The sequence below is a fragment of the Lupinus angustifolius genome, chromosome LG08 (assembly GCF_001865875.1).
Source record: "Lupinus angustifolius cultivar Tanjil chromosome LG08, LupAngTanjil_v1.0, whole genome shotgun sequence".
NCBI lineage: Eukaryota > Viridiplantae > Streptophyta > Magnoliopsida > Fabales > Fabaceae > Lupinus > Lupinus angustifolius.
The window spans coordinates 24,688,215-24,819,931 of record NC_032016.1 but is presented as its reverse complement, the minus strand read 5'-3'; the positions used below and the strand labels follow the sequence as shown (position 1 = coordinate 24,819,931).

Genomic DNA, 131,717 nt, shown 5'->3' with positions numbered 1-131,717 from the left:
TGTGGTTATTAGTTCCCTAATTATATTGATTAAGATTTGGAATTACTCTGTCCTATAAAGAGACAGAATTACTCTTCTGTGTGATTTTATAATTACTCTTCTGTGTGATTTTATAATTACTCTTCTGTGTGATTTTATAATTACTCTTCCAGCAAAAACCAAACTCTCACTGTTCCAAAGTGATCCATGGTATGATGATTATTTGATATAATTTAATTTTCTCATAAAACTTGCTTTCTTAGGTATCCTTATGATTAGTCACATGACATATATGATAGAAGAATTAGTTATTAATTAAAGACCATGGTCTACAAATAATATGTGATTGGTCTAATGCTATTAATCAGAAAGAAATTATCTGACAAGATTTACATAAAACAAAGCCAAAAATCATGTGCCTCCTGTAGAAGCTTTCCTCCATCATCAGAATATTTGATCCACAACCACAATGTAGAAGTGATTATTATCTATTGTCACTCTGTCAAAGAACCAAAAACACTGGAATTAGCATATTTTATAAGTGGGTATAGAGAAATGATGATTTTTCTCATGGAGAAAGCTTCAACATTAATATTGCAGAGTAGATAACTAAGGAGTTGAAAATATAGACCCTGTTGATCATAACTTAAGATGGAGTTAGGAAGCAAAATGAAGAGGGATTTTAGAATTACTTGAGCTGAACAAAAATGGGATAGCAAACAGCACAACACCATCTCAAGGATTTAACAAATTTGAACCCCCAATGTTGAGTGCAATTAGTAGAGATATGCTAGTAATCACAGCAAACCAAAACAATGCAGAACCTGCAGTTACAAGTTTTATTTGTTAAGGTGAACACAAGACACTCTTTAATGATTATAAACCTTGAGATAATACACTTCAGAGTAGAAAAATAAGATGTTATAAAAAAGTAAAAAGGGTCCAATGCATAGAATCCCACGTAGTGGATTTATGTAGCCTCACCCTGTAGGTGGAGTCACGGAGAAGCTGCTTCTAGGATTTGGATTAAACCTCTAGGTCACAAGACAAGCAACCTTATCATTGTGACAAGACTCGCCCTCAAAATAAAAGATTATAACATTAAAGAAAAGGGGAGAGGAGCAATTATAAAAGAAAACACAGTACCTACAAAACCTTCAGAGTTATCAGAAGTAGAAGGAATTGATTCAGCATTGGCAACTTTAGATTTTGATATTTTAGAGCCTGCATTTGAGCTATTATCCAAAATTTTGGTAGACCCAGTTTCAGATGCTACTATTCCTTGGAATTCTTCACTGACAATTAATGCTGCCAATACATCCATAAATGGCTCATTATCAGTTCGGTACATAGGATCTTCTTCATTGTTCTCATCAATGACATTCGCTTCTTCTGAATCCGACAAATCATCATCTGAAGCTTCTACATCAGTGGCATCCACCACAGTCTTGTCATCTTCTTCATCCTCGACATATGCTTTATATGTTAGCCGTAGTAATATCTCCCCAGAAGAACCCTTTCCTAAAATTCCCCAACCGCTTTGTAAAACAACAATCCTGTCTGTTGGTACAGTGTCTTTAAGAGATCCCAAATCAACCTGAAAATTTTATCAATTCAAACACTCCACATGAATTCAATCAGGCAATCGAAGATCCTATACAATCATGAATAACAAAGGAAGTTGCTATTTTTGAAATAGCTTTAGGTTACATTGTGCTGCTGCAAGTGGTTGGAAAGATATAACTTTTATGGGCACTTCACTTTGACCCTCATGGTGTAGTAGCAGTGAAAATGATAGCTATACTGCCTACTAAAGTGTACTTCGACGACATAGAGATGTCGATTTCACTCCTTCAGTTCCATTTTTTTCTCTATGCCCAAGCACTGGGCTTTCAAATATGCATTTCAGTTGTTTGTGGCAAGGTATTACATGAAACACTCCAAAACACTCTGAACCTACTATTGGAGAAGTCGAAAGAAGTGGCATAAAATATGGTGCGTCCTTTCAATAAGAGTGAAGATTCTAAGCATTTATCCTTAAAAAATAGTTCAATTCACAAACCATCCACAATCACCACTTCCTATGAGGTTTATTTAGCTTAACATAGTTCAATTCACAAACATCAACCAATTCCACTCCAACTCAACAAAATATTTAGATCGCCATCAACACAAGAAAAACACTACCGAATAAGAGCTGCTGGTATCCAATAGAATGTACAATAAGAAGAAGAATAAAAGAAATGCAACTCAAATCACACAAGGGAAATCGGGAGAATCTTCTAAGCACTTCCTAGTTTAGACAAGTATTCATGTAACAGTATGAGACCGTAGAGTAGACTAGAAGCTAAGTACCAAGATCTCAAAGAAAATTCAACAGCCAACAGAATCTGTGTAGGCTATGAAAGAAGTATAAAACTATTGAGTGGAGCAAATGCGAACCAACAGATCACAAAAACAAATTATGGTATCGCACATAATACACACCTCCCCTGTACCAATCGTCAAATATGCAAATCCGAGATAGTCCTTAACTTGGACAAGTAATTTCTGCTTTCTAGGGTTGGCGACAAGCATATGAAAATCCTGTAGAGTAAGTACACACAAATAAAGTCAAGTATGGAAAGAAATAGAAATCATACGAGCTTAAAACAACAACGATTAATCGGGAAATCCAAAAACAATACTTGATTCCAAATTGGCATTCCAGGAGACCCAATGACAGTAGTTTGAGTGTTCTTTTTGCTGCGTATGCTTTGATTTCCAAGACTAAGAATAACATAAGGATCTGTCTTGCCTGGCGAAACAAAACAAAAAATGGTTATGTTATGGTAGATAATAACAGAGAGAGTATATATCAACACTATATTTCAAAACTTTTTTTTTTGTTGAAACAAGAATTGGTCAGAAAAGAAATAACATTTACAGCAAAATGAAACACAAACAGCTGAAATCTACTTAGATAGTAATATAGACACATTCGGATGTGTGTGCATATAGTAATATATATTTTACTAAATACTCACAAATCAGAACAGTTCAATACATAGGCTGAGTCTATCCCCTTATATCAGACAGGTTAACTTAACATGAAATAATACTTATCAAACTCCAATTGAGAGTAAATACAATCAATTTTCATTAACATCTGAGGGTTATATTGAGTACTCAGAGACTGAAGCATGCTTATTAACATTGATACATCAAACAAAAAGGCTCCAAAAGTAACAAAGAAATATAAGAGGATAATTACTAGACAGATAAGAATCAAAATCCATTTAAGGGAAAAGAAAGCACCAACCAAGGCTGAACATTCCACACAAAAAAATGCAACAATGTACTTAGAAGCAAATACAACAAAATAGAGTTTTAGTTTTACCATAGAAAAAATAAGAAAGCTTCCGAGCATCCACAAGGGTAACAGACAGTTCACCAACAGAATCTTTGTTTCCATCTTGCATCTCTCCAGATTTAACATCATTAGCAACAGGACCAACTGATTTTCCCTTTTGGAAATCCAAAACAATTTTCTTCGGGCGTACAAATAGTCTGGGTAAATCTTCCGTGAGAAGTTTAGTCAAAAACCTAAAAGAAAGAAGACAAGATATTGCGTTAAAATTAGTAAGAAGAAAATAAACAGAAAGTTTTCACTGTCAATCTTCGAGATAGTAAAAGCATATAGATGAAGGAAGCTTGGAAAGGATTAAATTTAGAAGACACTAAATATCTTCCGGAATTAATGACAGGGACATAACTTTTTTTGAATGAAAAAATACAAGGAAAACGAAGTATAGCTTCACATGCATAAAAAACAATGAACTTATAACATAAAAGTAACTTACATTGAGAGTACTGGGATTGCTGGTCATGCCAAACAATGCAAAAAAAGAAGATATTGTCAGCAACAATGTCAGTTAAAAACAAAAATATTATGGGAAGTTAATCATTTAGCTTCCTTTCAATTATCTTTCTTTCACTCTAAAATAGTCTTCGAAAATGGGATTGCTCCAACCATCAATAAAATCTAAACTTATCACTGATAAGCTATAATAACTGGGAAAAAACATCATGTTATTATGCATTATCCAGCAATAGGAAAAATGCCGTAATAAGCCTTGAGGGTTTCTTTCTTACTTTTTCCTTTCACTATCCACTCTACGTTTTGCTTCTCTAATCAAGTACCGAAGAGTAGTTTTTTAGTTTAACTTTTTGTGGAGGCATTGAGATCGACGTAAAGATAATATAACTGCTTATGCCGACAAAAGTATGACGTACCCATTAAATTGAACAGGCGGAATGGAGACAATTCAAACTTGATCTTTGGAAGAGAAACAAAAGCCCATGAAGCAGCTCCAACCCAAGGTTTTGTTGGTATTAATCGCAATTTTACCCAAAGTTCACCATCAATGTCAAAATCTCGAACGCCAACAGGCACCACGATTGGAATAATGCCAAATTTTAGAGATAGCATTAATAGCATGCGAGCACCACCAGTATACCTAAGGCCTATCTGGTACCTAGACAAAAGTCACAAAACAGAGGAACATTAAACAGGTTATAAGCAATATCAAGTTGTTGCAAGATACAAGATGGTAAAAAAGACAAGATAACAGAATATATAATAACAAAAACCTGAAAATGCATTTATAGCCTTGGATGTCAGGAAGATAATTACGTAAGTATAATTAACGAAAAAACGCTCCAAACTCATTCATACTACATAAGATTTAGCTCGAGGCCTTTCCAAGCACTTACATTAAACATCAGATAACAACTGATATTCTAGCATAATAAGCATATAACGCAATATAATAAGATAATGAATATAATAGAAGAAACAAGGTGAATAGTGATGATTATTCACATGACTAAGGCCCCTAGAGAAATTCTATTACATACTTAACATGTCACTTATAAACATTCCTATAACCAAATGTCATGCTTTAAGATTAAAAAGTTAGCTTTGATGTAAGATAACTTCTATGTAACTTGTACAGACCTCTATCAACATATCCTCCAACTATGTCATGATTTCATTTCATTACAAAACCTTTCATCACATTAATTGGATGTCTGAAACTAGATTGAATGTCTATTTCACGAGTAAAAAAGGACGGCCTGATACACGAGGGTCCTACCTAGTAGGGTCTGGAGAGGGTAGATGTACAAAGTCCTACCCCGTAAACGGAGATCTGTTTCCAGGATTTGAATCCATAACCTCATGGTCACTAGGCAGCAATCTGGCCGAGACCGAGTGCAAATTATTCTAATATACATCAAAATCCAAAGTTAGTAAACTAAATTTGTTGCTATCAAGAGTTACTGATATGCAATATAATAAATCAAATGAGAAGCGAGACTAACTGCAAATCATTCACACGGCGAGAAGTCCTTCTTTCGACATTCCTAACAGACAATGGTTCATCCCCCAGTGAGAATTGCTTAATCTCAACCCTCTGCACATAATCCGGTTTCTTCAAGTCATCAATAACAGGCTGAAGCAGCCCAATAATCCAATTCTCAATTCCACCTCTATAACCCTTCCATAACTTCCCAAGCACCATGTTCACCCATTCAACTGACTCTTTTCTCTGCAAATCCTTTTCCAAAAACAAAGAAAAGCTCGTTGGTACCTGCGGCCACACGCCACGCAAACTATCTTCACTGCTAACTTTGTTCCTTCTCCTTGAAGTCCACAACTTATCAAACACAACACCGACAAAGAAAAAAAACACAAACAAACCAACCACGTTTTTGTTAATAGGAGGCGAAGGAATTGGGTGAATCACCCCTAACTGTGTTCTTAACTTATCTACAATAGGGTCCTCTTCAAATTTGGTAAAGTTTGAAGATGAACCTAAGTGAACCTGTTGCGACTCTTGAGAATGAGACACGCCATGATCATTCTCTTCTTCTATTTCATTAGAAATATGTTCAAAAACGAAACTTTTGGCACCCCTTGTAGTTGAATTTGCGAATTCCGTGTTCCAATTTCGGTTGGAACAATTATCAAGTGGAATAGCACATAAACGAAGACTAATTTTTCTTCGGAATTTTCGATACCCGGAATGAGCAATGAAGCGTTTTCTTCTTCTTCTGGAGAAAGGGAATGCAACAAAGTTGCTAACTTGATTGTTGCAAGGACAGAGGGAATGGAAAAAGTGCGAGAATGTGAAAGTCGCAGAAGCTGGTTGGAGAATCATGTGGAACTAGCAGAGAAATTGAGAAATACCGAGTATGAAAAGGGACACTAGAAATAGCATGGTTAATATAAAAGATCAGTTGAATGGGATTTGAATTAAAGGGTTGGGAATTGAAATCTTATTGTTGGGTAACTTTGAAAGGTTTGGGTGCTGGGAAATGGAAATGGAAGTGAAAAGTGGGGTCAAAAGAGAATGAATGAATGAAAAAAAGTGAACGGAGAAAAGAAGAGAAAATGGACATGAGTAAGAGGAATGAAGCAGAGGTTATTATATGAATGAGAATTTGAGGCTAGATTTATGGGATGGGGATATTCATGTCTTACTTGGTGTACCAAGCTGATAAAAGAACTTCATTTATTTAAAAACAAAAATTATAAAAATAGAAATTAATATTTTAATATTATTTTGTGAAATTTGATTAATTCGGGACATAGACAAAAATTATGGGACAGGTGATTTGCGGCTAGATTTATGGCCTCATAAGGAGGACTACGTGGATAATTCGTTGCTAGGAAAAACTTTTTTTCTGTGCCGACTCACGTCAATACACAAATTAGCCAAGGTAATGTTTGAAAATTTATTTAGGTACATATTTTATTCAATTGAAATAAGATATATTATCAGTATAAAAATTTATCATAGTCAATATATTCTCTCTTTAAATTATGAGAGATAAGGTGTGGCTATTAACATATTATTTTGTCTATTATTTTTTGTGTATTAACTAACTGCATTATCTTGATTTATGGTAAATAACTAATGTGTTACTTAACACGTCAATAATATATAATACAATGACACTATCTAAAGGTAATGTTTTCCATGGATAATATATATTAGGCTTTGCTATAACTTGGCAAGTCTTTTATGAGTTTATCCAATATCCTAAGCCAGTTATATGAGTAACCAACTATTTATGCCAAAGACAACCTCTGTATTTAGGCTCTAGGGGAGTAGCTAAAGGAGATTTCAATGAAATTAAAGGGGTTCATTTGAATATAAAGCTTTTGTGGTGCAATCCAACAAAACATCTTCGAAAACTAAAAATGGATATAATTAAAACAAGCATACAAACACAAAAACAATCCTAAAAGCAGCAAAAATATAAGATTTTTCTAGTTCAGCCTCTGAGCTGCTTCTTTGGCAATAAGCCTTTCTTTAGCCTTGGTCTTTGCTTGGGATTTGGAGCCCATGATACCACCACCCCACTTCTTCCTGTACTCGTCATACTTGTCATTGAAGTTGGCCTGAAAAGAATATAGGAAACCAAAAAAAGGGTTTAGACTAGTACATTAAAATAGGTGGTACAGTGTACAAAGGGTTATAGATATACCCTCACAAGCGAGAATGATGTTTCAAGAATTTGAACATGTGACCTCCAAATCACAAGTCAAGCAACCATATTGATATGAGGCTCGGCCTCTTTAGACTAGAACATTAAACCGCAAAAAATCTAACAGAATAAATTAAATTCAAATCCCACCTTAATAGCCTCAAGGACTCTGCTGAACTCCAATTTGTCTTCATTCTTAACAGTGGTCAAGCATAGAACAGAAGCAGTTTTCTTATGGACAACCTGTTAAAACACACATAGAAAAGATAAGTCATAAACTTAGTTGTAAAGGGGAGTTAATAGAATAATATACAATCTCGAAATTAAAATAACAAAATTACCGTTCCTAAGCGAGCCTTGCCCTTAACAATGCAGTAAGGAATTTCCATCTTCCTACACAATGCTGGAAGCCAGACAACCAATTCAATTGGATCCACATCATGAGCAATCACAACAAGTTGTGCTTTGTTCTAAAAGGAAAAACTCAACAAGTCAATGACAAATACATATAACAATTAGGAAAAAATAATACAGCAATGAAAGAAAATACTACCTGCTCAATAAGGTAAGTAACATGATTGAGACCATACTTGACAACAATAGGCTTCTTAGCTTCAAGGGGTTTGCCATCAGCTTCTGCTTGGGCCCTTTTCAAAAGCCTTTCCTTCTTTTCTGCCTTCTCCTCAGGCCTGTATTTCAGAAGTATCTTGAACAGGCTTGTTGCTACAGGTCAGATTAGAAAAAGCAATCAATACAGTGAAACAATGAATATAAACTAAAGCACCAACAATAATCATAAAATTAAGTACACAACACCAAATAACATAAATTCAGATTACTATAACACACAAGTAATGGACATTAGAATCAACATTTAAAAAATGCAATACACAGATCAATTAGCAATGTCAAAAGCATGTTTGGCAACAAGAATCAAATAGCAAACACATATCATGAACTTCAAAACTTCACAGATGATGCCAGAGCAAGTGAACAATTTGCCACGAAGCCAGCCAATTTTTTGCACAGACCAACTGTTAGGGCTACAAAATAATGAATTGCTTCAATTCAAACATATGATTTCCAACTTTCTTCACATCTATACCGATATTATTTTCAATACATAAATGTCAAATAAATTTGGTCATAGTATAGAAAAACAAAATACGCGAAACAGAATAACTTAAACAGATCGAAACATGTGGTTAGTTGAGAGTTGGTTACCTAGATTCTTGTCAAGGGTCTTAGTGAACTGATTCAAAGCAGGTGGAACCTTCAACCTCTGCTTGAGGATCCTCTTCTTTCTCTGAATTTGAACAGTCTTTGGCCACTTCACGAATCGGGTTAAATCCCTCTTCGGAGGCAATGCTCCTCCGATACCGAACTGTTTCGGACGCTTCTCAAACAGAGGATTCGTTTTCTCCTGAAATTCATCTCATTTCATTTAAATAATAATCACATAATTCAATTTCATTAAAAAATTAAAAAACTGAACCGTGAAAGTGATCGAAATAGAAGCAGTTACATACAGCCACAGATTTCTTCTTAGCAGCTGCAACTGGAGCCTTTACACCTCTTTTAGGAGCCTATTACATCAAACGAAAATAATGAAAATGAAATTTATTCACAATGAAGTAAAATTGAAACGAAAAATTAGACGGTTATGAATAATGTCGTGAAATGGTTAAAGTGGATATTAGCTACTGACCATAGCTGCTGCAGAATGGCGATGCAAAACCTTGTTTCAGAGAAGAACCCTAATTTCTGTCGTCTCAATATATATAAGTGAGGATGGACATTCGAATAACTGGGCCGGCCCAATTAGTGAACCTTGGACATGCTTTTACTAAGCCAAAACTTGAAATAACTTCCTCTTATGGTGTAATTTTCATTTCTTATATTGCCTTAACATTATTTAATTTTTACAAAAAAAACTATATAATCCTAAGACTACCAATACATTAATTAATCACATATCTCACCTTAAATTAAACATTATCATAAACAAAAAATATATAATATATACAAATTGAATATGTAGTATCATACAATATTCGCTGGCAGACACGAAGTGTCTGTACACACTAGTAATAATAACATTAAAATAAAAACTATTTATGACAAGATTTAAATATTATTACCAATTTAAACTCACTGGTACCGTACAAGTTTAAACTTTATGTTCAATTCTAGTATGTTTCCTTAAATAGACTATTGAAATATGTTTTGTGAAATTGAAATAATGAAGTTTGAAAGTGGTAGCAAATCATTTGCACTTGAACATCCTATACAAATTTTATTAAGTTGGTAGGCAATTGCAATCGTAAAGGCAAGTAAGATGGTACCTTTGTATTTTCAACATAGTGACAAACAATAATCGATTTTTTAGCTTAAGAACCAATGTCATAATTTCATACTTGAAAAGACGATTTACATATTTTGATAGCTTGGTGTAAATTTTAAGAAGTCTTATAACAACAGTTATGAATTATAATTTGATGTAATACATACATATCATGCAGAGCAAGCTTATGTAGTGACTAGTGAGTTTTATATATCAGCACATAGAGAAGTTAATCCTTCTATTATGTTGCTAACAATGATAGATCCAGTGGTTTTATTTTCATCTGAGTCTCGTTAACAAGTAGATATCATACCAAGTTGGATCAAAATTTGCATGATTGATTCACAAGTAAATGAAATTTTCCAAAAAGCTTTGCTAATTGCTTGAGACAGTCAAGGACTCAAGGTTCTTTATTTCATGATGAGTCGTACTACCAAAGCTGAAAACTTCAATGCATATTCCTTATCTCATGCTTTTTTCGGTTGTAGTATATGTTCACAAGAGTTTTAGTCTTTTTTACCTTAGAAGAAGAGAATAGTAGATATAGTAGCATACACATTTTAGTGGGTAAGAAAAAATTGGAAAATCTCAAACCTTCAATCCTTACCCTTCCATTGTTTGTAACAAAATTGAAAGTTACATAGGATTAAGTTTACTAAGGATTCATTTGTGTGCTACGTTTTGGAGGAGCTCGAGCCTCCCCTTTCCATTTATCATCTTTTCTTTTCAAAACTCAAATTGCAAACTAAACTAATGGTTAGAAAGAAAAATAGTTCAGGTATCTATATGCAAAAGGCAGATAGTTTAGAAGTGTCCCATGACTAATAATAATATATAAGCATGAGTTTGACCAAAGGGTGAAACATAAAGGGAAGAGCATGAAACAAGTGTAGGATAGTAGCTAGGAATTTTCCAAAAAATATTGAAAATTGAGAAGGGGGCAAATCAGGTGGTCTCCAAGAAACATGTCCAAATTGGGGTAGACGCTGGGAAAAAGAAATCAAAACCGGAAAACTAGGGGGGGGGGAGATCACGGGTGCTTATCTACTGGCCCATACTCAGTGTCACTCCCGAAGGTCACGCACTCACGCTGGTGCCTTGCTGTAATTGACAGGTAGCATCGATATGCTTCAACTTCATGCCACAAAGAAAGTAAGACACTACAAGGTTTGGGAGGAAGAAGTAGAAAAAAAGCAAGAATGTATAGGTAGAAAAAAGTTTAGTGAAGTGCAGAATAGAGATTTACTGCATTTAAGTTACAGTATATAAAATATTTGAAAAGATAAAGGAAGGGCAAAATAGAGGTTCAATCAATTAAAGGTAAAACAAAACTGATATAAGTTAAATAAGGGTAAAACAGCAAGAAAAATGTAATAATGGAAATGAAAGTCATTTCTTTTATAACTAAAATAAACCCGGAACCTTTCTGTCATTCAAAAGATAGCAGCAAATATTTGCAGGCGGTTGACAAGAGAGCAGCATATATAAAACTAAACATGCTGAACAAAACAATTGCCAAAATCAGTTGTTCATACTGGCAACCTGCTGCACTGATATCACCACTATACTCATGAGGGATTAATATAGATACATAATCCCTAGAGTCATAACCGGCCTCAATAGTCACCAACAAAAAAATGAGCAAGTGTTCATGACATAAAGCTTATAAAAACCTGTGCAACAAATTAAATCTACCAAGCATCTTCATGGGTACGATAAATTAAAGAAGAGAAACAGATAAAAACGAAACAGGGGTCTGCGATGGGGAACATATGAACATATTAGAATAACACAGCCATCCAGTAATCTCCAGACTAGGATGAAGTTTCTTCTATTCCCGACAAGCTTGTATGAAAACCCTGTTGTATGGCAAATGAGCAACCATTCAAGCATCAGAGGATAATTTACCAAAAACACAACATTTTTTTAAACTTCTAATTAAGCAAGATTGGGAAGGTAGTGCAGCTATTGCCTGACCAAGAGAGAGCACACATTTGAAAATATAATGAAATAGCATAAAGAATCCAAATCAAGTTTGAAGATTAAAATGGGAGGGAAAACAGATATATCTTATAAAGGAAAGCCCTTATTTTGCTTTAGCTCAGCACCTAGAAGTATCTTACAGCCCTCTATCATATTTGTCCCAAAAAGTTTCAAAAGCTCTTCTATCCAAACACTTGTCAAACAAACTAAAAAATGATGAATGTTTCAAATTTTTATATCCCATTTTCTTCCGTCATTTCCTATACCTATTGATATCTCCAGCGCCTTTTTCTTTTTACTGTATCTAATATCTCATTTTCTCACTACACCTAAAGTTCAAGTACAAAGTATTTAAGTCATACTATATTTAAATCAACAAAGGGAAATCCACCAACATAAATAGCTGTTGGCTTTTTCTAGGACTACTACTCATTGCATATAAAACGGGGGCGGTCCAGTGCACAAAGCTCCAACCAAGTGAGGTCTGGGAGGGTAGATGGACACAGTTTTACCCTCGCAAGCGAAAAAGTTTTTTCTCGGATTTGAACCCAAGACCTCTAGGTCACAAGGCAAACAACTTTAATGTTGCACCGAGGCTCACCCTTCACTACTTATTGCATATGTGACAACAAAAAAACACTTTGACCACACCGTAAGTGATTTAGTTTGTACCTTCAGCTAGTTGATGGGAGAAACACCCTTATAAGGGATCTCGCAGTAATCTTCTTTCTGCATGTAGGGCATTTGCTCTGAGCACTTATTGCAGCCTTGATGCAAGCCTTGCAAAAAATGTGACCACACTTTGTTGATACTTCTTCTACCAAAGGGCCAATGCATATTGGACAATTGAAAACAGGCTCTTTTGGAGGTTCAGGTGGTGGCATAATTTCCCTCTGCAAAAGAAATAGCCAAGTCAAGTCAGAAACTTAAACTCTAGTAAACCTTCACAGTTCACATCTATAAGTTCTTTGTTTTGTTTAAGGCTGTGGTTAAATATGAAGAAAAATTACAGTTTAAGATATTGTGGCTTAGAAGATAATAAGAGAAAACTCCAAGGATGGAGCAAAAAATATTTCTTGGAAAATTTATGAATTTCATGGAATGCAGCGCAAAATTGGAAGAATTAAAACAGACAAAAAAACTTTTACCCAATCCCCCATATCCAAAAAAACATGGGCACCAATTTATATTTGAAATGATGGACTGCACTATCAACAAAGCATGTATGGAAGAATGTAGAAATGTCAAATTGCAGAGTTTACACCAGTTCCACTACATGCAATCAAAAAAATCAACTATGAACAAAATTCAAATGTGATATGTCTGAAATTTTTAAATTGACATGTCATATCAGGAATACCACCTACTACTACATACCTGACAACTAATTTATTCAGCAAAACAAAGGCCAGAGAAGAACAGAACATAAAACAATATGACATGTAGAATGGGATCCTTTACCTCAAGACTGCTACTGCCTTCCAGGTTTATATAAAGATCACAGTTAATAATTGGTTGGCCTAGGGAGACTCTGTTGCGTTTGTTGGAATTATTGTCGGTTACCCTAGCCTGATCGTCTGCAATAACCATGAATGAGAGAAAAGTTAACCACCACCATAATCAGTAATGATAAAGACCATATCAGGAATATACAACTATAGTTGACAACTTTAAATATAAGAAGTGCAAAAGGTCACTACCCAACAACTGCAGGAGCTGGTAAAACTCATAACTAACAATGAACCAAAAAATGATTTGTTTTAAAGAAAAGAAAGCTAGAAATTAAAAAAAATCAACCTCCATTACGAAAAATTCAAAAACAAACTTAAGGACCACCCAGAAATGGGATAGACCTACTGCAAACCAGTCACCTTCATACATTAAGTTAATGAAAAGCAATGCATGCAGTGAAAATTTAAATAGCTATATGGAAAAAATAATAGTAGATGCAACAAGTGTGCTGACAGAAGAAAGCACACAGAGCTATTCTAGCATCTGGAAAAAGAAAACAAGGATGAATTTTGTGCTGCAGTAAGTAATGATGTTAAAAATATACACACATGAGTGAATACAAGAAAAAAGAAGGGACAAAGTACAGTATACATAATTGGATAGGCCCTTGATTCACGAGCTTTTAACGTTTTGGTTGTTGCCAGCACAATTATATTATCCAACACCCACAAGACTTCCCACAGACATAAAGATAAGAGAATACTAAAAAAGCAAGCAATTTTATTACATAGTGAAAAACGTGCAATGAGATATAAACAGTGATTGGATGTAAACAAACTTCCAGCATACCAGCCACCTGAGTTCTAATATTGTTGTCTTGATCACCTTGGTGACACAAGTCTACTGGTTATAAAACTACCTTGTCTGACAATTGTTGTCTACTTACAAAGAGACGATGCTTGTCAGAGCACAGTGAAAGTGGAGGGGAAATAACATGTTACCTAAATCCACATCAACAATAGTCCTCCTGCGGTTTCTCCTCGAATTGTTTTTATTTTTAGCCTAAGATGAAATGAAAAAAATGAGATTAATTTCCAACAAGGATACCCAATAAAGACTGAAAGAGTAATATAAACAAGGTATAGAGATATATAAAAGAGAACATAAACCTCAGCAAAAGCCCTTGGGGAAGACTCAATAACATCATCATCAAAGGCCTCCACATCAATCGTTGGAGGTTGTACAGCTGGTGGTTGCTGGACAGCGTGAACTTGTCCAGTCCCCAAATGAGTTGGGGGTCCTTGTACAGCCTGAGGTTGCTGGATAGCTTGAACTTGTTGAGGCACCAACACAGTTGAAGGTCCCTCCTGTTCCCGACTGTCACCAGATGGCACATGGTTAAGGTCAATGTTCAAAACTGTCTTCCTCCGCCGATAACTTCTGACAGGCCCCCTGCCTGCCCGAGAGCTCATCTTGGTATAATACTGACTTATCCAAGTTGAAAACCTGAAAAGTGCAGTTGTATCATAACACATGAGAATATCATTCCTTGAAAAGATGGCACCTAGGGGCACGTCTGGGCATCTAAAAGCGATAACCTTTTGTAGTTAAACGATAAGCATGAAAAGGAAAGAGAAAAATCAAAATCTCAAACAATCTAAAAAACAAAACACAATGCCAGCATTTTATTGTGTATACAAGCACAAAGTGACAGTGATATACAGTACCAGATAAAATCGTAATTCCACTCTAATTGGTATTTCTCTATATGACTAGCTTTCTACATCCCTCACTTCAAAAAACGCATATTTTGTGAAGCAATTTGGAAAATTTCAATCCCATAACTTATACTGCTACACACATAATCAAGATTGAAGGTTTCAAAATCTGAACATTATCAGGGAGAGTGAAAATTAGCTGATAGAAATTTAGATAATCATCCAAAAATAATCCAAACTGATCAATGAGCATGATCACACTTGAAGCTTGCAAATACAACGGGTTTGGTTCACTGGCTGTTATTATGTTATGAAGCAATTTGAAAAATGTCAACACCATAAGTTGACTCTTGTGATCATCATATTCAGACCCCAAATAAAAAAACACAATTATATTACTACACATAATCAAGAGTAAAGGTTACAAAAAAAAATCTGAACTTTATTAGTGAAATTGAAAACAAGCTAATAGAATTTAAATAATCAATCATCTTAATAAAAAAAACAAATTCAAACTGAGCATGATCAAATTTGAAACACGTGTATGCAGAGAGTGATAAATTTAAAAAATGGAATGATCATGGACAGAAAATGAAGAACAAAAGAATCCATAGATTGGAAACCCTAATGAGAAGAGAGAGAAAGAGAGAGAGAGAATAGAACATACCAGAACGAAATCGAAGGGTAGGGTTGTGAGGGTTAGGTTTATATTTAAGAATAAGAATGAATAATGAATGAATGAATGAAAAAGAGAAAGAAAGAAAAAAAGGGGAGAAAAGAAGAAGAACAAAACTGAGAGGGACCCTGACACGCGCTTTCCTCTTACGTTACTCCACGCGCCAATCTCTTTACGTATTCTGTGACATCACTACCTCTCTTCGCACGTGCTACTTCCATCGTTTTCAATATCTCATCATTCAAAATATCATAATACAATATAGTATTCAAATATCATTAAATAATTGTTATAGAAATAAAATTAGACTTCAAAATGTAAAAAAATGACTAATTTAATTCATATTTAATATTTTTTGGGTATAATTTTAATTTATATGATTTTTTGAAAATCACGAAAAATTGAGAAGAGTAAAAATTATTTTTCTAAATTTCATTGTGTCTCTATTTATTAAAATAATTAAAAAAGAAAATTTAATATTAAAAAAATAATTCTTAATTGACCAATAAATATTAATTAAGTTAATTTTTTTATCTTTATGTTGACTAAATTATGTATAAATAAACAATTTTCCTAATGTCTTATATTTTTTTAATAAATTAAGACTTTTCATTTTTATCGTTGATTTATATCTTTTAATCTAGTATAACACTATCATGTCATTAATATTTTATTCTAATAATGATATTTAGAGGACTACAAATAATATATATTATTTTAAATGCAATAAAAATATTAGTACACATTGCAATTAACAATAATTGAATCCCGTTTTATTATTTTGATATTTAATATATTGTTAGTCTTTCACAAAATTTACCACTACTATTTGATATTAAAAATAATTAATTCTTACCTACCATTTGGAAATCTCAAATTATTTTATAATTGCACTAAACTAGGCAAAAAACATAATGTTTGATATTTTTAGTTATAAATTAGGACATTTCAATTTATTGCTAATTTTTGGATGTTTCAAAAACGGAATAATGCTACAAGATCATTAATATTTTAGTTTATTAATTGTATGTAAAGGAGGCTTAATAATATATTGCATTTTATACTGTACAGAATATTATTTTATCATACCTTGTTATTAAATAATTAGCTTGACCAAATAAAATTAAGAGAAAAATATGCATGCACTAAAAATATATAAGTTTCATGTATTGTTGGTGTATCATCCACTATTTATATTTTTTAATTGATGAAGAGTCTGTTTACATTCAAATTAAGTTACACACATTACACTTAATTTTAGCTATCCATTTTTTTTAAATTCAACAAATCAAATGGATTAAACTTAAAAGTTATTTAAGATTTATTTTTACCTCTCTTGTCATTTATTTCACTCACCTTTATGATCCATTGGATTTAAGAAAATGGATAGCTAAGATTGAGTGTAACTTGTATAAGTTAACTTGGTTCTAAACGGATCCCTTCTCTTTCTAATTATTGACTTTCAAAAAAATATATAGATAAATGGTGTATAATTTACTAATTATCTATAATTTTTTATATTAATAATACATAAATATTATTCCCTAAAATTAATAGCTTGCAATTTTTTCGTATATATTTTTGCCACCATAACAACTACTTTGCCCCCAACTACCATTATCCCAACCACCACATAGCTTTCTACCTTAACAACTATTACTATCACCACCACACTTTGACCATCTTCATCCCTTGATAATTGATACCATCAACTTCACCACTATGAATATTGCACCTTTACCCTTGTTCATGTCCATTACTATCACAACTTGATCATCAATTTCACAATGACATCACTCTCATAATCACAACCATCACTATACTTAAGAAAGAACCCATAAGGTAAATATACATATTGTATTAATTAATTAGTAAAAAATATGAAAAGTGGTTAAGATTATCATTCAACAGTAGAAAATAATAAAAATGTGCATAACTTTTTTTGTATTACCACATGGTATTCTTTCTATTAAGGAACTATTTTCTTTTGGAATGTGTGATACTCCCAATAAATGTAGTTTACTACAATCGAATCATAAACGTTTTAGTCGTCTTAGGATCAGATAAGACTTTACACTATTACACCAACGTATTATTGGTAAAGGTGCATGACTCTAATTACAAGATGAAAATTTATTTAACCATTAATTCCAGGAAATCTTATAGTTTGAATTACTCAATCAATTACAATTTGAAACTAAAAACCAAAAAAATAAAATGCATGAAAGACTTGTGAGTGGCTTACACAAGGACATATCTGCTGTCCCATTTTGTGTATTATTCTATGTACTATCAATTCTAATTGGTTGAAAAAAATATTTAAATTAAAATTATAACTATTAAATATTTTTTTTTGAACAATCACATCTTGTGACACGTGTAACGGCGTAAAGCTGTGAGATAACATATGTAATCTGGGCTTATGCAGCACAGTGGTGGTGGTTTCTAAACAAAGCAGTAGTGTGAAAGTATGAGTCCTCAAAGTAAAAGAAGCAACTAAGCACCAAAGTCTCATAAACCATAACATGATGAATCTCTTTCCACTTATCCCAATTCCTCACACCATTTCCACATAACGTAACCCTAATTCATTCTTTCTCATAATGATTCATGGTAGCGATCATGCACCACCAACATCAACAACCCTCAACCACTTCCCTTAGGTCTCCACCTTCTCTTTCTCTCACTCCTCACCGCCACCACCACCACCACCTCCCTCTATGCCACTTGGAAAGAGTTCGTTTATCGGATATTGCGCCCTACGATGGGGCACCGGTGGGGCCTTATGTAAGGGCAGTGGAAGCACTTTACGGGTCTCTGATGAGACATAATGCTGTATTGATTGAATTAGGTAGCGATGATGCTTCTCTTATCAGATGCGGGTTGGAGGGTGCTAGGTTGTTTTTCAGAAGTAGGGTTCATCTTGGTGTTGCTCAAGGGAACCGTGGGGTTTATATGTACAGAGCTGGAAGGTATAAACATCGCTATTGTTTTAGGTTACTAGCTTTTTTTGCCAAACAATGATAATTTTGTAGAATAACTCTCCCAACCTCATTTTATAATGTTCACCCAAATGCTATAGTTTAAAAAAGCTTACTTATATGTTTGTTCAATAAGCTTAATGAAGTGCTTATTCAACAAGCTTTTCCGAAATAAAAAACTTGTTTTTCATATGTTTGTCCAATAAGCTTATTGAAAACCAACGGGTGTTGGTTCAAGTGGTACATGCTTGATTCTCCTTAAGCAAGGTCTCGGGTTCGAGTTTTGCGGATGAAAAAATATCCGCTGGGAGAGTTAGCTTCATATACGGGATGTTCCCGGCTCGGACACTATTGCCTCCTGTGCGAGGTGGGAAACCAAAAAATAAGCTTATTGAAGAAGCTAAAAAAGCTTAAAGGAAGGTCATGAGCTTATTTTCATAACCTATTGACATAAGTCCAAATAAGCTATCTGTAAATTCTTACAAACATCCGTTAAGTTACTAATATTTATCTAGTTAGTAGTTATTATGAGTACTTGGACCACATTAACCTTACTGCAACTGTTACCTATGGCTCACTTGTTTCAGGGCTTTGGAGGATTGGGATTCGTCTCCCCCTTGCATGGCTGATATTTTTAGATGCATGGGAAAGGCGTCTCGTTATGCCTTGTCTGCTATTGCAAGGCATCTGCGTCTTCGAAGCGAGTAAGGATGTTGACGGGGGACCTTTGTTTTTAGTTTATATATGTCTTATGGATATATATGTACGTTTTGTGATTGTTGTTTCTTACCATGTATGCTCACAAGTAAAGTTACTCGGTGCAGTGTTTTTAACCATTTGCTTGATGATGCCCCATTGCCTGCTAATGAGGTGTCTTCATCAGTTCTTGTTGCAACTTACTCACATGCTTCTTTGCAAAATGGAAAAGGTGCTATTGGAGGCAGTAAGCCTAACTTGAATGGTGAAGTTGAGAAGGGATTGTTGACACTGATTTCTACAGACACCCCTGGTCTTCAGGTGTCTTTTAGATTCTTCTATGTAAATTGTAGAAGTAGACAGGTTCCTGCATGTTCTAGTTTACCAAAGAAAAGAAAACTATAGGTCCCATCAAATTCATATTTTTGTGTGCTATAATATCGTATCGAACATATTTTATAATTTACAGCCTGATTAGCCTCCTGGGATTTGTTTGTTGGCTGTTAAGACTTTATGATTCAATTAACATGCTAGTTATATAAATACTCTGTTCTCTTTTCTAGGTATGTGACCCCAACGGCCGCTGGCATTTAGCAGACAGTGGGTCTGGACCTGGAGAACTTTTACTGATAACAGGCAAAGCGCTTAGCCATGCTACTGCAGGTCTTTGTCCTGCTGCATCATATAGAGCTTCTCCCGAATATTTTTTAGGTCCCAATAGTGGCGGAAGGTACCAGATACTTATTTTTAAAAAATAAAAAAGTATACCATATTTGTGATATTTCCAAGGAACTTACTTAGGCTACCTTATTGAGCTTTGTGATTGCAGGACTTCTCTTGCATATAGACTCATGCCACAGGGCAATGCTATATTAGACTGCTCTCCGATTGCAGCAGCTGGCCATGTTATTCCTCAAAGCTATGTTCCAATATCTGTAAGCCAGTTTATGGATGACCTTGCTGCTGAAGAACTGATAGATAGCAGATGTGATAGTGCCGATGTAAGTCATCTATCTAATATTCTTCTTGCATATGTGTTATGGGAGATTGGAAGTCCCTTCGAACCAACCATGAAACCAAATTCGTAATATCTGGTTATGACTCTCTTGTTTCACTTTTTTATAAATAAAACTTTACAAAAGTAATATTTTTGGCCCGTGAGCTTGTTGGCATTGGAGAATCTGGTTAGCCATTGGGACCAGCTATTCAGAGGAAAATCATAATGGTCCTTTTCTTGCCATTTTCTAACAGCCCCCTTTTATTGAATGCAGTGGCTCTTTTGAAAAATTTGGTGCAATTTCCCTTAGTAAAATATTTTTCTTCAATGTACGAGGAAATTTATGCATTTTTCATTCACAGGTCGCTCAGAACAATGTGAACAGGGATCCATCATTAAGAAGCGTTCTATCAGATCCTATGTCGTAAGTTTAATTTAACCTCTCTAACTGATTTAGCAGTTTATCAGAGACATTTCTTGTTAATGCTTATGTGGTTTGCCATTACCAGTCACACTAATCTTATCTAAGTTTGCTCATGACAAACCAAAGTTGTCATAAACAGTTGATTAAAAAGTAAAAACCACTCTTTAGGAAATGCATAAAACATTATTCTAATGCTTGCAGTAGCTTGTTCATATATTACTGACATACATGTCAATGACACTGTGCTATCAGAGCCTAATCTGCTTATAACTTTGGAATCTACTATACTTTATGTCAACATATCGGGTTGACCTGGTTCTGTCCAGAACATTATCCGGCCATAATCGGTTTGGTTCAAGTACAAGATTTGACCATATCATACTATCAGGCTGGGTTCTGGCCAAGATAAACCTGACCTGACCCTTCACTTGAACACCTCTTACCTTTTGCTGTTCCCTTTTTCTTTTATCAAGATAAAAAAGAATAAGTACACAATTTGGTTTGTACTAATATTCTACTTAATTTTGATATCTCCTCCTCTTTCCTCTTTCAATTTATTTAACAGGGGCGCATTCCTTGAAGATGCCATGTTTGTCTCATGTGGTCATTCATTTGGTGGTCTGATGCTGAGGAGAGTCATTGAAACAGTAAGTCCTTTCCTATTTCAGCATCTCAAGCATATATTGTTTACATTTCTGCATTAAGAAATGGTAGCCCACTGCTTATGAATGTGACGTTTTGTGTTCGACCTATTGCTAGTTCAAGTATGACTTGCCAGTACCAATTACCAGAGTTCAAGGGTTAAACTCTGTTGCTGTCTCGGTGCTGCAACTTTGGTGGCTGCATTAAAATAAGAAGTTTGATAGTTAGGTCAAGGATTATATTGGAGATTAAGGGTTAGTTTGGTAGTTGGATTTTGGAGGGGAAGGAAGGGAAAGGGAAGGCTTGAGAGCCATGAAATACACCTGTGAGATGACTCCCAAGCCTTCCCTTTCCCTTCCTTCCCCTCCAAAATCCAACTACCAAACTAACCCTTAATCTCCAATATAATCCTTGACCTAACTATCAAACTTCTTATTTTAATGCAGCCACCAAAGTTGCAGCACCGAGACAGCAACAGAGTTTAACCCTTGAACTCTGGTAATTGGTACTGGCAAGTCATACTTGAACTAGCAATAGGTCGAACACAAAACGTCACATTCATAAGCAGTGGGCTACCATTTCTTAATGCAGAAATGTAAACAATATATGCTTGAGATGCTGAAATAGGAAAGGACTTACTGTTTCAATGACTCTCCTCAGCATCAGACCACCAAATGCAAACCCTAAGGAGTAAGAAATCTACAAACATTAAAGGTTTCTTTATGTATGTTATAGTGCGCTTTAATTTGTCTTGGAGATTAAGGAGTAGGATTCTTTATGTATGTCATAGTGCTTTAATTTGTGGGATGGAAGACTGTCCTAAAGTTAGATTTGATGGGCTGCATACATTATTGTGAACATTAGTTATGAATTTGATGTATTGGAATAATGAATATTTAGATTTGAAAATGCATGAAATTTTATGGAGTTGTGGAAGATATGAAGCTGAAGCCTGATATATTGTAGAAAGCTTAGCATGATTAGTTGGTGTAGTCAGTCGCATAGTAAATATGGAGGTTGCCAGAATGTTCCAAACCTAAACAGCTAAAACTTACGTGGGCATTGAAAATGGCCACATTGAATTTCTCTGTTATAAATAATTTTATTCTATTTAATGCCTTCAGTTGCTCAATTAACTATTGCATCAAAATTTACCATCTTTTTATGTTTACTGTGTATTTAAGCTTTGTTTTCCCGTCTTTGCCCTCCATGTTTGCTATGCGACTTTCATTGTGGAATTATAATTGTTACATGAGGAGGGACAAGAATCATAATTACAATTATTGTTTCTGTCACAGTCAAGATGTACACTCTGCAACACAGATATTGAGACCAGTTCTTTGATCCCTAATATTGGTATTTTCCATTTCCTTACCCTGTTTCAGACATCCACACACTAACACAGATCATGTTACCTTATTTATGGTCATGCTATATCTTTACGATGCATTTGGTTCCATTTTGTTGTTGTTGACATAAACTGATTTCCTTTACAGCTTTAAGAGCTGCAGCTGCTGCTGTCAAGCATGAGGATGAACGAAGATTATTTCGTAATGCTGCTCTCCGAAAGCGGCGAAAAGAAATGGGTTACCAAATGGATTCAATGAGAAGAGTGAACAGGGTATTTTACATTAGTGCCTGTGATTTTTTGAACTTTCAATTGGAATCTTGGCATATTGTTCAATGAAAAAATAATTTTTTTTGAAAAAAACAAACATTTTTTCCTCTCTGGGGTTAAAAGTAAAGATGTAAAACTATATACCGAGTGTGCAATAATAGACAATATATGGTGGGTATTTTATTGAATGAAAAATATACAGGGATATACGCAGAATGATTGGCATGCTTTGTTGCAAGAACCTTTTGCTTAGCTTCTAGTTTTTTGTTCTTGTGATGATTTCTTATCCTCTTGTAATATTCTTCCTTCTAAAAGGGTGGCCTTGTGCAAGAGACTCCCACCTAGCAGGATTTGGGAGGGTAGATGTATATAACCTTACCCTCGCAAGTGAAAAGACTATTTCCACGATTTGAACCCATGACAGGTCATAAGGCAAGCAACCTTACCATTGCGCTGAGGCTCACCCTCTATTCTACATTTTTTTCTTAAATAAAAATAGTTGAATGATGATAAGGAGATAACATCACTTCTAAGTTCGACCGTGAATGATACGATCTCCCTAGATTGTTCCAGAAATGCTCTTTATTATGTCATGTTGAGGAAAATGTCACCCACCATTTGTTAGTCCAACTTAATTAAAGAGAAACCCGTGGTGTTGTTTTTTTAGAAAATTTTGATTCAATATCCAAATGTTAGTACATTTTTCTTTATTAACGGTTCTCTTACATTTTTTTGTAACTTCATTTAAACACCTGGACCTGCAATTTAAGTTGTGCTACAAATAAGTTAGTTTACCTTATTGCTCTATATTTTAAAATTAATTTTATAAATTGACTTCTTCAAACTTATGAAACAACTTGGTCTCCCTCCATGGTGGTTGTGGATTTTGAGGAGATCGACCAGTTGGCATGAACAGCAAACAAGTATTATTGATGGACTAATCAGAATATGTTTATTGACTAGACAAATAGTTCCAGACTAAGGATTTTGTTATCAAGAGATAAGTTTAAGTATTTTGCACTTAACATTTCAGGAAAATGGAGATTTTACTGCTACTGATGGACTCCAACGGGGAGTACAATATCCATTTTCGATAAATGAGAAAGTTATTATCAAGGTAAAATGTGCAGTTTTTCATTTTTCAACTTTTGGTCATTACTATATAGAATGTTTGTAGTCTAGGGACTTCATGGACAACCAATTTCTACAGGGTAACCGGAGAACACCAGAAAAATTTGTTGGAAAAGAAGCTGTCATTACATCTCAGTGTCTCAATGGCTGGTGAGTGAGTCAGCAAGAACTTGTTTAGTTTGCATTTAGGCTAGATATGTTATGAATTGTGAGTAAGTTACTTTGATGTAAAAACATCAACAATTTTAGGAGTCAGCTTCCATGCACATAACTACGCATTCTTATGCCTTCAGTAATTTTCTCATTTAGCTTGTAAACTATAAAGGGATAGGGAAGCTTTCTGTATATTTGTTAGCTCTGTATCACATGCTGTAGTGATCGCCAGCCAAACTACTATGGTAAGATATGTGGATAATGTACACATGTTCCTCTTTGATTGGATTAATTTACGTATGATTCATATGAAATCAAATGCCATTGTACCCAACTTCATACATTTTCAACTTGTCTTGATGTTTTTAATCCTGGATCGACTACCCGGTTTAAATGACTGAACTGGAGGACTTGGCAGTTCACTGTCCAGTTTGGTTTGAACAACTTGATGTGAATGTGAGACAGTTGGGATGTTCTACTTTTATTCTTGGCTGTAGGCGGGGTTCTGTAGTTTATAATGTTTTTATGCGTACACATCTTACATGCTTAATACATAAAAATGTACCTACTTTTTTTTTGCAGTCTTTGGAATACAACTCTCTCTCTATAATTATCAGACTCCTAATAACTGAGAATTGTACAGGTATTTGCTCGAAATTATTGGAACTGGAGAGAGTGTTCGTCTGCAGTACCGTTCTCTTAAGAAACTCTTAAATTCACCAGCCACAGAGGACCAGTGTCCCTCACAGCCAATTCAAAATAGCAACTCTTAAATAGATTTATTCAAGGTTTTCTTTCATTCACGACAACACGAAAAGGAAACTATTGTATTCTTCATCCTTCACAGTCAAGAATCAACTTTCACAGTCTTGATATTTGGTTCTAAAGAATTAAGTTGTCCAGGCTCCTTAAAGCATGTGATAGAGCATTATGTAACTTATTAATACCTCTCTGAGGTTCTTTTGTAGATTCTAAAAGCTGGGTCGTCTTATATTTTTGTTAACAAAGCAAGCAGAGTTGGCTTAGATAGCATGTATATAGTAGTTTACCTTACCAAATGGATAATATAATTTATTTTTGCCATAATGCAGTTCTTTTTTTTTGTGTTAATGTGTTGCTTCTGGTCTTTATAATTATTTGTCCCGAAGCTGTAAATAACTAAATATTGACTTGTACCTCTTATGGTGTAAGGTTGTGAATTTGAGTGATTTGATTTGCATGGCATGTCTCATACAATACTGTAATTTCTGGAGTTTAGATACAAGAACAGAAGAACTTATCTTATGTGTTCAGTTGTCATTACAGGCCAAGCCACATTCAAATGATTATTGTAGATTAGTTTTTTTTAGGGTAGAGTTTTTGACTGGATGGGGAATTGTGCAGTCTGTGTTTGAACTTAGGTGTTCATATTTTATGTTTCATAGCCCTATCAATTGAGCTACCTCGTAAGGGCATTGTAATACATGATGTCTTTTCACTATTTTCTTCCTTAACAAAGGCAGGGCCTTTTTAGGCACTTAGGTAAGAGAGGGATGTGAGTTAAGTGAAAGACCAAATCTACAAAATCTGTTTGCGAGATAGTTTTGGAGGTAACAGAAAGAAAACGAAAGACTTCAGAGTTATCTCACGGTGTATTTTACATCGCAAACAGACCCTAAAGACACAAGCTGATATGGAGTTCATATATATTTTTCCTAGTTGAACCAATGTTTTACTTTATGCATTATTATAAGATAAGCCCTATTTCATTCATCTCATATTTTTTTATTTTGTATACAAAAATGAAGTCTAATGACTTCATCAAGATTGCTACTCTTGGTACACAACAAGAGTGCGTTTAGATTTATATTGTCAGCACATCATTCATCATTGATTTGTTAACTATCATTGATTCTCAAATAAAAATAAAATACTGTGCACAGATTTTAAACTCTTTTAATGAAGTATAAAAATTGATAGATATAGTTATGTATGATATGATTTTGAGTGAGGGAATGAAAGTAATGAAGAATAGTGTGAGAGATGAAGTGTTAACTTGGATCGACGGTGATGAAACCGCGGCGGATATGCTATCACGTGTCTCCACTATTCGCCCATTCTCCCTTCCTCCGCCACTTCACACGGTTCCTCTCCGCGTCGGTAATGTTCTTGAGATTGTGGGTCCCTCTCCCTCTGCTAAAACACACATCCTCATTCAGGCACCACCACCACCTCTTTCCTCTCTCTATTTCCATTTTCTAATTATTCATCCATCAATATAATATTAATATTAATATTTGAAATTGAATTGTTGAATTTGGTTTAAGGTTGCAATCAATTGCATTCTTCCTAAACACTACGGTGGTTTAGATCAGTTGGCAATGTTTATTGACCTTGACTCTCGCTTTGATATTATGCGTTTTTCACAAATCCTCATTCATCGCATTCGCATTACACTGGAACCACATAATGGAGGACCAGATTATGATCACACTTTGTACAATTTGTGCATGTCTCGTTTTTTATATCTTCGTTGTTCCAACTCTATCGAATTTCTCCAAACTCTCAAGGTATAACAATTCTTATCTTTCTATTGATGTATATGATTGTGCTACAATTCTTATTCCATGTACATGTTAAATCACATTGATTATTGAGACACCTTTGGTTTAATAGTGCATATGGTGGAGTGTCATTGTCTATTCTTTACTCCTGTTTATGTATATTAGTCCATTTGCTCTGCAACAGACGTTAAATCGACGCTTAGAAAAGGAGAAAGAAGTTCATGGGCTTAGTGTTCACCTGCTCATGATTGACAGGTTGGCTTCTTCTTGAAAAAGAATTTTACTTGCATCTTGATAATGTGGAAGAGTGGTGGGGTAAAATTTGCAGTCTTGGTAATGGCCAGCTTTATAATTTTATAGAATTTTGTGGAATAAATCTGGCATTTGGTGTTTTTGTCTACATTTATATTTTGTTAATGTTTAGGTGTGATCTTTATGTTATTAATTGGGTGAAGTATGAACAAAAGTCTTTTTTTTTTTTCAATTCATGATTACTACTAATATTTTGCAATGCCATGTAAATAACTATTGGTTTGAAAAGTTAGGGATATCGTGTATAATTATGCTGAATGATGCAGCTATTTCATCTTCCAGAAAATCATGTAGATAAATAATACAAGTAAACAATAGGCTTAGGTGCAAATGTTGAGTGATTTGATTTCAATTTTCTATGTGTGTGTATATATATATACTTTAGATGACAAAAGGGGTTACTACTGGTTGTCTACCTTTCACAATTGTGCTGTTATTCAGTTGTATTCTGTTACATTTCCACTCTTTAGGAATTTACACTCTTTTTTGGATGATCATAGGAATAGGGTTAGCGATCAAGTATCAACAGTCGCCCTCAAAATGATGGATATCTCCCATCCCCATCTTGTATAATTTCAGTGGAAAAATATACTACAAAGACTGTTGGCAGAGATGTTTATGAGAAAACTGTTGTTCATATGAAGTTACTTCCATAAAGTTTGATACTCAAGGAACAATATTTTAAAACAAATATAACACATAACAACTGATATTTCTGCACTTTTAAAGTTCTATAAGGAGACAATACAAAATGATACACACATGGGGTGGATGTTGAGACTGAGCGAAAGGTTCTCCTCTTTTATCTTTGAGCCTGCTTTTCTCAATCCTTTCACAATACAAAATGGTGGTCTTTTATGAGTTATTTTCATTTGTGTATGTAATGCGACTTCACTGTTGTCTTATTTATTATTATTATTATTGATACATAACTTCTTGTTTATACCCTATGAGTAATTTTAAAAAACTCAGAATCTTCGATTCACACCAGAATCGTGATGAATTAAAAAAACATTGCAAAGTATAATATTTTATAACTTCACTATTCTTTCAAGCCTGTACACTGTCTTGATCCATCTGTTACATGGAATGATGCTTCATAGTTGATTATGATGACTTTGTGGATTTTACCTGTCATGGTAACTAAAGTGTTACTGGTAAACTGTAGCATTGGAGCTTTCCACTGGGTAGATCGGGCATCAATGTTCTCGTCTCTAAGAGACAACAACAGGTAAGTAATACATATGTAGATGGCATGCGTCTTTTTTGCCTTATGATTTTGAATTCGATTTTATATTTAGAATGCTTAAATATGTTTTCAGTCCAATAAAGTAGGGTGATTTCCATAAAAAAAACTTGGTTTAAAGAATAAAGATGGAAACTTGTTTTCAGTCCAATATGTGATGCAGGAAACTTTTCCTTCAGAGTGTATCTGAAGCTGTGGTTAAGGATATTAAAAAGCTTCTTCAGGTGCATCCCATGCTTGTTATTGCTACAAAGTCGGTGATTTATGGAGATAGATATTTTACGGCTTCAAATGAGGTCAAAGGGTGAGTTGTACTGGTTTACTTCATATATCTTTCTCCCTCTAATGTGTATGTGCCCTTATTTTCTCTCTATTATTTTTCAATTCAATATAAAGTTAAGACAATAAAATGAAACTTAATTAGCCGCAGAAGGGCTTAATATTTGATCTGTCAGGTCCTTCCATTTGTAAGGGCTTAGTCTTTCTTGCTATGTTGTTTTGCAAATCATTGAATCCACTAATAAAATGTACTGCAGTATTTTCTGTTCTAATGTCAATGTAGTGTATTGTTGATGATATGTATGAAAATCTCCTGTCACAGGAACTTCATTAAAGATAATTGTGAAGAAAAATGTTCAAGAAATGTACCAAGAAGCCACCAACATTTTCAGTATCGTGAGTACATGCCTTCTGTCTGGCAGGTAAGGGTTGTCGCTAGTACATCACAACTTGAGATCTTCTCGAGAGACCAATAGTGGAGTATAAGAGAGAAAATGTTAATTTTTAAATTTATTTTATGGAAAAATAATTTTAAATTAGGACCATTAGATGTTGTCTTTTTGCCACATGTCATCATCCCATCTAATATTGGACCCTCTAGTACTGGAGATGATTTAGACATGTACATTACATATATACTTACACGTATATATGTGCACGACTAACTCCCTTAAAAGCTTAAGTTGTTAAGTGGAGACCCAAAAATGGTAATGTGTTCTAAAATATAAATTATAATCAAGCTTCTGTTCTGCCATTAATGCTGTCTTCTTTTAAAGAGAAAAGGGACAAAATGCTCATTCACAAAGCTGTTTTTACTCTGCTTCTTTATATTCATGTTTTTTAATTCATTAATCATATGTCATTACTAAGATATCTAATTTATGTTGTCCCTTCAACTGTCACAGTCCTTTGTTACACACAGAATACTTGTACATTCTTCAGGTTAGGACTCCATTCCTACCAATAACACTTGACAATTTCTTTAGCTACCGGCCATGACTTCAGCACATTCTTGCTTTTCAGATAATCACCATGTTACAAGCAATTCTCAAAACTCTTCATTTTACTTGTTGGAGTGGCTATTGCCAAGATTGAGTTTTCCAGAAAAGATTATAGTGAATGATGTAAGAACATTATGTGCGGCTTATGAAGTATAGCCAGTTAGGGTCACTAAAACTGGGGGTTCGATTGGTCTTACGTTTGGCTTTTTGTTGAACTTGTAGGCTGGTGTCTTTGTTGACTCATGAAGAATGTTTGGGGAGGGATGCCAACATGTGATCCATTGCTGCTTCTTTCAATTGTGAGTAACAAAATTTTGTTTCTTCCCAAGTTCTAAATTTATGCTCATCATTATTTTCACTAAAAAATTCTTCGTTGTTAGTTGATGTAATATAAAAGACCGTGTTCAGTGCATTGATAAAATTAAATAGAAGTCCAGGGAACACAATATTGCTGTTCTTTATTGTGCTCACTTTGTATGAAGCTAATTCATAGTGAGTGAAATCATTTCTCTTTCTTTCTTCTCCCAGTTTATGTGCTTGTGATTTCAATCAACATTCAAGTTTTATGTTGATAGCTTATTTAGGTGTTTCTTAATTACTAGTGCCACATTGTGTACAAGTAAAGTATCACATAGTAACATACAAAAAGTCACATGTAATAATATTTTTACTCATTTGTTTATCATGAAATCACATTTTTGCCATAAAAAAATGAGTAAAAACAACCATTTGCCTCTTGCGGATCCTTTTTCATTGCGTCCCATCATAATTTAATATACAAGGCATGCACCCTACTGAGTAGTTTTCCAAAACAATCTTGTAGGGTATCAATTAGAATAATATTTGATATACATACACAATCATCAAAAACAGCAATATACTGTTAAGCATAATCATTACTCAAATTTGAAATCAGTGGCAAACTAGCATCTTAATCTATAATAGTTCCTATGGCATGGGAAAAATAACAGTACCCTGAAATCAATAAAGGTCCTTTCAGCTCTAACCATTGTTACATTAATTGCTTTTTTTTGGCAAGGAAACTGTTTTTATTTATACAACAGAAGTTCAGAGTTTTCCTTAAAAAAGAAAATGCCAGAGAGGTGTAAGATCAAAGATGGATTAGAAACTCTTATTAGGTAAAATAGTTGCAAGATCCTCGTCAATGGTAACAGGTAGTGGTGGCATTTGGCTCATAATACCAGGCATCTCTCTCATGCTGCATAAATATAATTATCAAACTTCACAAAGTTTATAGACATCAAATCTAAATATAAATGGAAATGTATTTGCAGGGTATCAAAAGTAATTTTCTCCAGAAGATTCACATACTCATTAAGAATGGTACAAATATTATGCCTTGTGTGGCAGAAGAGATCAATGTTATCCTGCAACTGTTTATCAAATAACATCACCATTATTATAAAAGCTTAAAGATACAGATGTAGAATCTAGTTAACAACTGATATTGAGAAATCAATGCAAGACTTGAACACAATAATCAAAGAGGCAAATTTGGAGATTCATAAAGTAGAAGGCATGACAGTATTTCCATTTTTTATATAGAAAGAACAATATGTGGATGCCATAGCTTTCTTATATTTCTAACAACTTTGTTTCTTCCCCAAATAAGTGATCAATTAATCATCAATAAAAAACTTGGAAGGTGAAATGCTGTAAACAAAGTATTAACTGATACTAAAACTGTTGTGAAAAATGGTTAAGATTTTCTATATTTGCCTTAAATAACCAGCTGCAATGGTATCTATAAAACAGTACCAAAAGTATGAAGGTTGAACTATTCACCTTGTAAGTAGATAAGTTGGCAGAGATTTGACTAAAAGCTTGAGCATTCTGCTCTATGACTTGCTTCATAGGACCACAAACTCCTGATCAAATACAAGGGATAAGAGTCTTTGGTGAAATCAGGACAAAGATTCTAGTGAAACTTTGGGTAGTTATGATATTACATTCAAAGGACTTGGAGTTAAATGACTAAGTAAAAATATAAAAGAATTAGTAGTCATGATAAACAAAAGAAAATTTTGCCATTCCAATTACCTAACACAAACTAAAAGCTCCAAGCACTTCATCTAAATATAACAAAAAATTAACTACACAAGTGATATTTACTTTTTCTTTTGCCATTTGGTTTCTTAAACTGCCAATCAAGACCTCTAATTTTAGTTATAACTGAGAAGAAAATTGAAAAAGAAATAATAGATTTACACAAAAGAGAACAAATATGGGAACTTAAATTATAATTTATATGATATAACAATTTTTGAAAATGATATACTAACCATCATACGATATCGGTTGACTTTGACCCATATGGTGTGAATTGAGAGAATATGTTGCCATGCTTGGAGGGAAAGCTGAATGGAAATTTGTGTTTGATGCTGCCTCCACTGGCTTATCCTGAAGAAGCATGACTTTAGAATTGGTTCCTCAATCAACATTAGATGCTGAAGACATTAGTTACTTCAATATATCAAAACAGCAATCTCATTCATGGGATGAAATATTAGCATATTTTGTTATTAACATAACTTTTGAGTTATATTCCACATGCTTGACAAGATAGCTAAGCCAGTTAAGTGAATTCAAAGGAATTTATTTTATACTAAAGCACATGTTTGGTCAATAAGAATAAAAATAAGAGAGTAAGAATAAGGAAAGGAATAAGAATAAGGAGGAGGAATTAGCTAACAAATGCTTTGACCGCACTGTTTAAATTCACGGAATCACGGGCAACTCTAACACAGTGACTAGGGGTAAGTATATGAATTTTAAAAACCTACTTAAAACATCAAGTACAGAATCAATGGAAATTTAGATTAAGATTAACTTGACAACTCTTCAACATGCTCTACATTATAAGGAACACAGTGTAGACACACCAGCTTCACAAATTTTAACATACCTTTCTGTTACTGACCTTCTTTCCTAGATTGTGTTCGTCTGGTTTCCTTCGCTTTCTCTGCAGAAGTGTTTAAACAGTATTTTAAGCCTCCGTAAAGAGACAAAAATGTGTAATCTTCAAAAGTATCCAAGTCAAAAGCTTCTACCATTATGTTCATACAGTCGTCAACTTTCTTATTGGGGATTCTTATAAACCACCAAAATGACTTTCCACTTTGAAATGGTTAAAAAGGAACATAAGAGTTAATTTGGCTTTTTTGATTACCAGTCTCTTTCGAACATGAGGTGAAGCATAACCTTTAAATAGAGTTCTAAATTGCGATCAATGATGACAATTGCAACTACAATATTGAAAGGTAGACACGACAAGTTCGACAACCACATTTTGGCCCAATTACAAGTTCCATCAGCTATATTTACCTTTATTTTTCTGCAATTTCTGGAACTGCTACCATGACTAAAACAAAATATAATATCCTGCCTTTAAACCATTGATATCACCATCAATTCACTTACACAACACTTTTACTACACAGCCATACAAAACTTGAGCCGTGTTGCAACAAAAACAAAACTGAGGCATGGGAGGAAGTCGGGTTGCAGGAAATGAGACAATTTCGTTTTGAATACCTCGTAAAGATATTTAGCTTTAATTAATTGCAACATACTTATGTGACTTGAATTCAAATTAATATTTTCTTATCTACCCATGTACAGCATAGGTGTTATTTTATAGACAACATTAAAATATGAAGACTGGAGAAAATGTTGAAAGAAAAAAGTGCTTACTGCCATCCACCGACACCTCAGAGCAACGTCACGAACAGTTTTATCAGGCAATGTCGCTGCAATTTTGATATACCTCATGATGCTTGGCTCACCAGCATATCTAATCATGACAGGGAAGAATCAAGAAAACAAGGATTGTCAAACATTAAGTACAGAAAGAAATAGAAAATATCAACACTAGCACATATAAATATATTGTACAACAACAAAGAGAAAAGCATATGACCAAACAAATGTTAGCACTTAGCAGAGAAAAACAATGCCTTGCAGGATATTAAGTACAAATTGAAGTTTCAAAGGAACAACACATTTGGAAATTGAGGTCATAAAAAGAAAACAAAAATAAAGCACGTAATTTACGCATACATTCATACATACATCAAGGTTGGCCTTACACTTCATGATTAGCATTACAGACATATAGCATAAGCAGGCCATGAATATAAATGGTGAAGACAATTGTTTCACCCCTAACAAAATAATGTTAAAAATTCCAATAATCTAAGACCCAAACTGCAAAGTTATTTCATGAGAAAGTAAATTGAAAACAAGTACACATGCACCAAGGTGACACATAGATGCCAAAATGAAAAATAAGGCTAAAGATAAAGTACTTACTGGACAAGACCCTCCTCCAATTTGTATTGTTCATCAACAGACCACTCAACAGCCAACCCTGTGTCATGCTTGAGTCCTGGGACCGAATCGAGTAGAAGCGAAGAAGAACCAGATGGATTAAAAGCTTGACTTGTCATAGGATTGTTGTTAATGATAGTTGAGTTTCCAGAATATATCATTCCAGAATTACTATTCAACCCAAAATAGTTTCCCATAGGAACCATTTCTGATAAGTTGCTCATAGTCATAGCACCAGACTGAAATGATATTGCATGTCGATTCAAAGCTGAATCTATATCTTCACAGTGAAAACCTCTGTTTGACTCTGAGGCCATGTTTATCCCTTTTCCTAGTTGCATCTAAAGATTTCTCCAAATCACCACAAACCACAAGTAGTGCCAACAACCATTTTTACACAAACAAATAACACAAATTCAGGGTATCCATCCAATCCAAAACCAAAATCATTTAGATTCCTCACAACAGAAAAAGAAAACCCACCAGGTATTTGCTCAGTTCAATCATGTAAAAAAAAATACACCCCAGATTCTGCAACCGAAAATCCCACGACCAAAACCCCGAAAAATCCAAACTTTGGCTCAGAAAGGAGGACCAATAAAAAATAGAGAGCAACCCAGAAGAAGAACGAAGCCTGAAGTTAAAGCCCACAGAAACCTAAACCAGTGTCTAGAAAAAAGAAGAAAACTTGAGCATCAAAAGGGGTAATGAAAAGAACAAAAAGTGTTAAAAGCAACAAATTGAACGTGTCGTAATAGAAGAAGGAGAGTGGTTAGAGAGAGAAAGAGAAAGAAAGTGTAACCTTTTGGTAGCAGCAACTTTCTGAGTAAGAGGCTAGTTGGGTATTGGAGATTGGTGCTGTCTTTTTTATTTGTTTCTTCTTTTTCAATACAATGCTATATTGCTATTACTACTACTTTACTACACTATACCAAATCCCAATTTCGCATTTGCTACTTTTCTGGGTCACTCTCTCTCTCTCTCTATTCTATTCTACTTTGTGATACACAGTACTCACTCTCTCTCAGAAAGAGATGGCTTAATTCTCCGCCAATGGGGAAGCAGAGAAAGGGAAAAAGGAGCATCAAAGTTTAAATTTTTATGAAAATAATAATAAGAAAAGGGAGAGATAATGGATGGTTGTGGATCTAGGAATTCAGCAACAGTGCGAATCCCAATAAGCATTTGATGCTAATCATTGTGGACTCCACCTCCCATTTTATTTTATTTTACTTTCTCCACTTGGGTTATATGGATATCCGATTTCGCGATACGGGTAGTGGCGATGGTGATGACGATGGATAATTAAAATGTGGCTATAGTGATAATGACAATAATAATAGGATGGTGATGATGATTAAGATAATGTCGATAACACTAATGGTGGTGATATCTACAATAATGGCGAGTTGTGGTTTTGTATAATGATGGTGTAATGGTAGTAGCAAGTTATAGTGGTGATGGTGATAGCGGTTGTGCGAACTACTACGAAAATGTTTGTGGTGTATGACAATGACAATTGTGTTATGTTGTCTTTGAATGTGTGACAATTGAGAATGAGGTATACTAAGAATAATAAATACTCATTTTATTACTTCATTTTTTTCGCCTTTACCAAATTAGTCTATAATAATTTTAAAACATTTTAGTATCTGTTGTTTGCAATGTCGAACTACATTAGTTATTTTGTCTCCAATCGTATGTTTTTGCCTATGTGGGACGTTAAGTGGGTAGTGACCACACATGGCGATTCTACAGTGGAAAAATTGTCCAACTCAGCAAAACAATGTCGTTTCAATTTTTTAAAACAAAAAATAAGACACAAAACGACTCATCTTCTTCTCTTATCAATTCCAAGAAAAAACATTCATTTTAGTTACTCAAGGTTTCTATAAGTATAATATTAATCCCTACTAGTAAAATTTTGAACTCTAAATCAATCATAAAATAGTGAAATAATCTTAAAACTATCACTTTAGGACCAATAGTTTCAATATGTCTATTACTTTTTAAAATGAATAGAAATAATAATTGTTGGAGGCCTACCATATTGGGCCGCCCATGCCTCCACTGTGTTTTGTTAAACATTAAGTTCTTTAACTGGTATATATATATATATACATATGGAGATTATGTGAAGTATGTCTTTCAGTTAGGTACATGTTAGTATTGTATATCAAAAGATTTGAACCAAAAAACCTTCTATACCTAACTGAAAAAACACTTTTCTCATGTTAGCAAACTCCATATATGTAGAAAAAGGATGCACCAAATGAGTATATAAGATAACTAGTGTATGTAGCATTAGCCACAATAAAATAGAAAACATCAATCATAGAAAAGCATAAAAGGAGTATGATCAGAATATTCGGCAATGCAGAATTGTTTATGACCCTATAAATGAATCCATTAACGAGATATACTCACAAAATAAGAGGTCAAGAATGTTGTCCTTATAGCAGAAGTTTTGTATCACCTAGCTATGCATGCATGCATGGAAAATCAGAATGCTTAGTTATAATAACTATTGACCAGTCAAACATTATTGGCATTACATTAGGGACAAAATATCAATTCATTTCTTTCATATATTTACATATTAATATAACCTGCATCTTTCAATCTCTTCACAACTACTATATACCCTGATTCCATCACTGCCTTATATGTACTTCCCATTATACCCCTCCCCAATGATTCTGCTGAAGCCTTCAACAAATCCTCCAAACTATATCTCATCTCACCATTTTCCTCTCTTCCTAGGAACACCAATTTCCCTATACCCTCGTTTTCCCATCCACCAAATACCCCTTCTTTATCCTCGTTATTACCATCTATGCCACCGCCACCCTTCACTCCTCCATAGTTTGAGTCTCTCTATCATTTCTATACTCTTAAACTGCACCTTTGTACATGTCAAACAAAAACATGTTTATATTTTTATAATTTTCATTATATCATGTTCTACAATAGAATAGAATAAAGTCAATAAACAACGAACCGTGCATGTAATTTTGTACTTACTTTCGTCCTTAACATTTTATCCAACACAGGAAAATAACAGGAATAGAAAGATGATATTGAAAATGCAATGGTCTTTCAGTTTACATTATAAACCACACAAGCCTCTAATATGCAGAGGCAATAACTACATAGAAAACTACAATCTCATTCATCATTAGGAATCACTTGCAAGTGTGCTTCTCTCAGAACCTGCTCAAACTACTCTACCTGCACAATTCATACATATTTGAAATCTGCAATGAATTAATATAATGCATGCATAAATGCCTAATGTCACACACATACTTTAGCAAAACTATCTTCTTTTTTTGAATAATACAAAATATCTCCTTTACAACTACTATAGAGCTCAGTATAAGCAATTTGATCAAGTATTATTATCCAAGCTGCACTTAACTTTTCTGCAATTTCAAGCTTGTAAATTTGAAATAAGAATCTTCATGTTAAATAGCCTGTGGAGGCAAGTAAATCAATGGAAGCTCTCATCTTTTGATTTCCAACTTTTCTTTTTTTAAAAGTGTCACTAATTATGTAATTTTATTTCTTATAGTGATGTTAAAAACATAGAAAATATTAAATGAAAGTGGTATTGGAATGAATGAAGATGTGACTCAAGTTAAATACTTCAACTTTTCAATTTATTTCAAAAGCAATAACTACTGTTTTAAATTGTTTCTTGTAGTTGCCCATCTACCATAAAATTTCACATAAATCATAACTATAACTGGTCTAGATCTTCTCCAATATTGAACAGGAGAGAAAAGAGTATACGTAAAATAAAAGAAAACAAATAACATGATATATGACATTTTTATTCTATAAATGTTTTTTACATCTGAAAGCTAACTAATTAAACTTATATAGAAAGTTGTATGAGTTGGGTTGTTGTTTTCTTGGATTGATTTATTGGAAGCACTTGCATGGGGTGAGTGAAGTTATTATTCTTCTTAGTAGGGTGAGTGATTGTGACATCATAGTGACCATGAAAAAGTGTGGCCTCAAGTATCCCATTTTGGTTAGTGATCCCTGATACTTGTGTGGAACTCCACTCATGAAGCAATTTGTCCACAACATCTCCACCACGCAAGTTCTTGAAATTTGTATCAACCAAACAAATTCTATAGCATTCACCCTTTGGTGACCACCCTGTCCACATTACAATACCCTCAACCTTTGGGTGAGAGTGTGCTTCTCTCAGAACCTCTTCAAAATACTCTGCCTGCACAATTCATAAAGATTGGTATTAATGCATGCATAAATGGATAAACCAACATTCTCATGCAGAACTATACCTTTCTTTTAGTATCTTATACAAATCATATTTACATGTTCCTAATATCGATTCTGGTACGTGGTGTCTGGTTCTATGCAATTACATTATTATTACAAGACTTTTTTCACAGGAAACTCGTTACGTAATCTAGTACGTAATAGTAAGTAGGCCCATTAATTTTAGACTTGATTTAGTTCGACCCACATAAATTCCATCCATTTCAAGTAAAGGTGTATTAAAAAAAATCTTGCCAACATTGTTCTTTTATCAAAGTAGGATTAACCACATGGTCAATGGTCGATTTTTGTGAGTGATACTTATTGAAATGAACAACCACACATTTCGAAAGAAATTAGTTCCTTACTCATAGGGTTTGAGATACCCTTGGTAGTACAAAAAAAAGTGCAATTAACCAAGAGGTACAAGTTTTTCCAGCACCCTCAAATTGTAGCAATTAAAATAAGAATCACCATGCATCAGAAAATTAAAACTTTCAATGGTGTTACTGAAATTTACCTGTTTGGGTTGGTTTGCAACATCTATTTCAGTAATCCAAACAGGGGAACCAGTTGCAGCAAGGGTATCAATGGTTGATCTCATGTAAGGAATGTTAGGAACATTAGTGAAATGAGACTCAAGACCAATCCCTATTGTTAATCCATTATTCCCAGGATAGCTTTTGATCTCTTTGACTTTTTGGACATACTTTGAAGGTGTTACTAAACTGTCTCTAATTTCTTCAATAGTATTATAATCATTCAAGAATAAAGTTACTTTTGGATCAATCTTGTTAACCTCATTGAAAACCCACCCTGAAAAGTCTTTTCCAAGTTTACTCTCATAGAATGAAAAGTGCATGTTTTCATTGTTAACATCCCAGTGAATAAGCTGGCCCTTGTATCTTGTTACAACAGATTGAATCCTCTTTTGAACTGCTGATTTAAGCTTCTCAGGGGATAGTGCAGAAACCCAACTAGGTTGGTAATTAGGATCATCCCAAAATACATTGTGTCCTCTAACACTAATGTTGTTTTGCTTAGCAAACTGTAACATGGAATCAGCATCAGCATAGTTCTCTTTGCCTTGCACAGACTCAGTGCTATACCACTTCATTTCATTTGCAAATGTTGCAACACTGAACCTAGAAGTGAACCATTGTTGGTATGCTTTATTTTTTAGTATGTGATTAGTTATTGCACTTCCAATTGGAAATCCTGATTTCTTCTGTACAATAGATATACTAGCACTTCTTATAGGTTTCCCTTCTTTATCAACTGCTTTCACTAATATCTTTCTCTTGCGTGCCTGCCAAGTCACAGTTAAATTTTGCATTGAACCCTTTTTTTGTATGGGGCATGTGTCATATTAAAAGGGACAATTCCATCAGATAAGTTTTTCTCATGGTAAGACTATATATAACAAATGTTTACCTTATCAATGCTCTGAACTTGATGAGAGTTCCATTCCTTTTCTGTGAATGGCTGTAAGGACACGCTGTCGATCCAAATATCCGCGGATGTATTATTGCTCTACATAGTTCAGAATGCTCAAGAATAAGCAAAATTTGGAATATCACTAATGCACAACTTACATTGCATAATAAAAATACAGGACAATTATCAAGAACACATTACAAGTACCTCAAAATAGAGTTCAGCTGGTCCTGATGTATCTGCTGTGAGACCACCCTTAAGCATGGACCAACAATTTGACTCAGCAAAAATAGCACCAGCAAGGTTGTACCCTTTACTTGTTTTGACTGTAGCTATTACTGGAACATTCTTTCCAGTTACTTGTATCCAAGCTGCATAATTCAACCACAAACCATATATGAATAACAATGCAAATTAGCTTAGTGTTACTTCAATTTATCTATATGTAACTATATAATATAGTAACAATCTGAGATTGAACCATGCCAAATTTATGATATTGGAGTATAAAACTTACCAGATAAAGTATAATGTGTCCCCATTTGAAGGTTAATTTTTTGGGAGACACTATCATAAGCTTGTTTCCTTTTATGGGCTACCACATATTTGTTACCAGATGATTCTCTCTGCTCTATTTGTGCACCAGCAAATGCAGTCCAACCTTGTAATCCATTATTCATTTCTGGGTTTTTTATGATTCCTCCATTATATTGAGGCTTCTGAGGTTGTGCCAAACACTAAAGTTGAAAACATAGGACCCATGATTAGAGTGAAATTTTCAGTAGACAATTGAAAAATATGAAATTTTAAGGGAAGTCTCACTTCAACGTTGGCAGAATAATCATAAGACAAAGCTTGGGCCTCATAATAACCTGTGGTGGCACGTTAGATATTAATTCTAGTATGAATATATATTAACCGATCATGGTTATAAAAAAGGGTAAATTGATACACTGATATAGGTATATTATGTAATGAAATTAAGATGTTTAGTCGTTGAAATGGTGCAAGTTGAAAATATTTGGTGATTACCATATCCATGCATGGTTAAACTTTCAACAATAGAGAGTGGCATGGACATGAAAACAAACCTGCGAAAAAGATAACAGAAAGCAGAAGAACATGACTCATATTTGTGTTTTCAACCTTCATTGCAATGTAGGCTAAGATAAGTGCTTATTTCAATTGAGATTCTGAATTTGTGATTATGAGAGAAGAAAAAAGAACCAAAAATATTACTGGGTTGGGAATTGGATTAAACTTGAAAGAGAAAGAGAAAAGTAACATCATAAGTTGAACCAAACCATGTTTTTATAACCATATGTGTGTGTAGAATAAGACACATTTCATAATATATAGTACTATTCAATTATAACAATTGACAAATTTGCACCATGTAATTTTGGTAAACATAAGAGTTTATTTTGATTGGAAAAAAAAAAGTGAAATTGGTAAAATATTTGTTACTTTCTACAAACTAGCTAAACCATTCACCAGTGACAAAGTTCTGATGGTTTATATTCTGTTGATTTTATTACCACTGAATTAGTTTCTTCAGTTTTTAACTTTTTTTGTGTGGTGATTTAATTTTCTATTATGCTTGGTGTTTGTGAAAGTGCTGAGTTGTTTCAGAGAAGACCAATGAGTTTTAAAAAAAATTCTCATATTCTAATTAATGTAGTCATAAATGCGCTCCACTCTTCTTTTTTTAATGTCAGTTAACTTTTCTTTAAAGTAGTTTAATATCATATAGTTGGAGAATTTATTAAATAAAAATTAACTAAAATAACTCAATTTAATAAGTATTAAAAATATAATTAAAAAGAAATAGATCAAAAAATAATAATAAATAAAAATATAATTAAAAAGTAAAGTATAAATATGCGTTAAATTTGTAAAGTAAGATTTAAAATAAAATGAAAAGGTTAAAATAATGCTAATTTAGTGGAGGATTTACTTATTATCGTCCTAGTCATGAAATCCAATTGTTTGAATTAATTAGTAAATCTAAATAATTGTATATTCATAGAATTAATGATTAAAATAGAAAATAAATTTACTCTTCAAATAAATGGATCCACACTCGCCCATCTAATAATGATAACTATTGATGTGAGAATGACATTTTTGTATAGGATGTTTATGGTTAGTTTGGATTAGTTTTTAATTATCTGATCCGAAAATATAAATAACACTATATGATTCACTTTGATCGATTTATATTGAGAAATTAAATTCAATCTCATTTATAAGGAGTTTCAGCTCAATTTAATCATTTTTTTAATAAAAATGTAACAAGAATAGCACACTATGAAGGTGTAGTTCAAATAAAAATCATATTCTAATAATAAGTTTAGTATATTTTCTAATTGTCAAATTCATATAAAAGGTAAAAAAAAAATCTACCTCCAAACTCCTAGTATCAACTTTGATAAACAAAAACATTTAATTGAACATTAATAAAATCCATTTAAACTAAAAATAGAAAACAACATGAGAAATAAAAACATGAAAAAATACACACAACAACAACACTAATAACATAGAAGCATAATTTTAGAAAGTATTAAGTAATAAGTAATAATATTTTTAACAATTAAATAATATGAAATAGAGAAAAATAATAACATTTTAGATTATAAATTAGAATGTTAAATAGATATGGAAATAGAGAAAAAATGTATGCACTAATCATTTATATTTAATTATCATCAACTCTAAAGTAAAATAAATAAATGTTAGATAATATGGTGAATGTGCATAAATTATTCTAATGATCTTACATAAATATTACATTATTAGAAATCAAATAATCTTCATTTTCGTGCATTAGTAATTAATATTTATTTGGTCTAGTTTACAACATTGGAACATAAAATCTATCAATCAATTTCTAAAAATTAGTGAAATAGGTACCAAGTATGGGTGAGTAACACCAACCCTACCCCTCATTCAGTATGACTCGATTATAATTGGACCCGAATAGAATCAATCTCATCGGGTCTAAGTTTGGGTTCAAAAATTAGACTCGGTTAATATTTAGGGTCAGGTAGAGATTAAATATGACTCGGTCCGACCCGGTCCATGATCATTCATTCATCATGTTCGTATGTGTCTATATTCAAATGCATAAAAAGTAATGATAAATTTTTGGTCGAAAGTATTATTAATTCTCTAATTTTTCATCGTATATACATAATTAATAATATATATACCTATATCGGTTTATATGTGAAATTACATATTCATAACAATAAATAATATTGAGAATACATAATGAGTATTCATTATATTTAATCAGATGCAGGTCGAGTTCGGGTTTAAAGACTAACTCACTTGATATTTAAGATCGAATTAACTTTAAGTCTAGGAGTAAGTCCGTATTAAAAAAATGGCATGACCAACATTTAAAGTAGATACGAAACAAGCCTTAACTCGTCTCAACCCAACTCATGATCAACCTAGTCCCAACTACCAAACAATTTAAGTTTGGGGTGGTGTGAGTTATTTTAGTGGTTGGTTTCTTTTTTTAATGAGGATATGTTGTTTTTGTAGATAGAATGATATAATAATGATAATGATTGAATGCTTTTTTGGAACCACTTTATCTCTCCCACGAACCTTAACTCAGGATCCCTCACTGGTCAGTGTTGATTCCTCACTCTTTTTTATTTGTTTTCTTATTGATCTCTGCATTTTTTCCTTCAAATTGATTCAAAGCAGTGACAGAAAACATGCAGAGAATGTTTGGTTTTGGTAACTCCCATGTTACATAAGCATATTTGTGTATATTTGTTACATCAATTCTTTCTATGTAGTTATAGGCAATGAATTGGAGATGTAGCTGTGTTATGGTTATCATATTTGTTCTACTGCTTCTCCCATTTTTGGCTTCTCCAGCTTCTATTATCAAAAACCTTCCTGGCTACAATGGTGTTCTTCCATTCAAGCTTGAAACTGGGTGAGTTCATTGCTTCATATGATTTTTCATTAAATGTTTTCATTCCAAATGCATAATTTGGTTTTGTAACTTTTTTTAGGACATCGTGGTTGCTATGTATGATTGCTCATAAGAGCCACCAAAATGGCCTGGTTTAAGTCCTCCAGATAAGGGCTTGAGTTATCAGAAGTAATAGATCGAAAACTATTTTGGTACAGTCCAATCGGGCAAGAACATAGGGCAAAGGTGTCTCTTTTTTTGGTGTAACCAAGAGTAACTAATCCCTTTCAGGGTGCTTGGTTGACCCTCCCAATAAATGTCGCTCACATGAATCGAACTTTTGGTCTATCCGAGGATCCGGTGGGCCTTACAATACTAGACGAACGCCTTGTCTCTTTGAAATTATATAAAGTTTGTTTTTAACATTGAATTACTGTTTTTTGTTCTTTTTATAAGACTTTTTTCTGAGTGTTTGTTATGATGCTATTTATAGGATATTTTTCAAGTTTTGAACATTCTATGTACAATAGATTATTTTTTTACCAAAATACTTTTATTTACTTCACTCAAGAAAAAAGAAAGAGGGAGAGAATGATTTGATTATGTTAATGAAGGACACTTTTGATTAAGTATATCTTATGAAAAACTAGCTGAGGGAGCATTTGATAGTAACAACATTAATACAAACTTTCTGATTTCAGTAGTAGCCAGTTGTTTACAAAATTCTTTAACAAGTTTAGTTCTTCAACAAGGTGCTAGATCTATGTCAGTGCTTTAAGTTTTCTTGGTTTTAACTGCGCAGATACATAGGAGTTGGCGAAGGAGAAGAGGTCCAAATATTTCACTTATTTGTGGAGTCTCAAAGAAACCCCAACATTGATCCAGTTTTACTTTGGTTTGTTGGAGGTCCAGGTTGCTCTGGTTTTTCTGCATTCTTTTTCGAAAATGGTAAATCACATTTTGTATAAATAAATAATAAGGAAGCTAATTTTCTCACATTTGATTTACACATCTTAACCATAACCCTTAGTGTAAATTTGCTAAAGCGTGAAAAAAACAATTGCAGGACCTTTAAGAATGGACAGTAATTACAGCGGGGACATTCCGAAGCTGGAATTAAACCCATATGGGTGGACACAGAGGTTGAATATGATATACATTGATATGCCAGTGGGCACTGGATTTTCTTACTCAGAAACACAACAAGGTTACTATAGCAATGATACACAATGGGTGGAACATACATATAGTTTTTTACAAAAGGTGAACTGTTCTACTTTTTTTATGCTTCATGATATTCATGGCCCTATAATTGACATGATTGTAAAAGCATCCACGGCAATCAGAGTCATTGTTTCTCTTCAACTTGAGATAAGAATTACCAAGAAAGATAAGACCCTTAGCCAGTAAGAACTCCTATTGCATGGCAGTGTTTCATCATAGGATGCCAAGTACTGTCTCAACTGTTGAACTGATAAGGATATGTTAGGCCTGGTAGTTGTTAAATACAATGATCTACCTATTAGTCTTTTATAGGAAGGCACACACATCAAAGGGTTTTCTACTATCCTTGTGCAACAAAAGAAAAGGCTCCATTTGAGTGCTAAAGAGTAATTCCCCTTTGCGAAATTCTCTACTTTGCCCAAGTTCCTTGATCTCAAATCGATAGTCCAGCATATGCTTCATAGCATTTATCATTGCATGGTTATTGCGGGACATAATTAAGTCATGCACATGTACAAGGATGGCAGTAAGATTTTAGCAGTATGTTTGCGGAATAGGGAATAATCTGATCTTGATTAAATGTAGCACGAGGATGGTAGAGACACAGATAGTTTAGAGTATGTATGTATGTATGTCTGCTAGCTTGCTGCAAAACTTATACGGGTTTTTTGAAGTTTACCTTTTTAGGTTCCGTGGGTGTTAGGCTGCTTGGTAGAGTCATTTGCGCTTCCTTATTGTTGACTCCAACATGCTGTAAATGCCAATTCGAAGCATCTGCTATAGCCAATAAGATCCTTACTAATGACATTTTGGCCAAAAGACTAAAATTCTCTACATAGTCAATGTTTTGGGTCTGTCTGTCGCCTTTGGCTACTAAATTGGCCCTGTGCCTCTCCAGAACCATATGTTCTATTCTTAATCTTGAAAACCAACTTTGAATTGTATGCTCCCTTACCAGGAGGCAACTCAGTCAAGTTTTTGAAGAGAGGAAGTTATACATGTGACTTTTCTTACCTTGTAATACTTTCACTGCAGTGGTTTATTGATCATCCAAAGTTTGGCTCAAATCCACTTTACATTGGTGGTGGCTCATATTCAGGATTAGTTACTGGCCCTCTTGTTCAAAAAGTATATGAAGGTAAGTACTGAATTGTAAATATTGTTAATTTAATAAACTAAATTTGGCCTTAGCCCGAACGTTTGTTGTTTTCAATTTCTTCAATGCTTCCTTAAATGGCAGGTTACATAGCAAGACACAAGCCACTCCTGAACATCAAAGTATAAAAGACACTTCTCTCACCAGATAAGTATTTTCCAAACTACTATACTAATTATCTCATTTTTAACTTAGGGTTATGTGCTCGCAAGCCCAGCTGTTGACACGTATCACGACAACAACATGAAAGTTTTATATGCATACCAGATGAGTCTTATACCTGAATATCTCTATGAGGTTATTTTGTCAACAGCTATATATATTATGGTTTTCTTTCTTTAGAAAAAACTAGTTATAAACATGGCTATGGTTTAATATTAATTTGTCAACCATTATTAATATATACATGTATGTAGCTGAAACTGAACTCAATCGTTCTTGCAGTCGATGAAAGAAAACTGTAATGGTGATTTTGTAAACATTGATCCAGAAAACACAAAGTGTGTCTCGGATTACGAAGCTTACTCTGAGGTTAGTATTGAACTTGTGCATTTATTTGGGGTATTCATATTTAGTTATGCACATTACCAGAAAAATTATGGACTAACCCATTCATTTGCAGATAATTCGTTATATAAACCCACAACAAATTTTGGAACCCTTTTGTGTTACTACACCTGCTCTGAAACAAGGAATTATACAGTTATTTCAAGATGGTCCAGAATTCTGTAGAGTTAAGTGATAAATAATCTCTCTCTTGCTCTCAAATAGTGTGTGCCTGGCTCATGCAGATGATGCATACAAAGGCTCATCTAGAATGAGCAAGTAATTGTGTATCCCTTAGATGAACTAGTAAGCCAAAATCTCTGCACTTTATTAAATCAATGATGGATACAGGAGCACATTTGTTGTCCCATAAATTGTGTCACTGTATGTACCATCGGCCTATGATTGGTTGAAAAAATATTTTGAAGTTAAAAAATTAATAATTAACCATTTTCTGACCAATACATCTAATGGTACATGCATTGACATAATGTATGGGACATGAGATGTGTACCCGATAGATACACCCTTACCTACTCATTTCATAAGCAAATCACTTTAGAAGAGCCTTATTCACCTAAATGAACTCTTTCTTAAGACTAGGCATAGTAGAGCTAACTTGAAGTTATCCATTGTGTTTTAGAGTTATTATCACATACTGGTTAACACTTGGGCAAATGATGAGAATGTGAGGAAGGCCCTTCATATAAGAGAGGTAATGCTGCATTGGGTCATTTCTTTTATAAGAATTCCTTGATGAATGTTATTGAAGTTGTTCATGTAGCTAAGCAATTAATTCAACACTTATGCCATCTCAATAGGGAACTAAGGAAGAGTTCATGAGATGCAACAAGACTTTGGCATACACAACAGATAGATTGAACGTTGTAGAATATTATCGCAATCTCACTTATGCCAACCTCGAAGCGCTCGTTTACACGTAACTTCCAACACTAATGTTTTTTAGCCCGGACGGAAATTTCATGAATGTTCTAGTGTACATGATTGTTTCAACCTATTGAAATATCATTCCCTCATCAATAACAATTGAAATGTTACATCTTTTATCTGATCACAACTGTTTTTTGAGCTGATAACATTGCAGTTCTGATCTGGACATGGCAATACCGCATCTCAGTACTCAGCACTGGATAAAGTCATTGAACATGAGCTTGCATGATAAATGGCGTGCATGGTTTGTTGATGGTCAAGTTGCAGGGTAATATTTTTTTACCATAAGAGTTCATTGTTATCAATGAAAGGGAAACAAAGTGATTGAATAATTCATGCAGATTCACACAAATATACAAAATGAAAGAAGATCACTACCTAACATACGTGAGCATGAAGGCAAGTAGAATCAGTAAATTGAGAATGCACTTTTAAGTTATTTATTTAGCAAATTGTGTTTAGTTAACAATCTTTGAATAAAGTAGTTTATCAATGCAGGGTGCTGGACATGTTGCTCAGACATTTAAGCCCAAGGAAGTTTATCAAATGATCGATAGATGGTTTTCATTTTCTCTTATATGAGATTATGCATCCATGAAATGGAATTTCTTACTATATTCATCCATAGACCATGTAGTTTTAGAATCTAATAAGTAGTTATTGTAGTGGGTGAAACGTTAATAAAGAAACACAAATAATTTTCTAGTGGATAAAATGTCAATAAGGTTTGTTTAAAAAGTAAGAATAAACCACAATCGCAAGCATAAGCGATTTTTATCGGATCAGAATAAATTTGGTATTCTAATTAAATTAAACTGAAACATATGTAATTTTTTATCGGATCAGAATAAATATAATATTCTGATAAAATTGAACTAAAACATAAGTAATTTAATATTGGATTTGGATGGTTTTTTTACCTCTAGCTGACTCATAAACACTAATATCTATATCATACTCTAGCTAGGTTATAAAGTGATCCATCTCAGAAGAGTCGCTAGAGAGAAATAAGTTTAATGTATTCTCTACACTTATGAATCATAAACACTAAAAGTATTACAAATTAGGGGTACTCACTCCAAACGGATCCAAAAGGAAAATTTCAAATCGATAAAAATATTGAAATTTTGTTAAACACTAGAGCTGGATCTTTTGCTTTGCTTGATTATATTTGTCTCGTTTGATTTAATTTGCAGTTTCACTGAAAAAATAGTATTCAAACCAAGTTAGATTCATTTATTCAAATTTGCGGTTTTTTTCTTTATTTTTCTGGCCCAATATGTTGAGCGTTAGGAGAGAATTATTATTTAACTTAATTTAATTTTTTTACCTGATCAAACACTGATCAAACAAGGATAATCAAATGTGAACTTGACCTATCCGAGTAAGTACTTGGAGGTCCGAGAGATAGGTCAACTATAATGGACAAAGATCATATGTCCTATAATTTTCTTATCCCCATGTACTGAACCACCCAAGCTTCACGAAATAATATTAAAATATTAATTTCTATTTTTATAATTTTTCTTTTTAAATGCATAAAACTTTCTCATTAGCTTGGGACACCAAATGAGACATAAATTGGGACATGTGATCCTCATCCCAACTACAACCTAATTAGATGTGAGGTCCCCATAGTCTTACATAAAAAAATTTAAAAAAATGGACGAGTTTGTTACATTGAGGCCACTGTTAGTTGGCTTGATTCTTGGTTGTGAATCCATTAAAAGGTTCTACTAGTTGTGGATTAGGACTTAGATCAAGACTTGAGTAGAATAAAACAATTTTCTACATGTGTATTGTTTCTAGCATTGAGGGGATTTGATAAGGCTACATGGGAATGACCACTCAACTTATTTCAAGGCCAATGACACTTATTTTAAACATCCTTCACTGATCACACGACCAAACATCACAAATTCACTTATGCACAAGTCGTATGATAATGCAGTATATGTTTAATTTGGATGGGAAGATGGACACATCAAAGCTACATGGCAAAACCAACAAGAGAATAATAATGAGAGGAAGATCAACAGCTATCAGAAAGTGGGGTAAGTACAAGAGACAATATTCTAAACCAGAACAGAGAATTTATGAGACAGTAAATATACACACAGAAGATATTAGTTAAAAAGATGCAAGTATTACCTGGAGTTCAGTTGCGCAATGTAACAAAAATACCACTGAGTACCTAACCGGGGAAACTACCACAAGATCAAATAAGACAAACTTTTGGGTAAAGAAAACATAAAATGCAGTTTACTATCAGTCTATCACTCTCATTTCACAGCTACTGGCAAGAGAATCCATATTTGAAGTAACTCAATATTGTCGCGCAAGTACTGCAGCTTACATAACATAAGCCCGTCATGGTCGTCATTGTCCAAACTGCGCTTGTTGATGATATAGAACTAACTTCTTTATTAAAGGGATGAGACCAATCAAAGCAATTTGAAGCTGTTCCGAACTATTTAGTCGAATGCTGATTTGCCCTGCCCCTCGATTGTTCAAATTGGCACGTGCAACAAGATTTGAATGTCGTCCAACTGGGATCTGTGATTGTACATTGCATCCGATGGCAAGATCTCCATGCCAATCCATAACCGAGAGCCCAAGTGTTGATAGCGACCGTCCGAGAGGATAATCCTTATCTCTCAATTGGGCCTCTAAACTGCCACCATAAGCAACATCTCCACGCCCTGTCATTGCACCGCCACTAAAAACGAGCTTGAATCGGTTACTAGCAACCAATTTGTCTTCAATCTTCAATCCAGCTGATAAGGCATCACCAAGGAGAGTGAATGAGAGACCAGCAGCTGTCTTATTTCTTCTAAAATTACTGAATCTTGTCTCACTGCGTAATGTATAAGCTAAGTCCTTTCCAACAGTCTGCATATCAAAACCTAATGAAGTGGCTTTCCCTTCCCCATGTTTAATTGAACTGGCTATTTCCATTTGAACATTAGCATCTTTTTTATCCTTTGTAACCTGTCCAGAAAAGGACAGGGGTATCTTGTCTTTGACTACAAACAATCTTTCTACATTTAACCCTTCGTAACCCACATCATGATCCCATCCATGAGTTTCTAGGACAGGCCTCACAAGCCACTGATTTGATGAATCAAGATAACGATACCTGTGAGTGGGATTATCTGAATCAAAAGAAGCAGGCAAGGACAAATCTGGCATTGGAACAGGAACAGAAGCCGCACCGCCACTTTCTTCGTCCACATTTTCACTATAGTCACTTGGCAGAGCTTTTGCTGATTCTGCTATTTTCTTCATTATCCTCCGTCGCTTTCTTTCTTCCTTCAATTGTTTCTTCATCAAAAGTTTTTCTCTGTACTCTAGCTCATCAAAATATGCGTTCTTCTGAGCTTTGGACAACTTTTGCACCTGGGCCTTTGTTAGAGGTTTAAATGGTGGCAAATCATCAAGTTCAGTCTCATCATCAGAATCTGATGATTCGTCAAGGTCATCATCAGGACTGTCCTCATCACCAAACTGTTCATCTGGTAACTTTAATTGCGGCCTAGACTGGAGAAGGGATGACAACAAAAAAGGCAGTGGAGGTGGTCTTGATCGAGCTGTATAAGGCTTTCCAGGTGGACCATCTTGTAACTTAAGAAGAGCATTCGCTTCGGACAGAATTTTTGACGCAAATGATAAAAGTAACAAATGAGGTTTCCAAACCTGGCCATTTGGCAACACCCTCTGGCCAGCCCTATTTGTTCTGCATGCAGAATGGTTTTCCACCAGCGATACGGGATTCATAAGACGCATGTCTCCAGCTGCTTGACGAATGGCTTGTTGGACAACATGGGAGCGTTGAGTGACAAACATGTCATAACTGGAAGCAGTACCATTAGGGCCATCAGGTGGAGCAGATGCTGCATGGGTCAGAACCACAATAGCATTGAACCAAATAGATGGTCCAAATATATCAGTAATTGTGTCTAAAAGTGGCATATCACTAAAATCCCTGCTCTGCATATCCAACCTATCAAGATACAACACAATGTCAGGTGGTGTTTTCTTAATAAAGCGCTTGACAGAGTGCAAGATCTTCTCATTACTTCTCTGGTCTGACCAGGAGGGTAGAAGTCCTGGTGTATCAATGACTCGTACCTTAATCCCCTGTACAGTTCCCACGACATCCTGAACCTTGTTGGTTTCCATATGAAAGGCACTAGTATTAAACTTAACTTCATCAAAAATAGAATTGATGGTAGAACTTTTACCAACTCCCGTCTTTCCAAGAACCATTATCGTACAAGAGAAATCAAGTGGGTCCTGACCTGCTGCTTCTAGCTGTTCGGCCATTGCACTTGCACGGTCAAAGCTAAAAGCACCAACACGACCCCCATTCCTTCCTCTAAGCTGCTCAGCCAGCCCTAGCCTATACAAAACTTGAGCTACAACAACATTGTGTGGAGTCTGCCCAAGCCTATGAGCTAGCCGTAAAAACTTCACCCTAATCATCTGAAGTTTCTCACGAGTCTCATCATACTCCTCGGCCTCCCCATTTGAAGAGTCATCCACTTGTTGGGACTGTGTGTTAGCCACAGCACCATTCGCACGAGACTGCTGCACTCCCCGAGAAGCAGGTTCCAGTAGTGGAGCTGCATGGCCAAGGCCAGCTGGACGAACAGGAGGGGGAACAGCACTAGCAGAATTTTCAGATGCAGAAGGAAGCTTGTTTGCAGGCTGAATCTTCAGTTCTTTAGTCACTTGAGTGGTTTCCTTCACTTCCAAATTCTTCTCCTGTATCTTTTCAGGCTCCTCTGCCACAGAAGAGTTATCACGATCTCTGTGAATTTCTTCAGAAACATGAGACTGAGCATCCTTATTACTTCCTTCTTTCGGATCAGCTGCGCTTGCCTGAACAGATGGTATCTCATCAGCAGAATTTTCGGGGGGCAATGAGTTAACAGCAGGTAGCATTTCTTCCCTTTCCTCCACAGTTTCATGCAGGTCAGGAGAAGTTCTTATTTCACCAATTGCTTCCGGCTTCTCTGAGTCTGATCCAGCTTTAGCATCTTCATATTCAATATCTATAGGTTCAGTGATCTTTGTGTCAGTGATGGAGATGTCTCTATCATTTCTATCCTCGTTGCTGAAATCAGTGCCAGGGGTCCCATCCTTCATATCACTAATCACTTCACCTTGACGTTTTAAATCGTTGTTACTGTCAGCTGAAATGTCATGTACTTCCTCTATCTTGTGGTCTCTAAATTCCGGTACTGGGTCACCATCCTTCAAATCCTCAGCAATAGTACCTTGGTTTACCACCACCTCATTAGATTCAGATTCTAAATTAGATTCAGTAACAACATAGTCCACCTTGTCTGTGCTACCATTTTCCAAGACAGCAGCACCATTTTCTCTTGGAGTCAGGAATTTTGAATCATCAATTTCAGAATTTTCACTCAGCAAACCAGAGTTTCCCTCCTCTGTGGCTCCTTTCTCTGTAGCTACCAGCCCTCCGTCACTACTTAAACCAGATTCTTCCTTTCCACCACTCAAATCACTGCTATTGAAATTATCGTCTTGCATACCGCAGGAATCACCAGAAAGCTGTCCATCTCCAGTCCCTCCAGAATCAACTCCATCCAGATGGACATTATCAAGCCGCTGCCCATCCCTTTCAAGCTCCTGGTCAGCAATTAATTCAGTCTGTTTCTCAGATTCACCAGCAATTATTTCAGCCTCTCCCTCTATGTGTTTCTCAGATTCAGCAGCGATTACCTCAGGCTCCCCCTCTGTTTGTTTCTCAGATTCGCCAGCAACAACATCAATTGCCTCCTCAAAATTATCCGTTTCCAGCGTGACATGTAAAGTTTCATCAACTAAGGCTGAAGCCAATGGACTCACTGTGTCAGTTTCGTCACATTTATCAACATCAACATCCGGCAAATCGAGTGTGGATCCTTGATCATGGAAATGATCTTGTGGCTCCATTGCCTCCTCAAAAACCTCCTCTCCACCCAAATCCTTCAAATTTTCAGAATCCCCGTCACCTACTCTCTTGCTCTCATCATCTAAAGCATCAACCCGATAATCCATGACAAATCTTCAAAGTCCTAGATTCACCATAAAAACCATAAATCAAAAACCTATACAATCAATAAATCCACCAAGAAACATGAAAACATCAAGAAAAACTGATTCACAAATCTAAAAAAAAATCAATCAAAATCGGTGTTCAAACTGGAATGAACATTACGAACAGAGGATGACGCAATAAGCAACAATAAAAACAGATTAATCTGTATAGCGGATATTATAGTAATAACAAAGTAGCAGATCACTAGTGTTAGGGTTTTACACAATGAAGTAAAATTCAATTAAAATAATAATAAGAGAAATGCTAACCCGAAATTGAGTGAATGATAGAGACAGAGAGATAAAGGTGTGTGTAAAAGGGAAGAAGAAGAAGAAGAAGATGAAGAAGAAGAAGAAATGTATTTTTAGGTTAGAGGAGTAGGAGTAAGTGGAAAGTGCGATGAATTAAGGATAAGAGTTTGGTGAAGGGGTGAAGATGAGTTAGATCGGACGGTGGAGAAGGGGGGAGTGAATAGCATAGCCGAGAAAGACTTATACCGATACGAAACCATGCAGAGGTAATCAATAAGATGCCGACAATACATTAATATTTTAATTCTAATTAAATTTAATTTTAAATGATAGTATCAAAAATCATAAAACGTTGTTGTTTTCAAATATGACATGTTATCATCGTGAATTACACCAATCATAGGGTGCTGACGTGGACCAATACCGGAATAAAGGGTTTCCTTATATTGAATCAAGTGGTGTGGAGAGGCTTGCGTTTCACGTGGGTGTTGTTGGCGCTTTTTCTCTCGCTCACGTGACTATCACCCCACAAAATCTGCTACTCTGTCTATAAAACGTTGCCCAATGAGAGCTCATATATCCAAATATTACAGCTCCACAAATAATGGTTTCTTACTTCCATTTTTCAACATTTCTAAGAAACCATCAAAGAATCATAATGAGTATGGATAGGGATAATTACAATTGGTTTGCAAATTTAATTATATGTTTTAGAATAATTAATATATAATGTATATATAATTATTAATTAATAGTGATATATCTGTATGATAAATTTATCATTGATTTTAATCATTATAATTTATTGTGTAATCTATACTAATATATAAAGTCAAATATGATTAAGGGCAAATATTTAATTGAATATGAGTAATTTCTATACTCCAACTTTGCTCTTTAATATATCCAATGTTTTTATGCTTGTCCTTGTAACATATAAGTTGCTGATAATTTTATAACATACTTGTTGCATAAAACGTAAAAAGAAATGGAATCTAACTAGCCAAGTCCTAAAAGAAATGGTGGATGAGATGAAAACTATCTAATCCAAGACAGAATCAATTCAAGTTCATATTCAGAGAACTTATTCTATTATTTTCCAATCTCATTGTACTTGTGCATACATCATATTTTCAAACGTAATTCACAGTGGATAAAAATATTGAGGATCCTTACAAATTATTCAAAAAATAAAGGGAAATACAACTTTCAATAACATATTTATTCTTTTAATTACAGTGAGTAGCTTCTAGATATTGCAGTATCTTAAAAGCTGAGTATTCAAAATTAATTCCTACAGCTTATGGACTTGTAGATTAAATTAAGTAAATCAAAATGGTCAAAAAAAAAAATTCTCCTACGAATGGATATAGGAACTGAATTTCAATCAGTACGTAATGTTAAACATATAATAAATACTATATTATTAAACACATATTGAAAATGATGCTAAAAATAAATGATTAAGGTGGAGGATAAGTAAATAAAGTGTTACATGCAGAAACACGAAAAAGGGACAAAGCGAATAGAAATGATATTTTCTCCTCCATCCAATTTTCACCTTACTAAATATAACCCAAATACACCTCTTTTTTACGCAAATATTCTCGTTACACCCCACAATTTTCTCCATCAATCACCCACACCACCACCGTCGTGGCCACCAACACCACCACTTTCATGTAGAATCTCACACACAACAAGCACATCATTGTTGCTATCACCATATCATGCACATGCATTTCTAAGGTCCGTTAACAACAACAAAGAACCTTGGAATTGTAAATACAAAGAATAAAACACATAATCACGTTGCAAACTAATGTAATTCGAAAGTTGGAACCATTATCTCCATCTTCATTCATCTATCTTTTCTTCTTCGCTTTGGAGGGATAGATATAGATATAGATATACGGTCCGCTAATCAACCATGTCGTCGAGCATCGTCAAGGAGATCCTGGCGAGCCCGATACAGATGGCGGACCAGGTATCCAAAATGGCTGACGAGGTTCAAAATTTCAGGCAAGAATGTTTGGAACTCAAGGCCAAAACAGAGAAACTTGCTGCACTTCTTAGACAAGCTGCTAGGAACAGCAACGACCTATATGAACGCCCCACAAGGCGCATCATAGAAGACACAGAACAAGTCCTTGACAAAGCACTCACACTTGTTTCCAAATGTCGTGCCAATGGCCTTGTCAAGCGTCTCTTCACCATTATCCCCGCCACCGCCTTTCGTAAAACCTCAATGCAGCTTGAGAATTCCCTTGGTGATGTGCAATGGCTTTTAAGGGTTTCAGCTTCTGCGGATGAACGTGATGATGAGTATCTTGGCCTTCCTCCTATAGCGGCTAATGAGCCTATTTTGTGTCTAATTTGGGAACAAGTTGCTATTTTGCTTTCGGGTGCTTCATTAGAGGAACGTTCTGATGCTGCTGCTTCTTTGGTTTCTTTGGCACGTGACAATGATAGGTATGGGAAACTGATTCTTGAGGAAGGTGGTGTTCCACCTTTGCTGAAATTGTTGAAGGAAGGGAAAATGGATGGTCAGGAAAATGCAGCAAGGGCAATTGGGTTGCTTGGGAAGGATCCTGAAAGTGTGGAGCATATTGTGAATGCAGGTGTTTGTTCTGTGTTTGCGAAAATACTCAAAGAAGGTCATATGAAGGTTCAGTTGGTGGTGGCATGGGCTATTTCGGAGATGGCTGCACATCATCCTAAGTGTCAAGATCATTTCTCTCAAAATAATGCTATAAGGTTGTTGGTTAGTCATCTTGCCTTTGAGACCATTGAGGAGCACAGTAAGTATGCTATTGTAAGCAAACAAAATATGTCTTCTATTCATTCTGTTTTGATGGCAAGTAATGATCCTAATAAGAAGAATCTACAAGAAAATGATGATAAAAAAATGGCTCACCCAACTGCGAACCAAACAACTAGCCAAATGCATAGTGTGATTACTAACACATTGGCCATCGGTGGCCAAGGTGACCAAAGATCTCAACAACTAAATCCCATGAATCAACGAGGAAACAATAATGTCAAAGCCAACAATGCAGTTGTAAAGCATAATAACAACCAGCAAGGGAATTCACATGTCTCAATAGCAGGGACTAGTATAAAGGGCAGAGAGTATGAAGATCCAGAAACAAAGGGTCAAATGAAAGCCATGGCAGCTAGAGCACTTTGGCAATTGTGTAGGGGTAATGTCACTATTTGTCGCCATATTACAGAATCAAGAGCCCTTCTTTGCTTCGCAGTACTATTGGAAAAAGGATATGAAGATGTGAGGTCTTATTCAGCAATGGCTTTAATGGAGATTACATATGTGGCTGAACAACACGCAGAATTGAGACGTTCTTCTTTCAAGCCTAATTCCCCTGCTGCCAAGGCTGTTGTAGAACAATTTCTTAAGATTATTGACAAAGGTGACTCTGATTTGCTCATACCTTGTATCAAATCTGTTGGTAACTTGGCAAGAACTTTTAGAGCAACTGAAACAAGGTTCATTGCCCCTTTGGTGAAGCTTCTTGATGAAAGAGAAGCAGAAGTTACAACAGAAGCAGCAATTGCCCTTAACAAATTTGCTTGTACTGATAATTATCTCCATGAGACTCATTGCAATGCAATCATAGAGGCAGGTGGTGCAAAACATTTGATTCAATTAGTTTACTTTGGGGAGCAAATGGTTCAAATACCATCTCTAATACTTTTGTGTTACATAGCACTACATGTGCCTAAAAGTGAGACTCTTGCACAAGAGGATGTGTTAATAGTTCTTGAATGGTGCACAAAGCAAGCTCATCTGATTGGAGACTCATCCATTGAAACACTATTACCAGAAGCTAAAAGTAGGTTGGAACTATATCAATCAAGAGGTGCCCGAGGATTTCACTGATTTACCATTTTATATACAGAACACTTAAATTTATATCCGATTTTTGTTTAAATTTTTTGAGAGAAGGGGTTTGATTATTTTATTTTTGACAGTCTTGCATCAGTGTATATAGATTATTAAATTATCAAATGTTCGAGGATTATTATTTTTTGGTAATTAATGTAGGAAAAGTTAATCCCCACCTCAAATTTGCTATTTATCTTTATTATCATGTCGCGTTCCAATTTTTGCTCCAAAGAATTTATTTTATTAATTTGGGATTGCAATGATTGCAATCTTATAATGATTTGATTATTAAACCACATGCACATATAGCTTACTTATCACTAGGGTTACAATCACAATTATTTTGTAATTTTTTAGAAGCATAATTACTCTCTAAATATAATCACAAAAATAATTAATAGATATATAATTATGCAGTTAATATACATAACAACGTAACTGTTTTTTACACCGTCAATACACTATCCACCATTCATATGTTAATTATCATTAATTCTCAACTAAAAATAATACAAATCAATAATAGATGATATATTATAAACACAAAAAACTTCACACTAACAATACATAGATATTAAGTTCTATAATTATTCTCTAAACCATGATCTCTCTAGATTAGTGAAGATACATGAGATAAACTTTAGATTATATACGAATATGATAATATATTAAATAACATCAAATATGGTATAAAATAAGATATTTTAAACCAATATCCTTAATTAAGGAAAATCTAACAAATCAAATAATTTTAGTCGTTTTGGAGAGTGTATAGTTGTATACTATCTAATCTCGTTTCAAATTTCTCACTCATTTTTTCATATAAATATAAAAAGATTTTAAGTGGGTTAATGAATATTTATTCGCTCAATTAGTGGAGGAAATCATTCAAAGACAATTTCTCTCGTCCACTTTCGATTTATATTTAAACTAATAAATAAAAAAGGTTTTGAGTGAATTAATGGACACTTATTTATACAATAATGGATGGATTCCATTTCAAAAACAAACAAACATGTGTTATTTCCCCCCATTTTTTAATAAAATATAAAAAATAGTCTACTTATTATTTTTTGCAACCTTATAACAATCAAATAATTGTTGTTTGCTCATTTGTGAGTAATGTTATATTTTGTGGGATCTTATAGAGTCATTAATGAATTATATGCAAAATGAGCGTTCGAACTACTTCTAATTTTTATAATCTAATGATATTTTACTTATTTAATAGCATTAAAATATTTGATATCATAAAAATATAAATAGTTGAAACACTCGTTTTGTGCAGAAATTCATTATCAATTTTATAAAGTCCAAAAAATTATCGAGTTGCCCACAAATGGGAAAAGAGTAATTATTTGATTTTTTTTATAAAGTCGCAAAAAAATGACTAAACCAATTTTAAATTAAAAAAATTAGAGGGGTCAATATATGTATGTTTTTTAAATAAAATATCTTCATTATTAAGCTAATATGTGTTCATTAATTCATTTGAAACATTCTTTTATTTTTTACTTTAAATAGAGAATGAAAATATAAAAGATAAATTGATTTTTGAAATAAAAACATCTCATTATTGAGTTGATAAGTGCTCATTATGCAACTTATACCCTATTTATTTTTAAATAAAAAAATAAATGGGAAATTTTACAGGAAAACATAAATTATCTCCTCGGAAATGACTAAAGTTATTTGATTTACTTGTTTTCAAATTATGATCATTAATTTTTTTTATGAAATCAAATTTGCAATGATCAAAAAATTTAAATCAAATTAATCACATATTTTATTAATTTTTAGATTTCTTATTTTAATTTTTCATATTTTTATTATTATATACGTGAACATGGATGAGGAAAAAATTGGTGCCCACACTATTACAAATTGTTGATACATAAGTGTTTTTTGGAGCAAATAATATAGAAATATTTTTAAGGACATAGGAACTTGAGTTGTACTCTTTGAGAGGTACTATTTAGACTTTTTGGAATAAAATAAAAGTTAATGGGATTTTTTTATTTATTGTAAAGGGAGTCTAGAATTATGACATCATTTTACTCTCTCTTTTAACATTATTTTCCGTTTCAAGGTGGTATATGACATACATCTCAAATTGGTGATATTTGTAATAAAAAATATTTCACTAATTAATTTGTAAATTTTAATTCCTTCTAGGCGAATAATTTTTCTTAGCTCTAAACACCACATCATCATCATATTATAATCATTGCGCATTAGACTCCAAAATTAATAAAAACAAATTATTATGGAGCAAAAATTAAACGAAAGAGGGTGAGTGAATAAAAAGAGATAAGGGGGAAATTTGAGGTGAGTTTAATTTTTCCTATATTAATTACCATAAAGAAATAACCCTCAAGCACTCTCTATTTTAGTAATTTATATACACTTATGCAAGACTGTCCAAAATAAAATAACCAAACTCATTCTCTCATTTTGTTAAACAAAACTACTTACAAATTTAAGTGTTCTGTATATAAAATGGTAAATCAGTGAAATCCTCGGGCACCTCTTGATTGATATAGTTCCAACCTACTTTTAGCTTCTGGTAATAGTGTTTCAATGGATGAGTCTCCAATCAGATGAGCTTGCTTTGTGCACCATTCAAGAACTATTAACACATCCTCTTGTGCAAGAGTCTCACTTTTAGGCACATGTAGTGCTATGTAACACAAAAGTATTAGAGATGGTATTTGAACCATTTGCTCCCCAAAGTAAACTAATTGAATCAAATGTTTTGCACCACCTGCCTCTATGATTGCATTGCAATGAGTCTCATGGAGATAATTATCAGTACAAGCAAATTTGTTAAGGGCAATTGCTGCTTCTGTTGTAACTTCTGCTTCTCTTTCATCAAGAAGCTTCACCAAAGGGGCAATGAACCTTGTTTCAGTTGCTCTAAAAGTTCTTGCCAAGTTACCAACAGATTTGATACAAGGTATGAGCAAATCAGAGTCACCTTTGTCAATAATCTTAAGAAATTGTTCTACAACAGCCTTGGCAGCAGGGGAATTAGGCTTGAAAGAAGAACGTCTCAATTCTGCGTGTTGTTCAGCCACATATGTAATCTCCATTAAAGCCATTGCTGAATAAGACCTCACATCTTCATATCCTTTTTCCAATAGTACTGCGAAGCAAAGAAGGGCTCTTGATTCTGTAATATGGCGACAAATAGTGACATTACCCCTACACAATTGCCAAAGTGCTCTAGCTGCCATGGCTTTCATTTGACCCTTTGTTTCTGGATCTTCATACTCTCTGCCCTTTATACTAGTCCCTGCTATTGAGACATGTGAATTCCCTTGCTGGTTGTTATTATGCTTTACAACTGCATTGTTGGCTTTGACATTATTGTTTCCTCGTTGATTCATGGGATTTAGTTGTTGAGATCTTTGGTCACCTTGGCCACCGATGGCCAATGTGTTAGTAATCACACTATGCATTTGGCTAGTTGTTTGGTTCGCAGTTGGGTGAGCCATTTTTTTATCATCATTTTCTTGTAGATTCTTCTTATTAGGATCATTACTTGCCATCAAAACAGAATGAATAGAAGACATATTTTGTTTGCTTACAATAGCATACTTACTGTGCTCCTCAATGGTCTCAAAGGCAAGATGACTAACCAACAACCTTATAGCATTATTTTGAGAGAAATGATCTTGACACTTAGGATGATGTGCAGCCATCTCCGAAATAGCCCATGCCACCACCAACTGAACCTTCATATGACCTTCTTTGAGTATTTTCGCAAACACAGAACAAACACCTGCATTCACAATATGCTCCACACTTTCAGGATCCTTCCCAAGCAACCCAATTGCCCTTGCTGCATTTTCCTGACCATCCATTTTCCCTTCCTTCAACAATTTCAGCAAAGGTGGAACACCACCTTCCTCAAGAATCAGTTTCCCATACCTATCATTGTCACGTGCCAAAGAAACCAAAGAAGCAGCAGCATCAGAACGTTCCTCTAATGAAGCACCCGAAAGCAAAATAGCAACTTGTTCCCAAATTAGACACAAAATAGGCTCATTAGCCGCTATAGGAGGAAGGCCAAGATACTCATCATCACGTTCATCCGCAGAAGCTGAAACCCTTAAAAGCCATTGCACATCACCAAGGGAATTCTCAAGCTGCATTGAGGTTTTACGAAAGGCGGTGGCGGGGATAATGGTGAAGAGACGCTTGACAAGGCCATTGGCACGACATTTGGAAACAAGTGTGAGTGCTTTGTCAAGGACTTGTTCTGTGTCTTCTATGATGCGCCTTGTGGGGCGTTCATATAGGTCGTTGCTGTTCCTAGCAGCTTGTCTAAGAAGTGCAGCAAGTTTCTCTGTTTTGGCCTTGAGTTCCAAACATTCTTGCCTGAAATTTTGAACCTCGTCAGCCATTTTGGATACCTGGTCCGCCATCTGTATCGGGCTCGCCAGGATCTCCTTGACGATGCTCGACGACATGGTTGATTAGCGGACCGTATATCAATATCTATCCCTCCAAAGCCAATAAGAAAAAATGGATGAAGATGATCGTTTCAACTTTCAAAGTTACATTAGTTTGCAACGTGATTATGTGCTGTACTCTTTGTATTTACAATTCCAAGGTTCATTGTTGTTGTTAATGGACCTTAGAAATACATGTGCATGATATGGTGATAGCAATAACAATGTAGTTGTTGTTGTTGTATGTGAGATTCTACATGAGAGTGGTGGTGTTGGTGGCAACGACGGTGGTGGTGTGGGTGAGCAAATGGGGAAATTGTGGGGTGTAACGAGAATATTTGCGTAGAAAAAAGTTGTTTTATGTTATAATTAGTATGATGAAAACTGGATGGAGGAAATGACAACGGTTCTATTCTTTGTGCCCTTTCCATATTTCATTGCTTACCAAAATAATTCTTCGAGTAACGTCTTTATTTACTTAATTATTTATTTTTAGCATCACTTTCAATATGTCTTTAATACTATATTATTGATTATGTATTTAACAATATGTATAGGCCAAATGGTTATATTTAAGAATGCACTTGAGTTTCGTTTTGCACAAATTAGTAAAAACTCTCCCACTTATAATAGTCTTAACTTAAATAAGATTGTTTTTTTATAAATGGAGGATACTTATACTTTAATTCAAAAAATATAGAAGTGTAGTTTTTATGATTGATTTCGACTTTATAAGTATAACTCTTTTTATTTAACTAATATTATACCCATTTTATTTTGTATTGGGTATCCCTCCAAACAATTTGTTATTTAAGATTTTCAATAAGTACACATTAAAAACCACATGCACATATAGCTTACTTATCACTAGGGTTACAATCACAATTATTTTGTAATTTTTTAGAAGCATAATTACTCTCTAAATATAATCACAAAAATAATTAATAGATATATAATTATGGAGTTAATATACATAACAACGTAACTGTTTTTTATACCGTCAATACATTATCCACTATTCATATGTTAATTATCACTAATTTCAACTAAAAATGATACAAATCAATAACAGATGATATATTATAAACGTAAAAAACTTCACACTAACAATACATTAAGCTCTATAATTATTCTCAAAACCATGATTTCTCTCGATTAGTGAAGATACATGAGATAAACTTTAGATTATATATGAATATGATAATATATTAAATAACATCAAATATGGTATAAAGTAAGATTTTTTTTAACCAATATCCTTTATTAAGGAAACATGTAATGGAGGTGATGATAACAATAATAATGGATGGTGCAATGAGATGAGTTTATGGTTTTTCTTGAAGTGTTAGAAAGGTAAATGAAACATTATTCTTCATCTTTTGGAAAACACATGTAGTATGATAAGACAATATCTTGTGGTCCAATATTATGTACAATTTCATTATATAAATAAGGTTTTACTAAATTGCAAGTTGATAATATGAACAAGATCATTCTAACTGAGAGAGCTGAAGTACAAAAGTTCTCATTAGATAATTCAATTATTTTATGAGTTTTTTTTTAGGTTTTAGTCTTAATTATTTCAATACATTTAACAAATATCAACTAATTTTATTACTAAATAGTTTCATGTTAATTCAGAAAAAAATTAATTGAGTGAAAAGAGAAAACAAACATTTTATCATTGAAAAGTAATTTTGAAAAACTATATCTAATTGTTAATAAATTTGTTGATATTATTAGTATTAACCACATTCTTAATGGACTTGAAATAGTTCAGATAACATTATAAAAATGATGGTATAAATAATTAAAATGGTGAGAGTGAGTTTAAAAAGGAAAGAAAGTGAAAAGTTTGTTATTCAATATTAAAAAAATATTAAAGAAAATTGAATACCCTAGGATTGTTTTACCTTATATTGAACATCATAATATTGATACTTGGAAGATGTTAAATAGTTTATTTAAGTTTTCAAATTCTTCACCAATATTTTATTTATTAACCATCTATTAGACTATTAATACTTGGAAGATATTAAATAGTTTATTTAAGAAAAAAGTACAAAACTATTAATGTTGTGCTTTTGTTGGTTCCTTAATTTTAAAAACATGATTTTCATAAACAAAATTTGAAGCTACTTTTTTATTCTAAAATTTTCTATATTTAACAGCAATACATTACTTTCTAATTTTTGTTGAATCCAAAATCAAATAGAAAAACCGCTAAAGAGAAGAAAGTAGGATCGAGGATCCAACGGTCCATATGCAATACACATGGAGGAAGGATCCCTGACCATTAGATGAACATCTAATTGGATCAAGATAAACCCTCCAAAAGAGGCCCACAAGGTAAAAATGTGAAATTGTAACTTTCAAATGTCGAGAAATTCACTCACACCCCATCATATCATTAATTTTAGAGAAATCTAATAGTTTGAATTAGTGATTAAATCTAATCATTAAATTTTTTTAAGAATTGATGGATAAGACGAAAACTAAGTTTAAAAAGCTCCGTTTTAGAGTAAGTAGACCCCACTCTTTGTAAATCGATTTACGGTATAAAAAGAAAAATGTGTGAAACCCTAAGGTCCAAAATCAAACGGCGCTGTGAGAATGGGTTCTGAGAGAGTAACTGGGAAGGTGAAATGGTTCAATGACACCAAGGGTTTCGGTTTCATAACCCCTGATGATGGTGGTGATGAACTCTTCGTTCACCAATCTCACATAAAATCTGATGGATTTCGATCCCTCGCTGAAGGTGAATCTGTTGAGTTTTTGATTGATGCTGATTCTGATGGTCGATCTAAGGCCGTTGATGTAACTGGTCCTGATGGTGTTAATGTCCAGGGTAGTCGACGTGGTGGCGGTGGCGGTGACGGTGGAGGCTATGGCGGTGGAAGAGGTGGTGGAGGCTATGGCGGTGGTGGACGAGGTGGCGGACGTGGGGGAAGAGGAGGTGGAGGATATGGTGATGGAGGTTATGGAGGCGGTGGTGGTGGATACGGTGGAGGAGGTGGTTACGGAGGTGGCGGTGGAGGATGTTACAGCTGTGGTGAGTCAGGTCACATTGCTAGGGAGTGCCCGCAGGGAGGTGGTGGTGGCGGTGGAGGAAGGTATGGAGGTGGTAGCGGTGGCGGTGGTGGCGGCGGAGGTGGCTGCTACAGCTGCGGTGAGTCTGGCCACTTCGCTAGGGATTGTCCTTCCGGAGGTCGTTGATCTAATAAGATAGAATCGTGAACTTCACATTTTGTGGGGTCACTTGGTATGGGATTGCTTTATGTTTCTATGGATCGTTCTTAATTTTGATTTCATGAACTCGTTTTGATTTAAGTGTTAGGGTTCTTAATGCTGGATCTATCTTGTTTGGTATTTTTTTGTTTTATAAGAAATTAGATGCTAGGGGTATGGTTTAATTATCATGGCATGGAGAAATGTAGAATCTTTATGAGATTCTGTTATTATCGCATGTATGCTCTCTGTGATGATATCTCAATAGACCCGTTGAACAAAAAATTCCCTTTTCTTGTGTTGCTATCTTAGATTTATTCATCTTTTATCTTTTTTTTTGTGGTGGATCATTAATTTTAGGTTAAAGCTCCTCTAATGTTTAGTTTGTTGCTTGATCATAGATTATGATATATTTCTTGATTCATGGAAATGCTTGATTATTTTTGTTCTTAGTTTTGTTTCATTATGCCAAGCCTTTATGGTGTATATGGCTTGAGATTCTGCTCTTAACTCAACCTGTTATTATGTTACAAATTGCATGTTAATAACAGAGTTGTGATTTTCTTCGGTATTGGAGAGTTCAGAGAGTTCAGTATCGTACCACAAGGTAAAAAAAATGGTATGCGACATGCCAATGCATCCATCTAGTACTAGAGGAACTCTTTTCTTTAATAACATGGTATGTCTTGGGACTAGAAACAGTTCAGTCAAATGGGGTAGGGTCCCATACTAACTACTAAAAGCAGCTTACATTGTTGGTGCAGGCTAAAATGCGAACTATTATTTAGTTTGCTTCAAAGCAAACTAAATATATAGACCATTCAATTAAGAAGTTTGAATACCGGTAACTGCATGGGCAAATTAAGAAGTTGGGTTGCAATTGTAGGACTTTTGTACTTGAATTTTGTTCAGCACAATAGTTGTGGAATAGGGATAAGATTTCACAATGTTGATTTTCTTACCCATGGGATCACAACTTCATAAGGTGGATTTTTTTATGCCTAGAAAGTGTGGAATGGGAACACAACTTTGTTATGTCTAGAAGTTGTGGAATGAAGAATCAACTTTATAATTTTGATGCCCACAAGTTATTATTGGGCTTCATGACTTCGGCCCTATTTTTATAAGAATCACTAGAAGTCGATAATGGGTAAACCGACTTCTATACATGTTCTATTTTCATACAAAAGTCTCAATCTCCATTCACAACTTCTATACAACCTATATTCAAAATCTATAACTGGTCACAAAATAAATGAACAAGATTAATCTGTATTTAATTTGATGAATAAGAAAGAAGTGCAGAGGAGGGAAAAAGAATGCACAAGAACCGAAAACCAGATAGCTTAACAAGAAAAGTGATTTTCTTTGGTGTTCTTTGCATCAATCCTTGTTCAAAGATTTGTTCTTTGGTTATCATTACATGGCTCGCTTCCTTCTCTTTCACATTGTTCTCAGCTTCGTTGCATTCTTCTCTTTCCTCTCAGGTAAACTTCACAAATTATAAAGGAAAATTCAACACAAATCATCACTTTTAAGTCTATGATTTGTGCTTTTTCTACAAAAATTTGAACTTCACTGTAATCAATTTAACTGGTTCTGATTAGCAATGTAAGCTCTTCTTGGGTTCTCCCACCTTGACTACACTTGGTTGTGCTGATTCTGTTCTCAAGCAGGACTTGAAGGATATCATATAGGAAACACTGTAAATATTTGTCTTTTTAGACAACAAAGAGAGATTTACCAATTTGAAAAGTATTCGGGAGTCAGATTTTGCAAGTTATAAGAGGCTCAATAATGGCATTGTATATATACTGATTTAACTGCAACGATGTGTACAAGAGATTGCTTTAAGAAGTGATAGTTGGTGCATTATTCGTGCATTCTATATACTCAAAATGTATGTGTTGTTGTTGTATAATTCCTGCATTCAATATAATCAAAATGTATGTTGTTGTATAATTCCTGCATTATGAATGAACTACTTGTTAGTATACTCATAACAATATATGTGTCTTGGTCACTGGCCTCACTTTCTATGATCCATTGTGTCCGGGTCCAATTGAAAGTTGTCACTTTTGCAATCTCACCACAGTCATGTATGTGTTTTGGAAAGTTAGAAATGCAAAGTAGGTGGGTCCTTTGTTATCGCCAATCAGTTAGGGAAATATAATTGATACCAATTCCATTAGAGTAACAACGAAATGGAGGGATATCAAATATTTACATTTAGTCATCAATTGAAGTATGAATAAGGCTTCCGTTGTAGTCTAGTTGGTCAGGATACTCGGCTCTCACCCGAGAGACCCGGGTTCAAGTCCCGGCAACGGAATTTTTATATATCTTTATACATAACATGTTTTTTGTATGTGGGATAAGGTTGATCTCATGCAAATTACCCTTCATCATATTGACCTTTAATAAAAATAAGTATAACTAAAGAAAACATAGTTTATAAAACTTTTAACAAATGGCTCAAGAGATGCTCATGATATATACATCTGGCTATTATGAAGTTTAATTGATATGTCATGTTTTTATTGGCGCGCGATATAGCGTATGAAACAGGATCTGAGACAATAGATCCTTGTTGTTACATTATACACCACTTCTTTTAGCACTAGATCATTTTCTGAAACAAGCTAATCAATCAATTTGACTCAGCAATAAAATCCAAATTTGACTTAAAAACACAGCAAATGCTTAAATTTCTAGATTGATGTTCATCCAAATCTTAATGATTTTATGTGTCTGATCCTGTTATGCATTAGATCTAGAGAAAATAGATAATTGAGGATGTATGCAATGTTGTCTCTCCCTTTAGTTTACCTAGCAGAATAATAATGCCTACCATTGACAAACACGTATTTAATCAAAAACACCGAAAAATTATACTGATGTAAGATCATGTTAGATCCTTAGAATGACCTAAAAAGTCAAGAGTTCGATTCCTGTAATGAGCGATACTTGTTAGGAGGGGCAGCCACGAACCCTAAAAGGAATTAGTTCCTTACCCAAAAGGTGAAGGAATACACTTGATAGTACCAAAAAATGATAAAGTTGGCCTAAATTATATGTTTTTATGTCAAATCCCAAGGATAAATGTACACCACAAAAGTGAGTACTTCCAAGCAGAGGACCTATTATAGGTAGACACATCATGCAGGACCATGCTCTTCACAACTGGTTGGCCTAATAAGGAATTTACAAAATCAAGGATAGGGTCATCCAATTGATGGAAATGTTCCTCATTCAACTACATAACCTCTCATGTTGGCTATTTCTACTGGATTTTAGTGTTTGTAATCTCCATTTCACATCTCTTACTGTGAGCTAAACAATACATTGGTTCCTCAAAATATAACAATGACACAAACATGCATGTGATTCAGAATTAAATATATAAATTAGTCCTTGGGGAATGAAATCTTCAAGTTGTAACAACCAAGGGAATGTAGTAAAAATTACTAACACTTGATGACCAGGTTCGCAAGGGAACCAATGAATGTTGGTTCAAGTGGTACATATTTGATTCTCCTTTAAGCAAAGTTTTAAGTTTGAGTATAGAAAAATAATATAGAAGATCTCAATTTCAATCTAGGATGGGACTATGCACGGATACCATAAAAGTTCAAATTATGATTAGTTATTAACTTATTATGATTCATGAATAAAAAATTTACAATTCTATTTGTAACATTTTGACAAAAATCATAATCTATTTTTTTCTTCTGATTTATACAGGATGTTGATTTTCATGTATATTAAATAGTTGACTTTCTATTATTATTACTTACACATAAGTGTAACCTTTCAATTGTTTGATAAATAGTTGAATTTATTGACTATGATGTTTGAGTTTCGATTGTGCTTGTGAGTATCCAAAAGATATTGTTGGGGAGTTGATATTCATTTTGATGATTTTTACTATTCGCAAAAAAAAAAATTTATTTATTGGCCAATGATTCAATTTTTTTTAAAATGAAACACAATTTTAAAGGAGAAAGTTAAAAAATAATTAAAGCAAAATTACATTGGCCATTGATATTTTGACTATAGTGTTTATTAATATTTTCTACACTTGTCCTTTTCACTTGTGATTATTCTTTCCATGTAGAATGTGGCTACCCACTCATGCAATATAGATTAATACATTACTTGTATTTACACAAAACATCACACCACGATACACTTTGGTCAAATTCTTTTGTAATTTTCTTTTATTTCGTTGTACTTGTCACTTCTTATTTAACCTCCCTTGTCATTATCACCACTCACCACATTTCCCAAATTATAACTTAGTATTACTCTATCATAGAAATAAGAGAAAAAATGTATTAATTATTACTCAGACCAAATATTAATATTATTAAGGAATTGTAAATTGTGCAATAGTTTTTGTGGAACATTAGAAAACAGTCCATCAATTTTTGTTGACTTTTTCAAAAGCAAATCTATGTTTGTTTGACAGTAAGTAACATTTAATGAAACTATACACTATATATCGCAACAACAAAGAAGGAGAATAAATTGAAGTTGGTCTCTAAATCTAGCTAATAATTAATTTTGATTGAAAAAAAGAGAGAATAAATGCCATGGTGTAGAAAGGGGACACAATCACACTAATTAGAGCTCATAATTCAAGGTAATGTTAGGGATAACAAAAAAAACTTGACCTCTGAGCATTTTTGTGGAAAATTCGTAAAGAATACCTACAATAATAGCTTATGGGTGAAAACGGATTTTATAATATCCGCCCCATGATACCCTCATATTTATAAATATATTTTTTAATTAAATTTTATCTATGTTATACTTTTATTATTATTATTTTAATATTATTATATATTATATACTTTATTATTATTTCATAATAATATTTGACTATAAACATAAATTTATCAAATAAATATCATATTGTTTATGTAATAATTATTTTTACATATTAATTATTACAAAGTATATAAATATATAATTAAAATTAAAATTTTGTTAGGTACCCACAAATTTTTGCCACTGATATAGATACCACTAAATATTATGGGTTTAGGAAAAGGAAAACACTACTAACGCTCATTCAGCCTCATTATCATCCCTAAGTAATGTGCTAGCCCAAAATCGAAGGTAATGTGCGAGCCAAAATACTAGAGGGTAAAATGTTGTTTAAGTAATGCATGTTCTAATATCTATATACTAATAGTGTAGAAATTTATACATAATTAATACATCATACATAGTTAATATATAAAAAATTTACTTTGTCAATATATATATTTTTCCTAAATAAATAATTGAATATGACAATGATGATATAAAACTTTATAATAACATCATATAACAATAGAAATCATTATATTAATGTTGTTGATTAAAGTTAAATCAGCTGGGATAATTTAATCACGAGGTCTCATATTTAATTTTTGTTATTTATGTGTAGAAAAAATATTTCTGCGGGTCCCTTTCCTAAGACACCTAACTGTACCATGGAAACTAATCTTTCGGCAATTAAGCAAAAAAATATTAAAGAGAAAAGGTCGGGTCAATAGATCTTTGTAAGGTCACGTATCCCTATTCCATAGTGTTATTTATACAAATTTAAGGTCACCTATCCCTATTTTATAAGTTAATACATCTACTTATGTATCAATATTCATACAAATTTAGTCACATATCACTTCATAAGTTCATATCACGAAAACTTATTTATATAATTTAATTATAAATTATATTACTTTGTATTTTACACACTTATGTTTTAACACTAGCACAAAGATAAATGACCGAGATTTAATCTAATGTGTTTGAAGAATTTTATATTTTCATTAACAGATCGGTAGATCCATTTGACTTTGAATTCCAAGTAAGATGAAATGCATTGCAATTCTGTATTAATTTATTTCTTTTTACCTAAGATTATTATTTATTAGAAAATGATATATCATCTTACAAATCATTATACCTACAAGAAGATGATATATGTTTGATATTTATTCATTAATAATTATTTATAAGTAACATATATCACTTTTTTATGATTAAAATTATTAGTATGATGATTATCATTAATTTTATCTATTATATGCACTATTAAAAAATAGTAATGATATATTTTCTTACTAAAGAACAAATATTTATTATCTCAAATCGTGTCTTAAATCATGTTTAACATCAATGATAATAAAACAAAATAACCATAATAATAAATATTTATTTTTTAATTAATATACATATATTCGATTGTATAAGACATAATTTAAGATAACATATCTATTTACTAAAAACCATCTTATGAATCTTATTCTCCTACCCAATAACATATCTAACTTGTAAAGGGATGATTAATAAAGTAAAATATAATTATGTGATATATGTTTTTTTTTTATTGTCGTGTACAAGGATATATCATTTTCAGTTAAAAAACTATATCCCACCATCATTGGTCTTAAATGTAAATACAAATAAATACCAATGGCATTCTCAAGTAACCCCTATTTATATAAAGATCAAATCCTCCACCCTTTCACTACTCACAAAAAAAAGTTAAGATCACTTTGATTTTCCACTTCTCCTCCTCAACTAACAACAATGGCGATGGCTTTCAAAATGGTACTGTTGCACTTCTTTAATATAACTTTCTTTCATTCTATCTATCAGATTCTGACACATGTGAATGATTAAGTGTTATTATATTATATATAGTATATAGTATATGGTATGGTAGTGATTAATAAAATGAAGTGATATCTGATATAGGGTACTATTGGGATGTGGGTTACGGATGAGTGCAAGAACTGTTTCATGGAGATGAAATGGAAGAAGGTGCACAAATATGTTGTGTACAAGATCGATGAAAAATCTAGACTTGTCACTGTTGATAAGGTGGGTGGTCCTGGTGAAGGTTATGATGAACTTGCTGCTTCTTTGCCCAAAGATGATTGTAGATATGCTGTTTTCGACTTTGATTTTGTCACTGTTGATAATTGCCGCAAGAGCAAGATCTTCTTCATTTATTGGTATCGATATAATAATCATCATCAATCTTTATCATTCATGTCATGCTATCATAATTACTTAGGACTATGGACTCTAATATTGAAGAAAATGGTAAGGGATAATGACTCATTATCCATTACCCAGATGAGCTATTAAACATTCAATGGCTAGGATAAGAAATTAATCATTTTTTGGGTTGTGTTTGTCTTTCCCAATAAGTGTCGCTCATAGGAATTGAACATTTTCTTTTTGGTTATCTGGAGATCTGGCACGACTTTACGCTACTAGACCAACGTTTTGTTAGTAGGCTTAATTGTTATTTGATGATGAATATTGTATGATTAGATTTTTAATTTTTTTATTTTAGGTCTCCAACAGCATCAAGGATAAGAGCAAAGTTTCTATATGCAACATCAAAGGATGGGTTGAGAAGAGCTCTGGATGGAATACACTATGAAGTCCAGGCCACAGATCCAACTGAGATGGGGTTCGATATAATTCAAGAAAGAGCCAAATAAAACTCCCTCTTTTTCACTCCTTAATTATTACGAGTTCCGACCCTAATCATAATCTTACTATCTCTAATTAATTAATCAAGTAACTTCAATCCAATGAATGAATGACATGTGTTTTTCCCCTTTCTTTATGGGTAGTTTAATTATGTTGCTTTTGGCACCATTGCTATGTAAGTGGGGAATCTAATCTTCTGTCTTTAGTTCTTAAGCTAATTTTATTTTATATATGACTGTTGGGAGTATATGATAAGTTAAGGGCAACAACCCTTCGGTTGTATAGTTTCTTTTTTTCAATGATGGAAACTGTTGAAAGGAATGGATCAGCTCAACTTTTCAAGAGGAAATTTGATGTGTCACCAACTCACCATCTATCTATTAATATAATTGATGCTTTAGCATTTTTCATCCTTATCCTTCACAATTCTAATATAGTACAGTGCTATTGTAACTTGGGCTGTTTAGTATTTAGTCTAGTATTTTGAAAGTTGAATTTTGAAGGGAAATTGACAAAAATATAATGTTTTGGAGGGGAATGAAATAAAGGCTTGAGAGTCATCTCATAAATGTATTCTATGACTCTCAACTCTTCCATTTTTTTTACTTTCCCTCCAAAATCTAACTCCCAAACTGACCCTACACCAAAGCTCTTATACTCTATTGAGGGTACAGCTACAAGTGACATTAATACTTTCTTCCATCTGTGACCAATTTTTGGACTTCAGTGATTTAGTTAGCAAAATTATTGTTTTTGCAATTGGGCGATTAAAAGGTTCTTTTTTTACCACAAAAGGTGCCGGTGACTGCAAAACAATTTGTGATAGTTTGAGTTTAGATTTTTGATTTGGCTAGTTCCATCTTTGGATTAAACTTGTAAACTTTTTCAGATCTTAACACACGTTCGCATAACTTTAAATGGGAATGTTAACATGTGCATCTTAATGTATAAAAATAAGTAATTTTATGTTGTGAAATGATGGCGTTTATTTTGCCCCAGTAATTGTGTTGATAAAAGCATTGACAATGAAGACTTACTCAGTCCATAGCTTACCCATCAATCACAGATAAAGGATATCAACCACTACTTCTAAAAAATATATGTATTAACAATGTAAGAGTTTTATATATTGTTATCGATTTTATATATTGTTATCGCATCATTTATAGTTAATGATTGATGAGTATAGCCTTTATAAGAATAGTTCCTCAACTTACATATTTTTTTGTACAAAACAAATCGTTATTGTTAGTGTTGAAAGTATTGAATAAGAATGAAGACTTCTTACAAAGTCACTAAGAAGAGATTCTATAATCGAAAACAATTATAGAGTGAGACAAGTTTTAAGTTTTAAATATGCAACAACTTCACGAAAGGCATAAGTATAAGAGTGTTTCAGTGATGACACTACACAAGAACGAGACCATTCGTGATGAATGTTATTATATTTTGTGGTTGGGCTTGAAGTAGCTAATATAGCCTCAATAGACACTAATCTGGATGCTCTCCGGTACTGGAGAGTCCAATACTGGCAGAGATTATGACATGTGATATTTAAAATTATTCAATGGTATAGATTTTAAATAATTTTGAATTAACTTTTTTTAAGTTACTACATTATTCTGGTCTCACATTCTAATACTGGAGAGGATCTCAACCCCAATAGACACTGCTCAAAACAATACACACCCTTTAAATATTTTTGGCACATGTCATAATCTGAAGTATCTACTGGCCTTTCCTATAATGGAGAGGAGCCAGACTCGAATGTTTTGTAGTAACAAGGAGGAGGTTGCACTTGATTTTGTCACTGTTCATTCACGTTGCTCTATTAACGAAGTGTGTTGGTTGGTCTGAACTCTGTAGAGAAGTTAATGTTTTCCCAAACTCATCCAATCCAATCCTTAATGTCACATCCACATTTACCCACTCATTGTAATCATATTCTGACACCTATATCATATATTAATGATAGTAGTATTGTAATAATATCAGTAAAACCATTTTTATGATTAACGATCATATTATTGAATTCATCATCATATTTGATAGTGTTATAAAATGCATTAGAACATTCATATCATTACATTATTAGAATTTTGTCACATCACTTAACTTAAGACTCTTAAAACTTTAGTTCACATTGTCAATAATCTTATATAATTAATATGATATAATATAAATATTTTAAATGAAATATATGAATTATATTTCATTTAAAATACAATGCAATTGTGATAGATTCAAAGTCTTTGCATAATAATCTTAAAAATGAATCACTCAAATTTAAAACTACTTCATTTAAGATTGATACTCACATTAGATGTAAGAGGCATAACTTAAAGATAAGATTCTAGAGTTAAGAATGTCATTTGTTTTTTGGGTTTCGTGATTATTATTTTTAACAATCGAATCATCGATCTTGGGAGTCCAATAAGACTTTATACTATGAGACTAACGTAAGAATAAGACTTATTGGTAATAATAATAATAATGATAATAGAAAAACAAAAGAAAATTATAGAGTAGGTTGAAAATGGGGAAGACATGCAGAAAATAAAGAGGTTGTGTTATGTGGAGTTGATTTGAGAGGTAACTTGTAAGCGTAAGAGAGTAGAGCAATGGAGGGACCCAGAGGTGATTGACGGTGGTTGAAAGAGGACCCAGAGGTGATTGACGGTGGTTGAAAGAGGACCCACCGCCGCAGCACCGCACATGTGCCTACGTCCGACGTCTACCAACTACCGCCCCAAAATATTATTATACACGAGTTGGTCTATATACATGCTTCAGGAAACGGTCACATATTTCATGCCTTTTTTTAGTAAGATGAGTAAAAAATGTAGGTATTGAGAATATAAAAAATTTATATGTTCTCATTGAATCATTCATGATCTATCATTAGTACTTAACTCTTTATTAAGACTTAAACACATAATGAGAACTAATCCAAAAGACAGGTCTATTATGTAGGAGAAGCTCAAGACTTAAATAACACATTGATTTTACTATTCTACTTAATGTAAGACTCCTAACATTACCACCATCTTTAAGAACCGATCATGATGACTTTCATTCTATCGACACTAACCTAATAATAGTCTTTTCTTTTTTGACGACTTCACTCACCTATCATTATTCGGTAATATACCTTAATATAACATATATTAACATTTTCCATGAAACAACTCTCAATAAAAACAATTATTATTAGGACTTAAGCACATAAAGAAAAAACTAATTTAATAAATAAGAGACACTCATAACATAAGTAATACAGTAAATTCACTATTTTATTCGATGTGAGACTTCTAAATACTTATAAACTGTCGGGGAAGCTTCTAATATCTCTACCAAACACGTTTGAAGGAGAAAAAGGGGAGGTTGAAATTTGAAAAGTGGCCCATATAGTTTTTGGGATCTGCTTGAAAAATAGTTACCACCATTCTGTCCTTTCTGCTCATCTTCATCTAGTACCTACGTCTTGCACTACTTTTTAGAAAAGCAATTCATTTACTTTAACATTTTATTATGTTTTAATTTTTTATTTTCTACTATACCCCGCATTTAAATATTTCTAGCATGTGTTGGTGTTATTAAAAAAAGATTTTGTTACCATAATGAGACTTCTATATAAAAACAGATTATTATAAAACAATAATACAATATACACCACAATCTTTAATAATAGTATGGAGTCTTTTAAAGTATATCCAACTACAAACAAGTATTCTCTCTAATGAAAAAGTAACTATATAATTTATATGTGTTTTTAATGACAAAAATGTTATTATATTGTATATAAAATAATAAAAATGTCTTACTATATTTTTACTTCCTTTATTTTTTGTGGTACTTGTCTCTCCATTAATGAAGATGATCATTACTTTAAGAGAACACATCTTAACAATATTTAAAATACTAAATATTTATTAAAAAACTAAAAATATCACATTTTAAAAGTGCGAAGCAAACTATTTTCTAATAACTCATGAATGTTTGTTTAAATGATACATGTTTGATTATCCTTAAGTAAGGTCTCGTATTCGAGTCTTGTGGATGAAAAAATACCCGATATGAGAGTTAGCCCTATATACATATGGATGTTCCTGATTCGGACATAATTATCTCCAGTGCGAGGATATAAACCAAAAAAACTATTTTCTACTAAATTTGTTTTTCACATAAACAACCTTGAGTTAAGTAATAGAGACCCTCTTCAATACTATGCTATTAGTATTTTTAATAAACAAATTTAAAAATCCAAAAAACTCATAATTTAACTCGGATGGTTGGTAGGATCTATTTACTATCCATTTTATTTTACTTGCTACTACCTTTAATTTGATTTATGCCATCTACCTATTACTATAAAGTTCCTTGTACTATATTTTCAACACACAACAAGCTAGCTTGTAGTGACAAAGAGTATAAAAGAAAAGCATGATTTGAACCAAAATTATAAAGAAAAGACATTTTTGCAGCTACCATTATATTACTAATAACTTTTTTGGAGCATTGAAACTAAGTTTTTTAACATCCACATAGTAAATACTCAAACATAAGGATGTTTGGTAGGAATAAGTACGATGATGCATGTGGTAATGTTCTCAAACGGACGATGCCAGTTATTTCCAGCGTTTTGGTTAATATATTATATTAGTCTTGAACTTCTATAAGTTATTGATATTAGACTAATTTAACGTGTATTTAAATTTTTAAGACCATTTTATATTTTTCAACTTTAGGAGATTAAACGGTTGAGATCGAAAAATTTGTATTTGCTCTTAATATTATTAATATGCATATGACAAAGTAAGTGTTTTTATACATATGAGAATCTAAAAAATAACATAAATTAATTATGAATAATAGGTTAACAACATAAAAACCTTATAATTATGGTGGATAATATTAAAGTTTATTTTTATTGAATACAAAACTAGGGAACATAGAATTAAATTTGGTAGCCACCGCCATTCCATCTCAATAATTTCTCATCCTCTCACTGTCACTGCTTATCCATTCACTCTTTCTTCTATATGCATGAATATATCTATCCACTTTCTTTTCCTTTTTATTTTTTTCTACATAAAAGACAACCTCCAAATGAATCTTAAATAGATTTCAATATCATCACTCAGTCTCAATGACAGATATATAATAAGATAATATTACCACCGTACTTCTCTCGTTGGAATCGGGGTGTGTGGTTGTTTCTCCTAACAAATGTCACCGTTAGAAATCGAACTCTTAACTATTTGGTATGTTAATGATTTAACGAGACCTTACACCACTAAATTAACACCTTATTAATATTGTATGTGATACCTTAAAATACTTTAAAATTGATCCTCAAAGATTTTAACTTGCACAAGGTTAATCTTTTTCAGAATCATTTGTCTTGAAAATATTTATTTAACCCCAACTTCAAATAAAAAATTTCAATTGTTCATAAACAATTTGATACAAGTGGAAAGTATGGAACATCCGTGTACTCATCATTGAACTCTAGACAGTAAAAGAAGTTTAATCTCATATCGAACCCTATAGATAAAAGAAGTTCTATAACTAAAAACATGAAGTACAAGTACAACTTCTAAATCATGATATCTTTTATTTCCAATATCAGATTCGCGAATAAAGAAAATTTACATGAAAAAATGAATCAAGAAGTAGATTAAAGTAACAATAAATTAGAATGGAGACAAAATTTGACAAATAATGTTCAATTTTCCAGGTTCTATAACATATGCATCAGTAACTAATTGTGTATACAAATTAGAGAAGAAAATGAATTAAAAGAGAGATTTCAAAACCCAATGAATTTCATGATCTCATTTCTCTCCAACACTAACACTATTTTTCCATATTTCATTTCATTTCCAATCTTCTGTAATCCCAAACACCAGTTTTCAAGCCCAAGAAATCATAACTAGTAGCAGTACTATTATTCCTGTTCCCACAGTTGCAATGATTACTATTCTGCAAACCCAAACTACAACCAAAGCAAAGGCTTCTCTCAATGTTCTTGAATGATTCATCAGGCTCATTCAAACGAGGAGGACTAATAGTTAGCTCAAGATTCAAGTCAGGGCAACGTTCTAACAAAATTCCTTTGCCAACTTCACTATTATTCTCTCCAACAACACCAAACATGCTTGACTTACTAGTAATACTAGTATCTTGTTCTTGTTTAACAATTGCAGCAGAAGCAGATGAAGCAAAAGATATAGTGTTGGTTGCTGCAACAGATGCTTGAACTTCTTGATCCTGAACATGATTATCAGCATCATTTAGAGGCCTATGAGTTGCAGGGTCAATTCCTCTATTCAAAAGCTTCCTTCTTATATGAGTGTTCCAATAATTCTTTATCTCATTGTCTGTTCTTCCTGCTAATCTTCCAGCTATCAAAGACCACCTAAAAGATCATTTTTTTAACCACAAATCAGTGAAAACTCAAAACCCATTTCAATAATATTTATCCTAACCCAAAAAATAACATCTTTTGACACTTAATCGATCATAAATAAAATAAAAGTAAAGATGAAAGTTTTGTTATTATTGGTTTATGACTTTATGTTGAACTTACTTGTTACCAAGAAGACTATGGAGTTTGATGATTAGTTCATCTTCATCTTGAGTGAAATTGCCACGTTTGAGATCAGGTCGGAGGTAATTGATCCACCGGAGACGGCAACTCTTGCCGCATCGGAGAAGACCAGCGGCTTTAGGAAGAGAACGCCAACTTCCTTCACCATGAGCATGAATATAAGATATGAGTCTATCATCTTCTTCTTTTGTCCATGCACCTTTGTTTGTGTGAGCTTTTTCACAACAAGGAGATCTTCCCATAACAAAGAAACTCAAAACTTTCACTACTTTAGAGTTTAATAGTTTATGATATTTGGTATATGCTTGGATTGGAATTTGGAATTTGGAACATAAGCTGTCCTAAGATGGAGTTTGGGGTTTGATTTTTATAGGCTTTTGACCCAAAGGGACACAGAAATTGAGAGAGAGAAGCAACACATTAATTGCTTCTACATGTTAGTTGGTAAAATAGGTTGAAAGGAGTAGGTATTAGATAAGGATTATATGTCTCATATTTTTTTTGTCGTCCTGTTTTATATCAATCAATCAAACTTCATAAAATAATATTAAAATATTAATTTCTGTTTTTATAATTTTTTTAATAAATAGAGATTTCTCATTGATTTGGTACACTAAGACACATAAATGGGGGCATGTGATTCTCATACTTGCCTCTTGCTCTTTCTCCCTCCCCATACTCTGATATATTCTTTTTTTCCCTCCTAATCTATATTGGAGGTAGTTTATGCATGTATATCACTTAGATTCAATAAAATTTGGCATTAATATGTATATAATGAGATGGTATGTTTTTTATACTTTAAGCAAATCATTCCCTCATTTTTATCAAGTATCATTGATATATTATACTACTGAATTTGGGATACATATCCTTGGAATTCCAAATTTTGTTTTAATCTAATTAATTTTAAGCAAGTAATATAGAAATGTCATATTTTGTTTTGAAAAATTTCTTTTTGTATATGTGTTACTTTTTAATTGGTGAGGATATGGAATTGGTAGAGGCTATGATACAAGTGATCCTGTTCTGAATTTGCATCAAAGATACAATGAGTTTAGAAAAAAGACATTAAATGAATGATGCTGATAATCATTAATAAAATAGAGCACTCTGATTGACTTGAAACATACAATGAAATACTGTTTAAGACATATTCTCTCCTTTGAATAACTTTCAGGTTGGTGTAATGTAGAATATATTAAAGTATGGGCAATGCAAGATGTGATCTTTTTCCCTCATTTGGAAAAAGAGAAACATGAATTATTTTTTTCAATAATATTACAAATTTGAAACCTGCCCATTTAATCTTATGCTGAATAAAATATTATGTCCTGAATTCTTTTTTCAATAATTGTTGCATAGAATGTCAAGCTGTAGTTATGTAAGGGATAAGGCACCTTTGTATTCATTTTACACTAACATGTGATCAGTGGAATCAAATTAAAGTTGAAAACTTTATTATTCTGAAAGTTTACTTTATTTTAATCTTAGAATGTCACAACTTCATTCATCTCACTCTGGAATTGTTACATATAGTCCTTCTTATTTTAATCAAATTAAACAGTTCTACCAAACTCTTGAATTGCTAGTTAGTTCATTGCCCAAAATTTATTCATTTATTTGATCATCAATTATTCTGATTATTTTCTGAAATCACAAGCATGATTCTAAAATACTCTGACAACAGTTGGACAAATATCTGGATTTCCAGAACTTCACATGTTTCCCCTACATTTTTGTATATGTTTTCTCGTTCCATTAAAATCACTACCTGATGAAGCAATGTAATAAAATATGTTGAAATATATTGTATCATGTAAATAATAGTGTATATGAATATGAGAGATTATATTGTTGAGTTACTTTTAGTCTGTTATTAGTTTCTAAGAATAAAAGGGTAGTTAGTTTTGGTGTTATTCAACGTAACTTTGTAAATCATTAATTCAATAACTATTCAATGAATGATTTTTTTTTTCATTCTTTCTTTCCTGCTTTATCAAGATTCATGTATGACTCTACCATTTTAACACATGCATAATTACTTATGGATAACCTACCAATACAATGCATTATACAAAGAGTTTCACGTGGGTTAGTTTTTTCCATAAAAAACATTTAGCTATTTCGGTAAGTTAATTGTAATGGACAATTCCCTGAAAGAAATTTATGAGTAGTTAGGCTATTCATGCAAGAAAGCATAGATATGGAAATGGTAGTTGTGGTTCTTTATTCTATGGGTTCATTATCATGCATGTGAAAGAGAGAGGAAAGTTTCTACTAGAGTTGGAGGTTGGGTTCAAGGAATGATTAAGAAGAAAAGGTTCTGGTTGTATATGGGCCTTGGTTCACCTTCCACTTTTTGTTTTTCTTTATAGTGGTTACATGAAGGAAGAAATCGTATACATCAAAAGCAGTGTATGTGTTTTATATATTATCATTATATCATTTACCATTCATATTTAATCAATCATTAGATGATATACTCGAATACAAATATATGATATATATCCATTATCAATGTCAAGTGGATGGTCAGAGTTAATGTCATGGGTACAAGTTGCTTTCAAAGAGGAACATCATGATATGGGGAAAAGATTTGGTCCACTTTCACCTACCTTGTTCACTCTTTTCTAACTCTAATTGCAATTCTACTCCAAATCCTCCCTCAGTTATATGTTCAACGTTTGAACTATGATGAATCACATATGTGAAAATAAGTCTCACATAGAAAAGAGAAAAATGATGAATGATGTATACATAAACATGATAGTTCAAGGTTTTATATTAAATGTGGAGTATGATCTACTCATGTGAGTTTTAACTTAGTTCATTGGTGAAGTTCTCCTTATCATATGCTCCTAGTAACTAATAAACTTTAAAAAATCCAACCAACCAGTTTCTCAATTTAACCCAAGACATTGAAACTTAAATTTTGTTGTAATTTCTCCTATCTACTTGTTTTTAAAGAGAATGAACAACTCAACTAAGATCATAAGCATGCAACTAACATGTATTAAATCATCTTTTATTGGGTGAGGCAACAACACTACCTAACTCTAGCCATTTTTTGCAGTACCAAGAGTATTCCTTACTAAAAGAACTAATTTATTTCGTGGTTTGTGGCTGCCTATCTGAATAAGTGTCACTCTCACTAATCGAACCATTAACCTTTTGGTCATCTAAGACCTTACACCACTATACCAACACTACGTAACTCTAGCCATAGGGTGTCCAGAAAGAAGCAATGTGTGTATAATACTAAAGTTACCAAATAATAAATGATGGATGAAATGCATAACTGCACACATCAATGTATTGAACATCAACCAAGGTCGCAATCAGTTGGGTGCAATTATTAGAAGAGATCATATCCTATAATGGCTTTCTTAGCTAACCCAAAAAAGGAGGAGCTACCTAAGGCTTCTCTCCCTAATTAGTCTTGCATACCAAATGCAGAGTCACATGGGAAATTCTCAGAACTTGGGAAAAAATAATATGAAAATTAAAAGGGAAAAAAGGAGTAACTCATGGATAGCATGAACCAAGAATTATAAATGACACCAAATAATATTTACTGGCTGAATCATGACCAAGTCCCTCTCTTTAAGATGTTTCGTAGCACTGCTCAAAATATGTAAGCAGATCTGTTATCGAATTCTTACTGGAATGTAAAAACCGATCTCTGTTATCAAGTTCCAACAGTAGGTGACAGCCAGCACAGCAACACAAGTATGTCATGTGCTTAGGTACTTGTGGGTGGTTTACCTACCTCTTAGGTTGTCCTCCACATGCTGCTCATCCTGAACTTCAACCTTTTCTTACAATGTGGATAAGATTTAAAAGCCATTATTCATTGCTCATAAATGATTTCTTTTTCCTTACTAGTTTTTTAACACTAACGATAGACACCAATTGCTGTTACAGGTCATCTATGTCGAACTCTGTCTCATGTTGTTATTAACGTCTTGCTTTTCTTTTATCTCTTTTCATTTGTTTCCTTTTTTAAATAGGACAGCATGTTCTCCAAACTGAGAATTATAATATATGAGGTACTAGAGTCAGAGGGAAGTCATCTGAATCTTTGTAAAAGAACATTCAAAGGACATGATGAGTCATCTAATTCCATTACTAATTGCCATAGCACGCACCTTCTCTGGTGTTAGTCCAGCTAAATCTATATTGGTGTTAGTCAAATCGTTGTATTTGACTAACAAGATGTTGGTCTAATGGTGTAAGGCTTCACTAGATATTCAAGGTCGAAGTTTGATTACTGGGAGCAACATTGTTGAGAGGGCAGCCACAAACCTTAAAAATGATTAATTCCTCACATTTTAGTAGTACCAAAAAATTGTTGTATTTGTGTTAAACTTGCAGTGCTATCGCACCACCTTCCATGATACCTCACCTACATTATATATATTCAGCACATGCATGGCTCTCATATTAGTGATGTTAAAAATATTGGTTAACCACTTCACCCACCTCTCTCTCTATATATATATATAACTGTCGCTATATCACATTACACCTGCATAATCTATACTGTAGTACTCCCATTTTGTATTTTGAACACCGACACTCTCTTCTAATACCTAACATAAGGGTGATATGAAGTGGTCAAAACTTGTATTATTCGTGGCACAAATGGTGTGCAATTACAGAAGATCGAATATTTAATATTTCAGTGATCAAAACTTGCACAAGAATGCTCTCGTCTAGTAGAGTAATTTTGGTTTAGAGCATGTCACAGAGCTGAGGTAAAGGCATACAGGGGTCAGTGAACCTCGGCTGTAATAGTTACTTTTCCAGTTTGTGTTCCCAGGTTTTCATAATTCTGATTTACTCGTACTGTTGGAAAGTAAGTCTCACATCACCTACTTCATTGTCTCGGGAATGGTTTAAATACCTGTTGGGTTACTCCTCTCATTGCCAATTGGTTTTGGGATGGAACTTTAACACATACGTGACATGCAATTCGTCTCTTAGCATGTCTACCCTCTATGTCAAATTCTCCAGAGAACAGGAACATGTAACTGGGCACATAGAAATTTGTATTTACATATTACAATGTTGAAATTAAATGGAGTAATCAGTTGTGTCTTTAGTCTATTCATATAATCAGAATGGCTGTAGCATTATTATTATTGATAATAAGAAAACAGATACTGAAACTGCAAAAATGATCCCGATATTTCTCATTTTGGGTCACACATACGGAACAAACCGAGTCTACTTCCCTCTTTTGCGAACTTCATACAAGTAACTGAGGATCACCACAGCAGCGGTAACTACAATTCCAACAGCACTTTGCGCCAGTACAGTCGCATCCTTAGGAGATGCTGCCTTTGAGGGCACAAAGCCTAGCTCTGAAAGCTTCTTGTGTGATTCAGCATAATCTCGAAAAAATGCATCCTCGTCCTGCCATAGGGATACAAATATGAATAGCAGACAGATTCAAGTAACGGAACAAGCCATTAATATACTACTTCAATACAAATATTCTTGGATTTTGGAGCAAAAAGTGGTCTTCCCATGGATGTCTAAGGTAAGCAAGCCTACATAAAAATAAGTGCTAATAGGCACAGGATATTTGATTTAATGTATAGATGTTAGCTTCATCAGTTATAAATTTGACAACAAGCAAGCAGGGTTCATGGATAGAAAGAAGAGTAATGAAATGCTATTGAAACGCATTAAATTAGCAGGACACATGACCAAATAAATCAAATAGGGACTCATAATGGTCATTTGAATTAAGCAATTCTGATTACCTTTGCATACAGCTCAACATAACGGCGAAATTCAGGATCGTCCAATAAAGCCTTGTCTGTTGGAAGTTTAAGCAGTCCCACAGACTCTTCTTTTAAAAGTTCCCTGATACCAACAACGATATTTACTTTGTACTTAAAAATGAGCACTATCCATACTGGGGTACAAAACTGGAACCCTAAAGGATGTCCTTGTAGGAAGGCTAAAATGAGGAGGAGTATTGCACAGAGCTTAAGTCTTACCCGAAATACGAGTTATCAAACTTCAAGGGATCCTCTGTCCAAGGGCCATCAAAACCTGATCTCTCTGGATGTGCTCTTCCCTTTTAACACCATGGAAAACAAAGTAAGAATATCTGGCCATAACCAACACAAGTAATACAAAGATACACACACCGAAGGAAAATTACCAGCGTGTGTCCTCCAGACAGAGCAACAATGTCCTTGTCGGACAGGCCCATTCGATAAAAGATATCACGCAGATGTGGCACACCTAACAATGGGATTCAAATTTTATGTTTTTATATAAAATTATTAACCTCTTTGATTTTGAATTTGTAAGATTAAAAATGAAAACAGAACACCTTTCACAATTCAAGTAAGATATTTCCCATGGCCTAATGAAGGAAAAGTTTTACACAGACAAAAATTTGGAAACTAACCTTTTTTGGCATCAGGAAGCCGCCCTTCTTTAGGAGATATTTTAGAATCCTACAATAGAGAAAATAATATGAACTAACAAGATATGGTGATTTTCACAACAAACAATAATCTAATATGGCACAACATACCCTTCTTCCAGGAACAAAGTTAATTGTGGGACCCCCAGTAACTTCAACTGCAACAACACCTGCAAGCTGGAAACAGAGACGAAAAAGTAACTTCAATTCAGATTCACATCACTTTTATGACAGGTGGTCCAATTCTCTATATATGAATGCATATCTTGTTTTACACTAGGCAATTATGCATGCCTTACACATGGGGATAATCCTCCCTTCCCATCCTCTCAGGGTCAACAGAATCTGGACTCGATGTGCACTGGATTTCATCAGTTTGTGATATACAAGAAAATCCAGTAACATGCCTTGATTCTGGTAGAAATTAATACAGTAGTTTTTAAGGAAAATTTTGCTTTTCAGTGACTTTAAATCCACTAAATTTCTCAATTTTAGTGACTTTTAAGTTGTAAATTAGTTTTATAGTATGCAAGAAAACCTCATGGTGTTCAACCTTGTTGTAGAAATCTTAGGGACTAACCGACTAAGCTTATATAGACACCAAACACTAGTTACAAGAGATAAATATTGATCTAACCGGACAAAGTCCAGACAGAATTGAGATCTCATTGATTCAACTGTATGATTTCCACCAAAAAATTCAATGCAATATTCCCCTTATAAATTTATATAATGACAAATGAATAAAAATGATCACCTGGTAAAGATCTGCATATGTGATCTTAGGATGTTTAACCTTTACTTCTTCTGTGACATCAGAAATTAAGACAAGTCTCAAAAAGATGAAGAGGGTGACATATATGCAATCAATCATTTCACTTTTGGCAATAGAATTTTAAAAGGCAAAGAAATGGAAATTGGAACACATTCTAGTCTAACACAACACTACAACAGGGCATGACCACGACAAAGTATAAATGAAGCGTATTAGTCTTGTTGTAAATGTAATTCTTAAATAACATACAGTGTATATAGATACAAGCGTGGAGGAGTAGTACAGGATACAATAAGTCAATAACTGTGGGAGTGCTACCTACTTGTGAAAATGAAAGTGGTTGTTAATAGTGCTAATAAATCAAAGTATTATGAATCAATCAACACAGTTAATCATGTAATCAGTTAGTTAGTTATTCTGATAGAACATTTCGTCAGGCTTTCAAGTTAGATATTCTTCATTGAACATTGCTTATAAAAGCTAAAATTTAGTTATTTTGTTTACATAACTAAAATTTAAAATTCATTCATCTCAATTCTTATAATAGCTTCTCTTGTTTCAAAATATTTGTTAAGAATTTTGTTAAATCCAATGGAAAGACAAGTAAAAAATCCAACCCTTAGAGAAGCTAAGTACTAAAAACCTTTCTCTAATTAAGCACAAAAAATAATTTCTTCTTAAATAAAAGCTGCTATCAATGATATTCTTTTTGAATTTTTATTTGATTCTCATTACTTTTATATATAATTTATGATTATACACTATAATATTAATTAATGTTACATAATCTATAATTCTACACATATTTCATTAATTTTCCTTGCATGGCAAGAGGAGATACACTAGTGTAAGGAAAAAAGGAAGCGTGGAATAAGAAAAAGGCATAGAATCATAGATAGATAGATAGATAGATATATACCACAGAAATCAATAGCTTTCTTCAAGCCATTGTTGGAGCCATGAGAAAACTCTTCCTCATTCCTAATTGAACCATTAGGTCCACCGGTATTGGTGTTAACATCGTAAGTTCCGGCATCGTGCCACCTGCAAAAATTAAACGACTCAAAATAAAAGAGAGAATCGTTGAATTGATTGAAGAATGAGAGATATAATAAGAAGATACATACGCTAAACGAAGCATGAGAGGAGCGCAGTTCCTGTTAGCGATGAGTGCACGGAGATCACGGCGAGCTTTGTCGATCTCCGTCGTGTACTCTGAGTCAACCACCACCGCCGCCGACAACGCCATTCTGAGACAGTAATCACTCACTACTGTAACTAACTGTTTTTCGAATGCCACAAAAAAGAAAAGAAGAAATGAAGCTTTAACTGTAGTGGATAATTGATTGGGTGGTGCTACTTTCCACTCCTCACTCGCAACGTGTCATTTTTTTATTCACTCACGTGGCTCCCTCCCTGGGATGTGTGCCTCACTTCACTCATTACTCATTACCCGTTCACAAGGATAGTTTTTTTGTAAGAGAAAAATATATGTATCGACATTTTTATTATTATTTTTATTTGAATTCTACAACCTATACACTTTATTTATCTCTTCCCATTTTATGTTTGGATCCATATTTTCCATTAAGAATAAACATAAAATTTTGTTTTCTAAAGAGTGTTGTTATTTTTATTAAGAACGATATAAAAATGAGTTGATGAAAATACTTTAAAATATTTGTGTATTCACATGAGGTCAATTAGTTTTGACACATATTTAAAATGTGTTTTTTTATTTTATTGAGTCTCTCTAACAATAAAGTATGTTTATTATGTTTTTAGTTTTAGGTACTAAAGTTTGGATATAAATTGAAAACTGAATATAAACTAATACATTTTCTTTATATTAGATAGAAATAATTGTTTTTATAGAGTAAAATGCAGGAAAAAGATATGAATCTTATTCGAAACATTAGAGAATAAATTCAAGTACAAAAAACTTACTCCAGAATAGATAGCAAGAAATATAAGAAACGTGTTTTTATAGCTAATTATTTATGAATTATGACACACCCATTACATTGACGTGACTATCAATTTTCATATCAATATAATTTAATGATCTTATGAGATTTTAAACCCAACTTATCAATATGGAACAACTTGCTTCTAGCTTATGCCTTCGTCCTTTCCACACATGCAACTTAAAAAAGGCAGATAAAAAATGCAAATCCTCCTATTATTCCATCCACATATGCAACTAAAAAATATATTTAATTTAAAATTTTAATTAAGAAGTATTTTTCTCGGCGATCATAGCTCATGACACATGGAGTGGCATACTATAGTGGGAGATGTGTGTGGCTACCACTCCTTAGGAATTGGCATTGCCTCTCTAGCTCCCAAGAGGATTCATGTTATTGGATATTTGGATTTATAGTACTTGAAACTTGCACACTCAAAAATATCCAAAATGTAAGCAATAAGAAAATAAAGATACATGAAAAAAGTTAAGTCACAAGATCAATAGACCAAACCAAATATACTTGAAACTGGTCCAATCAGAAAATGTGGAGAATCAAGTCAATAAAGTACAAGTCTCTCTCAAATGGTCTTTAATCATTCATATAGTTTATATAAAACCAAATCATATCAATGCTTTTGCAATTTTGAACTTTTTTTATCACAAGAATCTACATGAATGACCATTAAAATCATTCTACCTCAAGCAAAACATTCTACAAATGCCCTTCTCAGCTTTAGAAGAATCAACTTTAAAAATAATAAGAGAAAGAGAGAAACATAAGTACAGAAGTATTGAGAATTTATGATGGTGCCACTGCTTATGAAGTTCTCCACTGCAACTCTATCTGGATGCGACCATTCTTGGAGTCTATAAGATGGTACTTCTCATTGATTCTCTTGTTAGAAACAACATCGGCTAAACTTATATCGACATATCCCAATGATTCCTAATGCCAAAAGGAGCAGCAGAGAATAATAGTACTCAATCATATCATGTAGCATGAGAGGAATCAATGTATATTCAGTACATCAACAGTCTTTGCAACATAAAGGAATGCGTAAATATATCTCATTGTCGTTTTTTGGAGGACTAGGTAATGGAACCCTTCCTAGAAGGTGCCCCGATCCTAATCCTTGTTTCCGAATGAATATGTATTTTGATTGTCAGTCGATAATGAACTTACAGTTTTACCAAAAAATAAAGTATTGCATTACATAATTCAGAAGGGTGAAGTTGATATACCTTTTGATGGATCAGTTTTCTCGATGAAGTGCTGATAACCTCCACATGCAATCTTTGGTTAGTGGGAGGCTCCTCCAACGTAAATCCGAATTCTTCTTCCCATCTTGGATCTCTGTTCCTTTTAATGCGCTGCAATAGTAACCACGATGTCAATAACAGTCCATACAAAATCCATTTCACGACACACGTGTACGGTGTACCACTTCAATCTTTATATGCCTCTGACATCTCATCTACATCCTATGATCTTTTTTGTTTTTGATTCCAGCATGTGAAGTGATTTCTGACTAATTCCGAAAGGTTGGGAAGGCTGCTATTTCATTATTTCGAGAAGTGGTTTCTATCTAATTTTGAGTGTTCATTGTGATCATATACCTTAGTCTTCTTCTGCTGCCCGGTCAAAGTAACCCGAACATATGGATTAGTGTGGTACTTCCCTTCAACTTCTTCAGCTTCATGGACTATAACTACAAGCAAACCTCCACCAGCAGGAGTACCTTCGGGAGCTTTTTGTACTGTGTGTTTCTCTTCAAAACCCTTTGCCAACTCATCTTCCTTGAAGGGTTTATATGTCAATTCTACAACAATCTGCCCATGTGATTTCACATTATGGACATCATTAGGATCCATATTTTTTAGGAGGCCAAGAGTAAATTCTTTAGGCTCTTCAGGGGGAATCGCTTTTAACGGGATCACATTCATACCCATCTTGTCATGCTTCCCAACCTAAGCAAAGATATAAATCGATGTTTGGTTTAGATGGAACAACATGAAACTAGAAGATAAAATGTCCAATTTAATAGGTATACCTGCTCCCAGTCATAAACATTAATCTCTAAAACTTGGGATTCGATATCTTTAACAGACAAATTAAATTCTTCATTCCATTCAGGATTTAAGCTCTTGTACTTGACAGTAGTCTTTTCCGATGGCATCTTATCATCAGTCATCTTTAACTTCACATAAGGGTCAGATGCACCAAGAAGATCTTTCTTCTTTAACTTCATTGCTCTCAGAACCTTCACGTGTAAAATTCCAACAGGCCTCTTCATGGCTCTGAGGTTCCCAATAACATTTACATGAAAAACCACAGGTGTTAAAAGTAATGTACCATTATGAAAAATATTTTAGAAAAATGCAGAACATACTTTGTTGGATCTATTATTTGAACTTCCAAGGTTTTGGGCCATAAATACATGTTTGCAACCTGATCTTTGATAAGCTCCTGCAAACATCACTCTTAAAATAAGTTTAAAAGCCACAAATCACTCGACGAAATAATAATTAAGGACAACAGCAATAATATGGATACATTATAAAGGATGTTTTTTTTGTTTCTTCATTATGAGCCATAAACCACAAATGTCACCAGACCAGAGAATATTTGATATACATATAACATTACTTTTTCTGTTATCTGATTTAACTTTATTATCTATGATAAAACTCTCAAAAGAAGGTAGTATAAATGAGTGAATGGGAAGCATTTAATATGACCATCAAAATCTTTCAATAAAACAGATGTGTCCAATCGAATGTTACTTCTGTAACCGATGCAGCAACTGTGTCTGTGTGACCATGAGATTTCAACTCTACCAGAGAAGAAACTTCCCAGCACAAACTAAAGGCGGGCTACTAGCAAAAAGGTTAACAACACCCAAGTGACACCACGAGATCACGTTAATCATCTAGAAGACCCTACAATTTTACCCCCAATGAATAGTAACAAGCCCACAAACCATACAACTCATACCTCTATTTTTTTTCATATTACATTATTACACTCAATACTATATGTGCCATTCAATTACTAACATGTCGGCTTTTAATGAAAGAGAGAGGGAGATAGAAACACACTTATTTCTTAAGCTGCCAAATTTCTATCTGTTACATGCACATAGCAAGTCCAACTCGATTCACGAAGTAGTTACATGATAGTTCTCTCATCCAAGCAGGCAAGATGTTTTATACATAAAGAAATGCATGCACAAATCAATGGGATGATCTGAGAAAATCACATATTTCGAGATAAGATCCGACTGAGCAAACATTGGTTCATTTTTACCATAGGGGACACTGTCTATTATGCATGGCAGTGACCACTCACGCTTAACAGTAAAAGTAAATGATGAACATGGGCAACTTTAGAACTCAAACATTAAGATAGGACTCAGAGGAGAAAAGGGGGGAAACAAACAATTCAACAAGATATTGTCTTATACCTGAACAAAACTGTAGACACCAGGAATAGACATAAGATCGGCCCCTACAACCTTTAGCCCAAAATCAACATGTGGCTGCAAGATGCATATACCGAAAATAAAAACAAAATATATATATATACACACACATATATATAGAGAGAGAGAAGATAAGTACCATATACATTACACAAAAGTAGAAATGATCCATGTAATTCTCAAAGTGTTCTAATAACAAGAAACCAATCTAGCCATACAAGGATAATACAAGTTGGCAGAAGGAGGGAATACAGGCTTGGGCATACATAAACAGAGCTACTACTTTCATCAAACTTTCAATCCAACAGATCAAGGAGCAAATAAATTATGTATAAGGAGGGAGTAAACAGGTTAGAATTTTAACATCATCAAAGTTTATCAGGAAATGGCAACACAAAAATTCAGGTATCATTATCACATATGCCGACTAAAATATGCCTACAGCCACAAATCATTTACTTCATTATACATGAAAGAAACTCACCCAAGAAAAAGCATAACCATAGACCATAGATACTTTCTGATTGGTTATACTATGAACAAAAGAGGAAAACATAATTTATTAAAACATTATACCTAGGTTGACAAAAGTTCAAAGCTTGACCAATGATCATTGTTACAACAGTCTTAGAGTCTCAAATGCTTATGACGTCACTTTTCAGTTTTGAATGTGTTTAAACATCAATGATTCTAGTGAGTTATCTTTAATCCAAAACATGGAAATTGCAAGGGTAATCTATGCAACTCAAGTTATGTCAAATAAGAAGGGTGATGCGGTTCCCAGATGTTAATGGTCCTTAAATACAAGTTTGGTATTCCAAAAAATAATTTATGGTCCAGTAAACTACATTCTTAAAACATTGAAGCCATTATGGGAGCAAAATAGCAATTCTAATATACACACAGCAAAAGAAGACAGTAACTAACTAACTACTGCTTCGGTGTTAGAATTAAATTCACTCTTAAACAGAGCTACAGTTGACTGGTCATGAAAATGCTATCAAGTCATATATTCCTTGTGTGATTTATATCATATTCAAGTGGTCAATCACCAACCTTTTCCATGAGGGAGACATAGATGTTGGCAAAGCAAGGAAAGCTTGGAACCAAAGGCTTCAAAGTAATGCGAGGAACAAGAAAAACTTGCAAATCCAGAACCTGGAAAGATATAGAACTCTTAGCATGAAGAAAACATATTCTGTCACTAACACAGAATAATGCACACATTCACAAAGTTACCTGAACGGTTGCTTTCAGCCCAAATGCCTTAACAGATAAAGTGACATTTGGATTTCCAGCCCATTTTACAGAAGGCTCCATAATTAACTCCTTCTCATCAGTGACATAAACTTTCATTCCTATCCATATGTTTTTAAAAACAGATATTAAGAATATTCATATGACAAAAATCAATCACACATAAAATGACAAAGAAATCGCCTTTTCTGGGCAGAGATGAAGTCAGAAGAGAGTAATCTTTTAAGAATTCAACAACTACCACATGTATCAGAATTTAAGTCCAAAGGGGCAATCATATGGGGAATGCATCATATAAGAAACCAAGTTTTGTTCAAATTATTAATAGAACCCAATTTCCAACTAGTCTGTTCAAATCTATATATTTAGTAGAGGAGCAGCAGCATCTATCTATGAATAACAGATTGTGATATTTATCCACATAGGAGGATACAAAAGTCAAAAACTGCAATGCTGTTGTCGAATAATGCATCATTTCTAGATCTACTGTATTACCTTGAAAAGTTGGGGGCAGGGAGCCCAGTGTGAATGTTTCAAACTCAACGCCGTCAATTTTATACTTCGGAATCTGCTCAGCAATTATGGGCTTAGCAATGTTCTTGGCAGTCTTGCAAATTGCCTAAAACAAGAAAACAAAGCATCATGTACTCAAATTCTCAATTTCAAACAAAAGTTTTAAGTCCATTGAAAAGGGTCAAATCAAATCAAAGCAAATAAAAAAGATAACATACCTTATCAAGGTAAGGCCACATATATTCTATAAACTTGTTAAGCCAGTCAACCTTCATAAAAATAGACCACTAGTCAAACTCAAAACCCAAAAACTACAAATAAAAAAGAGAAATAAACAAAGTAGATGGGTAGTTTCTAACCCTATCAAAGTCAGGATTTTTAATCCAAATAGGGATCTCATGAAGCATTTTTTGCAAGGTTACTGGGTCATGCTCCACCAAGGGCTTGATTTCAGGATCCTGTCCAAGCAATTCAATAGTTATAGTCTCAAATAACAGAACAATGCTTTAAGAATCATGTTCTAAACAACAACTACATAGTATATAGTATATAGTATATACCTTAACATGCGTGGGTTGAAAGTAAATGAAGAAAAAATAACCAACTATAAGACCAATTGAAATCCCAAATCCGAATCCAAAAAAACCCAATATAGTGGTGAAGAAACCCATCACAATATATCGTTATTTCTGAACTTCACTTCCCCTTAGCAGAAACAAATTTAGTAACATTAACGGGGACAACAAAAAAAACCACAACAATGTTGGTGTCATTACTGGGTTAGCTGAATGAGAGAGTTGAAACGCGTGGAGAGAGAATTTAAGGAAACGGTCGAATGCTAAGCGGGGAAGAAATTGATTAAATAATCTATGTCTATATTTCGTGAATGATAGTGGAAAAAAACATATTAACTATAGTTGTAGCCTTAGAAGTTTCCATCGGATCTCAAAGTCGAGAGTTAGATTATTTTGAACAACATTTGTTAGAAAAAACAATATATCCGAAAATTAGAGTAAGAGGATAGTTTTGGTAATACCAAAATAAGATACACTTGTCGTGCGAGGGAAACTGTCAGAATCGGGTAAAAGCGTTATAATAACATGATGTTGACTTTGTGGAGTCAAAATGATATACTAGGGACAAATTGGGAAGTTACTAATTTGGAATTTATATAGAACCAAGAGATATAATAATCTCATCTTATCAACAATAATAATGTAGCTATAGAAATTTTACAACTGTCAGTTAGCACAAACCGTTTTACCGGTTGACTTATAAAATCCTAGAAGTTAGCATGCATTCATACTATGTATACTTTATCAACCAACAACGTGTTGGTCTAGTAGTGTAAGAATAGTCTAAATTTATCATTGTAAAAAATAACTATTAGTTTTTTCACCATCAAGGGTATCATAATTTGGCTAGAACAATTATGGTTCATTTATTAGCCGAATTTTGAAGACAGAAGGGGGAATAAAAGATTGAGAAAAAATGTATGAATTTTATACACTGTTATTTGTACCTTATTCACTATTACTTCAAAAAGTAATACTCACAACTAGCATTGACAATTAACGTTATTTTGCCTGTACCCATACAATATCATACTTACTCATCCTAAACATGGATACAATGAGCTTGCGGGCCACAATAAATAAAATTACAAAATATATTTACATATATATATATATATACATTAATCATACAAAATAAAAATACATACTTTACATGAAAATATATGTATCACAATAACTAATTGTATAAATAGAATAATATACAAATACATATATATTAGGGAATATACGTAGTACATAACTTGTATACAAAATGAACAATACATATAATATACTAATATAAATGTATATATATAATAAGAAAATGACAGTACTTTTCCACATTTGATATACAAACTCAGATAACGAATGCAACATATTTTTACATATTTGATATTCAATATTTTCTTCAATCATGCATTCGGGTTGTCTATTTTGTCAGTTTGAAAGACCCAAGGACAAATAAGTGCATGTTGAAAGAACATTTTAGGACATATGGACTTATTTTTCATGCCATACTACTCACAACCAATGATAACACTTTGATATAGTAGTATAATACCCTATGTCTATTTTAAACCTCAAATAAATTAAAATGTCAAATGTTTAACTCTTAAAAATGACAAATATTAATTGAGGAGGGATATCATTGAATTAAACAAAAAAGACTCCATCAACATGCGTTGGTTCAAGTAGTACATGCTTAATTCCCTTAAGCAAGGTTTCGAGTTCGAGTATTGTGGATGTTTCCGAATCGGACAAAATTATCTCCAGTGCAAGGATACCATTGGAAACAAAAATACAAAAAAAAAAACTTCATTCCAAAAATGTAAATACGACATAGGTGCACACATATGTAAATAAAAGCGTACGCGCCAAGCTGAGGCAGAGCCACCGAGGTAAGTGAGTTGAGCTCAGCGTTTTATTGAGTGTGAGAAAGAAGTGACGAATAGCATCAAACCAAATAAATAAATAAACAAACAGCAGAATTTTTGTTTCAAACAAAGTTACATACAAAAAAAAAACCTGTTTCTTCTTCATCCTCGTTAGGGTTTCCAACACAACCTCTCATCTTCTTTCTCCCTCTTCTCTATTGATTCCAATCTACCTGAATCTCACTTTCCATGCTCTTCACCGATTCATAGGGTTTCCAATTTTGTGATTTTCCACAAAGCCTTTCAATCAACCCCGTTTGAATTTCTAGGGTTTCGTTACGAATGATAATTGGATCAATTGAGAGTGTGAATCCATGAATTGAGCGGTGGTTTTGGTTTTGTATGGAAACTCGGAGTCGGAAGCGGGCGGAGGCTTCCTCAGCTGCCCCTTCATCTTCCTCTTCTGGTCCCACCACTCGTTCAACCAAAAGCCCTCGTTTTTCTTCTTCTTCAACCACCGCGACATTAACCACCACTCCGACTCGCTCCGTCAACACTCGTTCCCGCGTATCCAGGACTAAGGAAGGTAAGGAGCCCTTGCCGCTTAAGAAATCTATTGCAATGGACTCTACCAATGAATCCTCTGGCTCCCGCGGTCGGCGTGGGAAGAACGCTGATAGGGATAATTCGGAAAAGGGAAAGGAGAAGGAGCATGATGTGAGGATCAGAGAAGCTGAGAGGGGGATTGCGTTGAACATGGAGAGTAGTGGCATTGGGGATGATAATGATAATGATAGCGAGGGTGGTACTGGGATGTTGCATCCGAATCTGACGTCAGCGAGTAGTGCTCTTCAAGGGCTTCTTCGGAAGCTAGGTGCTGGTTTGGATGATCTGCTTCCTTCGTCTGCTATGGGTTCTGCTTCGGCTTCGCATCAGAGTGGGAGGTTGAAGAAGATCTTATCTGGATTGAGGGCTGACGGAGAAGAAGGTCGCCAGGTCGAGGCATTGACTCAGCTTTGTGAAATGCTTTCGATTGGGACCGAGGAATCACTTAGTACTTTCTCGGTTGATTCATTTGTTCCGGTTCTTGTGGGATTGTTGAATCATGAGATTAATCCTGATATTATGCTTCTTGCGGCTAGGGCACTTACCCATTTGTGTGATGTGCTGCCTTCGTCATGTGCTGCTGTTGTGCATTATGGTGCAGTGTCAAATTTCTGCGCGAGACTGCTTACAATTGAGTATATGGATTTAGCTGAGCAGGTTGTTCACTAGCTCATTAATGTTATTTGATTGGTGAAATGGTTTTTGAAACTTGGAACAAATATGACATGTTTTATGTTGAGTTTTGATTGTGCATCTTTGTTTTTAGGACTGTTTAATTCAAGGTTTAAAGTCTTTATGTTGTTTTTTTATTGGCAAAGTGTATGTATTTGTTTGTCATTGATCTAGTTTCTACAAATGAGATCATTATTGTTTGCTTACCCATGGTTGTTGACATGAACAGTCTCTTCAAGCTCTAAAAAAGATATCTCAGGAGCACCCGACTGCCTGCTTACGAGCTGGTGCTCTGATGGCTGTGCTTTCTTATCTGGATTTCTTCTCAACTGGAGTTCAGGTAAGTGATCATTGAAAAAACCAGTTAGGGGATGATTATAGATTTGGACGTGAACAGGCCTATATTGACATAATTCTATGTTTCAGAGGGTGGCATTGTCTACTGCTGCAAATATGTGCAAAAAGCTTCCTTCAGATGCAGCTGATTTTGTGATGGAAGCAGTTCCTCTTTTGACAAACCTCCTTCAATACCATGATTCAAAGGTAAGGTTATATATTGCTGTTAAAGTTGTCATATCTTTAGAGACATTATCAATTCTATATTTTCACCATATGCAATTTTTTGTAGGTATTGGAGCATGCTTCAGTTTGTTTGACTCGAATAGCAGAAGCATTTGCATCATCTCCAGACAAATTAGATGAATTGTGCAATCATGGACTAGTAACACAAGCTGCTTCTCTCATTTCTACCAGCAGTTCTGGTGGTGGACAGGCTTCTCTCAGCTCATCAACATATACTGTAAGTGCAATTTTTGCTTTTAAGTCAAATGCTTTTTGTATGTAGTCATTAGTCCTTGACTTAATGTATGTATACAGGGTCTTATCCGGCTTCTTTCAACTTGCGCAAGTGGGTCCCCTCTTGGAGCTAAAACTTTGCTTCTCCTGGGAATTAGCGGCATTCTTAAAGATACTCTCTCTGATTCTAGAGTTTCTTCTAATGCCTCTGTTTCTCCTACATTGAGCAGGCCACCAGATCAGGTCTAGTGCACTTATGAATTCTTTTTCATGTGGTCATTTATGCCTAGTCTGGTCTCTCTACGGCCTTATTTGACAGATTTCAACTGTAAATTCATCATTTAGATCCTTCATTCTTCCAGTTCACTTATCTTTCTGAAAAGATGAAATTATTCTAACTCCTCCGTTATAATATACAGATATTTGAGATTGTGAACCTGGCAAATGAGCTTCTGCCTCCATTGCCACAAGGAATAATTTCCCTTCCAGTCAGCTTGAACTTGTTTGTGAAAGGGCCCCTTGTAAAAAAGCCTCATGCTGGCAGTTCTGGGAAACAGGAGGAGACAAATGGAAATGTTCCTGAGATATCGGCTCGTGAGAAGCTATTAAATGATCAGCCTGAGCTGCTTCAGCAATTTGAGATGGATCTCCTCCCAGTTTTGATACAGGTTAACACTTGTTGTGCTGATCAAATGCTTAAATTTTGCCTCATAAGTTCTTGATAGTTAAAAACTGTTTCAGGTGCTCGATATTCCTCCTCTTCTGTGACTATTGTTAGTGCTAACACTTAATTTTGATACAGGTATACGGTTCTAGTGTCAATGGTCCGGTTCGGCACAAATGTCTGTCTGTCATTGGAAAATTGATGTATTTCAGCACTGCAGATATGATCCAGACTTTATTGAGTGTAACTAATATGTCAAGGTACCTAAAAGTTTATTTGAACTGGTGTTGCTTGATATTTTCGCTGCTTTTATGAGGTTAGAAAACTAATGCACCGATACTTTCATTTGTATAGTTTCTTAGCTGGTGTCTTAGCATGGAAAGATCCACATGTTTTACTTCCTGCTTTGCAAATTGCTGAAATTCTTATGGAAAAGCTTCCTGGGACATTCGCGAAGATGTTTATCAGAGAGGGTGTTGTGCATGCGGTGGACCTACTTATTTTGGCTGGAAACCCAACAAATGTCCCTACCCAAACATCTTTTGCTGATAAAGACAATGATTCTGTATCTGGACCATCATCTCGTTCTAGGCGTTATCGGCGACGCAGCGGTAACTCCAATCCTGACGGAAATCCTTTGGATGATTTGAAGAGTCCAGTTTCAGTAAATGTTGGTTCGCCACCAAGCTCTGTGGATATTACAACAACAAATTCTAGTATTCGATTATCCGTTAGTGCAGCTGCTAGAGCTTTTAAAGATAAGTACTTTCCATCTGATCCCGGGGCTATTGAAGTTGGTGTTACTGATGATCTTTTGCACCTGAAAAATCTTTGCATGAAGTTAAATGCTAGTGTTGATGACCAAAGAACGAATGGGAAGTCTAAAACTTCTGAAGTTCTTCTGAAAGAGAATTCTGCTAACAAAGAAGAGTATTTAATTGGGGTGATATCTGACATGCTGAAGGAACTTGGCAAAGGAGATGGTGTATCCACTTTCGAATTTATTGGGAGTGGTGTCGTTGCAGCTTTGCTGAATTATTTTTCTTGTGGATGTTTCTCTCAAATATCTGAAACCAACTTGCCCAAGCTCCACAAACAAGCACTTACGAGGTTTAAGTCATTTATAGCTGTTGCACTACCTGCCAGTACTGGCCATGAGGCCATTGCTCCTATGTCTGTCCTAGTCCAGAAGCTTCAAAGTGCTTTGTCCTCCTTGGAGCGTTTCCCTGTTGTGCTCAGTCATTCAGCTAGGTCATCTACTGGAAGCACACGGCTCTCATCTGGACTAAGTGCATTATCACATCCCTTCAAGTTGCGTCTTTGTCGAGCCCAGGGTGAAAAGTCACTTCGGGATTATTCATCCAATGTTGTATTAATTGATCCATTAGCAAGTTTAGCAGCCATTGAGGAATTTCTTTGGCCCCGTATCCAGCGTAGTGAATCTGCCCAAAAGTCAACTGTTCCTGTGGGGAATTCTGAATCTGGGACAACTGCTGGAACGGGTGTTTCATCTCCTTCCGCTTCTACCCCTTCAACTACTCGTCGCCATTCTACTAGATCCAAATTATCTGTTAATATAGGTGATACGCCCAAAAAAGAAGTTGCTCAAGATAAGAGCATGAGCTCATCTAAGGGCAAGGGAAAAGCTGTATTAAAGCCTTCCCAGGAAGAGACAAGAGGGCCTCAAACCAGGAATGCTACACGTAGAAGAGAAGCTCTTGACAAAGATGCTCAAATGAAGCCTCTAAATGGTGACTCTACTTCTGAGGTATGTTTTAAAATCATAGGCATGGGTTTGTGATGCTACCTTTTCTTCCCAGTTAGTTTATAACTTTGAACTATTTAGTCTCTGTTTGATAGTTTTTAATGCTTTTACTCTTCCCTCTGTTCCTTTCTTTATTTGGCCATTATTTTTTATGGTTTTGTTCTGACTTAGAAAGTAAAATATAAAGAAAGATTCATAACATTACCATTTTAACAAACAAAATACTGTTTTGCATTATGCATTGCAGGCTTGAAAATATTACTAAAATTTCTTTGCTGATATCTGTTTTTATGGACACTACATTTCGTTGTTGTTAGATCCTGAAATGACTTATCTCTGCCATTTAGTTTATAACATTGAACTATTTAGTTTTTGTTGGACAGTTTTTATGCTTTTACTCTTCGGCTCTTCCCTTTGTTCCTTTCTTCATCTAGCCATTAATAGTGCATTTTTAATAAACTTAAAGGTGCTGTATTGCATTGTGCATTGCAGGCTTGAAAAGACGACTGAAAATTCTTTGCCAACATCTGTAGCTTTGAACACTCTATATTTTGTTGTTATATGCTGTAATGACATATCTCTGCTGTTTAGTTTTATAGCTTGCTGATGATTATAATTACTTAATTAAACTATATTCATCCTTATCCGTTAAAATACCTAGCCCAAGTGTTCTTTTGATATTTTGTTGAGCAGTTGTTTTTTTCCACCACTCATTTATCTATGTTGTTTTGAAGTAACACCACTGGTAACTGACATTTGGGGTACACCAGTCCAAATAAATACTTCAAAAATGCTGTTCCCCTTCCCCTCACATGAAATGCACATATTTTAGGAATATTTGTGTAGTGCTACTTAAAATAATTTACTGTGTGCAGCTTACTTTTTGATTATTTTATTTAATATTAGACTTGGTCACATTATGAGATTTGAAATGTGTTACTCTAGTTAAGGAACATTTCAGAATTATTTTTGGATGGGTTTACCTTTTTTTTTTAACAATTTCAGATTGGGATATTATGACAGTTAATACATGGAAAATTCTGTTTACCTTGGATTTTGTTCAAAGATGGTAGGATATGCACTCGTATGCAGTGGATATGGCCTAACTTGGGTGCCAAGCACATTTTGTCTTTGCTTTGAATTAAAATTATTTACTTGATTTATGTTTCATGAGAAATTGTAGCATTTGCTGTGGCTATTTTTTGTTAACTGTTTTCTATGTGCTGACATTTCTATTTCTTTTGTGCTAGGATGAAGATTTGGATATATCTCCCGTTGAGATTGATGAGGCATTGATGATTGATGATGATGATGAAGAAGACGATGATGATATTTCTGATGATGAAGACGATGACCATGAAGATGTATGTCATCGAGTGTTTCTTTTTCTTTGACTACAATTTTCTTATCAGTATATCATTTAAATAGTTGTTGTGCCATTATCTTCAATGCTTTTTCTGATCTAACAGTATCTCTTGTTTCACGTTTAATGTGGCTTTTGATATGTTTTGTACACTATGCTGTGCTCCTATTGCTTTTCTTTTATGTTTCATAAAAAATGCTTTTGTTGTTGTTTTCTGATTTTGTAACAACCATCATTGGTTATGTTTAACCAAGATTAAACACGATCGTGTTCAGTGGCATTGATTCTTAAAAAATTGCTCTTGTACAATTTTTCTGGTGCAGGACCTGGGGGATGTTTCTCTTCCTGTTAGCCTGCCGGACAAAGTACATGATGTGAAATTGGGTGACTCTGCTGAGAGCACTGTTGCTCCTGCAACAAGTGATGGCCAGACTAATGCAGCCTCAGGCTCTAGTAGCAAAGTTGGTACAGCCAGGCGATCAGACAATGCTGAGTTTAGGAGTGGCTATTCTTCTACCTCAAGGGGTGCATTGTCATTTGCTGCTGCCGCTATGGCTGGACTTGGGTCTGTTAATAGCAGAGGTATCCGCGGTGGCAGAGATAGGCATGGACGTCCATTGTCAGGTGGTTCTAATGATCCTCCTAAGTTGATCTTCACCGCTGGCGGGAAGCAGCTTAATAGGCATTTGACTATATATCAGGCAATTCAGAGACAGCTTGTGGTAGATGAAGATGATGAAGAGAGATTCACTGGCAGTGACTTTGTATCTAGTAATGGAAGCAGGTTGTGGGGAGATATTTATACTATAACTTATCAGAGGTCTGAGAATCAAACGAACAGAGCTTCTGCTGGAGGTTCAAGTTTAAATGTTTCAAAATCTGCAAAATCTGCGCCTGCATCAAATTCTAATTCTGAAGCCAAGCTGCAACAAACTTCCGTTCTTGATAGCATCTTGCAGGGAGAATTGCCCTGTGAACTGGAGAAATCTAATCCTACATACAACATATTGGCACTGTTGCGTGTACTGGAGGGTTTGAACCAACTAGCACCTCGTTTAAGGGCTCAGGTGGCTACTGATAGTTTTGCTGTTGGAAATACTTCGGATTTGGACGAGCTAGGTGTTACCGGTGGTGCTAGGGTTCCTCCTGAGGAATTCATCAGCAGCAAGCTCACTCCAAAGTTAGCTAGGCAAATGCAAGATGCCCTAGCATTATGCAGTGGGAGTCTCCCCTCGTGGTGTTACCAGTTAACTAAAGCATGCCCTTTTTTGTTTCCTTTTGAGACCCGGCGACAGTACTTCTATTCAACTGCCTTTGGGTTATCTCGTGCACTGCATCGACTGCAGCAGCAACAAGGTGCAGATGGCCATGGATCAACAAATGAAAGAGAGGTGAGGGTTGGGAGATTACAGCGCCAGAAGGTTCGTGTTTCTCGAAATCATATTTTGGATTCTGCTGCTAAAGTGATGGAGATGTATTCTAGCCAAAAGGCTGTACTTGAAGTAGAATATTTTGGTGAAGTTGGCACTGGCCTCGGTCCCACCCTTGAGTTTTATACACTTTTAAGTCACGACTTGCAAAAAGTTGGACTACAAATGTGGAGATCGGATTCTTCAGAGAAATATCAAATGGAAATTGATGGAAACGAAAAGAAAAGTAAAAGCGTTGAAAGCTCTTTTGCTGGAGATGGGGAACTTGTTCAGTCACGTCTTGGGTTGTTTCCTCGTCCTTGGCCTGCAAATTCCGATGCATCAGAGGGCAGCCAGTTCTATAAAGTGATTGAGTTTTTCCGGTTGGTAGGCCGTGTAGTTGCTAAAGCTCTTCAAGATGGACGCTTATTGGATTTGCCATTGTCAGTGGCATTTTATAAGCTCGTTCTTGGCCAAGTAAGTTGTTAATATAGCTGATGCCTTAACCATTTTCACGTGTATAGTCAGTTTAAAGGCTGATTTTATTTTAATCTATGTATATTTATCCTTTAATTTATTGCAGGAGCTTGATTTGTATGACATTCTTGTTATTGACACTGAGCTTGGAAAAACTTTGCAAGAGTTGAACGCCCTTGTTTGCCGGAAAAGTTATTTAGAATCTGGTGGCAGCTTTACTGACAAAGTTGCTAATTTACATTTTCGTGGCGCCCCAATTGAAGAGCTCTTCTTGGATTTTACACTTCCTGGTTATCCAGAATACATTTTGAAACCCGGAAGTGAAATTGTATGCACCTAAACTCTGAATCATTCTTCATTTTCCCTTGTGTTTCTTGTTCTGCTTGTAATTATGCAAATTGCTTTGAACTTCCTGTCAAATGTTCAGGTTAACATCAATAATTTGGAGGAGTACATATCTGCTGTGGTTGATGCAACTGTCAAGACTGGAATTATGCGTCAAATAGAAGCATTTAGAGCAGGATTCAATCAGGTTAAATGCTGATCATATATAAGTCATTTGATATCTGTTTATGTTTGGTGATATTGAATAAGTTTTTTTAATCTAAAATGGAATCAATGTTTTTCTTTTAAAAATAAGAGTAAATTACACTGACACCCCCTGAGTTTTAGCAAAATTACACAAACTATCCCTCACTTTTTTACACACACAAACTACCCATCACTTTCATTACACTCACCATCCCTGCATGAGAAATAAGTGTAATCTTTTAAACAAAAAATGTGATAAATGCAATTAGGTTAAACAAAACATGGTATATTGTGGAGACAAGTCCAAATAATATATAAATCAATGTATCTTTAATATTTTTGGTTCATTATGATATAGTATAAGAGCGATATAAATAATATCTCTTTAGAATTGTTAAATGCATTTTGTAATAAAAAATAATAAAGATACATTGATTTGTATATTATTTGGACTTGTCTTCATAATATACCATGTTTTGTCTAACTTAATTGCAATTATCACATTTTTTGTTTAAAAAATTACACTTATTTCTTATGCAGGGGTGGCCAATGTAATGAAAGTATAAAAATTAGGGGGTTTGTATAGGTGTAAAAAAGTGATGGGTGGTTTGTGTAATTTTGCTAAAACTCAGGGGTGTCAGTGTAATTTACTCTAAAAATAATTAGAACACCGTGGTTAGTGAAAGTGTCTGTGCCATTGTTGTCTTTACCAATTTATTTATGCACGGCCTGTTATTCTATTCCACTCCCTTGTAAATTATCTCTCAAACAATTAATTATATTGGAAAGTAAACTCAATGGAAGTTGAATTTGACAATATTTATCATAGTAGAGTTTTACCTGATGCATGCCATCAACTAAGTAAACATGTCATCTGAGATTTCTGAGGGGACAGATTCTATAGGAAGTGTTTTTTTGCTATATCTTAATTAGTGAGGTACAAATATTGTCCTCAATCTCATTTTGAAAACACCAGTTGATAAATTATGAAACATTTGTTTATACTCTTTTACTTGTGTTGACTACCAATTTCCATTCACCCGTTTCCACTTTCCACTGCGTTAAGAGAGGAAGATAGAAAACAATCATCCTTCTTCCCCTTTGAAATGAAATATTTTGCAATTGAATGTCAAGTTTTGATACATTCTGAAGGTGTTGTTTGTGAGATGAGTGGATGAAAATGTTTTGCTAGCTTCTCTTTATGTTGAGGAGATGAGCAGAATAATAGGTGGAAAAGCTTGTCTATTTTGTTTACTTATTCGGTTTTAGAAAGAAAATGTCTGTCACTTACACCTGGTCAATTTAGGTTTTTGACATTTCAACTCTACAAGTTTTTACTCCCCAAGAACTGGACTATTTGCTTTGTGGTCGTAGAGAGATGTGGAAGGTATGTTTTTAAACCCAGCTTTATTATCTGCTCATAACATTTTTTAAATTTGCACCATGGGTGTTATAATCATAAGTTTATTTGTATTTTCTGCAGGCTGAGACACTAGTCGACCATATAAAGTTTGACCATGGGTACACTGCCAAGAGCCCTGCTATAGTTAATGTACGATTCTTTTCCTTGCATGAGGACAATATTGTATTGTGGAAAATTCAGGGCTGTTTTGCTTGATGCTCATCCTGTTTATTGCTATTTTCAGTTACTTGAAATAATGGGAGAGTTCACACCTGAGCAGCAGCGTTCCTTCTGTCAATTTGTTACTGGTGCACCTAGGTTGCCATCTGGTGGACTGGCTGTTCTAAATCCAAAACTAACGATCGTGAGGAAGGTATTTACAATATAATCTTTTCAAGTGTGTTATATAAGTTCATTCACACCTTGATGTAATTTTGTATTTAGGTATCTTGAATGTTGAGTTTCTTTTTTATGGGGTGATCGATTATCCATTCATGCTATTTGATGTTTGGTGGTGACCCATGTTATTGAAGCATATTTTCTAATAATATTACACTTAAAAACATAATTCCTAAGTAACACGACATGTCCTGCTCAACAGCATATTAGAATAGAAGCAAGGTGATAGGCAGAAGATCCACTTGACTTTAGTGAAATAAAAGAAATGTAGGCAATTTGGTTTTCGAAGTTGCGTCTCAGTTTCCTAGTTTTTTGGAATGTTATGTGATTCATTTAAAGGTGAGAAGTACAATATTGATGTGATTACGTCTTGGTGCAGCTTTCATCAACGGCAGCTAATGTTTCATCTAATGGGAATGTACCTTCTGAATCAGCAGATGATGACTTGCCAAGTGTGATGACATGTGCTAATTACCTGAAGCTTCCTCCTTACTCGACCAAGGTATCATAGTACAGCATTGTTTGATATATGATCATGCAGATCGAATCATCCTTTGGTACTGATCTTTACGTACACGTTAAATGCAGGAAATTATGTACAAGAAGCTACTCTATGCAATCAGTGAAGGCCAGGGATCCTTTGATTTATCATGAGTTTCTGGAACTAACCAAGCTGACCATGTATGTTAATATCATGAATCAGGAGTCTACTCTGGAGGCTCAATTATTTTTTGTTACATGTACTTTCATCCTTGCTCTCAAATAATCGCCTCGTCATTTAGGGCGCATGTCGGTTGTGGCGTAGTTCAGGTGAGCTTGCCATTTCAGTGAGATGGGATATCGTTATTGTATTCTATGCGCTGCAGCACTTGCACAATTTTTGTTGATGATACCAATTGACATGTTCTTCATTTTCTGATAAGCTAATAGATTCTTCCATAAATGGCAGTTGAATCGAATCGCCATATTTTCAAGGTGTAAAGGAATTTGCGGAGCTTGTTCTAGCAACTAGAATGTGTAAATAAAATAGAAATGTTGAGTTTTTTCGTCCTTAATTTTTATACAAGTTAAGATGGCAGCTAGCTATTATACATGTATTGAAAATGTTAAAGGGAATAGAAATAATATGAAATACTATGATATTTATGATGTCATTATATTCAAGTTGATCTTTCGTAGTGGTAAAAAGAATCATTGGCAGAATTCTACTTGAATGATCTCTGTTCATTTTTCTATTGCTGTCTGTCCCAAAACGAGTAACTTGTGCAAAAATATATTTGTGCTATAGTAGCTTTGCATATTTATTTTATTTAGCGTTTATTATCCGGAGAACAGTGGCAAGAAAACTTATGATGATGGGTCTGCATATTTGATTGAGTGCAAAATATTATGGATATCTACTCATACAAAATTATAAGTTTATTTAAAGGAAAATGATGAGTTTGATAATATCAACCCGTTGTTCTTAAGATTCTTATTATTAACAGAATCAGAATAAGAACATTCTTAATATCTGCTGTGTCATCCTTAAATAAGAATGAGGAGAGAGAATGAAAAAATAGGTGTTTGGTTAAGAATGTAGTAAGCTGAGATCCAAATAAGAATAATATTTATTATTATATGAAAAAAATAGATGTTATTTTTGTTTTATAGGGAGTTGTAATAAATTATAAAATAGTGTGAAACTTGAATAAAAATGAATATATGTGGATGCTCTAATGTCAAGAATCGTTTAAACCACTGCCCTTAGACTTGTAATAAAGATTTTGATATACTTAGAAGGTTTTATATTTTTAAAAATTGTACACAGAATTAAAAGCTGATTCGCATAGCCATGCAAATTGTTGCATTAACTTTAATGTATGATTGAATATAGACTAGCGTGCTAATTTGTTGAGAGAAGTAGACTATAAATTTAGATCAATGTGTTCCATTACAGCCTTTTGGATATTCTAATCAAATTTAGTATACTATGCAATGAATTGATGGGAATATTCACTTTATTAAAGATGGGAAATAATGACTAAACGTCTGCAATATTTGTATTGAATAGAAAAAATATCATTCCAAAAACAGGAAACAAAATTGAATTGTAGTAGTTTTTGTTTACCAACATCCTTAATTTAAATGAATCATTTGCTACACTAATAAAATCATGAATTCAACCTTCACCAAAACAGCACCAAAACCAAATCTTCATAAAAACTTAGCCACCTAACTCTGCATGATCTTATTCTTTGGAATTACCAGTGCCACATAAAACTTGGATAGCAAGTGTCTTCACACCTGGGCAACCATCTTCATTATTCCTTATGAAGATTGGTTTATCCAATGGAACTGAACATGATTCTTTTCCCAAACAATGCTGCTCCACAATCTGCTTTGTATTAGGAGCATTACATTTTCCCAAACTAAAGCTTCCACAGAAACCTATAGGATCACCATAGCTTGCAAATTCTACAGCCATAATGGTTTTGTGGTTTGGACACTTAAGGAAAGCTTCTGGTCTCAGTTTATCCACAACAGGTGTGAGTTTCATTCCCTTATTTGCCCATGACTTCACATTGGGTTGGTGATTCTCTGTAATGAAACTGCATATTGTGTCTCTATTCACTCTTAGGATTGTAATGTTTTCTGGACTTCCTTCCTCTTCCTCCAATATAACAAGCAAGTTCTCTTTTTCTTTCAGGAATGCTCTTGGGATGTGGTAGCTAAATACAAGTCAAAAAGAGAGAAAGAAAATAACAAAAGTTACTTGTTTGTTTTTGTAGTTTTTTGTGTGTAGAATCGATGTAAATGAGGGTCAACATCTGTTGTACCACAAGAGTCTTGTGCCACTCGATGTGACACTTTCTATGACAGGTTAGAAAACATATATGTAAGTGGCATATGGAGTGACATACTTTTTAGGACAAAAAATATGCTTCCGTAGATGGGGTGTGTTAAAACTAGGGTGTTTTTAACATGATTTTTAGTTATTGTTGTTTCCAAAAAGAAAGTATTTTTGATTGATTATAAAATAAGTGTAAAAAAAGGTTTGGAAAAGAGTGCGATTATATAATTTTTCAGAATAATTTACTTACTCTGATTGAGTAGGTTGTCCAAGAGGAGAGAGATAACTCATCCAATGTCGACCAATGCTTAAACCATTGACCCAAATCATTCCTTTCCCCATACCATCCATCTTGATTGCAACAGGATCCCTTCCCTCTGGTGTTCCAAATGTTGTCTGTAAAGTGAATGCAACATAATCATAAATATCTCATAGTATGTCAATTGATATATGTCAATCAACTATGGTGTTTGCAAGTCTTTTAAATTACGGTTGCAGCCACAATTACGACCATGGTTACGGTTATTGCGAGTGTGGTCATTGTGGTCGTTGTCATACGGATTACGAGCATTGCGGTGTTAATTATTTTGTAATTAAAGAAATATTTTTCATATCGATGCGGCCCAATACAGTTGAAAAATATTTTTCATATCGATGCGGCCCAATGCAGCCCAAATATGGTCGTTCACTATGATTGATATCACGTGATGCGATTCGCAATTTGAAACACGGGGGAGTTTGTTTGAAATTTTGGATCATGTTAGAAATAAAACAATTGCAATAATTTAGAGTCAATCTTGCATGAACATGATGTTTATTAGACACAACCAATCAAATACTCCATAGCCATCAAAATAACAATTTAAATAGATTACAAAATCTTCACTGAAATTATTTTGAAGTTATTAGGATTTAGATTCCCTTTGCCTATTATGCATGTACTCATGAAAATTTTATTCCATAGTATAATAATACTATAATCCAATAACTATTACCTTGTACCAAGAAAGAGCTTGTCCTTTTCCTCTAGCATCCTTCCATTGTACATTATTTGATCCCTCCTTAGAAAAAATCCTATTCTTCTCACCATGAAGACCAACCTGCAAAATATATAATAATCTTACTCTTACATGATAAATGTTGGTTTTGTTCTATGCAACTTTCATGTTTCTTTTTCTCAAAAGAAGCACTTCAATAACAGATTATTACCTGATTACCCCAACCATTATGAGTCAGATCAACTGTTCCAGAGTTCAAACCAAGGATTGTTATAGATTTTGGTCCAGCATACCTGTGTTCCATGTATGCTCCACTATCCTATATATTGAAGGAGATAAAAAGTGCTTATTTTTCATTGTAGCTTAAAACTTATAAGTGTTGGCTAAAGGAAAAGGTTGAGTTGAGTCTCTAACCGGAAGTCCCACTGTGGCAGCCAAGATAGATATATGGTTAACTCCAACTTTGAACTTTACAGTTTTCTGGAATTCAAAAGTTTTCTCCTCATGGCTACCATGACCAGATCCTTAAAACAATCAAGACAATTACATAAATGTCAGCACCTGATTTCTTACTTAGGGGTGTTTGTAAGGATTTATGAAGAACTTATTTGAATCTATCTTGTATATGAACACTTAAGTGCCTATGGAAATAGCTTATGGTATTCATATAAGCTCTTTTTAGCTTATATCAGTAAAATTTCCAAAGAAGTTTCTGAAGTAAGCTATAATGAATAAACATTTAATTAAGCTATTTACTCAAATACACTCTTAATCATAATGTTATTCAAATTTCTGTGTGTTTACCTATGTATTCTCCATTTACAAAGACAAGCATCGAATGGCCAAGACTCATAATACGAAGAACGGGCGATATCTCATTCTTCTTTGGAAAGTCTTCTGGACCCAATTCAACACTACAATAAACATATTACTCAAAGTTTCAGGCAAAAGTTGCATACTAAGGGATACAGAGAAAAATCGAGAACAAAATATAACGGTAAAAGACAAGAATAACAATATATAAACTCACCTGGTGGTGTACCATGCATAATCAGTTTTGTCTTTAAGCATGGAATAAAGTTCTACAGGGTTTTTTTCTTTGACTGGTAATTGTTTAAAAGTTGGAATGGACTCCGAAAACATTTCCCACTTAAGATTATCGTGTGCGGCCTTCGACTTCTTGTAATTCCTTGAATTATGTTGTGAAACAATCTTGTTGTGGAGGTAATGCAATATAGTTAGTTACACGACGATGTCAACTCTCTACTTGTTAATGTAAAAGATAGTAAACAAATTACATTTTGACTGTTGAAGACCACAGTCTTGCAATCAGGAAGGATGCTAATAGAACGTGGCGGCAAATAATAGTCGAAACCTCTGAATTTTAAAGTTGCTGGTGCTTTTGTGTGGTTGTTAGTGATGAAAGCAGAACATACATCAGTTCCTGGCTTCTCATACACTATAATCTGCATAACTTAAACTTGCACCTTAGATATTTCCTTCATAACAATATCTCTCTTATGGGATAGGATTTTTTAGAAGGTTGTGTCAAATGTTTACCTCATGAAATAGGCTCAATTTTGTGACACTGGATTGACTTGAGAGCAAAGCCTTCTTACATAGGTTGAGAGCTTTGTGCACATCCCTCAAGTGGCTCCATTTTGGTTCTCTTTGAAGGCCAAACTCATCAAGAGGAGCTTCATCATAATAACGGGTTGTGGAAAAGGCCGAACTTGTTCTACCAAAATTTGTTCCACCATGGTACTGCAAGAGTTTTAGGTTAGTTGAGTAAGAGAAACTATGTCTATCTATTCCCATCAATTTCATCAAAAGTAAGTTCGGGTTCAATGATAAGGCCATTACCATATAGTAGTTAGCCAAACATCCATTCTTCGAAAAGAAGCGAGCAATTGAGAAAGCGATGTCTTCAGCTGATCTTTGGGATGGTGGATCACCAAATACTCTGTACCTGTAATTATAAATTACCAACTAATATCGTTAGTGCTCGATAGACACCAAAATATGGAATGTCTTAGAATCAAGTGTTCTACTATCTTGGCTTATTTTAAATGCAGCCATGAGTCAAAGGTAGTTGTGTTTTGTGTATTATATAAATTGGACAATAAAAGATTGAAAAAGTAGAATATTTTGGTTCAAGAGATCAACGCTGGAAATAATGAGGACAGAACAAATATCAAAGAAAACAGAACAAATCATGTTTGGTTCCATTCCATCCTACTTTGTTTCTGCACGAGATGCCGCCTAAGACTCGGAAATTGTTCGGTAATGATAAGGAAGGCAGTAGGAGTATACTTACTGAGCTGTCCAGTTTTCAGTCCATATGGAAGGCTTGTATGGTTTGTTTGGACCTGTGAAGGTATCACCACAGTGCCTTCCATTGCATGCATTGATCTGCCAAATGAAATATATATTACCAATTCAGAGCTAACACACAACACAAATGAACTAGTAATGTGTTCTTAGCTTATCAATCAACATGTTACTGATTCGACACTAATCAATATACATTATAGACTAATAATAATCCACTCTTGACTAAGTGTCTTACAAGTAAAAGAAACATTTTCCATACACAATATGTCACTAGAGGAATATTTATGCCTAAATAATTTCATGAACTTACCACTGGATCAGGAGCATCGGTCTGCTTGCACATAATCCATGGAACTCCAATCTCCATCGACACGGCCAATTTTGCGGCCCATTGGACATAATTATCTCCTTCTGCATCATAAGCTAGTTGGATATGGTTGTACTCATTCTCAATCTGCAATAAGTAAATAAAATGTGATTGTGGGGTGTTTATAACTTTGAAAAGTTGGCAGAAAATTAGATAGAGTTAGGAGAAGGTAAGATGATGTAGAAAATTAGAACCTGTGCCAAGATGATAGGGCCTCCTTGCGGAGCAAAGAGATTCGCCTCTCTCACCCTTCCTATTATGGCTGATACATAGTCCTTCATGTGTTTCTTCAAAATAGAAAATATTTCAGTGATATAATGTTGTAGAATTAATTTGCAGAAACCAGAAGCAAGCAAGTGATATATATAGGGAGAACAGAACGAGGTTGATTACCTTAAAGGGTCCGTTGTTAGAGCGGAATATGATTTCTGGGACATCTCTTAGCCAATATGGAAGTCCTCTGATGTATTACAGAGATAGGAAGCAGATCATTGTCAATGAGTGAAAGGAATACATAAAAACAAGTCCAAATGGTTTAAAAGTATAGACCGATTCACATGATGCGGCCGCAACATCTTAGTTGTGGCAACCATATAATGCCGTGATTATTTACCACGTTAGCTACAATTGGCTGCATTAGGCTGCCGCAAAAGATTTGCAATCGCGATCACAATATCAAGCATTAGCTACAATTGCGATCACAATACGGTGATTATTTACCACATTAGGTATAATTGGCTGCATTAGGCTGACAAAAGCTGCATACTAGGGAAACCAAAAAAAAATAGAAAATAAAACATTTATGTATAAGTTGGTGTATTTTATGCAAATTTGGCAGAAAATGGTTGATGATGTGTTGCATGATGTTTCTTTTGACATAATTGAGAACATGCATTTGAGACAGAAATCAAGTTACTGTGTACCCATGATTCCATTCAGCTTGGATGAAAGGGCCAACTCTGAGGGTTACATACATCCCTTTCTCATGAACAAGCTTAATGAACTTTACCAAATCATATTGGCCTTCAAAGTTGAACTGCATATATAATGACACAAACAAAGTCACAACATGGAACAATAATTAACCATGCAAATAGTAGATAAAATGAAATTTTGCATGGTGTAGGTAGCATTTTACCTTGCCTTTCTCAGTCTCATGTGCATTCCAAAACACATAAGTTTGGATCACATTTAAACCTCCTTTTCTGGCCTTGTTAATAAGCTCTGGCCACATCTGAAACACCCCATTAACACACACAAACATACATCAAAACCATTACAATATCGATGCTCGGGACATGGTTTGAGATAACTGTCATGCCACAATCACAATGGCCGCAATATATATATATATATATAAAACAACTGTTTTAGAATATAAATACGCGATTACTACCCAAAAAAATGGTGTGCAATGATATTAAGTTATTATAGATGTGATGTTACTTGATGAAGAAGTTACCTCAGGGGTGCTTCGTGTGTAATGGATTGAACCAGAGAAGAGAAGCTCTCGTTTTCCATTGATAATGAGTGATCTTCCATCATAAGTCACAGTCTTTTTTGTATTGCTAATGTTATTAACATTACCATCACTATTATCTTCAACAATATCCTTAGTGCTAGCAATGGCCAATGAAACAATGATAAAAATGACAAACACTTTGAGAGGTAACATTGTAAGAAGGGAAATCATGGGTTTGAGAGAAGAAGAATGAAAGATTGATTAGGATATGTTACACAAGATGGGTTCATCAAAGATTAACACTAATGTGTGTTTAGTTAAGTGACTAGTTTTGTGTTTAAGGCTTAAAGTAAAGATCGGTTTCAGTTAGGAATCATTGGACATTGTTGCTTCATCTAAGGTCTATGTTGTTTTCTCCTTCATTGCCTAGTCTTTTGTCTACGTACCTTTCGCTTTCTCTTTATAATTTGATTACTATTTTTAGAATATATTAGAGGATCTTCTTATTCTTCAACTCTTTCTAAACAAAACTTTAATTGTTATTACGATTCTATAAGATATTATATATTATTTATTTATAAAGAGAAGTGTTTAATGAGTGTAGGAGTATCCTAGTTCCAATTACATCATAATGTCATATCAATCTTAAGTGACTATGGCTCACAAATTTACACACAGATGTACATTGACTGAAATATTATAGTCTTGATGCACATTTTAAATTATTTACCACTTTGGTGTACTTTTTGAAGAATCGTGAATACTCATGTCGAGTTTCTTTTTTTCTTCTCTAAAACCTTTCATTACTCATTACTTACATTAGCGATTTCATTTTTTTTATATGTATTGAAGAAACTCGTCAGCACAATGGACGAGTTTCATGTTGCCCAAGCATTTTATATTGATAATGAAGTCTTTATTTTATGATATTGGAGATTGTCATACAAATAAACTTATTAAACTCATATTTTATTCTTTTAGATTCTTGTAATATTATATTACATAATGTGGTCTTTATTATGATTTTGTAAGTGAATTACATATATTAATAAGAATAATCAATTTCTTAAAATTGTAGTATAATATTATAATTTTAAAGTCTTTAGGGTCCTTGAAATTTCATATATGTATATATAATAAGAAATGATATATCATTAAGGTTCAAATTCTCTTACGTACTTTGGCCATTTTCTATTTTCTTTTTCTTTTACTTTTACTTTGTACAAACCTCTCACATATACTAAAAGAACATATAGAAATACAAATAAAATTCTTTTTACGTAGTTTATATGTTCTTTCTTTATGAACCAATAAGGAAAAAATGTTATTGAAAAAGAAATTAGAGAAAAGAAATTAGAGAATCACTTTAATTGTACGGGTCCATATCTGTTGTTCCACTTTTTTGTATCACTCTGTGTCAGGAAATATGATTGATCAGAATAATATTTAAATTATTATATTTTTAACTTAAATAATTTTTTCCAACCAATTAAAGGTGATAATACATACAATAGTACAAAAAGTGAGACAATATGTGTGCTCTCGAATTATACACCACAAAGTAATATATTATAAATAGGTTGGGGAACATGAAACTCTTAAACTAGGATGACGAGTTTCTTCACTTTATATAAAAGAAAATTGAAATCGCTAACATAGATAATGAGTTATGCAGGGTTTTAGAAAGAAAAAAAAGAAACTCGACATTAGTATTCACGATTTTCCCAAAAGTATAGTGGTAAATAATTTAAAAGATCTACCAAGACTGTAATATTTCAGTTAAGGTGCACATGTAGTGTAAATTTGCCTCTTGTGACATAACTGATATAGAGAAAAAGATGTATATACTGATCAATGTAAGAGTTTTTTGTATTGAAGTATAAAGAGTTTTTTACATTGTACTGCCATTGTATCCTCTACCATTCATTTTTTATCATTATTAACTTAAAAAGATATAATCCAAATAAATAATAGATGATTATATACATACGATGCATAGATTTAATACTCATTCATTGCTATCAAGCTTGTATAAATGGAATTAAGAGAAATAAAAACTTTAGTCATAGTACAAACCAAAACATTTCAAACCACAAGTTGCAAAGAAAGAACCTTGTGCAGGTTTCCAACATCCCCCTCTAAAAGTAATAACATAATCATGATCATCAAGTACAACAGAAATCATATGATAATGAATATTTGATGAATGTCTATCATTTTTCAAAATTAAATTTGTGCAAGGCTAGTGTGTTAAACAAAAAATGTCATAGAGTATAATTCAACTCAGACTGCCCATAGATTATGATAAATTTTTGTACACAGTCAAGTCAAGATATCATTCACCTATCTCTTTTTCAAAGAGATAATCATAATTAAAAATAAATAATGAATGATAGTATATAAAACTTTTATATGGTCAATATATAGATCTTTGATCAATATATCATAGAGTATAATGATCTCCTACTTAGCTTTTGAGATAATAAATACCCAATAATATAAATGGGAACATATCTATTGTTCACATTAATAATTTTTATAACTAATCACAAATAATAATCCATGGAATAATACATTATTTAGAATAACAAATTTGTAGCCGATATCATTAGGATGGCCAATTAAATGAATGGTCTTTTGTTTTTCTTTTTCTTCTTTTCTCAAATGATATTTTCAAAATAAAAACTTTGATGTTGAAAATAAACTATAGCTGTCAAGAGCTGGCACTAAAACAAGCCTTTCTCTTTCTCTAACACCCATTCCCCTTCTCTCTCCTTTCTCTTCCATTTCTTCTTCAACATCCCCACAAAGCTCAAAACTTGAACAACAACATTGCCATATGAATCATTATTAGTGTTCATCAATCACCAAAACTGAAGAAAGAAGAGAAATTGCAGTGTTAAGGGTAATGAGTGCATCTAGATTCATCAAATGTGTCACTGTTGGTGATGGTGCTATTGGCAAGACTTGTATGCTTATCTCTTATACCAGCAACACTTTCCCAACGGTTAGTCTCCATCTTTTTTCTTCATTGTTTTATGTACAAAGAAAAGTTGAAATTTTTGTTCACTTCAAGTTATAACTTGAGCTGTTTCATGTTGTTCTTCCATAATAAGAAATGGGTTTGCTTTTCTTTTTTGCGTTTTTTCTCCTATTGTTTTCTTGCTTCTCTTGTTTAACCCTTTTATTTCGAGGTGCTAGTTATTATTTGGACTCTTTTTCATCAACTTTATATATACCTTTCTTAGACATAACCGTTGTTGAATTTGGGCTGTATATAATTTGATTGGTGGAAAGATGAAAATGGAAATGTTGTGATTGAATCTTTCATGTTGACTTTGACTTTTAGATGCTGTCTTTCTATCCTAGTTGACTCTCTAAAGGTACAATAGTTCCTTTCAGTAATTGCTATCTTATGACATTAGGACTTAGATGCTTCTTCTCTTTGGATTACTGCAATAATCATTGAAACAATTCGCATATGTGATAATATTTGACATCTTGTGTTTCTTTGCAATCCATTGTCAACAGGACTATGTTCCAACTGTCTTTGACAATTTCAGTGCGAATGTAGTTGTGGATGGGAGTACCGTGAATCTGGGTTTGTGGGATACTGCTGGTAAGATTAGCTTACTGGTTCTGTATCATTCTTCTTGGATTTTAGGAGTGTCGTTGTTGATACTTTCGAGTTATGGTACAGGCCAAGAAGATTACAATAGGCTAAGGCCTTTAAGCTATCGTGGAGCAGATGTATTCCTTCTTGCGTTCTCTCTCATAAGTCGGGCCAGCTATGAGAATGTTTCTAAAAAAGTAAGCTTGATATTGTTTTTCTTCTATTTTGTCCCTTCTCTACTCTGGAGTTTGGACTAATTTTTTGCCCCTTTTCCAGTGGATTCCTGAATTGAGGCATTATGCTCCTGGTGTTCCAATTATTCTTGTTGGTACAAAACTTGGTTAGACTCTTGTTCCTTCATTACCTTCTTCAAGACGAACCATGTTTACACTGTTGATGTGCTCCTAACGTGGCAGATAACTCTTAGTAGAATAGTAGTTCCATGATATTGCCTTGGAGGAGCCAGTGCTTGACATAAGTCATTGGCTTCATGACCCATCATGCATAATTTTTTATTCTAGTAGTTTATAACAAAGTAGAGTTTCTGTTCTGAAAATTTTGGTGTAGTTTTCACATGGTTTCTTTTGGAATGTGCTTCACCCTACATATAGGCTTAATTTGATCGTATGCATTTAATGGTTTCATTGCAAAGCTGTGATGATCAGTTTGCTTGGGCATTTAGTGACAACCAAGTGTGTGTCTTTATAGATCTTCGGGATGATAAGCAGTTCTTTCAAGATCATCCTAGTGCAGTGCCTATCACCACATTGCAGGTACTTGTTGCTGATGCTTTCTTTTTTTATACAATTAATTGCTTTTGCCTTTTTTCTATTTCATTCTTTTATCATTTAACCTTTATTTTTTTGTTATAATTTGGGCTGGTTTTCTGTCATTTCTGAAGGGTGAGGAACTAAGAAAACTTATTGGCGCTCCAGTTTACATTGAATGCAGTTCAAAAACACAGCAGGTACATATATGTTCTCTGCGTCAATGCATCTCCAAAGTTTTTGGAGGTTAAAGAATATCCTGACCTTATTGTGAATACCTTCGGATTCCAGAATGTGAAAGCTGTTTTTGATTCGGCCATCAAAGTAGTACTCCAGCCCCCAAAGCAGAAGAAAAAGAAGATAAAGGGACAAAAGTCCTGTTCCATTTTGTGATCTTCCGTTCTTCATATTATAGTTCGTCGAGGATGACATGACTATCGCCATTTTCTGGTAGTCTTCGCCATTCTATATCTTATTGTATTGTCAACCTAGAGGAAGGAATTGCTGAGTCCTGCTGACAACAACATTAAGGTTCACTCATATAAGCACCAAGCTATTTGTCTCTGCCTGTTGGATCTCCACAGTCATAATTTCAATGTTTGTTGTTCACAACTCTTTCGGTTTTCTGGACCGTTTTTACCTGTTGTATTGACACATTAAACGACCATTTCCTTAAGTGGACATGGGTTCTCTATTCATGTTGTAATCTAATCTAAGAAGTAAGAAGTGCTTGCATATGTGACTTTGGATGTGAACTATAAACATATGTAATTATATTAGCTGCTTAAGAGACTAAATACAGTTGGTTTCATTGAAGTTTAAGGGCTCTCTCTTTCATTTGTTCCCTAGTTTTTCAAGTTTTTATGATGTATGGTGTTAAATTCCAAAAGTATGAACTTGAGGCAAATGTTATGGCAATTGCAGCTTGGGAGTTGAAACAAGTAAACCAAAGTTGAAATTGGAAATTCAGCTGTTGAATAATGGAAAGAATACTATGGAGCTGTCAACAACACTGGAATATATAATATTGTGAAGGATTCTCAAAACCAAGACTAAATTCGCTTATTACTTATAACTTTATCAGATACTCAATGAATGGACTATATGAGGTGTGGGTTTCTTCTTTATCAGATACTTATTTCTTCTTTTTGGACTTGGTGGCTATTATTAGGCCTCCAATATCTTGGTATCTTGGAGCACTTGTTTTTGGCATTGGTCCATTTCATAGGAGAATATGGTACATAAATGCAAACAGAAAGAAAGAAACATGTGTGAAAATTTGAGATATTTTAGACTCAACATTTGCTTAATAACTAGTTAATCAAAGCATTATTAATTATTCATCAATTCTTTGTAGATTAACTTCCATATGATTGGTTCAAGTGATACATTTAGTCCTTGGGGGTTGGAATTGCTTATCACCTCAAACTACTACACTATATACATTCTTATTTCTAAAAGCTAATAGATTCTTGTGATCTTATCTTCCCTTTCTTGAGGAATATATACCTTGACCACTAGCATCTGTCAGAAAAGACAATGTAATCTTCTCCATTCTGTTCTATCTCTTTTCTCCAACACCACTGGTTTACTCCATTAAATATGGCTGCAACCTGAACTCTTTCTTATAGCTTCTTGTGGTGTTCTTAATTATTTGACCTTCCATCCTTCTCCTTCCTTAGTTCCTCTAATACAATCCGAGAATCGAGCGAATGGCATCCAAGAGAATACTCAAGGAGCTTAAGGAGTTGCAGAGGGATCCACCAACTTCATGCAGTGCAGGTAAAGAGTATTAATGAAACTTGAGTTGGGTTATTTGGTAATAACTTTAACCATACTGCATGTATTATGATATGTTGTTATGGTGAATTTCAGGCCCTGTTAGTGAGGATATGTTCCATTGGCAAGCAACCATAATTGGTCCAAATGATAGTCCCTATGCTGGAGGTGTTTTCCTTGTCACTATCCATTTCCCTCCTGATTATCCCTTCAAACCTCCCAAGGTACTATACCAAAAACTCTTACTACATTCCGGAGAGCAAAACATTTCTCGCTTTCGCTATAACATCGGTTATATATGTCTTTAATCATTTCGTATAGTCGCTTCATCCATATACTCGATATATGTTGTTCATCGCTTCAAAAAAGTAGTCATGAATTCAAATCTTGCAAATAACCTCTCTGTCTGCCTACGGGCTAAAGTTGTTTACTTTATCCTTTCCAAATTCCTACTTGTGGGATTCTCGTGCAATGGGCTAATTTATAGTAAAGCGCCGAATCTGATTGATGAATGAAAAACTGTTTGGCAGGTTGCATTCAGGACCAAGGTATTCCATCCCAACATAAATAATAATGGCAATATTTGTCTAGACATACTCAAAGAACAATGGAGTCCTGCTCTGACCATATCAAAGGTCATGTTTTGGATCCTTACTCATTGATGCTACATGTCTCTTTCTGTTGTATATAAATGCTGATTGTTAAAAAATCATGATGCAGGTACTGCTTTCTATTTGTTCACTGCTAACAGATCCAAATCCTGATGACCCTCTTGTGCCTGAAATTGCTCATATGTGCAAAACAGACAAATTCAAGTATGAATCCACTGCAAGAAGCTGGACCCAAAAGTATGCCATGGGATAAGAGTCTTTTTTGCTCTTCAATCATTCCCTCTTGAAGCATATATATGAGAAAATTGTTCTCAAACTTTACCCTTTGTACTTGGTGCATGATATCTTAAGAATTAAATAAATGTTACTCTGATTTTCAGCACCTAACATCTATCAAATCACAAGTAATGTTCTATAAAAAAACGTATTAACACATAACATTTTTATGTTATTTTAAAATGATGCATCTAACTTGAAATAAGGTTTTTTGTTATTTGTTTTTGTTACTATTTGATTTATTCAAATAGTGAAGAACCATATTAAGCTATTCAGCTTTTCCAAAATTATTAGTTTATTTAAGCACCTAGCTGATAAAATGATATATAACCAGTGCACCATTTATTTTGTTATTCATTTGAATTATTTTTTCTGAAAATTTAAACATAATTGAAAAACTTCTTCACTCTCATAAATATGAATAATACAGATGTATTTTGTTAACAAAAATGAATTTAATAAATAATTTTAAAAATATATATTTTTCAATGAATAAATAATAAATGATTCCTTTTAGAATAAAATAACTTCTTTATCGTATTGAATGACCATTCTTTTAATAAACTATAAGCCTATAATAAAGATTGAGGCAAGATTGATATATCACCTATATTCTTTGAATCATCTGGTTATGTCACTATTATTCATTAAAATGGAAATAACAAAAACAAAAGCAAGTGCAGAAAGCACAATTGTCTAGGTGGAGAATTAACAAAAATGAAAAATAAAAAAGTTGTGATTGCAAGGGTGCTTTAGGTATAAGAGTACAACTAGAGGAAGGATCTTATCTATTAATTAAGATATTTTTATCATTTATATATAATGTAATAACATTTTTATCATTGAAAATACGTGTAAAATTAAGTACTTATTATAGTAGAGAGAGAAATTAATGGGAAGATTAATTACTTATTTTAATTAATTGTTTGTCTACAAAAAAGGTTAATTATTGGATCTTTTGGAAGATATGAAATCTAATAGCACAATATAAGTCAAGCATTGTAATGAGTGCACGCCGCAGAGTGGAAGCAATGTTACCCGTAATAACCGGTGTATAACTTCAATGATGTTTCATCGCTCCGTGTAACGCGACCTGATATCAAGGGTTTCCCGCGAAAAACGTCCGGTTACTCATACCTCACGCACTCAAAAAAATATCACTTACATCTTGTATTGTTTAATTCAACACCACACATTTTCCAACGTTTTCATGTACCAACTAGTTATGAGGAATTGAATCCATAACTGTTGTAAGTTTTAAGATATAATAATAATAATAAATGTTAAAGGCAATGAAAGTTGAAAGGAGATTTGTTTTGGTAGGGATTAGAATTGATAGTTATAGCAGACAACTTCTAAACTGGGCTCTTTTCAAACTTGCTCAACCTGGTGACTATGTTATTGCTCTTCATGTAGTTAAAAGTCAAGGTGATTAGTTGTCGTTGCCCGATTTTCGGTATATTAGAGTCGTCACTACATTAAATGTAGGCAACTTAAACATTCAATTAATCACTTTTATACTTCTTATATTATATATGTATTACCTTTTTGTATTTTTAACCTTTGTTTAAATTTTTTTACTTCAATGTAGATTATGTTTCAAAAAACAAGGCCCTTATAAATGGCTACTTAGAGGTTTATGAAGGACTATGTGATGTTAAGAAGGTACAGTAACATTTCTACACCTTTTATTCATGGAAATGAGAAGTTTTTTTGATCATTTTTATTTGGCCTGATTGGATTTCAGGTAGGTCTCATTGGTGAAGTTTTATCAGGGAGCTCTTTTAGAAGCATTCTTGTTAGAGAAGCAAAAATTCATGCTGCTATGGCTCTAGTGGTAGGGTATGTGGAGTTAATAATGTATCTGATGTAGAGAAAGTATCATATAGTTTTAATGTTTTCAAGATATTGGATGCTTGTATTTATATTATTTTTCAAGTAATGGGATGATTAGTAGGAATAACTTTAGGAGAATATAGCAATGCTCTTTATTGATTAGTCTTGAAGATTGAAATGGATCTTTTCATTTGCAGGGGTAGAAAAACTGCCACAGCAAAATATTGCTCTAAACGACTACCACCAAACACAAATGTTCTGGCCATCCAAGATTCAAGAATTGTCTTCAGTAGGTTCACCTATAATCAATTATCAGGTTAGATATATATGGAAACCAAGTCTTAGTTATAAGGGGATTTGGAAGATTCTTATAGAGAACTTGTATGGACTTAAGAGAAAAAAGTTATAAAAATAGCTTATGATCTCCCTAAAGCTCTTGTCATTCTATTTCAATAAGGTTGTCAAGTAAGCTTGAGAGAATAAGTTTTTTGGCTTATTTCAATAAAACTTATTGAATAAGTGCTTAATTAAGTAACTAACTCAAAGGCGCCTAATGCATGATAGAAAAGTTAAATACAAGAGATAAAAGAAACTAGAATAATGTTTGTTTCTGTTTATCATAGGTGGTCTTATGCTGGATCCAAGACCAAGTTTAACAAGCATAGGAAATCTCAGCGACAGAGTAAACCATTCTGAACTCGGTGACTCTGAGGCGGAGGCTGAAAAATCAACAAGCCAAAATAGTATAGAATTGAAGGAGGAAGCATTCGATGGATTAGAGAGGCGCAAGCTAAGATCAATATCTATGTTTGCTGGTGATCCTGCTGAGCAAAATCTTGGTTGGCCTTTACTCCGAAGAGCCAAATCAGAAATCACTGAAACCCATCATGCAAGGGACATGTCAGTAGTGCAATGGGTTATGAGCTTACCAGATCGTTCACCAAAGAGAAGTCATCACTCTTGTTATTCCATTGAGGAAAATTCATCAGAAAGGGGCATTGACATGGAAGATGAGAGCTCTACTAATGGTTCACCTCGATGTGTTGTTGAACTACCTAAAGCACTAGAGGGAAAGTTAATTGTAAATTCACTCAATTGCAAGTGGTTCAGCCTTGAGGTTCTTAAGTCCTGCACTAGCTACTTCTCTTCAGGTTTTGGACACTGCAGCTTACATTAACTTTATGATTATGACCTTTATGAGTTCATAAATTGTTGCATTGTGTTGTTTATTTTCATTTTTCAACATAAACAAATATAACCTTGTATTCCATTGCAGCAAACTTGATTGGGAAAGGGGGGAGCAATCGCGTGTACAAAGGAGTTCTCCCGAATGGGAAGCCAATAGCAGTGAAAGTTTTGAAGTCATCAAAAGAAGCTTGGAAAGATTTTGCTCTTGAGGTGGAAATAATATCCTCATTGGAGCACAAAAACATCACCCCTCTACTAGGCATTTGCGTCGAGGACAATGCGTTAATATCTGTCTATGATTATTTCCACAAAGGGAGCTTAGAGGAAAATCTACATGGTAAAGTTGCAGTGTGATTTTACTTCACATATCATTTAATTTGCTGTGATATTGAAATGATGTTTATATGAATTTATAAATGGATGCAGGCAAAAAGAACGAGAGCGAATCCATCTTGTCATGGGAAATGAGATTCAATGTAGCTGTTGGGATTGCTGAAGCACTAGATTATCTACACAGGGAAACTCTGAAGCCTGTTATACATAGAGATATCAAGTCTTCAAACATTCTTCTTTCCCATGGGTTTGAACCACAAGTAATCAAATTTTTTGAGACTAGCATCCAAAAGAACTAACACTATGCATAATATTCATTATGTCACTCAGGATTGTTCTTATGTTGCAGTTATCTGATTTTGGACTTGCAATATGGGGACCAACAGCTTCATCCTTTCTGACACAAGAAGACGTCGTAGGAACATTCGGTTATCTCGCTCCCGAATACTTCATGTATGGAAAGGTCAGTGACAAGATAGATGTTTATGCCTTTGGTGTAGTGCTACTTGAACTAATATCAGGAAGGGAACCAATCAGTTCAGAACCTTGCAAAGGAGAGGAGAGCTTGGTGTTGTGGGTATGAAGTAAACCCCATTTAGAATGAATTTTAACTTCTCTTAATGATATAGAATATATATATATATATATTGATTATTATAATCACTTATTTCATTTCAGGCAAAACCAATAATAGAGAGTGGGGATGTTAAAGGCTTATTAGACCCAAATTTAGAAGGGAAGTTTGATGAGGCTCAAATGCAAAGAATGGTTCTAGCAGCATCTCTATGCATTACACGTGCTGCTAGGCTTCGTCCTAATCTGAACCAGGTACAAATAAATACTTAAGATCGCATTTATGTGTATATCAAAGTTGAATAACTTCCATTTTTTTAATCTTAAAGCTTAAGTACTTTGTCCTATAAACTTTGAAGTTGTGGAGAATAGATATATACACAACATTTTCAGTAATACTAGAAGGACATAAAAGTTGTCGATTTCTTAATGAAAATAACATTGCCAGGATATATTTCAAGAACCTGCTTTTAAAGTTTATCACTTGCATTGTGTGTAGATACTGAAAATCTTAAAAGGAGATGAAAAAGTTGAATATTTCTTGAACTCCCAAGGAGATGATTATGAGCATTCAGAAAATCAAGAAAGTATTGATGATGAAGTGTATCCAAATTCTAGTGCAGAGTTACACTTGAGTTTGGCATTACTTGGTATTGATGATGACACTACATCATATAGTAGCACAGATCACAGCAACAATGAGCACTCGAAAGAAAGATGGAGTAGATCATCAAGTTTTGATTAGTTTATTTTCCATTATTACACCTATGGCTATATACCCTTTGTTGGTGTCTTTATTGTACATTATTATTAAAATAAAGAGTCTAATATTTATGCACTGACCGTATAAAAGATATATACACAAACAATGTATCATTTATCTTTCATTTAGATTACAATCATAATTGAAAATAAATAGTGAATAATGCAGTGATAGATTTCTCAGCAATATACCCATCCATTATTATTGGTGCAAACACTTTCGCAGCTAGAACGCACTCGTATTAATTACTATCTGATTAAATTTAAATGGGGTACAAGTTAATAATTAATGACCTGAAATATAAAAACTATACTGAAAAACAAAAAAAGGTATTATCTTCTACTACATTAAATACATCTTTATTTTTTTGTGGCTTTTAATCCATTATATTGAAGATGGTGACTGAGAAAACCAATTTTATTTTAATTTTCTAAATATTCTACTTTATGTGCAACACAATCAATTTAAAATATGAAATAATTTAATTGCAAGTATATTATTAAAGAAGTATAATAGAAAGTCAAATAAGAAAAGAATACTAATGGGCGTCGGTTCAAGTGGTACATGTTTGATTCCCCTTAAGCAAAGTTTCGGTTCGAGTCTTGAAAAAAATGTTCGAGGGGAGAGTTAGCCATACATATTTGTGGATGTTCCAGCTCGGACAGGATCTCCAATGTGAGGATAGTTGTGATAAACCAAAAAAAATAAAATAAGAAAAGAACAGTAACGTGTAAAAGTTGCAAGTAGGGACCCACAATGAGGGGATAGCATAGTCATGAACGAGAATCATTCAAAAAATTGAAATAAAACATGTTCTCTATCTGTTACCTATATATAAATTGAAACCAATTATTGTTTCAGCGTCGAATTTTGAGTTACTTAATGAGATCCAAAAACAACAACTCTTGTCGTGGACCCTAATCACTTTGCTTCTTCCTCGTACGTTCATTCTATTTTTCGCTTTCTTTCTCGCTAATTACCGTTATCATTATATTAGGGTTTCTTTTTTATCCGTAATTCGATTCATTCATGATGAACTTTTTCGATCAATTGAATCTCATGTTCATTTCCTTCTGATTTTCGTTGTAATAACATGTTTATATTACTTTACTAACTGAAATATCTATCGCTGTTTAGTATTCTGCTTTATTGTTATACTGTTCTTTATGCTTCTCGTATTACCTATCGATTATTGATCGTTTTCGTTTCTGATGTTGTGATTATGTTCTGAATTGTGCCTAATTTGAATTCTATGCTTGATGTCATGTATATTTTTTATGTTTTGTAAGTAGGTCTTGGATCTTAGCACTCATTTGGGGTTTTTAGAATTCACTTGTAATGGAGGACGGTGAGCTTGATTTCTCGAACCAGGAAGTGTTTTCAAGTCCAAACATGGCTGATATTCCTAGCAGTGGTTCAATGGACAGTTTCTTCAATGAACTGCTCAAGGACAATGCGCATGCATGCAGTCACACACACACATGCAACCCTCCTGGCCCTGATTTTTCACACACCCACACCTGTTACCATGTCCATACCAAAATTGTGCCTGCTCCGGGTGAAGACCAGGTTGCCACTGATGATACTGCTGAGTCTGCTGAAATGAAGTCTAAAAAGCGTCCCGTGGGTAATCGCGAAGCAGTTCGCAAATACCGTGAGAAGAAAAAAGCTCGCACTGCGTCTCTGGAGGATGAGGTTGTCAAATTGAGAGCTTTGAATCAGCACTTGATGAAGAAGTTGCAAGGTCAGGCTGTTTTAGAGGCAGAGGTTGCAAGGCTAAAGTGCTTGCTTGTTGACATCCGGGGTAGGATTGAAGGAGAAATTGGATCGTTTCCATATCAGAAACCGGCTAATTCAAATCCGCCAATCCCGAACATTCCGGGTTCTTATGTAGTGAACCCTTGTAACATGCAGTGTGATGACCAAGTGTATTGCCTTCATCCAGTAGCAGATGGAAGGGTCACAGAAGGTTCAACACTGAATGGGGAAGGATTTAATGGTTGTGAATTTGAGAATCTCCAGTGTGAGTCAGGGCTCAAGGATCATCATAGTCATGGTGTTGGACAAACATTGTCCAATGTCCGTTCTCCTGCATCAAATAAAAGAAAAGGTGATACCTGATTACAATTTTAGGGTGGAATTTTTTATTTGGTACTTCACTCATATTTATAGGTCATTGATTCCATTTCAAATGCTGGTGCATGGTATGATCTGGTAGCGTATTTTGTCATTGTTTGTGAGTACTAGTTGCTTGTCTCATTCTAGTTTTAGCTTTGAAAGAGAGAGTGTTGTAGATTAGCCATAGCTTGCTATGTAGTGTGACCTGCTGCTTGATTTTTGTTTGGGTGTGCTGTTGTGTTATGTTGTAGACTCTAGTGCTGAATTTGTTTTGCAATTATGGAACATGATCTTTTAACCTGAATTTTTTCTGATTACCGGTACTAGTATTTACAGAGTTCTTATAACTGTGTAAGACAACTCGATGTTATATATATGGGTTAGAAAATTGTGCCATATTATGACAAAATTATCCAAAATGGTCTAGGCAACTAAAATTAAAAGATTTAAAGTGCAAAAAAATTGTACTGATTTTTTCTCCTAACTGTGCCTACACAGTATTGACTATTGACAGTAAATTTTCTTTTCAAATATTTGGTGATATATTTTATAATTCCTAAGCAATTGGGATTGAGTCTGGCTTGATGACTTTAGGCATGACATGAGACTTGCATATTCTTGTTTCTTATCTTTGAAAATGATTTAATGACTTTTTATTTTTAGGGAGATCTCGTGCAGCGACTGCTGGTTGAAGAACCAATAAAATGTTGGTTTTCATTGTTGCCATGGTAATACCTCCTTCCAATAACTCGTATGTTGTTGCAGCATCAGTGCTATTCATCAGTTTTTTTTATTAGAAAAAAAATCTGTTCTCTCTTTTGGGCCCTCTGCTACGTTATTGGTGATTTGGATGGCTGTTCTACCATGGAAGATGAGTCCAAGATCAATATTTTTTTTCCCAAGTACAAACAGTAGTCCATCTGTAGCCAGCATAGCTTATGGCCGAGACAGATTTAGTGCTTCTTAATCTTATGCAGTTAAATTTCCTGGTTTCTTATTATGCATGGACAAGTTCAACTGCTGTCGCGTATGTTTCTCTGCTGAATCAGTTTTAAATCTGCTAGGTATTTAAGTTGTAATTTGTGTTGTTTAATGTGAGGATTTCTAAGTGTGATTCATATTCTCTAAGCTCGACAAATTTTGTTGGTGGATCACAGAACTTGGGGGAGCTGGGGGTATGTTTCACCTTTCAATACTCTGTGATGTGAACAGGTGAGACACCAATGTCATTCTATATAATATAAACCCTTATGTGTGAAACAATAAAATTGGCTTGTATGGTTTCTAGCAGTGTTCTTTTGCAACTTCATTTATTTGAATAGCATGAGAGGTTTACTTTGTCTTTGGCATTTTGTTGGATAAGCATCGATTAGGAGAAAGGTTTGCATGGAGACGTATGTATGTGGAAGACAACCAATTAAATCTTGTTAACATATTAAAAGTTTAATTTTAATTAAAATTTAATCACAAATGATAGCACCAACAAACATAAATATATTCGTCTCTAAATGTGATGTGTATATATGTGTCTTCATGTAAGTTTTTAGTTCATAACGGGAGGAATTGTTGTCCTCTAATAGTTGATTTTGCATTTGGAGGCTTTTTGTTTTCCACAAGTTCCAAGACAAAGGACTTGTTTTGTATTAGAGACATCATAGGTAGCTGTTTCAATTGCCAATTGAACATTACTACTTTTAGAGTGAGATATGAAGATGGGAACCTTATCTGTCTGTCTCCTCTTAAGAAAGAAAACAAGTCTTCATTTCTGTAATTAAAAACTCTCATGGTGTTCCTGCTTTGGGCTTGGAATGATTAATAAAACTTTGCATAAAAAGTATCTTTTAACAGAACATCATTGTTCTGTTAACCATTGTGGACAGGGATTACAGCACATTGAAACTTCTAGGTGAAACAAAGCACCATCCAAGCTTTGTTCCTGTTGCGTTCTAAAACATCTACATTAGGATTACATTTGTGAATTTACTAAAATGAACAATCATCTCTCACTTATTTACTTCAAAAAAAAAATTGCAACTCATCAGCAGTATCAGAAAAATTGTCAATTTACTATCTTTTAAATCAGAACTTGATAATTTACTATCTTTTAAATAGAAAATTGTCAATTTACTATATTTTTTATAGTTATTAAATTATTTATACTATTTAATGATATTCAAATTGGAATTATTTATTATCTTTTGCCTTTTTATTACGTTATAATAACATTAATCGTTATTTAGTTTATATTTTATTTATTCCTAAAAGGCCAACATTTGATCCTTTATTTATTCCTAAAAGGCCAACATTTGATCCTATATTGTACTTACTAGTAGGAGCTGTCATACACTTTAAAAAATATTATTTCTTTATTGATATGGTGGTGAGACATCCTTGGTTAACATTATTTCTAACTTATATGTTGCATGAAGAATCTTCAATGAAAAGTTTAAATCAAAATAAAAGTATAAGATAACCTAATCTCAATTTTCTTAACCTGTTAAAAAAGACCATAAAAGGGATATTTAGTTAAAATTAAGAAATTATAAAAATGGGTCCAATTTGGCATCTTTTTATGCACAATAACTACTAAAATAATAACCAATCCAGTTGGCCACATTTCCTATCTCATTCTCAACCTAAGTCATATCAATATTATAGTCTGTAGGTGTTAAACCAAATAATATCTTAAAAAGACAACAACCTCTTTATGTCATGCACGACCAACCACTTGATAATGAAATTTCTCCTGATCCTGCTGCAACCAAGTCGTGCTCAATTATAGCTTCTTGAATTATAATTACACCCTTTTTATTGAACTCCCATTTTGTAGAAACAAATGAAGTTTGGCAAAATTTGATACAAATGAATATATTCACACAATTCCCCATGGAATAGTATATAAAATGAGCTTATCAAATATTTTCTTGCATGGATTTGCGGGTTGGCTCGCAAAGAAAGGCATGTGTTTATTTTTGTTTGGAGTGTAGTGATTTTGATTTTAGAACCAAGACACGCTTAATGGTAGGACCAAAATGTCTCCTCAATTGTTATATAATGTTTTTATTTTCAATTGACCAAGACATTTTTTATACCATATTTTCAACTAAATTTGATTTCTCTTTTTTCGATTAACGATTTGTTTGTTTGGAAATAAAAAAAAAAAGGTGATCTTTATTTCAATTCTATGTCGATTGAAATTTATAATCAATAGTTACTTGATTTGGTTGAAACAAGG

At 33.9% G+C, this 131,717-nt stretch overlaps 22 protein-coding genes, 1 long non-coding RNA gene and 1 other non-coding gene across 36 annotated transcripts; 13 read left to right on the top strand and 11 right to left on the bottom strand.

Annotated features, from left to right (window-relative positions):
- Window positions 373-6,390, bottom strand: LOC109353390 (synaptotagmin-2-like). Of its 3 annotated transcripts, none has more exons than XM_019595639.1 (9): window positions 5,344-6,390; window positions 4,255-4,496; window positions 3,822-3,840; window positions 3,359-3,564; window positions 2,667-2,776; window positions 2,467-2,565; window positions 1,126-1,576; window positions 672-803; window positions 373-478 (listed from the first exon to the last, which is right to left on the bottom strand). In XM_019595639.1, exons 1-8 carry the CDS (start codon window positions 6,180-6,182, stop codon window positions 715-717), a joined length of 2,055 nt encoding a protein of 684 aa, XP_019451184.1. In that variant the 5' UTR covers window positions 6,183-6,390; the 3' UTR covers window positions 373-478; window positions 672-714. The 3 variants fall into 3 exon arrangements, with proteins under 3 accessions (XP_019451184.1, XP_019451185.1, XP_019451183.1); XM_019595640.1 differs by lacking the exon at window positions 373-478 and having other exon boundaries at window positions 603-803; window positions 1,126-1,142; window positions 1,203-1,576; XM_019595638.1 differs by lacking the exon at window positions 373-478 and having other exon boundaries at window positions 603-803.
- On the bottom strand, window positions 7,150-9,299 carry LOC109355515 (60S ribosomal protein L7a-2-like). 2 transcript variants are annotated; one of them, XM_019598711.1, is made up of 7 exons: window positions 9,224-9,299; window positions 9,051-9,101; window positions 8,740-8,938; window positions 8,069-8,238; window positions 7,857-7,985; window positions 7,666-7,758; window positions 7,150-7,429 (listed from the first exon to the last, which is right to left on the bottom strand). In XM_019598711.1, exons 1-7 carry the CDS (start codon window positions 9,224-9,226, stop codon window positions 7,298-7,300), a joined length of 777 nt encoding a protein of 258 aa, XP_019454256.1. In that variant the 5' UTR covers window positions 9,227-9,299; the 3' UTR covers window positions 7,150-7,297. The 2 variants fall into 2 exon arrangements, with proteins under 2 accessions (XP_019454256.1, XP_019454255.1); XM_019598710.1 differs by having other exon boundaries at window positions 9,045-9,101; window positions 9,224-9,282.
- Window positions 11,347-15,766, bottom strand: LOC109355514 (E3 ubiquitin-protein ligase RNF4-like). Of its 2 annotated transcripts, none has more exons than XM_019598707.1 (6): window positions 15,680-15,766; window positions 14,464-14,800; window positions 14,296-14,356; window positions 13,304-13,419; window positions 12,515-12,735; window positions 11,347-11,718 (listed from the first exon to the last, which is right to left on the bottom strand). In XM_019598707.1, the coding sequence occupies exons 2-5, from the start codon at window positions 14,764-14,766 to the stop codon at window positions 12,517-12,519; spliced, it is 699 nt and encodes a 232-aa protein (XP_019454252.1). In that variant the 5' UTR covers window positions 14,767-14,800; window positions 15,680-15,766; the 3' UTR covers window positions 11,347-11,718; window positions 12,515-12,516. The 2 variants fall into 2 exon arrangements, with proteins under 2 accessions (XP_019454252.1, XP_019454253.1); XM_019598708.1 differs by having other exon boundaries at window positions 14,464-14,810; window positions 15,682-15,736.
- On the top strand, window positions 18,120-25,428 carry LOC109355513. The gene is made up of 12 exons (XM_019598706.1): window positions 18,120-18,660; window positions 19,257-19,373; window positions 19,494-19,686; window positions 19,929-20,095; window positions 20,195-20,366; window positions 20,725-20,786; window positions 21,352-21,433; window positions 22,727-22,784; window positions 22,925-23,049; window positions 24,080-24,163; window positions 24,257-24,327; window positions 24,974-25,428. The coding sequence occupies exons 1-12, from the start codon at window positions 18,299-18,301 to the stop codon at window positions 25,101-25,103; spliced, it is 1,623 nt and encodes a 540-aa protein (XP_019454251.1). The 5' UTR covers window positions 18,120-18,298; the 3' UTR covers window positions 25,104-25,428.
- On the top strand, window positions 26,299-30,234 carry LOC109353548 (DNA repair protein XRCC2 homolog). Its single transcript, XM_019595875.1, has 9 exons — window positions 26,299-26,528; window positions 26,637-26,879; window positions 27,058-27,128; window positions 28,354-28,416; window positions 28,595-28,735; window positions 29,033-29,132; window positions 29,616-29,652; window positions 29,734-29,834; window positions 29,934-30,234. The coding sequence occupies exons 1-9, from the start codon at window positions 26,307-26,309 to the stop codon at window positions 29,955-29,957; spliced, it is 1,002 nt and encodes a 333-aa protein (XP_019451420.1). The 5' UTR covers window positions 26,299-26,306; the 3' UTR covers window positions 29,958-30,234.
- Window positions 30,509-34,999, bottom strand: LOC109355511. Of its 2 annotated transcripts, XM_019598705.1 has the most exons (8): window positions 34,864-34,999; window positions 34,044-34,718; window positions 33,426-33,525; window positions 32,638-32,694; window positions 32,015-32,132; window positions 31,518-31,600; window positions 31,044-31,105; window positions 30,509-30,930 (listed from the first exon to the last, which is right to left on the bottom strand). In XM_019598705.1, exons 2-8 carry the CDS (start codon window positions 34,400-34,402, stop codon window positions 30,834-30,836), a joined length of 876 nt encoding a protein of 291 aa, XP_019454250.1. In that variant the 5' UTR covers window positions 34,403-34,718; window positions 34,864-34,999; the 3' UTR covers window positions 30,509-30,833. The 2 variants fall into 2 exon arrangements, with proteins under 2 accessions (XP_019454250.1, XP_019454249.1); XM_019598704.1 differs by having other exon boundaries at window positions 34,044-34,999.
- LOC109353634 (anti-sigma-I factor RsgI6-like) lies at window positions 37,910-41,088 on the bottom strand. Of its 3 annotated transcripts, none has more exons than XM_019595970.1 (7): window positions 40,879-41,088; window positions 40,614-40,656; window positions 40,309-40,528; window positions 39,999-40,162; window positions 39,789-39,887; window positions 38,875-39,663; window positions 37,910-38,304 (listed from the first exon to the last, which is right to left on the bottom strand). In XM_019595970.1, the coding sequence occupies exons 1-7, from the start codon at window positions 40,941-40,943 to the stop codon at window positions 37,942-37,944; spliced, it is 1,743 nt and encodes a 580-aa protein (XP_019451515.1). In that variant the 5' UTR covers window positions 40,944-41,088; the 3' UTR covers window positions 37,910-37,941. The 3 variants fall into 3 exon arrangements, with proteins under 3 accessions (XP_019451515.1, XP_019451514.1, XP_019451513.1); XM_019595969.1 differs by having other exon boundaries at window positions 40,614-40,659; window positions 40,882-41,088; XM_019595968.1 differs by having other exon boundaries at window positions 40,614-40,663; window positions 40,883-41,088.
- Window positions 43,364-48,313, top strand: LOC109355510 (serine carboxypeptidase-like 7). Of its 2 annotated transcripts, XM_019598702.1 has the most exons (14): window positions 43,364-43,434; window positions 43,610-43,752; window positions 44,534-44,679; window positions 44,798-44,994; window positions 45,991-46,093; window positions 46,196-46,233; window positions 46,307-46,408; window positions 46,556-46,642; window positions 46,734-46,844; window positions 47,301-47,372; window positions 47,479-47,597; window positions 47,763-47,876; window positions 47,950-48,007; window positions 48,107-48,313. In XM_019598702.1, exons 2-14 carry the CDS (start codon window positions 43,619-43,621, stop codon window positions 48,188-48,190), a joined length of 1,365 nt encoding a protein of 454 aa, XP_019454247.1. In that variant the 5' UTR covers window positions 43,364-43,434; window positions 43,610-43,618; the 3' UTR covers window positions 48,191-48,313. The 2 variants fall into 2 exon arrangements, with proteins under 2 accessions (XP_019454247.1, XP_019454248.1); XM_019598703.1 differs by lacking the exon at window positions 43,364-43,434 and having other exon boundaries at window positions 43,570-43,752.
- Window positions 49,659-54,157, bottom strand: LOC109355509 (translocase of chloroplast 120, chloroplastic-like). Its single transcript, XM_019598701.1, has 2 exons — window positions 53,987-54,157; window positions 49,659-53,694 (listed from the first exon to the last, which is right to left on the bottom strand). The coding sequence occupies exon 2, from the start codon at window positions 53,675-53,677 to the stop codon at window positions 49,988-49,990; it is 3,690 nt and encodes a 1,229-aa protein (XP_019454246.1). The 5' UTR covers window positions 53,678-53,694; window positions 53,987-54,157; the 3' UTR covers window positions 49,659-49,987.
- LOC109353692 lies at window positions 55,568-58,042 on the top strand. The gene has a single exon (XM_019596046.1). The coding sequence runs from the start codon at window positions 55,899-55,901 to the stop codon at window positions 57,864-57,866; it is 1,968 nt and encodes a 655-aa protein (XP_019451591.1). The 5' UTR covers window positions 55,568-55,898; the 3' UTR covers window positions 57,867-58,042.
- On the bottom strand, window positions 60,296-62,668 carry LOC109355502. The gene has a single exon (XM_019598694.1). The coding sequence runs from the start codon at window positions 62,345-62,347 to the stop codon at window positions 60,380-60,382; it is 1,968 nt and encodes a 655-aa protein (XP_019454239.1). The 5' UTR covers window positions 62,348-62,668; the 3' UTR covers window positions 60,296-60,379.
- Window positions 64,892-65,883, top strand: LOC109355505 (glycine-rich protein 2-like). Its single transcript, XM_019598698.1, has one exon. The coding sequence runs from the start codon at window positions 64,943-64,945 to the stop codon at window positions 65,543-65,545; it is 603 nt and encodes a 200-aa protein (XP_019454243.1). The 5' UTR covers window positions 64,892-64,942; the 3' UTR covers window positions 65,546-65,883.
- Window positions 67,817-67,889, top strand: TRNAE-CUC. The gene has a single exon. It is a non-coding gene; the product is annotated as a tRNA-Glu (tRNA).
- On the top strand, window positions 70,008-86,817 carry LOC109355507. Its single transcript, XR_002108666.1, has 3 exons — window positions 70,008-70,019; window positions 73,735-73,740; window positions 86,467-86,817. It is a non-coding gene; the product is annotated as an uncharacterized LOC109355507 (long non-coding RNA).
- On the top strand, window positions 72,036-73,409 carry LOC109355506 (actin-depolymerizing factor 5-like). The gene is made up of 3 exons (XM_019598699.1): window positions 72,036-72,163; window positions 72,311-72,570; window positions 72,918-73,409. The coding sequence occupies exons 1-3, from the start codon at window positions 72,143-72,145 to the stop codon at window positions 73,066-73,068; spliced, it is 432 nt and encodes a 143-aa protein (XP_019454244.1). The 5' UTR covers window positions 72,036-72,142; the 3' UTR covers window positions 73,069-73,409.
- Window positions 78,872-79,924, bottom strand: LOC109355504 (myb-related protein 308-like). The gene is made up of 2 exons (XM_019598696.1): window positions 79,653-79,924; window positions 78,872-79,481 (listed from the first exon to the last, which is right to left on the bottom strand). Exons 1-2 carry the CDS (start codon window positions 79,913-79,915, stop codon window positions 78,935-78,937), a joined length of 810 nt encoding a protein of 269 aa, XP_019454241.1. The 5' UTR covers window positions 79,916-79,924; the 3' UTR covers window positions 78,872-78,934.
- On the bottom strand, window positions 84,711-88,194 carry LOC109355503 (L-ascorbate peroxidase 3, peroxisomal-like). Its single transcript, XM_019598695.1, has 9 exons — window positions 88,027-88,194; window positions 87,819-87,943; window positions 86,882-86,931; window positions 86,236-86,301; window positions 86,107-86,155; window positions 85,855-85,937; window positions 85,688-85,767; window positions 85,448-85,550; window positions 84,711-85,094 (listed from the first exon to the last, which is right to left on the bottom strand). The coding sequence occupies exons 1-9, from the start codon at window positions 88,146-88,148 to the stop codon at window positions 84,906-84,908; spliced, it is 867 nt and encodes a 288-aa protein (XP_019454240.1). The 5' UTR covers window positions 88,149-88,194; the 3' UTR covers window positions 84,711-84,905.
- Window positions 89,250-94,961, bottom strand: LOC109355500 (synaptotagmin-2-like). Its single transcript, XM_019598693.1, has 12 exons — window positions 94,681-94,961; window positions 94,480-94,578; window positions 94,339-94,389; window positions 94,103-94,226; window positions 93,590-93,708; window positions 93,407-93,508; window positions 92,333-92,407; window positions 91,259-91,335; window positions 90,920-91,166; window positions 90,486-90,836; window positions 90,111-90,239; window positions 89,250-89,814 (listed from the first exon to the last, which is right to left on the bottom strand). The coding sequence occupies exons 1-12, from the start codon at window positions 94,789-94,791 to the stop codon at window positions 89,686-89,688; spliced, it is 1,614 nt and encodes a 537-aa protein (XP_019454238.1). The 5' UTR covers window positions 94,792-94,961; the 3' UTR covers window positions 89,250-89,685.
- LOC109355499 (E3 ubiquitin-protein ligase UPL3-like) lies at window positions 96,713-107,798 on the top strand. 3 transcript variants are annotated; one of them, XR_002108664.1, is made up of 18 exons: window positions 96,713-97,811; window positions 98,056-98,166; window positions 98,253-98,369; window positions 98,455-98,625; window positions 98,703-98,864; window positions 99,041-99,289; window positions 99,424-99,545; window positions 99,640-101,053; window positions 102,301-102,414; window positions 102,737-104,299; window positions 104,406-104,627; window positions 104,727-104,831; window positions 106,137-106,217; window positions 106,314-106,382; window positions 106,477-106,605; window positions 107,011-107,133; window positions 107,220-107,441; window positions 107,581-107,798. XR_002108664.1 is itself a non-coding variant. In XM_019598692.1 (17 exons), the coding sequence occupies exons 1-17, from the start codon at window positions 96,951-96,953 to the stop codon at window positions 107,283-107,285; spliced, it is 5,679 nt and encodes a 1,892-aa protein (XP_019454237.1). In that variant the 5' UTR covers window positions 96,713-96,950; the 3' UTR covers window positions 107,286-107,798. The 3 variants fall into 3 exon arrangements, 1 of the variants encoding a protein (XP_019454237.1); XR_002108665.1 differs by having other exon boundaries at window positions 107,555-107,798; XM_019598692.1 differs by having other exon boundaries at window positions 107,220-107,798.
- LOC109355494 (beta-galactosidase 13-like) lies at window positions 108,744-114,964 on the bottom strand. The gene is made up of 18 exons (XM_019598684.1): window positions 114,626-114,964; window positions 114,302-114,397; window positions 114,087-114,199; window positions 113,557-113,623; window positions 113,358-113,450; window positions 113,107-113,250; window positions 112,780-112,874; window positions 112,326-112,431; window positions 112,023-112,226; window positions 111,761-111,928; window positions 111,493-111,674; window positions 111,267-111,376; window positions 110,877-110,986; window positions 110,674-110,781; window positions 110,460-110,564; window positions 109,715-109,860; window positions 108,837-109,342; window positions 108,744-108,797 (listed from the first exon to the last, which is right to left on the bottom strand). The coding sequence occupies exons 1-17, from the start codon at window positions 114,854-114,856 to the stop codon at window positions 108,862-108,864; spliced, it is 2,559 nt and encodes an 852-aa protein (XP_019454229.1). The 5' UTR covers window positions 114,857-114,964; the 3' UTR covers window positions 108,744-108,797; window positions 108,837-108,861.
- LOC109355497 (rac-like GTP-binding protein 5) lies at window positions 117,362-119,842 on the top strand. The gene is made up of 7 exons (XM_019598690.1): window positions 117,362-117,632; window positions 118,157-118,244; window positions 118,326-118,435; window positions 118,515-118,578; window positions 118,947-119,011; window positions 119,140-119,205; window positions 119,297-119,842. The coding sequence occupies exons 1-7, from the start codon at window positions 117,534-117,536 to the stop codon at window positions 119,396-119,398; spliced, it is 594 nt and encodes a 197-aa protein (XP_019454235.1). The 5' UTR covers window positions 117,362-117,533; the 3' UTR covers window positions 119,399-119,842.
- LOC109355498 (ubiquitin-conjugating enzyme E2 10-like) lies at window positions 120,403-121,776 on the top strand. The gene is made up of 4 exons (XM_019598691.1): window positions 120,403-120,787; window positions 120,881-121,008; window positions 121,315-121,419; window positions 121,505-121,776. Exons 1-4 carry the CDS (start codon window positions 120,718-120,720, stop codon window positions 121,646-121,648), a joined length of 447 nt encoding a protein of 148 aa, XP_019454236.1. The 5' UTR covers window positions 120,403-120,717; the 3' UTR covers window positions 121,649-121,776.
- LOC109355495 (pto-interacting protein 1-like) lies at window positions 122,908-126,421 on the top strand. The gene is made up of 10 exons (XM_019598685.1): window positions 122,908-123,099; window positions 123,263-123,336; window positions 123,419-123,513; window positions 123,705-123,823; window positions 124,131-124,658; window positions 124,784-125,032; window positions 125,122-125,288; window positions 125,378-125,605; window positions 125,707-125,856; window positions 126,101-126,421. Exons 1-10 carry the CDS (start codon window positions 122,952-122,954, stop codon window positions 126,344-126,346), a joined length of 2,004 nt encoding a protein of 667 aa, XP_019454230.1. The 5' UTR covers window positions 122,908-122,951; the 3' UTR covers window positions 126,347-126,421.
- Window positions 127,176-129,770, top strand: LOC109355496 (basic leucine zipper 19-like). 3 transcript variants are annotated; one of them, XM_019598687.1, is made up of 3 exons: window positions 127,176-127,303; window positions 127,657-128,474; window positions 129,146-129,770. In XM_019598687.1, the coding sequence occupies exons 2-3, from the start codon at window positions 127,703-127,705 to the stop codon at window positions 129,172-129,174; spliced, it is 801 nt and encodes a 266-aa protein (XP_019454232.1). In that variant the 5' UTR covers window positions 127,176-127,303; window positions 127,657-127,702; the 3' UTR covers window positions 129,175-129,770. The 3 variants fall into 3 exon arrangements, with proteins under 3 accessions (XP_019454232.1, XP_019454233.1, XP_019454234.1); XM_019598688.1 differs by having other exon boundaries at window positions 127,203-127,307; window positions 127,654-128,474; XM_019598689.1 differs by lacking the exon at window positions 127,176-127,303 and adding an exon at window positions 127,324-127,449.

Excerpts from the sequence above, each read along its gene's own strand:
- LOC109353390 (XM_019595639.1), bottom strand. The coding sequence starts at position 6,182 with ATGATTCTCCAACCAGCTTCTGCGACTTTCACATTCTCGCACTTTTTC. Across the intron at positions 2,777-3,358 it reads GCTTTCTTATTTTTTCTATG|GCAAGACAGATCCTTATGTT; the intron begins GTAAAACTAAAA and ends TTGTTTCGCCAG. Across the intron at positions 2,566-2,666 it reads GAATGCCAATTTGGAATCAA|GATTTTCATATGCTTGTCGC; the intron begins GTATTGTTTTTG and ends CTTACTCTACAG.
- LOC109355515 (XM_019598710.1), bottom strand. Across the intron at positions 8,939-9,044 it reads CTAAGAAGAAATCTGTGGCT|GAGAAAACGAATCCTCTGTT; the intron begins GTATGTAACTGC and ends GATGAATTTCAG. Across the intron at positions 7,986-8,068 it reads TTACTTACCTTATTGAGCAG|AACAAAGCACAACTTGTTGT; the intron begins GTAGTATTTTCT and ends TTTTCCTTTTAG.
- LOC109355514 (XM_019598707.1), bottom strand. The coding sequence starts at position 14,766 with ATGAGCTCTCGGGCAGGCAGGGGGCCTGTCAGAAGTTATCGGCGGAGG. Across the intron at positions 14,357-14,463 it reads CCCCAAGGGCTTTTGCTGAG|GCTAAAAATAAAAACAATTC; the intron begins GTTTATGTTCTC and ends ATTTCATCTTAG. Across the intron at positions 12,736-13,303 it reads AAGGCAGTAGCAGTCTTGAG|AGGGAAATTATGCCACCACC; the intron begins GTAAAGGATCCC and ends TTTCTTTTGCAG.
- LOC109355513 (XM_019598706.1), top strand. The coding sequence starts at position 18,299 with ATGGTAGCGATCATGCACCACCAACATCAACAACCCTCAACCACTTCC. Across the intron at positions 18,661-19,256 it reads TATATGTACAGAGCTGGAAG|GGCTTTGGAGGATTGGGATT; the intron begins GTATAAACATCG and ends CACTTGTTTCAG. Across the intron at positions 24,164-24,256 it reads ATGAGAAAGTTATTATCAAG|GGTAACCGGAGAACACCAGA; the intron begins GTAAAATGTGCA and ends CAATTTCTACAG.
- LOC109353548 (XM_019595875.1), top strand. The coding sequence starts at position 26,307 with ATGATTTTGAGTGAGGGAATGAAAGTAATGAAGAATAGTGTGAGAGAT. Across the intron at positions 28,417-28,594 it reads TCTCTAAGAGACAACAACAG|GAAACTTTTCCTTCAGAGTG; the intron begins GTAAGTAATACA and ends TATGTGATGCAG. Across the intron at positions 29,653-29,733 it reads AATACTTGTACATTCTTCAG|ATAATCACCATGTTACAAGC; the intron begins GTTAGGACTCCA and ends CTTGCTTTTCAG.
- LOC109355511 (XM_019598704.1), bottom strand. The coding sequence starts at position 34,402 with ATGCAACTAGGAAAAGGGATAAACATGGCCTCAGAGTCAAACAGAGGT. Across the intron at positions 32,695-33,425 it reads TGAGGTGTCGGTGGATGGCA|AGAAAGCGAAGGAAACCAGA; the intron begins GTAAGCACTTTT and ends ACACTTCTGCAG. Across the intron at positions 32,133-32,637 it reads AGAAGGTCAGTAACAGAAAG|GATAAGCCAGTGGAGGCAGC; the intron begins GTATGTTAAAAT and ends ATGCTTCTTCAG.
- LOC109353634 (XM_019595968.1), bottom strand. The coding sequence starts at position 40,943 with ATGAAGGTTGAAAACACAAATATGAGTCATGTTCTTCTGCTTTCTGTT. Across the intron at positions 40,529-40,613 it reads ATTATTCTGCCAACGTTGAA|TGTTTGGCACAACCTCAGAA; the intron begins GTGAGACTTCCC and ends TTTCAACTTTAG. Across the intron at positions 39,664-39,788 it reads AAGTTCAGAGCATTGATAAG|GCACGCAAGAGAAAGATATT; the intron begins GTAAACATTTGT and ends GTGACTTGGCAG.
- LOC109355510 (XM_019598702.1), top strand. The coding sequence starts at position 43,619 with ATGAATTGGAGATGTAGCTGTGTTATGGTTATCATATTTGTTCTACTG. Across the intron at positions 46,234-46,306 it reads AGCCACTCCTGAACATCAAA|GGTTATGTGCTCGCAAGCCC; the intron begins GTATAAAAGACA and ends TTTTTAACTTAG. Across the intron at positions 48,008-48,106 it reads TAACATACGTGAGCATGAAG|GGTGCTGGACATGTTGCTCA; the intron begins GCAAGTAGAATC and ends TTATCAATGCAG.
- LOC109355509 (XM_019598701.1), bottom strand. The coding sequence starts at position 53,677 with ATGGATTATCGGGTTGATGCTTTAGATGATGAGAGCAAGAGAGTAGGT.
- LOC109353692 (XM_019596046.1), top strand. The coding sequence starts at position 55,899 with ATGTCGTCGAGCATCGTCAAGGAGATCCTGGCGAGCCCGATACAGATG.
- LOC109355502 (XM_019598694.1), bottom strand. The coding sequence starts at position 62,347 with ATGTCGTCGAGCATCGTCAAGGAGATCCTGGCGAGCCCGATACAGATG.
- LOC109355505 (XM_019598698.1), top strand. The coding sequence starts at position 64,943 with ATGGGTTCTGAGAGAGTAACTGGGAAGGTGAAATGGTTCAATGACACC.
- LOC109355506 (XM_019598699.1), top strand. The coding sequence starts at position 72,143 with ATGGCGATGGCTTTCAAAATG. Across the intron at positions 72,164-72,310 it reads TGGCGATGGCTTTCAAAATG|GGTACTATTGGGATGTGGGT; the intron begins GTACTGTTGCAC and ends TATCTGATATAG. Across the intron at positions 72,571-72,917 it reads AAGATCTTCTTCATTTATTG|GTCTCCAACAGCATCAAGGA; the intron begins GTATCGATATAA and ends TTTTTATTTTAG.
- LOC109355504 (XM_019598696.1), bottom strand. The coding sequence starts at position 79,915 with ATGGGAAGATCTCCTTGTTGTGAAAAAGCTCACACAAACAAAGGTGCA. Across the intron at positions 79,482-79,652 it reads CATAGTCTTCTTGGTAACAA|GTGGTCTTTGATAGCTGGAA; the intron begins GTAAGTTCAACA and ends ATGATCTTTTAG.
- LOC109355503 (XM_019598695.1), bottom strand. The coding sequence starts at position 88,148 with ATGGCGTTGTCGGCGGCGGTGGTGGTTGACTCAGAGTACACGACGGAG. Across the intron at positions 87,944-88,026 it reads CCTCTCATGCTTCGTTTAGC|GTGGCACGATGCCGGAACTT; the intron begins GTATGTATCTTC and ends TAATTTTTGCAG. Across the intron at positions 85,095-85,447 it reads ATGTTGAGCTGTATGCAAAG|GACGAGGATGCATTTTTTCG; the intron begins GTAATCAGAATT and ends TCCCTATGGCAG.
- LOC109355500 (XM_019598693.1), bottom strand. The coding sequence starts at position 94,791 with ATGGGTTTCTTCACCACTATATTGGGTTTTTTTGGATTCGGATTTGGG. Across the intron at positions 93,509-93,589 it reads GGCTGAAAGCAACCGTTCAG|GTTCTGGATTTGCAAGTTTT; the intron begins GTAACTTTGTGA and ends ATATCTTTCCAG. Across the intron at positions 89,815-90,110 it reads GAAAACTGATCCATCAAAAG|GAATCATTGGGATATGTCGA; the intron begins GTATATCAACTT and ends TTTTGGCATTAG.
- LOC109355499 (XM_019598692.1), top strand. The coding sequence starts at position 96,951 with ATGGAAACTCGGAGTCGGAAGCGGGCGGAGGCTTCCTCAGCTGCCCCT. Across the intron at positions 99,290-99,423 it reads TCCTCCCAGTTTTGATACAG|GTATACGGTTCTAGTGTCAA; the intron begins GTTAACACTTGT and ends ATTTTGATACAG. Across the intron at positions 104,300-104,405 it reads ATAAGCTCGTTCTTGGCCAA|GAGCTTGATTTGTATGACAT; the intron begins GTAAGTTGTTAA and ends AATTTATTGCAG.
- LOC109355494 (XM_019598684.1), bottom strand. The coding sequence starts at position 114,856 with ATGATTTCCCTTCTTACAATGTTACCTCTCAAAGTGTTTGTCATTTTT. Across the intron at positions 111,929-112,022 it reads AATTGAGCCTATTTCATGAG|ATTATAGTGTATGAGAAGCC; the intron begins GTAAACATTTGA and ends TAAGTTATGCAG. Across the intron at positions 110,565-110,673 it reads ATAATGGTTGGGGTAATCAG|GTTGGTCTTCATGGTGAGAA; the intron begins GTAATAATCTGT and ends TATATTTTGCAG.
- LOC109355497 (XM_019598690.1), top strand. The coding sequence starts at position 117,534 with ATGAGTGCATCTAGATTCATCAAATGTGTCACTGTTGGTGATGGTGCT. Across the intron at positions 118,579-118,946 it reads TCTTGTTGGTACAAAACTTG|ATCTTCGGGATGATAAGCAG; the intron begins GTTAGACTCTTG and ends GTGTCTTTATAG. Across the intron at positions 119,206-119,296 it reads GCAGTTCAAAAACACAGCAG|AATGTGAAAGCTGTTTTTGA; the intron begins GTACATATATGT and ends TTCGGATTCCAG.
- LOC109355498 (XM_019598691.1), top strand. The coding sequence starts at position 120,718 with ATGGCATCCAAGAGAATACTCAAGGAGCTTAAGGAGTTGCAGAGGGAT. Across the intron at positions 120,788-120,880 it reads ACCAACTTCATGCAGTGCAG|GCCCTGTTAGTGAGGATATG; the intron begins GTAAAGAGTATT and ends GGTGAATTTCAG. Across the intron at positions 121,420-121,504 it reads CTGCTCTGACCATATCAAAG|GTACTGCTTTCTATTTGTTC; the intron begins GTCATGTTTTGG and ends ATCATGATGCAG.
- LOC109355495 (XM_019598685.1), top strand. The coding sequence starts at position 122,952 with ATGTTAAAGGCAATGAAAGTTGAAAGGAGATTTGTTTTGGTAGGGATT. Across the intron at positions 123,514-123,704 it reads GCTATGGCTCTAGTGGTAGG|GGGTAGAAAAACTGCCACAG; the intron begins GTATGTGGAGTT and ends TTTCATTTGCAG. Across the intron at positions 125,033-125,121 it reads CTTAGAGGAAAATCTACATG|GCAAAAAGAACGAGAGCGAA; the intron begins GTAAAGTTGCAG and ends AAATGGATGCAG.
- LOC109355496 (XM_019598687.1), top strand. The coding sequence starts at position 127,703 with ATGGAGGACGGTGAGCTTGATTTCTCGAACCAGGAAGTGTTTTCAAGT. Across the intron at positions 128,475-129,145 it reads TGCATCAAATAAAAGAAAAG|GGAGATCTCGTGCAGCGACT; the intron begins GTGATACCTGAT and ends TTTTATTTTTAG.